General features: G+C 38.7%; 8 protein-coding genes, 1 long non-coding RNA gene and 2 pseudogenes across 9 annotated transcripts in view; 7 read left to right on the forward strand and 4 right to left on the reverse strand.

Moving 5' to 3' along the window:
- LOC140926622 (CD320 antigen-like) overlaps positions 1-2,088 on the reverse strand; it is a 5,590-nt gene extending 3,502 nt beyond the window's left edge. Inside the window, exons 1-5 of the mRNA XM_073376343.1 lie at positions 1,850-2,088; positions 1,663-1,723; positions 725-808; positions 277-327; positions 1-80 (exon numbers count right to left, since the gene is read on the reverse strand). The exon at positions 1-80 is cut by the window's left edge and continues 67 nt beyond it. Coding sequence (XP_073232444.1) covers positions 1-80; positions 277-327; positions 725-785 — 192 coding nt within the window. The 5' untranslated portion in view covers positions 786-808; positions 1,663-1,723; positions 1,850-2,088. The remainder of the gene's footprint in view (positions 81-276; positions 328-724; positions 809-1,662; positions 1,724-1,849) is intronic.
- A 3,413-nt stretch (positions 2,089-5,501) lies between these two features.
- Positions 5,502-7,728, reverse strand: LOC140925618 (uncharacterized). The gene is made up of 4 exons (XM_073375534.1): positions 7,653-7,728; positions 7,044-7,118; positions 6,409-6,510; positions 5,502-5,704 (listed from the first exon to the last, which is right to left on the reverse strand). The coding sequence occupies exons 1-4, from the start codon at positions 7,726-7,728 to the stop codon at positions 5,502-5,504; spliced, it is 456 nt and encodes a 151-aa protein (XP_073231635.1).
- A 20,748-nt stretch (positions 7,729-28,476) lies between these two features.
- Positions 28,477-30,870, reverse strand: LOC140925619 (uncharacterized; annotated as a pseudogene).
- Positions 30,871-35,824: 4,954 nt separating this feature from the next.
- On the forward strand, positions 35,825-38,755 carry LOC140927733 (uncharacterized). The gene is made up of 4 exons (XR_012164576.1): positions 35,825-36,103; positions 36,748-36,783; positions 37,880-38,007; positions 38,648-38,755. It is a non-coding gene; the product is annotated as an uncharacterized lncRNA (long non-coding RNA).
- Positions 38,756-44,095: 5,340 nt separating this feature from the next.
- LOC140925620 (microfibril-associated glycoprotein 4-like) lies at positions 44,096-50,221 on the forward strand. The gene is made up of 5 exons (XM_073375535.1): positions 44,096-44,356; positions 46,842-46,959; positions 48,015-48,392; positions 49,500-49,625; positions 49,959-50,221. Exons 1-5 carry the CDS (start codon positions 44,096-44,098, stop codon positions 50,219-50,221), a joined length of 1,146 nt encoding a protein of 381 aa, XP_073231636.1.
- Positions 50,222-55,481: 5,260 nt separating this feature from the next.
- On the forward strand, positions 55,482-72,493 carry LOC140925621 (microfibril-associated glycoprotein 4-like). The gene is made up of 5 exons (XM_073375536.1): positions 55,482-55,719; positions 58,645-58,904; positions 60,503-60,623; positions 61,846-62,226; positions 72,228-72,493. Exons 1-5 carry the CDS (start codon positions 55,653-55,655, stop codon positions 72,491-72,493), a joined length of 1,095 nt encoding a protein of 364 aa, XP_073231637.1. The 5' UTR covers positions 55,482-55,652.
- An 11,393-nt stretch (positions 72,494-83,886) lies between these two features.
- Positions 83,887-90,832, forward strand: LOC140925623 (microfibril-associated glycoprotein 4-like). Its single transcript, XM_073375537.1, has 4 exons — positions 83,887-84,242; positions 84,898-85,015; positions 86,735-87,115; positions 90,570-90,832. The coding sequence occupies exons 1-4, from the start codon at positions 83,982-83,984 to the stop codon at positions 90,830-90,832; spliced, it is 1,023 nt and encodes a 340-aa protein (XP_073231638.1). The 5' UTR covers positions 83,887-83,981.
- A 9,669-nt stretch (positions 90,833-100,501) lies between these two features.
- The window catches only part of LOC140925624 (uncharacterized), a 62,859-nt gene continuing 19,181 nt past the window's right edge, over positions 100,502-144,179 (forward strand). Inside the window, exons 1-2 of the mRNA XM_073375538.1 lie at positions 100,502-100,571; positions 100,887-101,267. Of these exons, the coding sequence (XP_073231639.1) occupies positions 100,502-100,571; positions 100,887-101,267 (451 nt within the window). The remainder of the gene's footprint in view (positions 100,572-100,886; positions 101,268-144,179) is intronic.
- On the forward strand, positions 112,270-118,697 carry LOC140927288 (microfibril-associated glycoprotein 4-like; annotated as a pseudogene).
- LOC140927290 (uncharacterized) lies at positions 123,719-124,694 on the reverse strand. Its single transcript, XM_073376912.1, has one exon. It carries the CDS (start codon positions 124,529-124,531, stop codon positions 123,719-123,721), a length of 813 nt encoding a protein of 270 aa, XP_073233013.1. The 5' UTR covers positions 124,532-124,694.
- Positions 129,487-144,179, forward strand: part of LOC140927292 (microfibril-associated glycoprotein 4-like) — a 14,883-nt gene continuing 190 nt past the window's right edge. The window contains exons 1-5 of the mRNA XM_073376913.1: positions 129,487-129,577; positions 132,441-132,724; positions 133,482-133,596; positions 133,909-134,289; positions 144,110-144,179. The exon at positions 144,110-144,179 is cut by the window's right edge and continues 190 nt beyond it. Coding sequence (XP_073233014.1) covers positions 129,487-129,577; positions 132,441-132,724; positions 133,482-133,596; positions 133,909-134,289; positions 144,110-144,179 — 941 coding nt within the window. The remainder of the gene's footprint in view (positions 129,578-132,440; positions 132,725-133,481; positions 133,597-133,908; positions 134,290-144,109) is intronic.

A 144,179-nucleotide genomic window follows, 5' to 3' on the forward strand; every position in this document is an offset into this window, starting at 1 on the left:
ATGAACTCCGTCGCAGATCCATTTCAGAGGGATGCACTTGTTTCCACCATCACATCTGTACCGATTATTTGCACAGGGCTCTGGAAAAAACACATAAGCAAATTGTGGTTTGCTGCGGTTCTTAGAATAGCAGTAAATTATGTTTTTTACACGTTCTTATTCGCCTTGAGTGTTGTCAAGAAAAATTAAACCGTGCCCACAAAACAACGAGATTTCACCATTAGTTTTTTGGGCTCTAAGATATATATCATATTTAAAAATATGATTAGCAAGTACCTTTTTCTGGATTTTCTACGTATTTTCTGTTCCTCGCGTAAGATTCAGCATCTTAAATGAGTAAAAGCAAAATATTATTCAAGAATACAAAAGTGTAGTTTGAAAAGTCCTACAGTATATACATGTATTGAAGTATTTCAAAAGGGGCATTTGTTAACATTTTTAATATTGCAATTATAGCCGACTACGGTAAAAGGCCTTTCTAATCAGTGCAACAAACCTTTTTTTACTCACTCAGGTCCTTAAGAAAACTCCAGTGTAGTTATAATGATTGCAACATGATTCCAAGAGTTCCTTTTTTTCGTATTGCCACCAGCCTTGCAATTAACTGATAGTTTATAGCTAGCAAACACGTTCAGAGACGTGGTTCCTGCTTTTAAAGCCATTTATGGGCATACATTTAGAAACGATAACATGAATAATCGTGTAATAATTGTGGTATTCTCACCTACTGCTCGGGGTAGCACAGCGATAAGCAGAGCCAACGTCAATAGACAACTTTGCATCATCGACAACTTTACCTATCTTTTAACTGAAATACGCAAGAATACAGCACTTCAGCGGCGGTCAGCGTTCAACTTGAAATACAGTTCCCCTTTTTTGTACACTTGAGCTCTCAGTCAGGTGATACCGGTCAGCGGATACCCTGTGTTGACAGTTGTCAATCGACCACTAAGAGACCGTTGTAACATGGATGTACGGTATCAAGCTAATCACAGAGATGCGGTCACAATCAAGTTTTATTGGATCATAGATAACCAAATTTAGTTACCCTCGATGCTCCGCTGCGCGTGCTTCGTGCGCGTTTAATTCGCTAAAATCCCACCTGGCTAAAAACTGGTGGCCAAATTGTCGAAAATGGTAAAAATTAACCCGCAAGTAAACAACATGGCCAGCTAACCTAGAGTCCTGTCAACTAACTTTTGCCAAAGGCGTTCCACTTTTGGCGGACCTTGAAATAAAGGTTTTATACACACTCTACACCCCACTCCTCCAAAAAACTTGAAGATCTCATAGTCCTGTTATTAGCTATGCAAATAGTTCCAATTTGAACCATTCATTCATTGACGACTTTGTATCATCTAACGGTGGGCAAAAATTTTTAATATACAACTCCTTAACCTTCTTAAAGTGCTAATAAACTAAATCAGAACTTCTAAGATACAATTCAACCAAGAGACTGTTATCCTCTCTTGATTCAACTCAATCGCCTATTCTTGATTAAAGTGTGGAGACAAACAACAACTATAAAGAGGGAGCGAAATAGAAACGAAATGAAGGCAATGCTGCCCTTTTAACTACACGTTACAAACGATGTAAGAACGATTCCTCAGCTAAAGCAGGGAAGTGAACGCTATAAAATGATCGAAGTATCGAAATACTTACTTTGGATAGTCTTATTTATCAGAGGTCTGTGTCACCGCATGTTGAGGCGCGTCCCGTCGACCTAAAGCCCAGCGCGAAATAAGCTTAAGTCAGATATTTCAAAGTAATCGAAAATTGAAGAGCCCTCTACTTTCTACAAACACGAAAGACGACAGAAATCAATGCAAAAAAAGTGTAGACTCCATACCTTAGAGGTCGAAAATTAGAAAATCTCCAAGCTGTAGTGCGTTAACGATTTAGATATATTTTTTATCAATCTGCTATGCATACGTTATTAGTATGACTTTCTGATCTGGCTTCTGACAGATTAACAGGTGGTTTGAATTGGCAGATAAGAGACCTCTTTATTATCCAGAAAGCGGTACTTCAAGGGTCACTAGTTTGCCAATTGCTCAAGTTGTCTGAAAATCAACACGGTCTTGAGTACTTGAGACGTCTTTCTTCTTTGCTAAATACATTAAACGTCATAATGTATAAATTGTTGTGTTTACATTATTAACTTCAATTGCCTTTTTGTATTCGGAAGAGCTTTGAGTACCAATAGAATATTCCACTTTTTTTAGCTATAATGAATCCAAGGATCTCTTGGTAACTCAGTTTGCATAGGTCGTGGTGTCTAGCTGTGAAAACTTTAGCAAAATTAGTTTTCATTAAAATTCAAAAGTAAGAAAAAAAAAATCTTGTCTAAGAGAGTATCTCTTGGTGAAGGGCAAGCCAGTGTTAACAATTAACGGCATCTTTTTGCAATGGAAATTCTGCATGGGTGCTGCACATGTATACCCTCCTCAGAGTCGCGCTGGTTATGGTAGTTTTAGCACAAAGTTCAAAACCATTCTTTATACCGTAGTTTTCATTAGAATTTAAAAGTAAAACACCATCTTCTATAACAGAGTATCTCTTGGTGCAGTACAGTTAAACAACAGCAACTCTTTCCAATGGGAATGCTACACGCCCTGCACACAAGTGTATACCTTCATAGACGGGCTAGTTTTCTAAATTTCAGCACAAGTTCAAAACCAATTTGTTTTACCGTAAATTTATTAATTAGAATTCAAAAGTCGAACGTACCCTCCTGTATAACAGAGTATCTCTTGGTGAAGATTAACAAACTACAACTCTTTGCAATGGGAATGCTGCGCGCCACACAAGCAAACCTTCATAGTCGGGCCAGTTGTGAAAATTTTTTCTGCACAAGTTCTAAACAAATTAATTTGTTATACCGTAGTTTTTATTAGAATTCACAAGTTAAAGGCCCCTTATATAACAGAGCATCCCTTGGAACAAGGGCAACCAACATTGTCAACTCTTTGCATAGGTCCTATAGGGAATGCAGCGCGCCACGTATGTGTATGTTGTAGTTAATTTTTTATCCCAGGTAATTATGAACTACATAACGTTAAAAACGTTATCCAAATCATGGTGCGTCAAAATGTGAGAACCCTATAATAATAATATTGAGTTTTATTTTGTTAAACTACTAATTGAAACTACTGAAGTTTGAGGACTACCGTAAATTGCCGCTTAAAAGCCCTGGGCTTATACACCTTCGTAAGGGGTCTTAGTAGAGCTTATTAACGGAGGGGCTTATAACCGGAGTAGAGAAAGCGCCTCGAAACAAGTTTTACTAGAGCCGATCAAAATACGTTTTGCATTTACTGGTTTTTAATATATAGCTTCAAAACGTCATAAAAAAATCGATTTCGGAGAGGGGGGGGGGGGGGGGGGGGTATGTTTAGAGCTAGATAGGAGCTTACCCCAGGAGAACCGATAATCAGCTGTGTCTTTTTTTGTTTACAGGTGGGTGAGCCTATAGTTGGGCGGGCGGTGCTTCTTCGGCCTTCTTTGCAAAAGGCGGAAACTAAAAATGCGCAGCACTTGTTTCAAAACTGAAAGACGTGCGCCCATGACTTGTTACAAAAAGAATCGAAGTCCTCGGGATAACAAATGGAATTCTTCGCCCCACTAATATTAATATCTATCGAAAGAATCTTGACATCACGAGACTTTGTTATAGCAAGAGAGGATAAAGGGGACAGAGAAGGCATCCTCCATACACACCGTATTCCATAGGTAATTCGTCTCGAGTTATTTTTAGAATCGGGATAAAGTTACCTCGCGCGCTGCGTGGATGTTTCGTGGAGGTTTCGCATGGCGCCATACAAAACATGTCGGGCGAAAGGCAATGAAAGCGTAAAGAGATCGAGAGCATTTCTGAATATTGAAGCGAAATGAGTCGGCGCTCACCTGGTAAAAGGGAATCGCTGGACTCTTTGACAACCCGTGAAATCAGTTTAACTGGAAGTTATCGTAACCTCAGTGCTTTAATAAAATGAGAAATTTCGCCGGTCTATTGAAACCGGTCGTTTGTACAATAAAGCAAGTGGCAAGTAATATTCATGTACATGTAATTAGTTTTACAAATTTGAATTTTATTGTAGTTTTTTTAAGTTGTTAAGCGCTGTTGATCAGTGAATGTAAATAGCGCTCTAGAAGTTATTAAATTATCATCATTATTATTATTATTATAGGACACCATCACCAATAATAAAAGACTAATAAAACAATTAATATCAAACCAGAAATTGCTCTCTTCAAACTGTAAATTATAAATGATCCTGAAAGAATATTCACTGTGTTAAGGATTTTCCTGCTGTACTGTTAGCTCTATACAAGAGAGAAAGGGCGATTCTTTTTTAATATTTCCGTTTCGCTGACACAGCTTCTTTAGTCGTTTTCGTGGACAAAACGAATAGCAATATTGCTCTCCGTGTCTTCCGCCATTTTTTTCTGCCTCAATTCGTGAAGGACGCGTGGCTCTGAGCGTGGGTCATCCACGCTGAACACATTCGCGCTATGTGATTGGCGGTTGTCTAATCCCCCTAGGGATCTGTGGTCTTAAAAATAACTCGAGGCGAATTACCTATGGAATAGGGTGTATATGGAGGATGCCTTCTCTGTCCCCTTTATCCTCTCTTGGTTATAGTCAACGCAGGATCTTGGCACTTCATTATATCAAACTAGGTTTCATCAGGAGGGAATAATGGAACAGAGACTGAATCTCAGGGCGTTGGAAGGGATATGTGAATTTTACAACTTACCTCCTAACCATAAACTATACTTAACTACCTTCTTAGAGTGTGACCGACACATAGGTTTCAAATTAATCAAAAAATCAACTGTCACGAAAGCTAACTAAAAAGTGCTTAATTAAGGTACCCATGTAGTTTAATCTTATCATCGCCAAGAGATGATAAGGTTAAGTGAGTCGGAACTGAGAGCAAAGTTTGGATCAGTTTAGAACTGCCAACCTATCCCTCCCCTAAGCTAACATGAACACTTACTTCTCACCTAGGGTAAAATGATGGCTTAGGGGAGGGGTGGGTGGGCAGTTTCCCAGAAACCTTTATTGTTCCCAAAGTTTTAGGTCTATTAGGTTTGTATTTGGCTATCACAATCAAGTTACAAAATTGCGGAAATTTCAGATTTCAAAATTCTTCGAGAAGATATTTACAGTTCTATTTTCTTGTTTTTATTTTTGTGTTTTTGTTCTAAGAATAGGTTCTTCAGTAGCGCAAAATTTGGTGCCAAAACTGTGACGTCATTAGCTGAAAAAACATGTCAAGATTTGAAAATTAAAAATCGTTAAATTTGAGAAAATTATGAGTTTCACCGTGTTACAAAGAGTAGATGCAACGAATCTGGACTTAAGTTTCCTCGCCGTTTTATTACTAAGAATAACTAACAGGGATTATACCTCTAGTCTACTATAATTGAGTATACCATTCACTTTCCGTTTTCACAAGCACCAGAAAGTGTCTTTGTTATTTAAACCTGCTTAGTTACATATACATTGTTTGTATGGCATTGACCGCCACCTCCTCCGCCTTTGCAGCAACTTTGATTGTCTGTAAAGCCCACATTGCTCTCTTAACTGAGATGTCCTGGGCCTTCTGAGCTAGTCTTGAGATTTCCAGGGAAGACCGTGCGGCCTCGGCAGCAGCTACAAGTGCAGTGGTCTGGGCAGAGGTTGCCTTTAACAAAGCTATCAATTGAGTTAAGTAAAAACAATTGAGCTATGATCTTTTGTACTGGCTGTTTAAACTCAAAGTAGACATTAAAAGCTAAAGCAATGGAGGAAGGAGGAAAGAGGAAAGAAGGAGGAGTAAGTATTGGCACTTTTGATAAGTGCGCTACCGTTAATTCTGTACGAGGGGTCCCGAGTTTTGCAGGATTCCCAGGTGTGACCACAAATCCTCATTTCGAATTTTTTCCTTTCGCAAAGCTATAAAAAACTCCAGATCACTCAGACTAAAAAAGAGGCTTGGATTAAATCGGAAATGTTCTGAACGCGTTATGACACAAACGTAATCGATAAGTAATCAATGTGTTATCAGTAAAAAATCAGCAATAATTTCCCCTAATTACAAGTTCAAACTTAGAAGCTTCCGCCGGACTTTTCCGCCATCTTGTCCACTTCGTCCATATATCCTTCTATGCTTTGTTTAAATACAAGACAAAGGCCATTTTGAGTAGATTTCCATTATACTGTGGAGTATCCAAACCGTAATTATATATATTTACTAGGAGACATAACAGTGTTCCTGCTATCTTCCAGTTTGGAGAGAAGGTCGCTATTTCTTGATGTACACCCGAGCCTGTTTGAGGCCCAACTGTTGGTAACTTAATTATTTTACTGAATTACAAAGGCACAAAGTAGATGAAGGTCGTTTATCCCGTCGCACTCACCTTCTCGTGTCAGTTTGATACTTTTTGGAGACAGTAATTTCAGTTTTTTGTGGCTTATATGATTCTTTTTTCCTTGTCCATAGAATTCCTCATAAGTGGGATCTAAACAAACGAAACAAAGTTAGAAAAGAAAATAACCCTGGAAGGCAGAAAAACATTACGAGTGTTTGGGGCTGTACAAAAATTAACCCAAAACTCTGTGGAAAATTCTTTACATAATTTTCGCCGAGGGTTCAAGTTGAGGCATAATTGTGCCGTAAATGGAAATTTTCTATTTCCAAGCCCAAAATGGGGAAAATATTTGTTAATGTTTATATCATATGATAGGGCCTGACGCACCGTTACACTAACATGAATATGTAGTGAGCCCATGGTACGTTATGGTTACCTTACGTGCTTTTGAGTAATACAGTGCTAACAACAGTGCCAACAACATACTACTACTGCTACTACTGCTACTACTACTACCACTTCTACTACTACTTTTACTTCTACTACTACTTTTACTTCTACTACTGCCAATGATAATAATAATATTGATACTAAAACTTCCTTGGAACTGAGGAAGACAAGTACGTTGCACACGTCTGCATTGCTTTGACTATAACCTTCGACAAGTACAAAAATAACCTCACCTTTTATGGCGTTGATTTTTTCATATTCTTGACCAGGAGGAGGATGGAAGAATGGAGACACAATCGGTTTACTGTCTGAGGTTTTAAAAAAAAGGAAAAATTATAATTTATCTTTTTACTTTCATTGAAACATTGCACTTACAGGAATTAGACCTAAGTTCATGCATTAGGATAGGAAAAATTAAAGACTTCAGGATCTCTCTTACATTTCATCCAGGTTTATGTAAACATTCGAGACTTCCAGATAATTCATTATTCAATTTTTCTTATTATCAAACTTTGATTTCTCATTTGTTGTCCCTATACGTTTCCTATAGGAGTAGTGATGAGAATAATTTGCTTAAAAATTAAGGAAATTCATTTTGTGTGATCTACTAACTATCGCCACTTTAGAAACGAGAAGGACTTTCGCAGACTTTTGAGGCTGTTACTAGGGGCAGGGAAAACAAATTGGCCAATAGCTGACCAGCGCGTCCCCAATAACGACCCCAGAAGTCTTTGCGAAAGCTAACTCGTCCCAGTTTCCCTCTCGTTGTCCGTGATTCTCGTGACCACTTTCTTCATAGAAAATGATCACCCAAGGGCTTTAAAAGGGTTAAGAAGACTTGCCTGCAGTTTGTTCAATGGCCAACAAAAGAACAACAGCAGGTAGAAGGATTGCCACACTGATCATCGCCACTTGCATTCTTGCGAATGACATGAAACCATATCAAACAGAAGGAGAGAAAAGAAGAGAAAAAAGACTATAAAATTCCAACAATGTAGGTAGTCATTTAAAAACGCGTGTGCAGCCGTGTTAAAAAAAAAAAAAATATATATATATATATACATATCGGAAGAAAAAGTGGACACAACTTGAGCAATTCGCCCTCTCAATACAGGGAGTTAGCTCATTATTGAGTCTGCTTACAACAGGCTTCACTATGCTGATATTGTTCGCACATATATTTCAATTCATGAATTAAACTCAATGTAATACTACCCCTATTAAGCAGCTAGCAACACATTCGTTCCCAGTCGTTCCGCATTTTGATATATATAAAGCGGCACGTGATAAATTTGCGATAGAACATAAAGTTGAAGTTGATTAGCTTTTGGAATTTAGACAGAATAATCTTTGTTTTTATGACATGGAATTTGGATAAGGTTAAAGCAAAGAAAACCATTCATTTAAAATGAAACTTGACATATACATAAGTTTTATTTACAAAACTTAAAATGCCGTTAGTTAAGTTCATTCTTACTTTTCTAGTAGATAACTGGTTAACTGAAATAAAAAACAAGGGGGCTGTTTAGAACCGTCTGGAATTTCATTTTCCCAAGATAGGTTGTCTTGTTTTTAAGCAAAGGGAAAGGACAAGTTCCTTAGACGCCAGCGGCTTAATATTAAACGAATAGCGCATTAGAGAGATATTTAATTTAATTTCTTTCAGAAATATTGTTTTCAAGTGACAATAGAATAAAAGAACTTACCCTAAATCATTTTCCCATAATCCATTGGAATGATTTGATCACAATTTCTCAACGTATGGAAAGCGATGGAAGAGCAACCTCCATGTAATGAATGAAGTGTTGAGACCTGCGTCTTTCAAGTTGCAAATCAATGGAGTTACTCGTTGTTGACATTCTCGGCGACTGGTGACAAAACTGAGAATAACGACAAGTAGAGGTACTCAGTTCCCGAGCAATAACAAAGTGCATCGCCTTCTAACGTATCATTTCAATGTTCCCGGGAGAAATTGACACTTTGTCAAGCTTATGTAACAGTCAGTTCCTATTTGTAATTACCTTTGAGAATTGCAGTATGAATGTAGGCTATTTGGGACAAAATTGTTTAACGGTTGTATGTTCAATGTGGTACCCGCACAAATTATAGGGTAGTGTTTATTTATATATCCTTTAAACACTTATCACTACTTTGTCTTTCATACGGGTCAGTTTGCTCAGTCTACACTTGATATACCACGAAACATTTTAGAATTAAATAATTCTGTTATTAGTGAGTGATTGGATAGAATCAGTCACCATTCTTTTTAGTGAATAAGGTATAATTAATAGTTTTTTTTTCGTATCGGAATTTACATATAAAGAAAAAAAAAAACCTAACTTGAAGTAAGAGAGTCGAGAGACCGGGCTGCTTGGATGCAATTCTCTTAATTTCCCATAGTGCTCCTTGTCTCCGCCCTCGGCGTCGAACGTCTACGGCGACAGGTTTTTGGAAAATCTTTAATTTTGCAGCACTTAAAATTGAAAGAGATGACCAAATGTTTCGGGACTTCTCCTTTTTCATCAGTGGACTGGGATAATCAAATCAACATGCAAGTTAAATCGAGTCGACACAGAAAAAACATATTGAGGCGAGATTACCCTAACCCAAGCCTGGTTTGGTATGCTGCTACTTACGATTGTGTACAGTCTTTATGAGTCATCACCATGGTAACTTGGTGTAGACCTGAAAATCGCGATCAAATGTTTTAGCTGTCAAATGTTTAAGGCCTTAAAAACACGGTGTTAAGTAAAGTACAATCTTTTCTTTAAGCTAGTTTGTATAAAGGGTCTCGGACTCTCGACATTATCTTTATTACTAATAAAGAAATCATCTTTATCACTTAAACGGCTTGGAAACTAAAATTTCGAGGACGTTTTTGGACTTTTTACATTTAGGGCATGAATTTTTCGTCATTTCAGGCCATGGAACCCAAAAATGAGCCTAGCTAGCTGTAAAAAGGGGCAATACGGAGGCAATACGTCCTAGCCGGCATGATCACATGCTGTTTACGGAAAATTCCCTCATTTATGTCAGGAAATTCTGTATTTTAAAGCCTCCCCTAGGGCATGACTCAGCAATTGAGGACATTTCTGCTACGTTTTCAATGTTGGTTACATGCAAAGATTTTTCCCATGTCTATCGTCAATGATTTGCTCACTGGTAATAGAGGGGGTGGCCCCAGAGTGGTTTTGCATTGAAATTGGCATGCAACAGAATTTCGCATGCCCTGTAAGCATAATTTGAGGTTCCGTGACCTTCTCACCCAGGCCGCGAGAAGCCTAGGTTCTACTAATAAGTAATTCATACCCAGCAAAATCTCCGGCATGCCGGGCATGCCAAATTTCCTGGCATGCCCGGCATGCCATAATCTGGGTCATGCCGGGCATGCCAAAATCGGTCTCTGGCATGCTCTCAACGCACAGGTCATAATTCCTTGAATCTACAGATATTTTAAGCCTGGCTAAAAAAAAAACTAAACAGATCACAGTGCTTATCGTTTGATGTACCGTTTATAGGTCATTTACACGATGACGTCATTGCTATTCCTCTCATTTTTATAGATTTGGTTGTCCCAGCGAAGTTTAAATAACAAAAGCTCTAATTTTCACAAGAAAGTAAAACCCTGAGGGATTCTGCCGTAGCAATAAAACAGCGTCATCGTGGAGATGACCTGTTGGGGGATTGTAAAAACGGCCTCACCCCTTTTAATGAGTCTTTAATAGGATTCCCATTTCACATTGCGAATAAAATGGAATTGACTGAAATCATTAAAAGTAGAGACAGAGACTATTTTCATTGCATACTAAAATGCATCTATGTTCCATGAAAGCTTTTAAAAATACAAGGTTATAGAATATCTTTCAACGTTCATTTCATTACAAACTGAGCTAAGCTCCAAAATCACTGTCCATTATTCAGTAAATTATGATGTTCGACAATGCAATGTGCTTGAATATAACGTTGCAATTACAAATCTCTTTAACGCAATTTTCCCTACGTTTGAAAAGCTGTTTTTGTCTTGTTTCATATTTTGATAAGGAGTCTGAGTTCCTCTTTCTTGTTGTGTAGGCTTGCCAGGGATTATTGTTTATGTGTCATTACCAGAGTCTGTGTTCTTTGTTTTTAACTCAAAATAAGTCAGTAATAACTGACAGTATCAAAGAATTGCTCTCTAGAAAAGTAATTATCTCCTCGTCATGTCTGGAAGTTACCTGTAACAAAAAAGAAATGGAATGTTAACACATGCAAGGGCAATATGAAAAAATGAAATAGAACGTGTAGAGCTCAGCTTCTCTTAAGATATTTTCATACTGGCTTGTTGAGTCTGTTAAAGGTCGCAACTAATTGTCTGAGGCTAATTTCACAAGGTGTGCAATTGAGACAAATGCATGGTAAATAAAATGAAAGAAACGTGGTTTCACATTAGCCAATTTACATTGCGTTGTTCGATGATGTTTACACGCTCTTCTACTGCGAAATAAACCTTTGCATTTGGGTTTGCAAGTCAAGATTATCCCGAGTTTGACTGACACTCGAACAACAGTTTCATTTTTAAGCACGTAAGGTTATACCCATATAAAGCAGGAATATGTAAAGGAAACTCATCGAAAACTTTTTCGCATCTTTGTGGCGATATTCTCTCACGGCCCGTCAACTGATTACTGGGGGTTGTGAAGAAAAAATACATTAGGACCAAAGGTTAAAGCCTGTCCTGTTACATCATTTTGCATGTTACCTATAGAGTTCTAATAAATAGGTCATAAAATAGGATTTAACGAGAGCGAATTTGTTTCTCACTCGGTGTATGAAAAAAGTGAAGCTATTAAATGAGAAGTTTATAAAGTATCAAAATTATTAAATTAAAAGCTCAAATAATTAGGAAAATTCCTATACGAAAATAATGCTAGAGACATTAAATTGATCAGATAAAATTCTCAGAAGATATGTCGAATAAAAGCCTCATTGCTTGCTTTTGTTTTTGCGTAAAGGTAGCCAAGTTGAAAAAGCGACTAAATCTTAGTTTTTTACGTTGAACATGTTTATTAGCTTAGTTTTCGTCCGTTTTAAAAGCTTTATAACCCAATCATAACTTTCGGGTTAAAATAGTACAAAGTCATTTCAAAAACTATGTTTATTTAAAGAAGAGCCGGCAAACGTGAACATTTTGTAATTCAGAAATCGGACCCAGCCAGGTTATTTAAGCTTAGAATTTTTTTTGCATTTTAGCGTCCTATAAATTTACCAGAATCGCCTCTCAAAGGCTTACTGTAGTAAAGCATTTTGTAGTACACTCGTAGACAAGTAATGTAAGGCATAAGTGGTTGCTTGGATAAGACATCCAAAAGAAAAATTAGTTTTGTGGACCTAAACGCACATTCACAGACTGCTTATTGAGTTGTTTACAACTTTGCATTGACACCTGCAGCATGTTCATTTTTTTAAAGCGAAATCCAAATCTGATTTTGGCATTTGATTTACGGATATTTTATTTTGTCTCCAAAAGTGATTGGTTTCTATATTTTTGAAGTTTTCTCTAGTCTTCTTAACAGCAGAAGAAGATTACAAGACGTAGAAACAGAAACAATCCGAAGTGAACGAGCTGAAAACCACTTATGCCTGAGAGTTCTTAGGCATGCTGAACAGCAAGATAAACTGAATGCCAAAAGGATAATTCACGGGATTTGTTCGATATTTAGGCTTTTTCTTTACCAAATTAATACTAAATTTGGACCTACAGTCTCTCGCAGAATCCATTTCTTGTCCAGCATTCACCAACATCTCAACCATGCACCGCAGGAAAAATAAAATGACAAACAAGTGCGAAGAGACATGACGACATCGTGACGCCACAACTGCCACGCTACAACAAACTAAATTCATCGTCATCCGAAAACACTTCTGCGGAAATTCGGCCGATTTCGTGCGAGCTCGGGGTATCTTCGGATGGAGCAGATGACGTTGCTGAAAGTACTATCGTCAGCAAGGAGTAAAACAGTTTGCAAAATTCGCATAGCCGACAAGAAGCGCACTGAAAACCTAAGCAAAATCTCTCTGAGAGGCAGTCCAAACTCACCAAATCAGAACGTCTTTGCAGTATTAACGTCGTACTCTCGTACTGACTTGAACGCCTGGTAAGCTTAATTTTCACCAGTCTTTTAATGCTGTTGACCGAGAAACATTCCGACGCGATAGAACTTAAGCATGGATATAAAGTTCATACTGACGGAGAAGATTTGTTATCTTATTGTTTAAAACGCTTTTCCGCGATCAAATTTAAATCTGGACCCAGAAATGTCAGTATCGCTTTGAAATAAAAGGATTAATTGATCTGTAATTGCAAGTGAAGTATTCTATTTTATGCATGAATAATGTTGTTTTGTTGTGCTTTTTATTTATAAATCCAGGCTTCTGTCTTCATTTTTGCCAGTCGATCCCGTGACATACATTGTGACAAACATAACTTTTTTTGTTATAATCTGCATTTATTGCCAGGCATGAAACCTGTAACTTCAAGCTCCCTAAGATATATTTGGCGATTATGTGATTCTCAGGATATGATGCTGGAGCGAACATCAAAATCAGTCACGCTGGGCATGCCAATTTCATACCCGGCATGCCGAGCATGGCAAACCCAACTGGCTGCAGGATCTGCATGCCCGGCATGCCAAACCAGACGAGCAAAAACTGGGAATGAATTATCAACCCGGCGAGAGATCTGGGACCTAAGTTTAGCTAAGTCAATTTTGGGCTGCGAGGGCATGAACCCATTTTTTCCATGCCTATGACATGTAATTTCTAAGTACCAATGTTCCCTTGAATTTTGTCATGCCTAAATATATAAAATTTTCCCTCTCTCATTAATCCTCAGACTGAATGCAATTTTTACGCTCGCTAGGCATGTTCAACTGAAAATCATGCCAATACCCTCATTCAAAACAAAATGCTATCAAATTTTAGTTTCCAAGCCGTTCTTAGCACTTCATTCAAGTTGGAGGTGTTTCAACAGGTTTTTTGTCTGTGCTTTAGAAACCTGTTTAGTTCAGCTGTCCCCAAAATTTTTATTTGTTCGAATGTCTTAGAGGAACTTTGGTCATCTCAAAAGTTTTAGGTGACTTTTTCGTCTCATCTGAGAGAAACTATTAGCTACCCTAACGAGTCCGTTCAAAAGTTCCAGGATATGGAGTAGCCGTACTTTTTCATTGAAGATTCTAGGGGACATTTTGTCTTTATACCGGAATTTTCAGAAGGCTTTTTTAAACCGGCAATAATCGAAATATAACGCGTATAACTGCATGCTTCTAACGTAAACTCGGTCTCTAAAAGGTTACAAAAGATCGGTCAGCTTATCAGCCAGCTTATCGGCTCGTAACTTTCAGTTTAAAGTTACGTTTCTCGGTCGGTGCATAATTTTTTACAACGGTAATGACTTATACATTGTTCGTTTATTTCTTAATATGACACCAAACAGATTTAAATGGCTCAAAATGCTGAACCAGAGACTTCAAGACTAATGTTTCGTCCTGTTTTCCGGCATTAAATGATTTTTCTTTTAACCTAATGTCTGCCTTTTAATTGTAAGAGCTACGTTAACCAAATTGAAGTTTGTCAACAAAAAGGCCCCACGATCAGTTTTAGTTTCATCGCAAGTTCGCAACTTCTTATTATTGTAACCTCACCTAAGACACACAAAACAGTGTCGCCAAAATAATTTTTTTGTAGATGACCTTTTTCTCGCCCCTTCGCGAAGAGAGGATTGGATTTTTCTGTGAGTCGTAAAAGGGGGGTGTTGAGTGTCTGGGCGTACACAGTGTCGCTTCAAACACGGCCTAATTTCATTTTTAGTACATTCAAGAAAGCTTGGGTGCCCTCCGTTTTAAGTAATTTAAAGTTAATGTTCAAGTAATTAACCTTTCCTTGTACAAACTTAATATTTACTGCATGAAACTCTATTTCTTTCTTGTACCATCAGTTCAGTCTAAAAGCCGTTCTTGTACCATGCATCTGTTCAGCAGTCCAGTCTAGAGACGTAATCAAACGTGCGGGTTCGAGAAGAAAGCAAAGATTCACTTGCAATACATGATACGGCTGAAAAAGCATTATTGCAACAAATTATTAAAATTTTTTCGGGAAAAATTCCATTTAATTTATCTTTTAAAAGTTTGAACTAAGGCTCTTAAGTTTAGCGGAGCCGTGTGATATTAATGTACCTGCACATATGAGTTGTTTAAAGAGACTGCCGACTCATTGTTTTGCGGCGGAGATCATTTACTGCAAATTAGCTTCGAATAAACTCACGTCGCGTTGTTAAAAATATGGTTAAGTGTTACCTGTAACTTGACGCCAACGTTTATGGATATGAATTTTTATCGACATTATAGATTTTTTACTTTCATTATTATTCAAGCGCAAAATGTTTCCTAAAGGTGACAGAAAGCCTGAGGAGACGACATCATGTCCAAGGATATTATTTTCCGTTCACGTAATAATAGTTGCCCTTTTGTTTCTTACTTTCAAAAAGGTTTTTTTCGCTGACATTTGTGCTTTCTCAGTTTGTTGTCACACTGTGTCGTACACTTTATTTTCTCTAATGTATTAGTTTGCCCTTACCTACATGTAATATATGTTTTTCTAGCGTTTTTCTCCGTGAATGTAGCTTTTAACACTTGTTAAATTATTCAAATTACTTGTGAAAATTGGTGAATTCTGGAAAAAGCCAAAGAAGAAGAAGAAGAAGAAGAAGGTGACGATGATGATGATGAAAAAACAAAGTACAACAACAGTTTAGCCATTACACGGCGGACATCACCTTCAGCCAGGTGAATTATCAATGACCGAATCATCCAAATGTAAATAATCAATAAAAGTCGACTTTTAAATTTTTATTCTTTTTCAATATTTTTCTAAATTAAGTGGGCGAAAAAGACGCCTCAACCGTGTATTAGTCAACCGTGTTATAGTCGTACTTTTATGTAGATTTATGTCAGTGAACTAGAGATGCTGCTTTAGTTGATTAAAAGTGGTCAAAGGAGCAGGTGACCATGCAGCATCACCTTGTGTGATCTCTAATTAAATTGGCGGTCTCTTTTCAGGAATTAAAGGAAAAGTTTGCAACACCCCTTCCGGGCTACTTACAAGATTGGGTCCACTTTAAAAACGTGGATTAATTAAGGTTTTTATATATTTAATTATGTTAAACATTTATTACAAGTTAGTCTCAAATGTAAGGCAAAATTTCAAAACGCTGGGCATCCTTGTTGTGTCCGTCTTTTAGGTTACTTCTTTTTTCAAGTCTTTTTCCTTCTTAAATTCCGGTTAATTAGGAAAAGTGCCTTAGGAACCAGTTTGGTCCTTAGGCCGCTCACATACGCTCATCTGCGAATATTACTAAAACGGGCCGGGAACGAAAAAAATGGAAAATGGCAACAAAACAAAGAATTAGAAATCAGCTTACTGATAGGGTTAGGGTTCAAGTTAGGTTTTGTTCCCATTTTTCATTTTCCCGTTTTTCTTCCTCGTTACCCATTTCTAATTTTTTGTTATTAACGTCCCTCATCTGCTGGCAGCAGTAAACTTGGCTGACAGGTCAACGCCAAACAGGAGAACAGCAATTAATAAATTCTAAAAATTATAATAAAAAAAATTATAACCAAAACATCGATCAGTCATAGTTTTTATTCCTCATTCAATGTGGCTAACCTTTATTACCTTGTTATGGTTTTCTATTTTTTGTGTCACAGAAAAAAATTCCAAGCAAGGTTAATGAATGTTATCTCAGAGGGCGTTTGACTTCACTCACTCCTCTCGCTAATTAGAGCTTGTGTCAATAATAAATGAACCATTTCTCGTGCTTTTAATGAGTTTATCAGGTAAAATACACCCAAGCCCTGTTTGTATATTGCAAACAGTGAAGAGATCTGGAAACCATTCGAAATCTTGAAAAAAAAAAGGACAAATATAATTGAACATGAATTGAAGCCATCTTGGAATACGCACTCCGATTAAAAGAACAGCTTGTGAAGCTCTAATATTTTCGTGACTGGCTTTAGTTCTTCTTCACGCAACATTAATTTTTCATGGGCTGCATGCAGGGCACGTGGGTAGAAAGTTGTTTTATCGAGTTTTTAAATGCTTTTTAGTAAATTTGTTTCAACCCCCGCCCCCTGGAGATAAATGCGACACACCCTAACTTAACCAATCAGAAAGCGACTGAAAACAGGCTGTTGCAAAGAGCAGCAAGTATAAATACGAAGTTTCAGACTCGATAACTAAGTTTATTAGTACCACCGAGTAAATAGTTTGTTCACTCAGCACTCACAATCCTCTGATTAGTTCCCAAACATGCCTTTCTCGAAAAAGCTGTTTTTTGCACTTCTGGCAACCATTTTGCTGGCAGAACTGAGAGCTGGATCCGCCGCTGAAATGGACGAACCTAGTTCATTTTTGGAAAAGATGGGTAAGTAGATGTGGCAAACATAAATATATCTCAAAGCTAAGTTCACGTGTTTCCAGGAGTTTCACTCTGCCCTGAGTGTGCGAAAGAGAGGTTTAAACATGATGTTGAAACGTTGTGCCATGTGAAATACTTTTTTGTCTGATTTTTAAGAGTAAGACCTTTAGGGTTATCGAAAATATAACATCTTCCTTAGCTAAGTGTTTTTCTAAACCTCTCCTCGAAAAGTAACATTTACTAAAATTAAGTCTAACCATTTGTTGCCCCCTCTTTACGCTCATCAAACTCGTTTCTGAGTTTGCAACCTATACTTTCAGTACTTTTCTAAAAGGTGGAAATTTCAGTGGTAAGGTAAGGTGGATTGAAAATATTTTGCGGGCCAGAGTTGTCTTGTTCTAAACATACATTTGGGGTGTTCAAAAAAAAAAAGGTGTATCTGCAATCTATAAGCTAAGGTACAAAACCCAGAGGTGTTATGACGCTTGAAATACGGTACTCCATTTTTGCTCACAAACAAGGAAGCGACCACCACCTGGACAAAGACTCATATTGAGAAACACGTGAAAGTCGAGGCTATTAACTTTCCATTACGCGGATCAATTTTCTTTAAATTTTCTTTCGAATTTTAATTAAAAAAAAAAAATTAAAATAAAATTTAAATAATTTAAAAAAGTTGTTGTCTTGTATTCCCGTATCCTAGACAAATCGTGACATTAGGTACTTTCACGTTGTAGTCGTGCAACGACGGATAAGAACTGTACAAAAAAGCGTTATGCACGTACAAAGTTGTTGTTTAATTACCAAGTAAACCTATTCCTTTTTTGCCGTTCTCGTTGCCGTCGCCGTCGTCGTTGCTTAAGCTCCCTGATTAGTGTCTAATTAACGATAGTCCAACTTTTCTTTTTTTTTTCCCTTTCCCTGGCTGACGATATCAGATCCATAACATGATATGGTTTGTGACCTTTTAAAGTTACTTAAGTTAAGTGTTCTTAAAGTTTTGATAACAGTAATACATTAAGGACCTTACGGTCCGACAACGGCGACGTCCATGAAAACGTCGCTGAAAAATAAACTTCGCGTCCTTTCACTTTTTTTCGCGAGCTAAGGGGCCCAGTTACTTAAAAGAAGGGAATTTGGTTTGTAACTAAAGAGAAGGGACCGCGCCCGAGTTTTGACAGAGATGGTAGAATTTATCGCCTTGCCGTTCCCGTTCCCAAGTAAACTTAAAATTTGGTCATTTCTCGTCGTAGTTATACAGGGACTGCAAAGAAATTTACAAAAAAGCGTGATGTTGTTGTTTTACTTATTAAACCTATTGCTTTTTTGACGTTCCCGTTGTCGTCGCCGTCGTAGTTTCGTAAGGTCCCTATTAGCAACAACGACGGCGACAGCTACGAAAGCGTCACTTGAAAAGTTAATACGCGATTCTTTATTCCGCGCATATTCCATCTTAATAAATTCGTCAAATGTTGGCAAATTTTTCTGCAGTTGAATTCTAAAGGATTGTATCAAAGTTCAGGAACAGATGAAACGGAAAGTCGTTGTCTCGTGTCCTCGTGCTCCATAAGACTTGAACTTAGGCTCCATGTAGTAGTCGTGCAGCGACGGCAAAAGAAATGTACAAAAAAGCGTGATGCAGCTGCTCCGTCCACATTTGTCCGGATGTTTTTGAATCCGCAACTTTTTCTTTCCGTCCACAGGTATCCGGTGAATCCGGGCATAAGAATCCTCCCAACTTTTTGAATCCGCTCTCCAGAGTGGAAATTTTTGAATAAACGGCTATGAATCCCGAATCGTGAGGACGCTAATAAAATCAGGAGATTTTTTTAATCCAGTGACGTAACAAGACTGAGCCCAGCTCTTTACCGTGATATTCAAGATGGTTGACTTCAATTTCAAGTCTTTTTACGTGAGTGCAGTTCAACCTTGGACAATCTTGGACAAAACTGTTGAGCAAATTGTATACTTGGACAGCATTTTTCTAAACATCGTAGCTGTACCGGTTCTTCTCTCTCCCCCTTCCCCTGAAAGCAATGTTGTTGTGTATTCAAAAGAAAGCCTAATCCCTGGGCGTTTGTGGGAAGCAACATTGAATTGGGGGAAGGGGTTTTCTTTCCGCAAAGGCGTCGTTTTGGAAATAGTTTCGTTACGTAGGAAAGTGGACATGATGGGGAAAACTTTCTCAAGTAGTTTTGTCCGGGATTGTAGCTTTGATTGCTGTAAACGTCCGATTATGCCAAACGGCGGCTCGAGATTCCAAGGCTTCGTTCCATGTCCAACTGACGAATTGGACGACGGAAACAAGTTAAACGAGCGAACTAGTGATTAGTGGGGCAGTTTTGTCAGCAAAACAGTTATTGAAAAAGCATGAAGAGAAATTTTCGCATGAGGCGGAGATCACTTTTCAAATTAGCTGACGAACTGAGAGTGAATCCGGATACGTGTGGACTGGTAAATGGCCCATGTTACAGTTACAGGTGGAAAGGAGGCTGGAGTTGACCTTGTTTTGATACAACCCTCCGTGCTTTATCTCGCAAATCATGTTGTTCTTATGCTAACTAGTACCTTTTAAGTGTAATTGCCAAAAGAAAAGGGGGCAGGTTTGTGCTAAAACAAAGTCAACATCAGCCTCACGTTTAATCAAAGGCTAGGATACTAAGCCCACAACTGTAAAATGGTCTATTCGATTTGAATACGCTGTACGTGTGGACGTGGAAGTTTTTGAATCCGCAAAGGAAAAATCGCGGATTCAGAAATATCCGGATACGCGTGGACGGGGCCAAAGGCCTAGGCCAAACGTCAAACTTTTCATGAGATGAACCAAACTCTAAATTGGGTCGACCTAAATTAAGTTAAGATTGTCTGTTGGGTCAGATGTCGAACTTAGGACACGTCGAACCAATCAAATGAATCATGCAAGCCAAAAAGCGTGTTGGACGATCGAAACTCATTTAGACCAACTTAACTGAGCTAGACGTCTCATGAAAAGTTCGACTTTTGGCCTAGGCCTAAACCTATTGCTTTTCTTTGCCGTTCTCGTGGACGTCGTTTTCAAAGGAAATATAGGAAATATAGTTCGAGTTCTCGAGGAATTCGAGTTATCCGAGTTCGAGCTAACCAAGTAAAAATGACTGAAAGTGGGGTGAAATCCAGGGGAAATTGGACTTCGTTCGAGTTAACGGGGAGTTCGAGTTATCGAGGTTCTACCGTATTTTAACCGCAGTCACGGTATTGGCACCATCCCTTCTTATTAGGCTTTTTATAACACTTCCCATCAGTAAATGTCGAAGACTTTTAGTGATGGCATACAAGTTTATAAATTGAGCGACTTTGACCTTCTGGCCTCAGTTGTGGTGGATAGCGCTATCCACTGGATAAATCGCTATCCAGCGGAGTACTACCCTGGGTGCCAGAGACTTTTCTAGCGCGGTTTCAGGTTTCTGTCAAGTCTTTATCGTGACCCGCGTTTTACTCGCGGCTTCGGCCTACGGCCGAAGATGTATCGGCCTTCGGCCAACACCGAAAATTGCCGCCGCACGCGAGAAAAACCTCTGGTACCCAGGGTAGTGTAGTACAATTAGGTTTCTCAATACTTATCCACTAGATAGTGATTTATCCAATGGATAGCGCTATCCAACGTTTGAAAAACCTCAGCTTGTTGTTTTATTCTATTAAAAGCGTTTAAGTGGCCCTTTAGACAAAAAGTGGTGAAAATATTTCTCTAGGTAAAATTGCTTCTACTGCAATTTATTCATAGGTCGTATTCCTGTTCAAGAAAAGAACTGTTGTAATCCACTTTAAATAACTTAAACTGTTAAACATCTTTGCGGTTTAAACAGTCCCATTTGTTCCTCGATCCCTGTTGCCATCATGATTAAAACAGAACAAAAAACAAACTATTTTTGAGGTACCTTTTTTATGTTTACAGGCGCTATGCACTCGTATGATGCAAGTACTAGCGATCAAGTACAACATTCAGGAATTCCAGGTAAATATTCGTTTGCTACTCAATCTACTAGTAAAAGAACGATACTATCTTCTGGTTGTTTTAAAAAGTTTTACAGCGCCCCGCTTCGCTAAATCAAATAAGCCCCTTGCTCAAATACCCCCCTTCCCCTCAAAAGAGTATGAAATAAATAAGCCCCCCCCCAGGGGGCGTAATACAGGATTTACGGTATGCATTTTTTACAAACGTCTATTAAATGTTTCACTTTTTAGTAATCGGCAGTCCATGTTTTGAATTACAACTTTGACGTAAGCAACTGAACTAGGTAAAATGAATTTAGCAACCTTTAACAGGAGGGGGCAAACGTGATCTCCCCAACAAATAACAGATACACACTGTATCAGACATACCTTGGGTAAGGCAATTCAGTTGAATGCAACTCGCAGCCATTTATTTTTCTCAATAAATTCAGCTGTTAAATAAACCGCATGGAAACGGCTAACATTAGTGATTACTCATCAAATAAACGCTTGTTTAAAGTGAAAATTGTCTGCCTTAACAAAGACGTTTATAATCAGTGTTGTTCAAAAGAATAAATTAAAGAAATAAAACCAAGCATTCGCTATCAACGGAAAGCCCACTTACAAACATAAGGGGGGGGGGGGGGGGGGGGGGGGGGAGGAAAGGCGGTCATCAAGACCCTGGGATAACGGGGGGGGGGGGGGAACTCGAAAAAAATTTTTCGGCCCTACGGCCTCAGTTTGGTCTTAACATAAGGGGGGGCCCGGACCCCCCGGACCTTTCCCCTGGATCCGCCACTTTAGATCAGGAACCTTATACATTGAAGGGTGAACGCAGTTATTCATTTGTTTTTATTTGCCTTTTGAGATTTCTTCACAGTAACGTATTTGACAGAATTCATTTATGAAACGTAAATGGTTAGGAGTTATAATTGGTGAACTTCTAATTTGTAAGCAAAGAAACAAAAGTCTATGATGACTAGCTTGACATTGCCCTTTAGACATACCTCGATGTATGATGAATACGTACTGTACTTTTTTTTCAGGCTTTTGCGTGAATAAAAACTCGGACAGGTTCTGCAAGAGATTTAAGAGTTATTGTGGGAATTCTGATGAAAGGAATAGAAACTACATGAAAGAAAGATGCGCCTGGGAGTGCGGCTGTGTATAAGGTGAAAACCTTAAAACCTTAAACTGGCCAATAAACTAATTGCGTTCGACGCTGAACGCGAACGCGAGCCTAATTTCGTATCAGCTGTCCAGTGCTTTAGAATCAAAACATTAATATATTCCCTTAAGGACATTTATCTCTCTCCCTGGGAATTTATTCAGCTATTTACTGCATCTACTTTTGGGAATAAAATCATCCTACATAGAAGTATTGCCTCGTGAGCTCACGTGACTCCAAGTCCACGCAGCAGGAGAGTGGTTTCAAGTCGAGAGAGTTTGCTCGTGCTAATGTACAACTGTATACCTTTCGCTTTCTTGCCATTGCTACTAGATAGCCGCAATTAGCTATTTAAATATCCTGGGAATAATACTATTGGATGTCTTAAGAAAACCTGTGTACCACGAATTAAAACAGGTTAAGCAAGATCCTGGTTTCCGGTGTAAATATGAGGCAGCCAGGTATTTGCTCTGTATTATTCATAGTAACGAGCGATTTAGAATCCCATTTAAGGTGACTCGATGGTTTTCTTTTGGGCCAATACCTTCCTTGTTTGAGCACTACCAAAGTCGCTGTTAACAAAGATTTGGAATTGTATTGCCACCACAGCTGTATTAGTTAAAGGTGAAAATTAGTCACGATCAGGGTTATCGGGGTTGTCATAACAACGAAATGACGCCATTACCATTACTCTATCGAGCCACGTCAAGGCAAACACCGAACGTCAATTCCATTTGAATTCTGCCTGAATCAATTCTGCCTGAACAGACGTCTCGTGTGTTTTCCGTAACGTAACTCTAACCTGTTTGACAACACTTTGCTGACGACTAATTGAGTCACGTAATGCATAAAAATCCTATGTAAACACATGGCATCGGCTGGAGTTGCAAGCTCAAACGGCCTCCTACTTTCAAACCTAGTGTTTTTAGCCTACGAGTTGCTTTACGAGAGTCGAGTGTGTGCGCTTACACAATGTCTTTAATCCTTCGTGTGTTCAGAATTTGTTACTCCGCTTAATCAACAGACGTTTGAATGTGCTTCACTACTTAAGACTTGACATAATTCCCACATTGACGTATGTCCACAGTTACATACTGTCGGGCAATCTTACAAAGAGGTCCTATGTGCCAGGACTAACTAGTCCCGGAAAAGACTAAAGTAAGTCTTCTTTATTTCAGGAGAAAAACAACACTGACAAAGTAACAAGAAAAAGGAAACGAACACTCAGCTACCCTCAATCAGTATGCACGATTTAAGTGTAAACGTTCACAACACGGATATAGTCAATAAAGGAAGATCTGCCTCTCCAAACAGTTGTATTTAAATGGTCATCTAGTAAGATTAGAATGTATAACCGACAAGCACCTTTCCAAAAAAAATTAAGTTGAATTAAAAAAACACTTTTGACTTATTCTCCCTAACGAAAAAGAAGGGTCTTACTTCAAAGTTAGCGGAGTAAGATCTGCACCGACCCCCCAATTCTTTAAATCACGTCTACCACGTTGTTTGCTCTAACCTGACCTAACCTGCGATCATCCGGTCATTCTTCCCTTTTACTTCATCAATTTTTGTTTCTCGGGTATCTGAGAGGCTACGGGTCCTTCCCGCCATGGGGGAGGGGGGCAAGATGGGAACTATGCATTTTACTGTTAGCCAAGTTATTGTTCTACCACGTGACCTCGAGTCCTCCTTGTTAAAGTTTTAATAAGACCTGTTAACAGTTTAGGGCGAAAAAGACCAAATTAAATCAAGACGAGAAGTGTTCATTGGGGAAACAAATCTGGAAATCTCCAAAAAACAATCAACTACACAAGAATAATTTCCACGCTTCTCGAAAACAGAATCCATAAAATGAGATAGCATTCTGAAAATTTGCTCACCTTGCCGTGAAAGTGTCAAATAAAAAAATGACAAATACTGAAAGTTTTTTTACAAGCAAAAAAGGCGCGCTCATTTTAGCCAACTCGAGGTTCGTAAAAAATACACTCCGCTGCGCGTCGTATTTTCAACTCTCTTCTCGGTGTTTCATGGGCGTCTCATGCTTGATATATACTTAACAGCTGGGCTAAATGCTAGGCTAATAAATAGGGACAATTTGATTAACAATGAGCTTGATATGAGGAATTATCTGATTTAGGAGAGTGTTATAGCCAGTGAGGGAGTATACCACCCTTTTTCAGACTTTCCTTAACATACACTTTCTCGGGAATTGGGTCAAATTTTGCCAGAAAAGTTGTATAGTTTGTGTAATACAGTACAAATATTTTTTTCTTCAATATCTTAGTAAAACGGCCCGAATATCGGTCGAAAATATAGAGCGACTAACAGTTTTCTACATAGTTTATCCTATCGGATTATGCAAATAAGGTCAGAGCTAATTAGCATAGCGAAACTAGATACTGTAGCGTCACTTTACGTTCGAAAGACGCTTCATTTCTTAGTTTCTCGGCGAAATATCGAGTTGAAACAAGCAAACATGAATTCACTGATACAAGTCATCAAAATAAGCAAGGCTTTGAAGACACAAAGCCCGGCGGGACGGATTTCACTGCGTTTCAACAGAATGTGTGCCAGAGTATGGCCTACTCGGCGGATTTGAATCAAAGATCCTTACTGTTTTCTTACCTCTATTTTCGCGTTTATTTTGCTTGTTATCCTCCAGAATCTTTTAAAATAATTTGCTTGACTTGTATTTGGTGGAAAATTCGTCTATACAAGCTTTCATTCTTCGCAAAACCCGCAACAAAATCCTTCCAGTCGCCTCATGTAAGGGATTCCAGGACAGTCTTGGATTCTGGATTCCATGCTGTGGATTCCGGATTCCGAGTACTGGATTCCGGATTCCAGCACAGTGGATTCCGGATTCCAAAAAGAGCTGGATTCCATATTTTTTCCGGTTTTAATGCTTTTCTTCGCACTTCGTTTTCGTGTTCGAATCTTGCTATGTTGAAAGACGTTGTTATAACAAGTTTGTTTTCTTTTTCGATTTACAAAATTACTAGCCTCCCACGCAGACGTTCTTAGGGGTTCGTGAACGTCTGCGTGGGAGGCTACAAAATTACGGGAAGAAATGTATTACAGTTCCGTAAGGGTTTATGGTATAATAATGAGGGGGACATTGGGGGACTCTCTGCACCGCAACACCGCAGGAAAAAATAACAAACACCGCATCACCGCAAAAAAACGTAGCGAAACACCGACATCACAATTTAAAGTTTTGTCCTACGAATAATCTAATCCAAATCTCCAAGTAATTGGGGATGGAGGATCTCGGTGCTGGTTAGTGATTAGTAGAGAGTGAGACTGCTGACCTCAGGACTCTATTCTTCACTTAATCTACTTTTGTGAACCCTATTTTCAGCCATGCAGATAGAAAAATGCATGCAACCCCCAGATTTCGCCTGTTATCCTTTTGTTTTGAAGTCTTTTTGTATAAAAAGACCATCCAGATCATCCTTCGCTCCGGGTATGAAAAAGCAGTGAAATATTTATTATTTAATCAATTTTAATCGACGTTCCAAGGAGGGTGGAACTTGTTTTGCCTTGTTTTGGGTCGTTGTAGATCTTTTTTCGATTAGTTTCGATCGTTGTGGATCGTTTAGGTCGTTTTGGCTCTTAATTTTTGCCTGGTTTCTCGTTTTATTAGTAACTGGCCAATTAAACATACGCTGTGGCGTGTGCAATTCATTCTTTGCAAAGTCTTTGGTTCTGTTCACTAAAGAGTAGTTTTCCGTCTCAATAAAACTTGGAAAACCATTTTTATCTTATCTTTTAAGACTTTTTAAAACTCTCTCTCCGTGTCAATAAAGACTTTTGAAGAGGGTAAAAAATTCTCGCGTAGAAGTTGATGCGTACTGCTTTGAGGTTTTAGCGTGCGCAATGATAATGAAATTCAAACTAACTGTCGCGTTGAATTGAGTGCGTATAACCACGTTTTGTAAGAAAAAAACTTCAAATTCGTTGTTTAACACGTCGAAATTGAGGATTTATTTCAAGTCTGCGCTCTTTCATCGCCTGTCACATTCCTGACAGGCAATAATGATCGGATTTGACCAGATCTCGCCTTCGGCTTCGTCAATAAGAGATCTGGGTCTCTGAGATGGTCTGGGGTCTCTAGGATCCATTTCAAACAAAAAGAAATCAAAAAAGTTACGGGCTAAACTGATTTCAGATCGGTCTAATTTCCAAAAGCGACCTCAATGTGAACGAGGCCTATTCAGGAGCACAACTGTAGAAAGAAAACATGAAAAATCCGTCTGTTCCTCGACCGAGTCTGAGATGACTGAGAGATCAAGGGAGACTTGAGCGTTTCTGACGCGTTGGCTCGTTTTAAGCGTTTTACAACCATATAGCGCTCATTTATACGCTATTTTCTCCACGGACGACGTAAACTTCATATCACATTCAGTTATGACTGAGAAGAAAATCAATATTTCGTTCATGTTTGTGACTTGCTTACCGCCACGTTACATTCCACAGATCGACACAAACGAAAAATCATGCAGCTTTGCCTTTGGCACGTTTAGATCTACCAGTCAGCTAAAAATTGGTATAAAATTTCACAACACAGTATTACACGTACCTTTCTCTCTCAGCCTTTTGTTTTTGCTTGTGCTTTCCCATAACTTTTTTTTTTAGTAAAGTAGAAAAGAAAAATCCAACAGACAACAAACTTCAAAAGGTTCGTCTCATCGATGAGGTGGCGAGATTTTACTCGAATGCCGGAAATGAATGAAAAAGGCACCCACCGCGTCCTTGCACGTGATTACCTTAGTGACAGCTGATTGGTACGGTTCTGACAGTACCTAGCTTATTCCTCAAATAGAGATTATCGAAACCACAAAACTGTTCTCACCGAAACTACTAGGACCAAATTAGGGACTAGGAGACTGTGAATTTCTTTTTTGGTAAAATGTTGAAAGTGGACGTTTATTTTCAATTGTGAACCAGGAGGACCGGGAAGGTTCAAAAAAAGGTTCACCCCAGGTGCACCTTTTCCGGTCCTATGCCAGGTCAAATCGCTTTTCATTTTTTAAGTTCAGCGAAGCGAGTGAACAACAGAGAATCAAACATAGCCAGAGGTTGAAGCTATTCAAAACAATCCAATTTATACCTTAAAAAGGCTGCGCTGTATTCCCTCGTAAACTCCCGAATTTTGTGATCCTGCCAGCCGCTCATAAGCAAGGGTTCCCTCGCTGACCGTGACCTTTCATATGGAGCTCGTGAACTATGGTTTTGACACCAGATATGCCGATATTACACTGTAAGTCATCACGTTGAGGCATATACCTTGGGGAGGTTTTCCATGGATGGATTTTCTTTCGAGCGAATATTAGCTCAATCCAATCTGGAGTGGATCTTTAGAAAGTTGGATTCTGGATTCCAATCTTTAGTGGGATTCCGGATTCCTAGTGCTGGATTCCGGATTCCAAAGCCCAGGATTCCGGATTCCACAAGCAAAAAATTCCTGGATTCCGGAATCCGGATTCCCTTACATGGGGCGATTCCAGGCGGGACCGTCATAAAAAATCGTTGCGTGAAGCTCAAAACTCCCCGGGGACTGGAACTAGGTAAATGATTGGCTAAATCTATTAACTTGCCGGTGGGCCAAATTTTGCGGGAATCGGAAGTAACGCGATTTTTTTTCGTCAAGGGTCCTGCGGGAACTTTTTTTCCAGGACCCACAGATAAATTTTAAATCACCGGGTAATTTCAGAAAAAAAAAATAAACAAAGTAAAAATGCTACAGACGTAGATGGAAGCCGTGAAAATATCTCGAAGTAAAGGTTATTGGTATATTTAAAATTACTTTAAAAACGTGACTTCTGAAATTCACCTCCTTAAAATAAGCTCCTCGAACACAACGGCTCGTCTAATGCTTATTCGTGCGTTTCGCGAAGCCGGGCAGCTCGATTCAAGCTATACTGTAATTCTTATTTACTAAAATGTTCCATACATGCACTTTTATTTTCCTAAAACCTATAGCGTGATTTTCTATTTAATAATCTAATCTTCTTGCGATCGGTTATTTAAACAAACAAACGACCCCTTAAGGGACCGGTCATTATTCATCGCCTGGGGGGGGTCGGAGGATTTTGGGCTAAACACGATGAAATTTAGCCGATCCCCCCTTTAAATGTTATTTTATTGAAGTGATCCCCCCTCATAACTATATATAACTTTCGTGATCCCCCCCCCCCATGTCTTTGTACCCATATTCACCTTTCGACGTGTATATTTAGTGTTTTAAACGTTCATATACAGGTAGTATTTCTAACTATGATGTACTTACAGAATAATAAAGCCGTTATCGCGCAGTCTTTTTTTAAAAGTGTTTCTTGATCCGTGTCTTTTTCTAGTCTGGATCCAGACATCTGAATTCAGTTGACATACAAGCAATCTTGCTTAAAACTGCAAAGTGCTTGAAACTGCAATCAGTGCTTGAAACTGCAAAGTTACTTTTTTTAGAGTGCCAAATAGCAGTCCGCCAAGTCCCTATCAGCAGGTCATATTTAGCGACAATTCGGCCATCTGGAAGGGCTAGGATCGGCCACTGTTCCTGTCTCCTTTTTTATTTTCATCTATAGTGTAATAGATCAGCCTTTGTAGCTTTGCTCACATTTTTATAATTTTTTTTTGTTCGTTTTTTTCTTTGTTTTCTTTTTGTTTTCCTTTTTTTTTTTTCATCCAGTGTTTGCTTGTACAGTAACTTCAGCTATTTGGTCATCTGGTACAAAAGTTAAAACTGGCTTACGAACAGTTGACTGTTCATCAAGATCAGCAATGACAAGATCATCTTCGCTATCCTCGTCATCATCTAACTCCGTATCTGATTCTTCACTCTCTTCCTCACTGCTGGACAACCCATTCCCGTTGCCTGGACTTCTCTGTCGATAGTAATGGTAGCGAATTGCCTTTATCTTGTCCAGCTTTATACCAACAGTGGTCAGGCCATGTTCCTTAAGGTACCGGGTCGAGCTGTCTCACCTTCAGCTTTTCAACTTTGCCATTCTCAATAAGTATGCCCCACTGGTAGTCCTTGTATGTCAGTTCCTCTTCTAACCTTTTTTTCTCCTTAGCCTCTCTTGTTCCAATATCCTTCCTGATGTTGATATCATTTAGATGGCCTAGGTATTCAATGACATGCTTTTCCTCGACACTATAGGTTGCACAGAAAGCAGCGATGGTATTTGGATTGCCCGCAGAGATGGCGTTTTGTTCGTACAAGTCCTTCAGACATTTCCTCGGTTGATAATCGTCTGGAGCACGACCTGTTGTCGGCGTTTCGTACACATCCATAAAGTGCCCGGGATTTTGCTTGTCTGGCACAGGCTGAGGGATTCTTTCTGTTACTGGTCCCACCCATCTGTTGTTGGTACACCAGGAACAGAGTGTGGAGTTTGCATCGCTTTGCTTATTGCAGGCATCCCGACAAAATTCAAAAAAGAGCTCTCCTCGGACGTAGTGGTCCTCAATAAAACTCTCTATTTTACTAAGATATGCTGCACCGGGTATTTCGGCCTTACTGTTTTCTGAAGCATTTCGGTACGTATTTAACTCAAAAAAAAACAAACAAACACGCTTTTTACAATGTTTCAGTTATCAGAAGTTTATATAGTTCACAAATTAGAATTCACCTGTCATGTTTAAAGATGAATATTAGCTAAGTCATGAGCACGTTATAAAAGGAAAAATATAAAAGCGTTAAAACAAAGCTTTCTCGATATAAATTGAAATGCACACATTCGCCAGTGTGACAGACTTCCGTTTTTTAAATAAATTTGTGTTAGAACAAATTGAGATTGCAAATGCTATCATCTCCCAGCAGAATGGGCACATTTATGTTGTATGCTTTCAAACTGGCATTGTTCAAGCAGATTTGAGTGGTCCCCCCTCTGAATCCTTCAAAAATTTTCAGTGATCCCTCCCTTTTGGGCTCTCAGTTACGACTGATCCCCCCCTCTGTTCTCCTAAAAATCAAGTGATCCCCCCCAAAATCCTCCGACCCCCCCCAGGTGATAAATAATGACCGGTCCCTAAGGTGATGCGTATACGGGACGATTCGCAACGACGATTTTTTGCGCAACACAGCCTTGCAATGTTCGAGCAATGTTGTAACAATTCAAAACAACCTCGCAACCTTTAGTTGGCATAAAGCTGATTCGAACCGCTAACGTGGAATTACGTCAGCAAGATTAAACAAATTTTCGCACCTTATAAGGGAATCCAGCTAATTTTTGCTCGTGCGGAATCCGGAATACAAGTTCCACAGACAAAGGAGCCGGAATCCAGTACCTGAAATCCGGACTCTACGTCGTTGAATGCAGAATTTAAGACTGTTTTGGATTCCTTACATAAGACAGGCGAAATTTTATTTCTGATGAAATCCTTTTTTTTTCCAGACTGATTCAAATTACATCGTCGATGATTCTCTTTAAGGTTTTTAACACAGTTCACTAACTACGTAATTCATGAAGGCCTCTAGCCTGCGTGCAGGCGTTTGAAAGGGAAGGGAAAGGGAGTTTTAGGCGCGAGAGAAACGTGCGGGCCGGGGCGCGCGAGGAGGGACGGAAGGAAACTCAGGGTCAATGAATTTACATCTGTTAGCACGCGCAACTAAGAGTGTTTCGGTTGGCTATGACTTTGCAAAGAACCATAGAATTGAATTGAAATTTTGTACACAAAAAAACTTCATCGTCGGCTTAACAATTATAAGTATGACTATTATTTCAGCTTCAGAAGGTCACTTCATTTTGATGTTTCTCGTAACCTATTTCAAAAAGTTTATAAATAATAGACGAATATAATGAGGTCGCATGTCAGGTCAGTTGCCTAAAGGTATTTAGCAAGAAAAAGTAACTGTAACGTTATTCGACGTTTCGATCATGTATATGTTGTGGCTCAATTTTATCCTTGGTTTCATTTTTGTTATTAAGGTTTTTGTTTTTTGGTATGGTTATGTCATCCTCGGAGACCCAGCGGCAGTTAGTCGGGTCGATAAAATGTTCGTGGTGAAAGTTTACTGTAAGATCGAGACGAGCCCCTGGGCACTTACTCTTACCGAACCAGTTCCAGAAGCGTTTGAATTGTCTGCTTCTGATTGGCCAGAAAATTTTTTTTCTGGCCAATCAGCGAAGAGAAGCTGTCGGGTGACTCTCGTGTTTTCTTACACGACGTAATTTTCCTCATCGATCGCCATAGTTGCGTAGCGCGTATAACGGGGAGAGTTTCTCGACGAAAGTTTCAGAACAAAAAGTTAACAAACCGCAAAATTACAACCTTTAGCACGGCTACAAGAAACAAACACTCTCCGATGAATTTTTAGTGCGGATCTTTCCAAGGTATCGTAAATTTTTATTGCTGATACGATACGCGATGCATGACTTTCACTTTCCACACCTTAATTTGCTCACATTGTCTGGTATACAACGCCAAGCTTACATTTTAGATGTCCATGTTCGTTGCACGACTTCTGAAACTTTCTACAGCGTGAAAATTTCCGTTGCACGGGCCACACAACTACGTCGATTGATCGTGGGAATTGCTGGCTTGTTGCAGTGCACGCGCCTTCTTGCTTTCGCACCAAACTCCCTTAAATCGTGGAGGGGTGGGATGTCTATATAGATATTTTGGTAGTCACTAAAACTTTACAAGAAGTGAACGCTCTTAAGGAAATTCCAGGGAGAAGAGACCAAGGAACAGGGACACTTTCCAAAGATCCAACTTCAGCTCTTGATTTCAAGGACCTGGGTCTCTGGCTTACTGAACTGCATAAGAGAACCTGGGTTAATCTTCACTGTGATAAGAGTTATGACTAATATAGTAGAAATGAATTTTTATTATAAGAGATCTTTTAACAAATACATGTATAAAAGTAATTTCACATAATATGTGATTTTTTGCCAAACTATTTATCTATGATTGACTTGATGTTTCCCCTTACTGACCCCCTCGAACACATCCACAGTGCCATTGTTTTAACTCCCTTGGAATTGATGGTACAAGATTGGACTTATTTTGAAAAAATAATGCTGCAATATTAACAATTTTCCTTTGGTGCATTTGTTTGATATTTCATAACTTCCCTATCATAATTCTCATCATTTGACAATAATATTATTCATTGATAATTATTTTTAAATCTTTAAACACCCTCTTCAGAAAGGTAAAAATCTTCATTACATGGACACCATTCCACACAGTGTCTCTAAACTACTTTCCTCTGAACATAATTTATTACAATTATCAATTATTGTTTCCTGTAGAAGACAATCAGAGAATACAAATTCTAGAATACAAGCAGTGAAGATTTGATTCTTGAAATTCGTGTCACAGATCATCTTGATTTTCTTTAAGCAGACTAACAGTCTTTGGCACTGATGTCACAACATAAGTGGCTTGGAATGATTCTGCTGTTTTCATTACTGTCATCAAAAAAGGAAGGAGTTTTTTCTCTTCTGCAGGTTGTACACTTAATAAAATCTAAAAGAAGAAAGACTTTTAGAATTATCGAAAACAGTAAGATACAATATCAGCACAGTTCCCTTTTTTCCAGAGAGTGTTGAAAAACAGTTTTTGTATGTTATGTGTAGGTATACCATATTTCCTTGTGTATAATGTGCACCCAAATATAATGCACACCCCATTTTTCTAGACAGCTTTCAAATAATATAGTCAAGCATACTTGTTGGCCATCTAGTAAAACAAACCCTTTGGGACAGAAAGAATCACCAACAAACACCCCAGCATAAATGTTTATTAACAAATTAAAATAAAATAAAATATTACAGCTCCCTAGTATATACATAACTCAAGCGGTATTATAAGTAGACATGTGAACTCCAATAAAAAAGTAAAAAAAAAATCTCAACAGCTTAAAAACAAAAATTCATGTAACGGCATCTGAAGTTCTGTATTATGGAGTGTTTTTCCATTTATAATATGTAAATGTTCAATTGCACTATTATCTTAAGCAGACACAAGGCTTACTTCATCAGCTTTCAATTGTCAATAAATGGTGACAAAAAAACATGATAACTCTTGTGAAGTGTCTGTCAGCTTTTAGACATAAGATTACTGAGCATCCTTGTATAAAAGCCACATCTACTGTTAAGTATAATGAGGTTCCTGAAGGGGGGATATCAATCCAATTAAAACTGTTTAACCCTCAATTCCCATTTTTAAAATTTTTTCCCATTCTCAGTGATAGAATCCCCCTGCCAGTGACTTAAATCCCATTTTCCCAGAGCAACAACATCCCATTTTACCCTTTCAGAACTCCCAACAATGAATTCAGTGTAGCACCCTTCCTAGTAAACAAATCAGCATACTTACCAATGAACAGCTGTATGTACCTGCAACGGGATTCTTCTGGTAAAACTCCGTAAAGAACATTGCCCTGAATTTCTTGTCCCCCAGTTAATGATTCCGGGCTTCCGTACAACAAAGAAAATGCTCCCTATCCATTCAATATTTCTCGCTCATTTGTTTTGCTTTCCCCTAAGAAAGCGGCCTGAATTCCTAGTGACCTCGAGTACTTTACCTGGTCCTCAACAATTGACATGAGAGGTGAAATCACTATGACCAGTGGATTACTAGGGAATTCATAACCTTTAACATCTAACGATTTTTAAACCCCCTAGCTTATAGGCAACATTTGGAAGGTTAGACTATTCTATCAGTTACCCAAAAACATCTCTTCTTTCCACAGTCTTCTCAATAATAAATCTTTGCTTCGCTTTGAAGTGTACCACAGGAAACAAAGACAAGCCTTCTAATTCTTCAAGCGCTCGCTGGAGGCCTCCCTCGAATCTTAAGTTAACACTACTATCAACTTCGGCAGAATTCGTACGGTCAACTGCTATAAGCTTTTAAGCTTAAAAGTTTCGAAAGGAGTTTGGAGCGAAAGCAAGAAGAAGGCACTGTAGCTAGCCGGTATTTCCCACGATCAATCGACGTAATTGCGTGGCCCGTGTAACGGAAATTTTCACGCTGTAGAAAGTTTCAGAAGTCGTGCAACGAACATGGACATCTAAAATGTAAGCTTGGCGTTGTATACCAGACAATGTGAGCAAATTAAGGTGTGAGAAGTGAAAGTCATGCATCGCGTATCGTATCAGCAATAAAAATTTACGATACCTTGGAAAGATCCGCACTAAAAATTCATCGGAGAGTGTTTGTTTCTTGTAGCCGTGCTAAAGGTTGTAATTTTGCGGTTTGTTAACACTTTGTTCTGAAACTTTCGTCGAGAAACTCTCCCCGTTGAACGCGCTACGCAACTATGGCGATCGATGAGGAAAATTACGTCGTGTAAGAAAACACGAGAGTCACCCGACAGCTTCTCTTCGCTGATTGGCCAGAAAAAAATTTTTCTGGCCAATCAGAAGCAGGCAATTCAAACGCTTCTGGAACTGGTTCGATAAGAGTAAGTGCCCAGGGGCTCGTCTCGATCTTACAGTAAACTTTCACCACGAACATTTTATCGACCCGACTAACTGCCCCTGGGTCTCCGAGGATGTGGTTATGTATGATAATGATTTTTGAAAACAAAAGGGAGAACGATTAAACGAAGGCGATTTTAATAATCATCAGTACCAGTCGAGACAAAAAAAATTGCGCTGCAATCGTTTTTGTATTCATGGAACAAAAAGAAGACCTTATTCCATGTCGCCTTAATCAATATCCTTCAGGAAAGTAGGATAAATTACTTAAACTTTTTTTGGGAAGACAACACTACTGGTGGACCCAGTACAGTTATATATATTTTGGTGGTAATGAAGGATTTATAAATTAATGGTTGGGCATTCGCCTTCATTTTTCTAGGTGTTGCTTATCACTTATAGTTTGTTGTGTTGGTGGTAACTGACTATCAAAAGATTCAACCTGACCACTGCAATTAATAAATTAACGACCCAAGGAGATTATCACAGTTAAACAACTTAAAATGTGCATCGACGTAATTACTCAACAATTACTAAAAAACCACGATAACAGATTTTAATTCACGTTATTTTTTTGGTCATTTGATCTTTGCCTCCTAAGGTTATCTAAAATCCATTCGATGGAATATATAAAGAATAAAGCCTATCAGAACAGAGGATACATTATAAATATTTTTAATGATTCATAAATAACCTTAAAAGGAAATTTGGCTGAGCTCAGTATTAAATCAAATCGTAAATAATTAGTTAAAACAATAGACCCGTTCGTTCTGAAAGATTTTACAGATTCATGAAATGAACTGGACATCTTTTTTGTTTAGTGCCCAGAAAGTAAAATCAGACCTTCAATCCAATAAATCTTTGATATACGTTCTGTGTGTACATCCCACGAAGCCCTGTGTGTTGTACGCTTCCCGGTGGTCGAAATATAACCATACGCTATAAATTATTGATTCGCAAGAAAATTAGTTGGTTAAAACAAGCTGCACACACATTTATTTTCTAAGTAGGATTTCCTGGGGTATAAGAGGCGCTGGAAAATCATTTTTTCCACTCAAGGGGTTCCGGAGAGAGAATTTACCGCAGGTAATCTCTTCAATTCTGTCAAAAGAGAACTCCAGCACAGAAAACCATCCGTGATGGCAGTCACAAGAACCTTGCTTGTACTCTTTTTCGTTTTTGTTTTAATCGTTCACTCTCTAAAGCGAGATTCAGCGTCAGATTCCACTTCTCTCCTTAATGAGCTGTTGAAGTCTTCCTTCGCAGGTAAGCCCCCCTCTTTTGTTTAGAAGTTACATGTACCAAATTTTATTAAAATACAGGATTACACTCACGATATAATCAAGCTAAACGGTCAGTTTTTGCGACAACCTTGTCCAATCGTAAAAAGGACGTACAGCGAAACCTAAGGGTTTTTAATGCGGTAATATCATGTCATCACTTTTGAAGTAACGTAAGCAGTTTTATTACATGCGCAATAATTGAGATATATTTTAGAGGCACTTCCAAGACAGAAAAAAACTCCGATTTCTACGAAGGTGGGAAGTAAATTATTGGTTCGAAACATATCCTAGACTACGGGCAGGATCTCGTTTCTCTTAGTCCATTCTGTAGAAAAAGAGCCTAGACTGCTTGCACTCCAGAAATACGCGAGAGGCTCGTAAAATCTGGGGTAAATTTTGGTTTAATGTCAACACGAGAATTGCTTTTTTCTTCTTCTTACAAACCAGCTTCATGCTGAATTTTTTAAATTCTACAATTTTATATGGGAAATTACCAATTTCAAACAGTCTGGTAAAGTCAATTAAATAGTCGGAGGTTAGAACAACGTACCGTGGTTTCGAGAATCGGGATTTTACTGTAAATTTCATAAAATAAATTTCTGATGGTTTGCTAATGTTTTATTTCAGACGCTGATTTGCAACAAGAAGATTTTTACGGAATTCGTAAGTGATAAATTACTTTTTATGAAACGTATGGTAAGGAGACTGGTCTCGACCGTGATAAATGCAACTTTGACACTTTTTAAGCTAAATTAGACTTAATCACATGTTTTCGAGATAAACTGAGTAGACTGTGCTTGTGCCAGTTTTCTTTGATTATATAAACACTATGCCATGGTATAAATTAGTTTTATTCTTTGCTGTAGGCGAAACCCATTTCTGTAACCTTTCACATAAAACCTTTCAAGCAAATTTATCACAACATGACTCTACCTCCCCTTTTCACAGCATGTAATTCCAAATTTTTAAGTCTCTGGACGAAATCCTATGGTCTGAACATTCCAATGCACAATACCTCCTCAGCAGTTATTTGACATTGTGCCATCAGTTTAGTGTGTCCCTGACTTTTTTTAACTTTTGTAGACAAAATACTATGACGCGACCATTGAACTGATAAACTGAACTCGATCTTTAGCAATTGTGTCACACCAATAGAGAGAAGAAGTCGTTACGTCACATTGCCATGTAGCAAAACTTTTGGATGACAACAAACCGAAAATTCACTTAAAAGAGAGTTCGCAGTCTGATTAAAACTTCATCGATCTTATTCAATTCCATTTAATCCATCAAATGTTGGCGACATTTCTGGGGTTGAATTCGAAGGGATCTTACCTAAATTTAGAAAAAGAAAGAGAAAATTCTTGTCTCGTGTTCACCTACTCCATAAAGCAGGCGCGTGAAATTAGGAAGTTTCATGTCGCAGTCGTGCAACGACGGCTAAGAAATGTGCAAAAAAGAGCGATACACGTGCAATCTTGTTGTTTTGCAAATTAACACCTATTGGTTTTCACTTTCGTGTTACCCTCGTCTTTGTTGTTGCTTACACTGCTTATTGTTGTGGTCCAGACATTTTGCTACCATAGTAACGTGACGTCACACTCCTCCTCTTTATAGATATTGGATACTTTATTTTGCTCCTTTAGCCTTTCTTTCTTTCTTTCTTTCTTTTCTCCTTCGATTTCTTCCTTATCTTCTTCCTTGATCATTTATTTCTTTCTTATTCATTCGTTCGTTCCTTCCTTTCATTCCTTCTCTCTAGCTGGTTGCAAGAATGAATTTTCCTTTAAGTTTTGTAAAAGAATGCGCAAATATTGTGGTCACGGAGACAAAAATGGTCGCTATATGAGAAGCAAGTGCAGATTTAGCTGTGGCTGTGTGTAAAAACAGGTAAGTTTATAAAAGAGATCCGTTTGTTCAACTCCAAATAATTAAGCCCATTCGACACTAATCAGGACACAGTATGGCTGGTATCAGGAGCTGATTACTCCTGCTGGTATTTTTTACTGAAATAGCAAAATGTAATTTGTTTTAGCATAGTTAACGCATTTATTTTAATAAGCGCAGCCCAACCTCGAATTAGCGCCCATCTTATAATAAGGCAGAAACAATTAATAAGCACCCAGTCTCGAATAAGCACCCACCCCACCACACCTCCCTCCCATTCCCACTCAAACTCAAATAGGCGCCCACCGCCCTCTCCCCCCCCCCCTCCAAAAAAAACAAAATTGAACAAGTACTTATAAGAAACTTCCCCGAAGACGGAGTTTTCTTCAGAGTGTTTTACAGAAACTTTCTGTGTCACATCTTCGCGTTTTGTTATTACAATTTAATGTTTTGTTGCAAAATATACATACTAGGCCGCTGGAAATGGTGAACATTTAATAAGCGCCCAGCCTCGAATAAACGCCTACAACAAAATTTAGTTTGGAAGTTTTTACAGGTAAAGCTTTATCTATCCACCATTAGTAATTGTTATTTATTTGAGTTTCAAAATCATTTGTTGATGTTGTTGCTTTTTGTTTTATAGACTGCTGTTTACAGAAGCTTAGAGGAGCTCAGTTGACTTTTACGGACAAGAAAAACGAAATTGTGCACTTCAAATTGCTGTAACAAATTTCTTGCATACACTGATGTACTGAATAAATAAAATGAAAGAGGAAAAATTCTCACGTCTTAAATTCATCTTGAAGGGAGCTTAACCAACGACGACGGCGACGTCAACGAGAACGGCAAAAAACAATAGATAAGCTTTGATTGGCAAAACAACGACTCTTCACGTGCACTGCACGTGCAACACGCTTTGTTTGTGCATTCCCTTACCGTCGCTGAACGACTACGCCGTGAACCTAATTTCACGTTTTGTGGATGACGTGAACAGAAGACAACGACTTTCTTTCCCTATTCCTGAATTTCGATACGGTCTTTAAAAACTGAACTCCTGAAAAAATGGCAAAATTTGACGAAATAAACGGGATGGAATAAGCGCGATAAAGTTTGAAGCAGCGCGAATGCACTTTTTAAGTGACGTTTTCGTAGTCGTTGCCGTCGATCGTCATTGCTTAGGGCCTATTTACATGGAGGTGGGAGACCCCAGATAGATGAAGTAACATGCGGCGGGTCACCGCACCTAACATGTAAATGTGATCAAATTAAAGTGAGAGATTTTATGGACAGACGGGTTACCACGCCAAAGCGGGTTACCTCACTTACCTGGGGTTCCCCACCTCTATGTAAACAGGCCCTTAAGCTCCCTATTATAAGACTCTCAAATCTTTCTGAAACTCTTCCCCGCGATTACCGCAATTTACGACATTAACCCCGAACCCTTAGTCTTCCTTGGAACAAGGTTTTTATGTTCTCTTGAAAAAGATCATAGTTGAAATACCAGGTGAGCTTTTGCTCAAAACTATATATCTATACAATAGAAAATATAGTGGATTTTTAAGAAAATGTTATTTATTTTCTATAGGCATAAAAACGTTTGAGATATTGGCATATATTTAACACCGCATTTTTATAAAAACTGTAAATAAATTCGCACCCCTTAACGGCAGACGGTTCTAACTTCAGCAAATAAGCCTCAGAGTTTAATTTTTTGTCTCAGGTTTTAGTTGTTTCAACTTCATTAGCACACATTACCATACCTAAAGGCAAAGAAAAAAACAAAAATTACCTGAGATAAAAATAACTACAGCAGATACTATTAGCAAGTTTGTAGTCAATCGTGACCGTAGAACTCGCTGCACAAAATGCTGGTCAAATTTAACCTTAAAATGCCACGCTAACACATTTGTGGAAGTTGACACACAAATAAAGGAAGAGTGCTGACGGATTATCGGCTCCCATCTGAACGACACGATTCCTCGGCGTTTTGTAACTTTGTTGTATGAACTTTGTTTGAATGGTTACTGTTCGGAAAAATTATGGCCGTCGAAAGATTCGTTATCAGTGGTAAGTGATAAAAAAGAGAACAGGGATACCAGAAACTTTAAGGAAGTGCCGTATTATATCTAAAGACTTTCAGGGAATTTTTCCGTAAGTTGCCATCATAAAAGAGAAGTAGCTAACTGGGTATTTCTCCCGTAGAGCAACGAAGATGTTATCTGATAAACAAAAGAACAGGGACATCAGAAAGCTTAAAGAAGTGCCGTATGATCTGAAGACTTTCGGGGAATTATTTCGTAAGTTGCAATCAGAAAAGAGAGGTAGCTAACTGAGTATTACGTGTACTCCCGTAGAGCAATGAAAAAATTCCTGTTTGCTGCGAGAAAGAATTCATAAGCCCTTATTTGTCAGAGCTTTTCTTCAAAGTATCGTTAGCTTTATCTGTGGAAATAACTTAAATCTATGCCCTTTACGACAAGGAATTCCCCTGCCGAATTACAAGCTGAGGTACTGCGAGGCCCATAAGTTTATCAGTACCTCCCATTAACTGAACTGCCGAGTGTTACCCCCTCTAAATAAAGTCTCCCCTTCACTCCTCAGGGGCACCCAACGACTGTTTTCTGTAAAATATCTGTTCGGAGAAGCAAATATTGCCTAGAATTTTCTATTACTTGAATACGGCTTAAAATGTCTAGATGAGCGTTAGCTTATCTGAAAAAATTCCTTACGATTTTCTGAAGTTTAATTTTTCATATTTGGCTCCTTATGTTAGGGTAATTTTCGTTAAAAAAGGAAACCTAAAACTTTCGGATTCAAAAAATTAATGCCGTAGAGAGAGGAATAAGAAAAATTCTTACTTTCGTAAAACGTTCAATTCCATTTAAAATTTTTGGGAAAATAACACTGAAGTCACTGAAGCCCCTGTAATTTCGAAAGGCCTCAAGTTACCCTAGGATGACCGAACAGATACAAATTTTATAGTACTGCTTGGAATGCATTTCTAGAGATCTAAAAGTATTCTTAGTAGCCTAAAAAGACTTTTCAATGCATTCAGGAGGAAACCGTCTTTGGGTGCCCCTGCACAGACTGACGTATCTATATTAAACTCAGCCTTTCAATTTCTAACATGTGTATTTTTTCGGTCCGTATAATAAAATGAAATAATGATAATCGGATAGCCAGCTGAAGATATGAAATTTATGTTCTCGTGATAAGAACAATTAAATATCTTTCACACTTTCTCTGCATGCGTCACTTGTGAGATACTGTTAATTGCTCCTAGATCACAAAATACATATCTTCTCTCCACCGTGTAAAATCTTCTGTACATTTTTCATTCACAGGGTGAGCAGTAATGAAAAAGTCACTATTGTGGAGCAAAAGGAATAGTTTGGGATACCAGCATGGCCTCGTGATCTGTGATGACGTCATGTGAAAACGACCAAATGTGGGGAAATGATAATGAGATTCAGTTTTATCACCTGGGTTGTTTGCTTAGCCATTTCGCCGCAGGCAATTTTGATTAAGAGGAAAATGTTTTCCAGGAGCCTGAATGAATATTTCATCAAAAAAAAGAGAAAAAAAGAAAAAAGAAAGGAACAAAATGAACTCAGGCGTATTAAATTCATATCTTAAATAAACTTTGTTTATCTAGAATATTGCCATCAAGTAACGGAAATCATAAGGAAATAAATCTTTTTCATAGGGTGGAGAACAATAATGACCTGGGGCCCGTTTCTCGAAAGTTCCGGTAACTTTTCGGACTCGAAATCAAATTTTCCAATCGAAATATAAAGAATAAGAGCGCTGGTCCTGGCTAGCAGACTACATTTTGTTTCACGAACTGATAGTTTTATCATGCTAGATGCAAAAGTATTGATACCTCGATCTTTAATGTAAACGGAGACAGCTTACCGGGCCCGTTAATTATCGGGACTTTCGAGAAACGGGCCCCTGGTACTTCTAATGGAAAGGTACATTAAGTTGCATAATTCTTTTGCTCCTCGGCCATCTTGAATTAAATTTTCGGGAGCTCAGGCGTTATCTTTTGGCTAGCTATAGGCCTGGAGAAAAACTCCGGGGACAATTTTTGAGCCGTTAAAAACACTAACAACACGCGTTGTTTCAAGTGTTAATTCTCCTTTTCGTGTGTTTCTAAAATTACAGCTGCAAGATGTTCCCGCGATGGCGTAATGTATTCGAGTCTAATTTTGAAGAAAGTGTCGCAAAACAAACATTGAACAGGTATCTTCGGCCAGCACAATGAGAATGTTGATTGTGAATGTGTAAGCAAGTATTTATTAGAAATTCATCGTGAGGAGACTAGGTAAAAAGATTGTTGGACAAGGCTGAACAGTGACATGAGTTAAAATCGTTTCAAATTTTTGTATTTTTTCCGGCCCAATTTCAAGGAAAATATAACCCATACTCGTCTGATTGAGGAACAAGGGCCTAAAAACTTAAAAAATTCATTTCAAAGTAAACTAACTTCCCCATGACATTAATTTTAATTATTAATGAATTTAAACAGGAAAGTGGAACTGAGTCCTTAACAATAATAACTAAATAATATACACCAGCTACTAGCGCGCGAAGGGTATCATTAAAGACTGAAAAACATAGCGGTTTGCATGGACGCTTTGTGATCTGGGATTCTTCAGATGCTGAAAAAGTGCAAAACCAGCTTCTTCAGTGATAATGCAGTCTATTAGAGTATGTATTTTCCTCGCGTTGAATTCGTTTGCAATCGGTGGAATCACTTCTGGTAAGATAATCTGACGAATAAGAGAGACTATAAAGTACGTAAAGTAATACAGTTACAAAGTTCGATAATAATTCATTTATACTGATTGCAGTGCTTAATCCAATTGCGCTGACTCTGATCGATCTGTAATATATAACGTAGTCATATTTTAATATCAAATTAAAAAAAGGACTTTGAAGGTAAATGAGTTTTGAAGGGTCCCAATTTTTTTTTCTTAAGGGTAGAACCGAGCTATGAGTCCCGGAGGAGTTTTCCTCTCGAGCGACGGGATGTTTCGGTGTTGCCCTATAAGGTGGTAATATCATCGGCCGCCGTGCCAGAGCCGCGAGAAAAGGCTTTGACGCGAGACCGGATCGCTTTTCGGTCTGGTCAGTTTAAACTCCGAAAACGCACATGAAACGTCTCCGTCATCCATACCAGGGTAGTTCGCGAGGTTTGACGTTGCTTTTTTTTAAAAATGGAGGTATATGTGAATATGTAGTCCTGAAAACCATCAAGCTAAGACGAGGGTATAAACTAAGGAAATCAGGCAAAAGAAAACGTTTAGTTAATTTTCGTCTAACCTGGAGTGTTTTTAAATTACTTATTCGAAAACTACCCTTACGTGTTGGGTTGAGAAATTTAAGTCAATTCAAGTCGACAAGTATAAAATAATAATCCTTTCTTTATAATAAATACTGTAAAAAAGGGTTAGTGACGTAAATCGACCAATTTTAAATTCAGTTCCCTTTACTGAAACAAATGTATAACAGCAAGAAATCCGGCGCTTTGCCTCAGTTTTGCTACTTTTTGCATACCCATAGTTCAACTGTCGTAAGGGAGTTTTCCCGAGGTTTTAGTTTCTTTTAGCTAAACGTGCTTCATATTATTTAGATATTGCGGCTGGATTATGAATATTTTCCTCAGTTACCACCGTAATAAGATCCCTAAAGGCTAATTAAGTAAATATAAAGAACACGGATCGATATTGACTGAGACATCACATCAGGAGTCAGAGGTCCTCGATGTTTAGTTCATTTTTATCATGTCAGGTAACAAAGTAACATAATTATGTACATTTTAAAGAGGGCCTTAGGATTACCAAATGTTATATTGTCATCGCAACCGGGCGTTTAACTAAGCGCAGGCCGAAAATGTGCTTTAAAAAGGCAAAACCGAACGAACATGTGTTAGTTAAGCCTATTATTTATTTCGCACACTTGGTGAAATCTCAGCTGACCGAGTAAAAGAAAATGGAAAACACTGAAAAATCTTCGAATTTTGTACACTTGCGGTGTTAAGTGAAACACGAGATAAGCGACATTCATTGGTTCTTTCTTTAATTTTATGGCAGAATATAACCGCATCATCATTTTTAAAGAACCGATATACGATAAAGTTCTTCCTGGTTTCGTGATAAGAACTGAAAAGGTCAAAAGCGAGGGGAGCTGCCGAGTGAAGTGTTATTTGGATCCAAACTGTGTATCCATCAACGTGGGACCTGAAGTCGAGGGAACAAGAACGTGCCAGTTAAAAAACTTCACCGATGAAAGCTCTGCGCAATCTGACTTGGAAGAAAGAAAAGATCACCTTCACTTTGCTATTGAGGTACAGTACATCTTTAAGTAGTTAACCCTTAAAACCCTAAGATCAAAATTTGAATTCTCATTTGTTGTCCCTATTCATTTCCTACAGAAGTAGTGGGGGGAAGTTTATAAAATATCAAGCAAATCCGTCTTGTGTTATCATGTCCGTAATTCTCATGACCACTCTGTTTTACAAAGCCTTGCTATTACAAGGAGAAATTTGATTCTGATCACTCTTAGGGGTTAAAACGTTAGCTAAAGCAGCTGTGTCACGAAATTCATCAAAATTCAAGCAGTGGCAATTGCTATGCGTACTGTGTGAAACATTAGGGACCTTAACAATCTTAGAAGGAATACCAACATTGTAACCAAACAAACTAACACCGACCATTTTGCACAGTTTGTAACGTGCAAATATGCCGCCTATTTAGATTCCTAAGCGCCTTACATACTTATTTTGTATTATTTATTATCTTAGATTCCCGTTATTTCTGACCCTACCTGTAATTCAGTTCTCTCTGCAAAAGGAAGCAATAAACCAATTTATTTATTTATTTATTTATTTATTAAGCACGGACGACGACGACGGTAGTGAAAGGCGTCGGTTAAAAAAAAAAAAAAATGAATTTGTGTTCTTTCAAACTTAATCGCGTCTATTTGGACCCGCTCAATATGTCAAATGCAAGCGACTTTTCCTGGAGTTAAACCCTAAAGGATTTTATTCCGGTTCAAAAAGAGGAACGAATATTCGTCGTCGAATATCCACGTCATCCATAAAACGTCAAATATTAGGAGGTTTCACTTCGTAGTCGTGTAGTGGACGTCAAAGAAATGTACTGAAAAGAGTGATGCACGTGATGACCGTTCCATTTATGTATAATTTTTGAGGCTTATCTAATGAATCCCCAAAGATTTTCTGAAGCTTAATTTTTGGCATTTTGCCCCCCAGATTAAGCTATTTTTCGCAGAAAAAGGAGACCTAAAATTTCGGATTCGAAAATGCGATGGAAAGAGGAATCAGAAAAATTCTCTCTTCTTCTCTCATCTAAAATTTTTGGGAAGAAAATACTGAAGCCCTGGTAATTTGGAAAAGACTCAAGTTGTCCTAGGATGACCGAACAGATATAAATTTTATAGCGCCGATTAGAATGTATTTCAAGAGGTCTAAAATTAAAGTACTCTGGAAAGCATAAAAAGTGTGTTCAATGCATTGAGGAGAAAACCGTCGCTGGGTGCCCCTAGATTGCATTTGTAGTCAGTTATGCGGAAAACTTGTTGGCTTAACAGTTATTTAGAGTTTATTTTTTGTTTGTTTGCACCGATTGATTGAAATGCTTGGGAGACTTATTACTTGACACAAAGCAGTGATTTTGTCATTCACCAGTAATTTCACATAGTTCGTAACGAATAAGGACAGTCACGCATTGTAAACAAAATGAAGCACTAGACAGCCATGACAACGACACACCCCCTCGAAGGATGAGCCCAGCGGCTGTCTGATCATAGTATGGGGAGAAAGCAACTCGATATATTGCAATAGACAGATAAACAATAAGACGCTGGAAAGCGTTTACGCGGGATGTGTTGGTGTAAGTAAGAATTACCGGTATGTTGAATGGCAATGGAAATTTGAGTAGTATATCAACAACATATGTGTGCGGGAGAGACAGAGATGTTCTGATAAGAACTAATGCACTAAACGATGAGTTACACACAAGGGCTCCTTTGCTACTCAAAACAAAACTTACATCAATGTTACCACCATATATGTTAACAGTATGGGGTAACTCACTAAAATTTGCATTCCCTTTACTAATGTCCTCAAAAAATACACTTCCACATTCAACAATAGCATGTAATGTGTCGTACTTCCAATAACTTCAGGGCTGCAATGCAAGGCTGTGCTCTAGGGAAAATTTCAGGAAGCCCTTCGTGCTCCCAAGCATTTTAGGTTGGGTTGCCCAGGCCTAAAAGATCCAGATGGTTGGCCAAATAAAATTTTCAGGCAGCCCTTCGGTCTCCAAATGTTTTAGCTGGGCTGTCCGGACCTACAAGTTGGTCGCCCAAATTTAAAAATCAGTGAGCTGTTAGTCAATTATTAAAAATTAAAGAAACCATTTTGTAAACAAGTCAAGCAGAATCTTGTGAATATATATATATATTTTCATGAAAAATCACATCCTTTGACAACCTGACTTGCACGTGATTGGAAGTTGCAGCCGATAAAAATCACAATTTTTCGGGACGGCGCGGGATACGGGAAAGTTAAAAAAACACGGCAATTTTTGACTCCCAAGAAAAATAAGAAAGGAATGCGCAACCGAATTTATAACGCTGGCTGGCTACGTCATCCCGCGTAATAAGTATTGGATAGACTGAAAATGCCATCAAATGAAATCTGTTAACCGGTTAGATGATGTAAGTGGGAGCTGTAGCTATTTAAAAATTAAATAATAATAAAAATGTACTACATCGGCCTTCATGTTCCTTTTTTTTTTCATACCCAGAATTTTTGTCACCGTAGCCGTTGCCCTGGGGGGAACTTTTTGTGTCAAGTAGGGTTTACAACCAAAGGATACAGATGTGTCTGTCGCGAGGGTTTTAAAGGAGATCAATGTGATGAAGGTAATGGAACACTCGTCTGAATTTTCAGTGTACTAAATCCACCCCTCCTTCCCCCCTTCTTTTTTTTCTCAAATTTTGATGAGAACCAGTAAGCGAATATTCATAGAGACTGCCAAAAACTGCACCTTGAAATGAGCTAAGTTTGAAAGTCACACGTCTAAAGCGTGCTAAGTGGTGAGTTTTAGCAGACGTTTGTACCAATGGTATGGGACACAAACTTGCCCCCCACTTCCCCCCCCCCCCATTTATTTCGCATCGTTACTTTTTAACACTGATGTCAATAGAGTACCGAAGTGTGACGTCATAGAAAATGAAATTTGTGAAATTATGGGATTTGTTAAGCTATTCTGAAAGAACAACGTCCAAGACGCCTACTCGCCAAAAATTAGCAATTTGGGGCAAATTGTCTCTGAGATATTAGCCCAGTTATGCTCCGATGACTCCATACAAATCCTTCTAAATCTTACCTGGTTCCTAATCTTATGAACCAAGCCAAATTTAGAAGGATTTGTATGGAATCGTCACAGCATAACTGGGCTAATATCTCAGAGACAATTTGCCCCGAATTGCTAATTTTTGGCGAGTAGGCGTCTTGGACGTTGTTCTTTCAGAATATCTTAACAAATCCCATAATTTCACAAATTTCATTTTTATGACGTCATCACTTCGGTACTCTATCTCAAACTTTCTACCGGTGTACGGTGTACGGCGGAGTTACTCTATGCTCGTTTAACCATATTCATACGGGGAGTGAGAGGGCGCCAAACTTAGCAAATTTTCCTAAACATTATTTGCAAACATTTTAAATTCGTCGTGACGTGAATATCATCATTGACGTTACCATGGCAACCGAGATCGGAGAGGGTGTATCGGCAGAGGTGAATAAAAGCCTCAAAGATCTGCATCGTGTCAATCGAAAGTCGAATTCAATAATCGTTTTATTATTAATTTCACATTTGCAAGTTTTTTCAAGACAGCCTTTTCTCTAGAATGTTTCGTTCCTGGCTTCTCAAGGGCTGTTATTGATCGTTCATTGATAGGTTATAATTTTTCAGTTTACAGAAACTGTGCTGAGCTTTATGAAGCTGGTTTTCAAGTAAGCGGCGTTTACAGCATCGACCCTGACAACACCGGTGCCTTCAAAGTGTACTGTGACCAAACAACAGACGGTGGGGGGTGGACAGTTTTCCAGAAGAGACTGGACGGCTCGGTTGATTTCTTCTGCGGCTGGGATGACTACAAACGAGGTTTTGGAAATCTGAATGGTGAGTTTTGGCTTGGCCTGGACAAGATACACCACTTAACAAAAAATCATAGCAGCCTTCGAGTGGATCTCGCAGACTTTGACGATGAAACTGCCTACGCTATGTACGACTCGTTTGGTGTCGGCAACGAGCAACAAAAATATAGGCTGCAACTTGGACAATACACTGGTAAGGATAAGGATGCGACAAACGAGGGGTTAATTTAACTCCTTAAAGTGGGGCTATTTTTTGGGGAGTTATTTTAACTCCAAAAAGGAGTTTAAAGAACTCTTTTTCAGGAGTAAAAATGACCCCAGATATTAAGGAGTTAAAATACCCCCAAAAAGGAGTTATCGTGTACCTAAAATTTTTACTCCACTTTCAGAGTTAAATTAACTCCAAAAATATTAAAGCAACCCATGTAAGGAGTAAAAATAACCCCATTTTCGGAGTTACCGTAAATCCTCTATTTAGCCCCCCCCTCTCAAATAAGCCCCCCCTTTTCAGAGGAGGAAAGTTAATAAGCCCCCCTCTCTATTAAGCCCCCCCCCCTCCCCCTCCCCCAATCCTTATTCTTCACAAAAAAATTAACGATTAACGTGGACTGATCACTTATGGCTTATTCACGCTGAAAGTTCATATCGTTTTTGGTCTTTGGCCGCATGACCTCCAACTTCATATGCTTAACTTTCTCAACTTTGTGCTCTAGTTGTCTGTGGAGAACATTTTTGAAGAATAAGAATTTTGTTTTTGTTACTTTTAGGCTCCCGCAAGTGAAATAAATACTTTTGACAGTGACTTTAATTGTACAACGCGTAAGTCTACTCTGTCTCATACCACGGTATTTTTGCTACAGGTGATGCGTTTTTGCTAAATTAAATAAGCCCCCCCCTCTCTTTTAAGCCCCCCCCTCTCTATTAAGCCCCCCCTCAAAAGTGCTTGAAAAAAATAAGCCCCCCGGGGGGCTTAATAGAGGATTTACGGTATTTTAACTCCAGACTGGGAGTAAAAAGAACTCTTTTTCAGGAAGTAAAAATGACCCCAAATTTGGAGTTAAATTAGGAGTCAAAAGTAATCCCAAAAATGGGGTTATCCTGTACCTAAAATGTTTACTCCATATATTTTTGGAGTTATAATAACTCCCTAAATATTACGGTGTGAAATACTACCCAGTGAGCAAGCAACGTCAGTAGTATTTTAAGAACCGAGTCGCCCTATGTAGGGTCCAAGACAGTCTTGGATTCCGGATTCCAGGTACTGGATTCCAGATTCCAATCTGTGGCTTCTGGTTTCCAGATATTGGAATCCAGATTCCAATCTGTGGATTCCGGATTCCAGGTATTGGATTCCAGATTCCAATCTGTGGAATTCGGATTCCAGGTAGTGGATTACGGATTCCAATCTGTGGATCCCGGATTCCAGGTACTGGATCCCGCAGCATTTCTTGTCAGTAGAAACGCAGTTGAACTTAGATTCCGGACTCCTTCTCAGAGGAAATGGGATTCTGGATTACAATCGTTAGAGGGAGTTCGGATTCCTTGAGATGAACTCCGGATCCAAAACCATGAGTTCCGGATTCCACAAGCTAAATACCCTGCATTCCGGGATCCGGATTACTTACAAGGGTCAAAACGGGGCGAAATGGAGCAAAGTCACGTTTCTCTCTTTCTCACTTGGTATCTGGTAGAAAAAAAGTGAAACTGAGGGTATTTTCCTAGTATATGACAGTATTAACGGTTTATATCTCGGTTGTAGGGACTGCGGGCGACTCGCTCAACATACATCGCAATATGAAATTCTCCACAAAAGACCAAAAGAACAACAATCATAGAAATGACTGTGCTAATAAATTCGAGGGAGCTTGGTGGTACGGCAACAGTGATTGTCACCATTCCAACCTGAATGGCCGCTACCTGAAAGGCCCGCACCCCACTCTGGGTAACGGTGTTAACTGGCGCGACTGGAAAGATTTTCGTTACTCTCTCAAACGAGCTGAGATGAAAACCAAACCGCTGTGAAGATCTGAATAAAATGTAGTCTCCAATTTTTGAAATGTGGGGTTTGCATGATGACATCTTTGACAGTTCTTATACTCAGACCTGATTCATTTCCTTTTTTGTTTCATATTTAAATGTAGTAATTTCATTGAGGTTTAAATAACAAAAGGCCCTAATTTGCACAAGAAAGCGAACCTCTGAAAGATTTTGGTAGGAGTAGTAAAGTGACGCCATCGTGCAAATCGCCTGAGTAAATTCATGTCAATTACGCGTTTCAGATAAGTCAGGAATTGCCTTTACATATTCATGACAGAATAACAGCTTTCTGATAAACAATTATGTCTCCCAAACTTTACCAACAACCAGGTTTTCAAAAACCACAATAAAATATTCAATTGTAATCATTTTTAATGAGCTTCCTGAAAATTCTGAAGGGGAGGGGGGGGGGGGGGGGAAGTTAAATAGATGCTATTACTTTTACTGAGAATAGGCCCTTTGCAGCTAGCCGTTCATGTGGTACAAAACGGCCATACTGGAGAGCAAAAGTCGCACTGGGACAAGACAGACAAAAGACGTACATAATTTTAAATGGTAATTTCATTTGTTTGTCTTGTCCCAGTGCGACTTTTGCTCTCCAGTATGGCCGTTTCGTACCACGTGAACGGCTAACTGCAAAGGGCCTATTCTGTATAATATATAGATTTAGCCCGGGCTAAAAGCGAGGCCCTTATTAACTAAAATTTAATATATAGATTTAGCCAGGGCTAAAATCGAAGCTCCTATTAACTAGAATTTATAATTTAAATCAAACAATAAACTTGTATTCCACAATTCAATTGAGGGAAAGGTTAAGTGATTTTAGAGAAAAATAATTTGCACACAGTCCAAGCTAAGAGTGCACTTAATCTTACATCGAGTTAATAGCCTTATATGTACACCCAAAAAACAGCAACCATCTTCGATCACATTTAAGAGCGATAAAGGCTCTTGATCACAGTAGATTAGGCCTGGAAAACAAATTCCTGGAAAAAAATCAGGCCGAATTTTTTGCGTTCGACAAGTTTACTTTACAAAATCTTGCCAACAAGTCTGGGAACGTGTAAACCAACCTTTTACACTTTTTATACATCCCATGTGAGGTGAAACAGTACCATGAGGCGCTGTTTTTATCATACGGACCTCGGACAGAATGCAGTATTTCACAATTTTGCTGTACAAATTGCACTCATTCAATATTCAGGACGATCGAAGCACGCGTGGGCTTTTAGCGAAACCGTTAAAAAAATTTCCAAAATCACCTATACGGCTAGCCGGTTCTCACTTTGACAAGCGCCAAAGTCGACTGTTTAAATTAAGACTAATAGAGTTATACACTTCAACATGATAAAGAATTTACTATGTTTATTTTTTATTTAATGGTTTTATAACGATGTGTAATCTTCAAAAGCGTTTGATACGCGCGGCATTTTGACTACTCCTGCATGAAAGCGATGTTCATGAGCGACTGAAAACAAACGGCACAGCGATTAAAACTGCAAAAGAGACTACTAACAATCAATAAAAGGAAAATAATTCGGTGACAGCAATTTTCATTCACGAAGACAAGTATTAAAGTGTCTCTGAAAATCCTTGTTCATGTTTTAAGCCGGCTTTCCGGTTTTTGCATTTTTCAAGGATGAACTCGAGGCAAGAAAACTCAAAGCTTTCTTTTACAGCCAGAATTATAACTAAATATTCTTTGGAACGTTTTCTTTCTATTTGCGGTGAGAAAATGTCTAAAGGATTTTTAAAATTCTATAAACTTATAATCAAACCTGATACTCGGTCAGATCATTGTCTCAAATCTTACCAACGTGCATGAACTAAATAGCCGTATAAACTACTTTCGACTTCATTAAATTAGATATTAAAAAAAACAAAACATCAAATACAATAATTACTCAGGGTTACCATTCGAGATGCACTGAAAACCACCAAGTAAGGCCAGAATCGCTTCAGACTTTTCAACCCTCTTACGCATCTAGCAAGGTGAAAAACGAAAACGATGCCATCCGAAATCGGATTTCCGACTTTGACAAGCGACGTATTTCTCAACCGTAAACCCAATAAACAAACTAGCTATGAATAACAGCAGAATTTCATTTCCACTGCATTTTGTACATTCAGTGGAAAAATCAGTTAAAAACAGCACAAAACTCGGTCAGCTTTAGCTGTCAAAGTAAACAAGTTTCAAGATGCTGCATAAATTTTCCGTATGAACTCAGCTGTCAAATTTTGACCAATCAGAGCATAAAAATTGGACGTAGAGCCTGACCAACGCGCGACCTTGGTGAGAAAAGTCAAAAGCGACTAGCATGTCTTCCCTGACTGTAAAGACTGGCTGAATTTTAGCTTCCGGGGTCAGTTTGAAATCAAAATTTTAATTGTGCGGCACATATAAAACACAACATATTTCATATGAATTTAAAAAAATTAAACTTGAGCCTGCGATCATTTGAAAACTAGTAACTTATCAGCGGATAACTTCAAAAAGATACTCGACCTCGATGGGTCGACACCTGAGCCCGAGATACGGTCAGGTGATATTGGTCAGCGGATACCCTGTTTTGACAGCTGTCAATTGATCACAACATTGATGTACGATATGTGTGCAATATCAATCTTCCGGTGCTTCCAAACTAGCTAGAAAGTGTGAGATTGAACATTGGTTTCCCTGTGGTGCGGACGGACGGGCGGGCTGCGGGCGGTGTACGGTCACTTGATTGACAAATTTTCTGCGATGGGTAGATTTACTTACCCATGGTGCTCCGCAGGGGCGGTTCGCGCGCCAGAGCTCCGATAAAAAAAACTCAGTTTTACCTGCGCGACAGATCTGGACATAGGGGAGTTCGAACGAACCACTGTAAAATTTGAGTCAATTTTGAAGCAGTTTTGGATTAAATGTAAATAAAGTTGAGTCAACGTCATTTCGACGAATGAGCTGTGACAGAATCAATGTTGCTGCATTACGAATGAAAATTAGCTACCTTATTATAATAGAGAAATGCGAGTACATAAAAATACAAATAACTTAATTATAAAATTAAAATAGTTTATTAGCGTCTCATATGATGTTTTGAAGAAGACTGAAGCTCATTCTTAGCATTAATTAAATAATCAGTCAGTTTTAACAAGAAAAAAGTTTCTTATAAGTCAGAGAATACCAAGCATTCAATCGTAATACATAAAAAACTGTCTTACCTAATAATGCCTGATTCAGTCTCTTCAATAACAGTTAAAGGATATTAAAATTGTTGTTTTAGGTCAGTTCTGTGCTGATTTCATCACTTACGACTTTTTTTTCATACACAAAATGTTCCTTTAGAAATTAGGGGAAAACTGGCAAATAAATTTTAACAATAAGTATACCTTATTGGTGATGATTTTGAATGCATATAGCATCCATTCAAGCCATACATAAGATTGCAACAGTTTCAATGCCTAATTGTCGGTCTTACATAACAAAACTGAACCATTATTTATGGAATTCAGTTGATTGGAACAAATGTTTTAGCTTTATGAAAAGACAGCAAATAACGTGACCTAGCAAATTCAAACAATATGCTATTCTCGTGAAATTAATTTCAGTTAACCTCAACACAAATGGACAAATCTATATCAGGATCGTTGGTGATTAAGTGTAGTTTTTCAGGAACCAATCATAGAATAAACTTCGTCGTTATCCATTGTGACTGGGCGAAAAGCGTTTATGAACAATCCAGTAACGAAATTAGAGTAAAGCAACGTGCAAACGCACGTAATAACTCCCAACATTGTTGGCCTAACAATTTTGACCGGTTTCAAACTTTAGGGAGCAACTCCCAACAACACGCAACAACATGCGTAAACATACAACAGGGTGTGCAAGGGACGCAACATATGCATGTAACAACAAAGTACAATGTTGGGATTTGTTGGCCAACAATTGCCTCAGTTTACAGCAAAGGGGTGTATCATAGACCCATTCACGCTAATCTTTGCATTTCCTTTTATCACAAATGTTAATTGTTCTTTTCTAATAAACGAGTAATATTATCAACTTTCTTGTTCACTTGCAGGAAAAATGAAAAAACAAAACAAAACAAAACAAAACAAAACCCAGAATATTAAACGTCTTTACTGATGCGTTACTCAAGCCGTCTTAAATTTCCGCTTACGCTTCGTGTTTGTCATGTTAAGCAGCTGCAATGTATGCGCTGACATAATGTATCTAACCTCAACAAACAGCCGAGCAGTGATGTATATATATATTAACCAAAAGCTGATCGATTCAATAGTTTTTTACTATTCTGCTTGATACTTTATCCTTGGTTTAAATTTTATTTCCATTTTCTTAAATGTATGATAATGGGAAATAAAATTTAAACCAAAGATCAAATTGAACCACACATTAAAACTGCTGGCCTAAACTCTTTTATATATTTTAAACAATTGCTAATCAGATTACGTTTAGTATATAACGATTGCGTAAGTTTGCAATGGTCATCCTTACCACTTTTTGTGTTTTTAAAATTTTGAAAAAACTTTCGTGCGGTTCTCCAAACACAATGAGCAGGTATCTTATATATTAATTTCTGAATCTAATTAAGCATTTGTTGAAAATACATAGAGGAGAAATAAAAGGCTTGCTGGATAACTACTGAGTATTAAAATTCAACTTCAACTTCAACTTCAACTTCAACTTTTTTCATTCACTTTCAATTTACAATTACACGATAGCTTCCACCCGCGTATAGAAGAGCCTAATCGAGGCGGGGGAAGAGACACACAAATTTAAAGAAAGAAAAGAAAAGAAGAACTATTTTACAAACAGTACCAGCTGTCGCAAAATAAAAACTATAGTATGTATTAAGCTAATTTAATTGCATTATGATTTACCCAGAGAATATAAATTTAGTTGTGTTCCTGAGCTAGTTAAATTTAAGTTGATGCATGATTTCAGTGATTTCAAGATAGTCATCAGATTTAGATAAAATTTCAAAGAGCTTATTCCTTATCTTTTTCCGAAAGGTAGATTTTGGTAAGTTTCTCATTTCTGAGAAAATTCGCTTCTAATTGTATTTTTTATTTTTTATTATTTTTTTGGCCGACCTATTTACAGTGAAAATACAAGTCACATTGTGAATAAATAAAAGGTACTTAAATAAATACTTAAGATATTCATTTGAATGCAAGTAGTTGAAAATAGCCCCCTCTTTTAATAAACTTAATAATGAATTAGGACAAGAATTCATTATAAAGACTGACTGGAACCAAAAAGGCGAACAATTCTAAACAACAATCAGTAAAAGCACTCGGTAGGTAAGAAAACAACTGGGAACTATTTGTGCAAACGCACTGAGTCAGGCCTGACCAGCATACTTGTTGCTGAACCGGAAAATAACGACTCAAGCTAGCGCAAACCGGCCTGACAATGACTTATATTACAGCATGTATTTTTCTCGCGTGGAATATGCTTGGAATCGGTGCAGTAGCTTCTGGTAAGCGTTGCATGCGAGTTAACAAAAGATTGAGTCAATAAGAAATAGTAGAACTCAGTCTGTACTTAAAATTTGAGTTGATGAGTTCGATATTCATGAATGGACTGCAATGGTTATCTCAATAACAGCTCAGAAAAATTGATATTATATGGGATGCAAAGTTATTCAGATTGACGGCCTTAACAACGTAGTTGAAGCAAGAAGCTAAGTTGTGTGTCGATCACTTAAGGCTCACATAACCAAGAACTGAAGGCCTTAAAACAGCTTAATTTTACTCTGGCAAGGATTTCGTTAAGAAATGCGAAAACAATTAAAAGTGTCTCTACAGTTTAGCTTCCTTTTTCAAAAGAAAAAAATATACTTAAAAGAAAAAAAATGTGTTTGCAGTTCAGCTTCCTTTTCCAATAGCGGAAACCTATTTAAAGAAAAAAGAAACAACAGTGGTTTTTTAGTAACAGCTCATTTTGTTCTTTCAACGGTGACATTTGAGGCATATAAAAGGATCCAAGTTAATTAGTCAGCCAGAAGTTATTCGCATTTCGAATTTAGGTGCGTTCAATTGATTGACAACTTATTTTATTCTGGAATAGACTCACTCTTATTTACAGAAGGAAAACCAGGGGAAAATTTATTAAATAACGTAGGAAAATCAATTGTCGTACGATGGTCTAGTGTTTTAGGGATTAAAACCGTTTTCTGATACTTGCATGACTTTCTAGTATTCACTCGTGTAAGAAATACGGCAAAGAGTCGAATGTCGGATTGCTATAAATAAAAACAATCATTATGTAGCTTGAATCGGCGTATTAATGTTACCTCTCTTCAGACCGACGGGTTGCTTTTGAGGCGCCCCTCAACTTTAAAGTTGAATAACTTCAAAACCGTGTACGTCATCATTGACGTTACCTTGGCAACAAAGTTTTGACAGCCAGGGCCCAGTTGTTTGAACGCCGGTTAGCGCTAACCCAGGGTTAAATTTTAACCCGGGTTTCTTTTTCTTTTTATCAAAAGCACTCTGTCGGATAATTTTCTCTATTCTTTTTAGAGTATCCAATCATCAAACTGTAGGCAAAGAGAATTAAAATGAATTTGCTTTTTAAGCTCTCATATCTGATTTCAAATTTCGCACTAACCCTAGGTTACCCTAACCCAGCTTTGAACAACCCGGCCCAGTACGCTTAGCAAAATTTGCATTTTTCTATTAAAAAACCGTTTTATTTTTTGATTTGCTAAAATTATAAATTATAAATTATTACCTTACACTTTATTTAGCAGTATTTAATCAAACTTATTAAAACCCTTTCCGAAGTGAGTCTCTCGGAATTTCATTACCGACAGTCTACTGCTGGTAAAACATCAGTTCTTTTATGTACAAATCAAATTTTATCTTTGAATTACTGTTTCCTCGATTTGCAAGGTTTTTGATAGAGTCATTTTACTACCACGACCAGAATGCTTTTCGTTTTTCCTTTCACATTAAAATTTGGTCATCCCAGCGAGGTTTAAATAACAAAAGCCCTAATTTGCACAAGAAAGAAAAAAACACAAAGGATTCTGGTCGTATAGTAGTAAAATGACGCCATCATGAAAATGGCCTTTTCGATAACACTAAACACTTAAACATTTTTGGCTCTGAAACATAAAGCAATTAAATTTTAAGGATTTTAAGACTAACAGTGAAAAAAAAAAAAATCACTGTTACAGTAATTTTTTTCCAGGAAGATACAAAAATTTCTCCAGTAAGGCCAATATTATCTTGTTTAGTATATCAAGGACTTAAGGCCATTTATTGACAATTCCCGAAGACTACCCAAGATTTCCGAAAAGGAATTCAAAAAACTTTTTATCTTATTTCCATTTTATATTGTTATGTGAAAAATGTATCTTTTTAAGTGTACAGATACGGTTTTTTTTTCCCGAAAAACCCTCCGAACAGTTAACAGGAAGGAAGGATTAAACATTAAAAAATTGGCCAATTTAACAGCAAATACTAAAAATTATGTGTAAATAACAAACCCTCACTCAAACCTTCTATCATGTCAAGTGAGATGGAGACTAGACGGCCTTACCAAAATTATATTACTAAGACTGTAAGGACGTTGAATTATGAGCACTGAGCAATGTGTTGAAGAAGCATAACCACGAGCACAGGGGTCACTTAAAGGGGTTTCATTTCACCAATGTGGGAAATCTCAACTGCGAAAGAAGTTACTGAAAGGAGGAATTTGTCAGATAATCATCTGTTTTAACTGTCACGCCATCAAAAATTTAATTTGTAACTTATAAAGATCAATTGAACTTCAATAAACTTCAAATTTAATAGAAATTAGAATTGAAAATGAGATGAAATAAAAAGCCTGGCCAAGAATCGATCGAGGTCTGCGCGATATTTCATTTGAGAGATACTCGGGAAAATTTTTTACTCAGATTTAAAACAGCTTTGAATAGAGACGACATGTTGGTGTTCCTTTGAGAGATTCAAATAAGGGCGGTCGGGAAACCAACAGAAACATCTGTTTGAGTTTTCCTGCAAAAGCGTGAATTTATCGCTTGAGGAACTGATAGAGACTAAAGAAATAATCATTTGTTCTCAGACTGAGGCAATTAATGTTTAGGTGGCAAAATCTCAACCTACATGAGAGCTTTCCCGGCAGCCATCTAAATTCCGCGTCACGCAAAAGCTTGGAACTGTTAAGCGTCCTCTGTATCTCAAAACGAATTAGGACCCTTTCATTGGAGCTGAAAATTTGTAAAAATACAGATATTAAGCTGTTGTAAGACCTTATGAAAGTAGACACCCAGGAGAATCAGTAATTTCTTAGGTTGAATTTTTGCCACGTCATGTAAAAACCATGCATTTCTTCAGGTGGGACGCAACATATACGTACAGATTTTTTTCTCACCCATTATTTCTTGCGGTTTTAGTGACAGAATATAACCGCATCATCAATTTCAAGGAACCTATAAACGACAAAGTTCTTCCTGGTCACGTGATAAGGACTGAGCTGGTCCCAAACGAGGGAAGCTGTCGGGTGAAGTGCTTTTTGGAGCCAAACTGCGTATCCATGAACGTTGGGCCCGAACTTGAGGGAAAACGAACGTGCGAGTTGAAAAATTTCACCGATGAAAGCGAAACACAAACTGGTTTGAAAGAAAAGAAAGGTTACATACACTTCGCTGTTGAGGTAAGGGACTTTGCAGTAATAAAGGATGAGGAAAATGAGTGAAGTTGGACATTCAGTAACTGATGTTTGTTTAGCGAGTGTATTATCTGTATTACAGTCACCTTTATATACATTAACACTTATTTAATTATCACGCCGGGCTAGCAGGAGGACAAATCGCGCCAGTACCAAACTGCTCTTTCAGTTTTTATCCGTTTGAGCTGAAATTTAGCAGGATTGTAGAACATAAAATTTTCTAGGTACCCATGGTTTTAGAATTTTGAATTTCAACGTTTTTTGGCGGGAAAATTACGTCACAAGATTGACATAAATTATTAAATTGTAACTGATAGTGCCACAAATACGTAGATTAGAAAGACCGTAACGAGATAGAAGGTAATGTGAAAAAAGTTTTTGAAAAGCTTAATTGGTTGCAGAGTTATTAAGGTTTAAATTTTGAATTTCCCGCCATTTTGTTACTATTTTTAGAAACAAAGACAAACTTTAAAATGCTATATCTCATCATGCAATTGAGCTTTTGCAAAAATTTTTCACTTTTCGTTTTGTCCTGTTACGGTCTTTCAAAAAAAGGAATTTTGGGCAATATAAGTTAAAATTTAATTTTTTTGTTTATCTTGTGACGTAATTTTCCCGCCAAAAACCGTTAAAGTTCAAAATTCTAAACCATGGGTACCTAGAAAATTTCATGTTCTACAATCCTGCTAAGTTTCACCTCAAACGGATAAAAACTGAAAGAGCAGTCCAGTAGTGGTGCGATTTGACCTCTTGCCAGCTGGGGTTATGCGGACTTTATATGAGGAATAGGCTGAGGAACGCTGATTCTCTTACCTTTATGAATCTCATTTTCAGTTCTCAGATAATAAAAAAAAATATCCAAAATTTGCGCTGATTATCAATTTATGTAAGAACCTTTTAACTAAATAACTAGGAAAAAAGCAGTTTCAGTTACCTGCGGCCCCGGGGGGGGGGGGGGGGGGGAGGGGGGAGTGGGGTGCGGGGTACTGCCATATATGGGCTATATAGGTATGTGCCGCTGTGAAGGGTATGGTTTTCGAGCAGTTTACTCTGGGATAGGGTATATAAATCAGAGAGTTTAAGTCTAGAATAGAGTATCATTTTCCAGTAAACTGATCAATTTGTTGAAGATTTTTGTCTAGACTAGGGAAACTCGGAATTGCCACTCAAAAATATAAAAAAAAAATCAAATCAGCAAATTTAAATTTACGCAACTCAGCCTAAAAGCTACTCTAGGATAGGGGGAATTTAGGGAGTTTACTCTAGAAATAAGTTAGCAAAATTCAACTGAACTAGCTCTGGTATAGGCTAAGAGTTCCCGGGTCCCAGCGGCACTCCCCACCCAAAAATTCCTAAAGTACCCCTCCCGCCCAGGCCTGCGGGTAAACTTAACATTCTCGCACTGACCCAAAACGTCCGCTTAAAAGGTTCCATATTTCCTTGAAAAGTGCAGCCGCACGTTTCACGGAAGTATTGAATTATATTAGGACCTGTTCATGTTTAAAACGTACAGGTGTGTCAATTAAATCCCGAAACACATTAATTTTGAATTCTTTCATGTTCGTTTTTCAACTGTTTTCCAGAACTTTTGTCATCGTAGCCGTTGCCCTGGAAAGAACTTTCTGTGCCAAGTAGGGTTTACAAACAAAGGATTCAGATGTGTCTGTCGCGAGGGTTTTAAAGGAGATCAGTGCGACTTGAAAGGTAATGTACACTCAATAGGTTACATTCTACTTTCCCAGGCTCTCTCTCCTTTGGCTGATTGACTAAGTTTTGTTTCTGCAATTGTATTCTATTTTACTTCATTCTTACTTTCTGCATGCATTCCCCTACTTCATCAAGAAAAAGTTGATTGTCATGGAGCATTTTACATTACCATGCATGGTTTACAACTAAAGAAAATGAAAACGAAAATTTAAGCACTGATAAAATTAACTAGCCTGACCTTAACATATCATAGACGTAAAGACAAAGACAAATGAAGACCAATAGTGTTTGTCGACGTGTTCAAATATCCACACACATGACCATGTACGTAAATGGCTCCATTAGTTCGCTTATTTAATCAATCCTCAACAAGACATTCATGCTATGAAGTCATTAAATTTTCCTAATCCAACACCACCCAAATACCAATGGTTTTTTAAGTGAAGTTTGCTCCTCTGCATTTTCTATTAATTATTGTTATTATTATTATTATTATCATCATTATTATAGATGTGTCAATAACAAAATTCTTGAATCTGATTGGTTCTTAACAGCCCATATTTATAGCTTAATTTTGCTATTGTAACTCCAAAAATGTAACCATATGCAGTTGTTAATAGGAGCTTGTAATCAGACAAAACAAATTGGAGAGTTAAAGAACCAATGAAAATCAAGTAGTAGATGCCATTTAAGCCAATAAAAATTAACCACAGAGCACATGATAACCAATCAAAATCAATGAAAAAATAGCAACTAAGAAAAGAAAAATGGATGAAACTAACTGGTCCAGTGACTTTTATTCGGATGCTTTGGAATCCTTCTCTTACAATAATAAATATTCCAAGACTGAGCTTCTCGCATTTTGTTATTGACACAATTAGTTGGTAATAGGACGTCGCGTCGTAGAATTCAGGGGTGCTACGCGCGCGCCGACTTGAAATTACTCGCACGATTTATCCCTGAATTGTACTCCACTCAGTCCTATTACCAGTATTATTTTTTTTAGGGGGTGGTGGGGGGGGCATACCTATAGAGCGTTTTCGCTCACGTGGCCAGCATATATGCAGATTTATGAAAATAAAAGAAGTTGTTAAGAAAGAGTTCAACTCCCTCAGGATTTGTTTGAAACGTCAACATTACCACCGTGACGTCATGTTAAACGCTCTATAAGGGGAAAACACATGGTAATGAAGACGCTTCGGAATTCATTGTTTTTCAGTCTACAAAAACTGTGCTGAGCTGTATGAAGCTGGTGTTCGAAACAGCGGTGTTTATACCATCGACCCTGACAATGCTGGAACCTTTCAAGTATACTGTGACCAAACAACAGCCGGTGGGGAGTGGACTGTGTTCCAAAAGAGACTGGACGGCTCGGTAGATTTCTACCGTGGCTGGGATGACTACCAACACGGTTTCGGAAATCTGAATGGTGAGTTTTGGCTCGGATTGGACAAGATACACCGCCTGACAAAAGGACGCAGCAAGCTTCGGGTTGATCTGGAAGACTTCGACAACCAAACAGCTTACGCTGAATACGACTCATTTGGTGTTGGTGATAAACAGAACAAGTACAAGCTGGCACGTCTTGGACAATATGCTGGTAAGACACAACACCACAGTTAAAAAAGAAATAATAATGAAGTTCTACGCCGTCGTAAGGCCAGTGCAGTAATTTTAAATTAAAGTTTATACGATTTATGGGCGCGATCTGTAAGCTAACAAACACGCTGCAATTTATCGGGCAAACCTTTCTATCAAAAGAAATTGAATGCAAGTATTATTTCTCGAATAATAATATTCCAACAAGAGAGAATAATCGGTCGGAGCTAGAGGCAATCTTAGCCCGCTAGCCGAGATATGTGATTTTCACTAAAGTTATATTTAGAGGCTGGATTAAACGGAAATTTATTTCCTGGAACGTCCGCACATTTAAATCAATTCTTTGAAACGTCGCCACCAAGTCCACCACGATTAACGCCCCGTCCAAAATAATTCGTTTTCGTTTGAAAATGTATTTATTTCGCTGTGTTAAGGCCTGCCTTCCACACCTATACGCTGAGCGTTTTCATCCAAAACGCATCGATTGGAAAACGCTTTTGAAAGTAACGCATAGCGTGGATGGTCGAAAACGCATCAAAATGAAAACGATGACGTCATATGTACCACGTGGGTCGTAAAACATCGCAGGGGCGTGTATTTGTAGCATGCGCGTAGGGTTCCACTTACATCACGACGTGCAATTCTACCGTTTTTGAACGTTTTAGTATGGACAGTCAAAAACGCATCAAAACGGTAGCTTTGGAGGCGAATCGATCGATGTGTTTTCGCTGACAACAAAAACGCGTTAGTGTGGACAGAGCCTTATTGCAACACACCAAGAGAGCATAATAACCCCCTATTCTATCTGACAACGCTCAATAAAAGTTTGCGGACCTCTACAGAAACCAACTTCCGATAAATTTGAAGCGTTTAATTGGTGTAAAAATAATTTAGTGAAATTCGCATATTCCAAGGGCGAGAACTTTGTTCCATTCTCTATTGGTTTCTTTGGTGTCTGAGTTTTAGCGCTAAATGAGATATAGGAAGCCGTTGCTCCTATTTCCCTTTTAATAGGGCAAGTAATTCATTGCAGTCTCCTTATAGACTCCCTGATATGTTCTATCTTATACCTTGTATACCACTATATATCTTATGTTTACGCTAGTAATACTGTATACCCTGTATACCCTTATATATCCTGTGTTTACCCATGTTTGCCCTAGTAATATTGTATACCTTGTATACCCTGGTATATCCTGTTTACCCATGTTTACCCTAGTAATACTGTATACCCTGTATACCCCAATTTATCTTGTGTACCCATGTTTACCCTAGTAATACTGTATACCTTGTATACCCTGGTATATCCTGTTTACCCATGTTTACCCTAGTAATACTGTATACCCTGTATACCCCTATATATCCTGTGTACCCATGTTTACCCTACTCATACTGTGTACCTTATATACCCTTGTGTATGCTGTTTACCCATGTTTACCCTAGTAATACTGTATACCCAGTATACCTCTATATTCTGTGTACCCATGTTTACCCTAGTAATACTGTATACCCAGTATACCCCTATATATCCTGTGTACCCATGTTTACCCTAGTAATATTGTATACTCCTATATATCCTGTGTACCCATGTTTACCCTTGTCATACTCTATACCTTGTATACCCCTATATACCCTATGTACACGTTTACCCTAGTAATACTGTATACTCTGTATACCCCTATATATCCTGTGTACCCATGTTAACTCTAGTGTCTCCGTATACCCTTGTTTATCCTGTTTGCACATGTTTACCAAAGTCATTCTGTATATTAGCGGACAATTCTTGTCAGGACCACTAGACAAACAGCAGCGAGGGAAAGCTGGATGTTGTTGTAGATCAGGATCAGCCATACAAAACAACGCTGAAAATTGAATGCGAGGCCAGCTAAGGATTACAAATTAATTTATTTGCCCAATATTTCGACTAAACCAAACTAGTCTTCATCAAGGGCTAGAAAAGACCAGTGACCGACGAGTTGAATTTAATCTTCTGATATTTATTTTTATATTACCTCGTTATACGAGTTTTCAGTTATCGTATTCCTCCACCAATTATATTTATATTTAAATTATTTTCAAAAGTCTCTACCCGTTTATTCTATTCTTAATTTCCTTTTCGGAAATTATTGTGTACAGAACTTCTTTTCAGACTTCTCAAAGGGATTTGATATGTTAGATTACCATATACTCCACTTCTTGGTTTGGAACCTCTGCTATCTAACTGGATTAAGTCAGTCTTTTCTGACCAATAGAGCCCAAGCTGTGTGTAAAGGTAATACCTCGTCTGAGTGGAAACACACCCATGGTGACATACCCCAAGGAACTAAGATGGGCGTGCCCCTGTTCTAAATTTAGATAAATAGACTCAATACTAGATACATACTACAGTTTTCATTAACGATTTGAATTTTGCTTGTTAGAGACAGGCACAGTTTTTTATTGAGCATAAGATGAAGTTAAATCATAAAGAAATGCTTATAATTTTCACGAAATATCCCAATAATACCATACAGCCTATTTGCTTTGGAAACCATCAGTTAGAGCGGCGTGTTTCGACATTTAAAAAACTTGGTGTAAAAATTAGTCTTCATCTTACATGGAACTGCCACATTGATTATATTTATAGTAAAGCCGCCAAATGATTGTATTCCTTAACGGTGCTTAAAAGAGCTGGTGTAGCTGGCAACAATATCATCAATATGTATAAGTGCTCTGTGAGATCATTTATACTTGCATATGCTGTCCCGGCATGGCAAGATATTCCTGAGACCTTATCTGTTGTTCTTACAAATAAAGTGAAGACGAATTCTCAATATTTTGTGGGTGTTTTTAGTAAAACAATTATTTTACTCGCGCTTGTTGGATATGAGATTATTATAGCCAACTTGTCGCTACGCGCCTGGTTGCCTACAACCACCTCATCGCATACGCGCACTCGTGGAATAATTGTTAAATCTCCTGTTTACCCATGTATATCTAGTACTATTGAATACCCTGTTATACTCTGCAATATTCTGTTTACCCATGTAAACTCTAGTATTCTGTATACCATGTTAATCCTGTTTACTCATGCACACCCTAGAACGGTTGACTCTATGACAATATGTCGATAGGGCAAGAAACCAGTGTCCGTTGTAGGCATTAGTGGGTAAATATGAAATAAAGATGTATGTATTTCTTAGGCGATTATCCGTAGAGCGGCGTCAGACCTAACTGAATCATTGAAACGAGCATATTTCAGCGTGCAGTCGGTATAATTAAACCCAAAAAGATAGTTGAAATTGAAATACGCTATTTGTAAGAGTAAATGTTAAACCAGTTGCTGTTTTCAGGGGGCAAAACAAAACAAACATAAATAAAGAAGAAAAAGGAGAGGATGACAAAGAAGAAGATGATGGTAATGAAGTTGTTGTTTCCAAAATCACGTGTCCTGATTGAACAAAATTAGCTATCACGACTTTTGTCTGTCGATATAGAGTATAGAACGAATCTTCCGGCTATTCTCCATTTCATAATGGAATTTAATTTGATAAACTATACTAACAGTTTCCACTTTATATTCAATCAGGGTATACGGTCTTACTAGGGTAAACATGCGTAAACAGGATATACAAGGGTATACAAGGTATTCAGTATTACTATGGTAAACATGGGTACACAAGATATATGGGGGTATACAGGATATACAGTGCTACTAGGGTAAACATGGGTACCCAGGATATATAAGGAGTATGCAAGGTATACAGTATTACTAGGGTATTCGTGGGTACACAGGATATACATGGGTAAACAGCCCTTACCAAACCATATGTATTTTGCAACTGATTTTAAAGTATTTAAAATGTATTTCCAGTATTTGAACACTATTTTCCTGTATTTTAATATTATTTGACAAAAAAATTTAAATTTTCGCCCCTGTTTGAAATATATCTTGAGTGTAGTTAAATTGTATTTCATGTAAAGGAAAACCTCTCTCATCAATTTACAATGTATTTTGTTTAATAAATATGATTAAAATAGAGTATTTAAAATGTATTTTGGGCATAGAACCACTAACACTGTTACAAACAGAGTTCAAATAGACTATTTGAAATATGTTTTAAGGGCTTTTATGCTGACTGTAATTAAGATACTTTTAAATAGGGTACTTTAACTCTGTTTTGAGTTGTATCTAAAATGTATTTTGAGACGCATCCACTCACAAAGTGATAAACATAGTTCAAATAGACTATTTGAAATATGTTTTAAGAGCCTAAATGCTGACCGTATTTTAAATCCTTTTAAATAGGGTACTTTAACACTGTTTTGAGTTGTATCTAAAATGTATTTTGAGACGCATCCACTGACAAAGTTACAAACAGAGTTCAAATAGACTATTTGAAATATGTTTTAAAACCTTAAGAACTGACCGCATTTTAAATACTTTTAAATAGGGTACTTAAACGCTGTTTTGAGGTCTATTTGAATTGTATTTTGGGCACACAGCACTCTGACTATAAAAACAGATTATCCATAACCTATTTGAAGTCTGCTTAAAGTCATCAAATGCTTACCTTATTGTAAATACTTTAAAGTAGTGTACTTATAACTTATTATTACTAGGGTGCAATACTGTAATGTCTTTTGGGAGACTTACACTCAGACTATAAATAAAAGTAACAATTGCACAAAGTTAATTTTTAAGCCTTCATCGTGTCACGAACTCATAAATGACTCAAAACAAGCTGTCACATATTGTGGACCGGATTCTCCTCCCAACAAAGTTCGAAGCTGAGCGAAAAATTAAATCTAAATTAAATAAAAAAAAGAGAAGAAAATTAGGAATAGGTTTTAGCTTTGACTGACAACACGTAACTGTGACAGTGTTCCGATAAAAGATCTATCCGTTCCTCACTGTTCATTACCTGCAAGCTCTCTGCGAAAATCTCCGCGTAGATTTTAGCCGTGATTCAATTAATGCAGTTACGGGACTTTCCATAAGTTTTTTAAAGGAAACTTCTTAAAATCGCATTTTAATTTCATATAGAAATTTTTTCACAAACAGGCGAAGCCGCGGGCCGAGAACCGGATGCACGCGGTCAACAGAGGTTTTATATCTAAAATAAGCCCTTGAAATTACATAATAAATAAATTATCCAAGCTAAGATCTCACCTCATATATAATGCATCAAGAAACAAAGCTCAGATATGAATAAACTCCGACATATGGTTATCTTTCTCTCATAGATTATTCCGCACATGCATGGCATATTATTTCTAAGATGTCACGCGCGACTGAAATCACGACTTCGCGCCGCGGTGATGTGACAAATGCACGTGATAAACAAACCGTCCTTTGTCCTTTGCTCATTTCAAATTATTGTACCGGCGGTTGCTGTGATGGCGGGTGCGCTTGATTTTACTGTTTGTTACGATCTTACAAAAGTATACATTTCAACTCTGCGGATTGTCTGAACACGTAGATGTTGCATTTATCACGGATCAAAAATGGGTATGACTCCTCAGCGACTGTTATGTACTTTGAAAGGATCTGGTTCAGTTTCTCTCCGAAGCACGCGGTCTTGTGCTGTCTTGTGTGTTAATCCAAGAGTCCCCTGTCTTCTGTTATGTGAGTATTATACACAATATATGCATAACATGTTACTAAGACGCTTAAGTATACGCCATATGAGAAACAAATGAAGGGTAGTAAACATTTTATATACTCCCGCCTGTACGGCAATTTTAGTTTTTACAGGGTTCCATGCTCAGCCTCACTGTTCTCAGTCACTTGATGTCACGTCACCGACCTCTTTCATGCTCGTGTAAATTTGATGGTGTTATTCTTATGTTGTTCTTTATCAGCCAATAATTAAACGTTCAGGCGTAGCCTGCAAGCTTCTGATAATAACTGAGTAAAGCCGTGAATATAATAAAAAATGTAAGTTACATGTATGTAGATTATTATTTACCGGTAACGTAACGCAATACTCTTTTGAAGCGGAAGATTGATAGCCTGTGTACCGACCCCCTTCCCCTCCGATTTTTATTGAGGGGAGGGGGTTTGTACACAGGCTAAAGATTGATTTCAGCATTTCTGAAAAATTCCATAAGAATTTCCCGAGAATTCGTAGGGAAATCAACGTAAAGTAATCGGCTAAGAGATAATTCCGGTGAAAGCTAGCGTAGGACTGAGTGGAGAAATTTCGCAGAAGTAAATCTTGCTTTTTCGGAGTAATTTTCGACGGTTTTGTATTCATTTTATTTCATGAATTTAAATGGTATTTTCATCCTGTTTTTGTACTGTTTTTATGCTCTTTCGACCGATTTTTGTACTGTTTTCACACAACTCTAAGGCTATTTTCTTACAATTTTATACTGTTTTTGCATTTTTGCATCCTATTTTTGATGTATTTTCACAATATACGCGTGCTATTGCTTTTCTTCCTCTGTGGTATTTTAATACTATTTTCAAAGTATTTTTATTGTATTTGCAAATACGATTATTTTACTAAATTTCGAAACCCATTAAAAAGCTATTAAAAAATATATTTTGAAGCATAACATTTTAATAGCGTTTTAAACAGGTTAAAACACCTTTAAAATCAGTCGAAAAATATATTAAAAATATATTTTTGGACCTATTTTAAACCTGTTTTTTTCAAAATACGTTTAAAATTGCCATTAAAAATAGTTTTAAAATAGTATAGCAAATTAAAATATGTTTCTGAAACTGTTTTTATCCTGTTTTTATTCCGATTTATAAGATATTTAAAAACTATTTTAGACCTGTTTTGAGCCTTGCAAAAGCCCTGGAATTTTTTATATATTTTAAACGAATTTAAAAATACATTAAAAATTATTTTTTAATAGCGTTTTAAACAGGTTAAAACACCTTTAAAAGCAGTCGAAAAATACATTAAAAATACACTTTTCACCCTATTTAAAACCTATTTCACAAAACAGGTTAAAAACAGTTTTCAAAAATAGCTTATAAATACATTCAAAACAGTGTTGGATTTGGTAAGGGAGGATATATAGGGGTATACAGGGTGTACAGTATTACTAAGGTAAACATGTGAGTACAAGATGTATAGGGGTATACAAGGTATACAGTATTACTAGGGTAAACATGTGTATAAAAGATATATAGGGGCATATAAGGTATACAACAACAACACCAAATGCTTTATTTGCTTGACCATAAAGGAATTACAGTATTGCAAAAGCTATTAGTCTAAATTTAAGTACTAATTCAACTTATTAGTACATGCAAAACATTACAAAACGTTACAGTTCTCATTTATTCATTCATTGATATTAATTTGGTTCTTAATTCAAAGCATTGCGAGATAAATGAAACTAATTGACAGTTAATTAAATAATCAGAAGAATTCATAAGAAGAGATATTAAAGTATCGTTTGAAAGTGATTTGAAGTCAGGTACTTTAGTTTCTACCTTGGAGAAAATATGTACAGTAAATGTATATATGTAAATATGTTTATACAGTATTACTAAGGTAAACATGGGTACATGGGTACACAGGATATACATAGGTACACAGGATATATAGGGGTATACAGGATATACAGTACTACTAAGGTAAACATGGGTATACAAGGGTATACTTGTTATGCTGGTATTATAACCTATCGCACTAATATATTAGGGAGTCTATATGGAGACTGCAGACGGTTCGAAAACCGGGCTCAAATTACTTAACGGGCAAGCGGAGAGGCAAGCCTATTGTGCCTATTGTAGTAGAGAGACGTTCATTAGTAAACCTATACCGAATTAGTATGCGGGAAGACAATGACTAGGCACTTAATTACTATGGAGGAACGTAATTTTTCCCTCGGTTAAAAACAATGGGTAACGTCATAGACTATCCCTAAAGCGACTATCCCTAATTATCCTTAGCTATCTACCAACGGGGCTTATCTCGCAACATAATAGACTACTCGTTTAGGTTACTATTTGAGAGGTCCCAGTTATTCAAAATTTAAAAAACTTAGAATTAATTTAGAAAACTGGCAACTGTTGTTCGGTATTCCTGTACCCGATCTTCAACTCAGACGTTTCTTGTTTTCACCGAATCTACTATGTTTCAGCGATTGCATTGTTTTAACGCGATTCTTCGAGAGTGTAAGAATAGTTTGTTCATAGTAGCTTGCTATAAACACGCGTGATTATTCCAACTCGTTTTGTTTGACAAATATAGGCGAACTTCAGGGTCGTAACGAGTTATATGGGATCAGGGATAAAAGGCAAAAAATGGAGTGGGATCAGGGATTTGACAGGGATCAAAGGCCCGAGATCTGGGATCCTTAGTCGTGGGATCGGGATCAGTACTGCTGTGAGGTGATCAGGGACAGTTTTCCGACAAAAAATGCTTTAAGGGGAAGGACCTGCTCTCGTTTAAAAACTCAGTTGTATTTTTGGCGTAACAATTTGTTCCTGTACTTAACTTTACGCAATACAACCTTTTTAGTACGCCGCTGACTCTCGGTTGGGAGTTGCCTAGCTATTGACTCATTTTGTTTTGACTCATTTTTTGTAACTATATCTTACATTCACTGAAATATCGAATTGGTCTTGGTTTTTTGACTGCCAAATAAGGACATAATAAGAAAAAATTCATACAATGGACACTACCTTTTGCCAATGATTTCCTTCTGCACCCCGAACAATGATTTTATTCATGCTCTTTCGACAGTGAAAGACGAGGTTTTTTAATGGACAAAACCCTGTTATCACAGCATTTGTTATTGCACTTGGTACTGTAACTTGTATTTTTCTGCTGACCATGCTCAACAGACAATACATGGCCTCTTGCAAACCTTTAGCAGCTCCCGATTCCAAGCCTCTGATCAATGCAAATATCAAGTGGCAAGTGTCGGGAGAAGACGGCAAATAACGAAGCCTGTTCTTATTATGCTAGGGAGAAAGTGTGTGAAATATCTTAAACAAACTTACAAAGGCTTACAAGGCGAAGGAGTAGTCGATCCTGGCTCTGCAAAATAATATAGTTTCTTAGCTCGTTGTTCGGCAGGCCAGTGGCCTTTATCTTCGCCCAAAGAGAACTCAATCTGATCTCGTTTTGCTACTTAAATTCTCAAAAAGCCGACTTGCCTATAGCAGGTACCTTTTTTGAATAGCTGTCCCAGCTTACTCCATCAGCAGTGAGCTGGTAAACTGCTTACAATTATGTTATGGGGTAACTCAACCGAATATAATCGAAACATCAGTAAGAGGATTAAGTGAGATGGTGAGGTATACAACTAGAGGTCATGTGGCTGAAAAGAGTACACTTGGTCAACTGGTGCTACCAAGGAGACGACTGAGAAAAAGCTAGCTAGTGCAAACCCCATGTATTCTGAATCGATCAGCCAATCTTACTGACATTTCTTTTTGTGTGAATAAAACTTTGCTAAATGGAATTGATCTGGCTTTAAAAGGAACAGGGCAAAAAACAGAAAGTGCTTGGTTTGATACGGAAACGTGACGGATATAAGAAACTTCCCGTTTCCGTCGAGTTTACAAAATACGTTAACACATTATTTCGTCCTGTGAAACGCTCTATATGTGAGCCGTCTAAAGTGTAACTATTATGATAGAAATGATGATAACTAATGGAACTGTAGTAAAAAAAACCCTCTGGTCAGTAACTTGGCTGGGACTCTGCTGAAGAAATCGAGAGGCACCTAATTTTGCACTTTATTCAGGTCAGTACCCGGAGCAAATGTGTAGTCTAGAAAGTATCACCCGTTTACGTTTATTTACAAGGAAAAAGTATGCCAAGTCAAAGTTCAGATAAAATAACTAAAGATTGAAGAGTGTGATAAGTAGACTGTAACGTAGTTGAGGTTAAATGCCCTATTTGTCACGGTAAAAATGCCCGTTTTACTTATTTGGAGTGCCGCTACTCTCTCACTTTCCCGCCGAAACGTCTAAAGAAAGGTTAGTTAGGAGCATTAATAAAAATTTAGGGTAAGAAATGAGACTTGTGTTTATAATTTTAGGAACTGCTGGTGACTCTCTTAAAGGACATCATAATATGCCGTTCTCCACCAAAGATCAAGACAATGACCAAACTCCTGGCAAGAGCTGTGCCATTGCATATGAGGGAGCCTGGTGGTACTATAAATGTCATACCTCCAACTTAAATGGTCGCTATCTTAATGGACATCACTCCTCTCATGCCAACGGTGTAAACTGGTATCACTGGAAAGGCCATTTTTACTCCGCCAAACGGGCTGAAATGAAAACCAAACCAGTAGAAGCCTAATCCGGACAGTTGAGCCCTGTATACAGACACTGAAGGGACAAAGCAACTAGTACGGAGATTTCCGTTTTAAAGAGGTCACCACGATAACACCAGTCGTCACATTTAAGACTCCGCTGATAGTTTTATGTAGCCTGAACATGCAACAAGCGTTATTGAGGGCGCTCAGAAGGGCTCTGGTGCTCGCAACCCAAAACCCGCCTGGATGACCCAAATAACGTCTGTTGCGCCCAGGTTAGTCTTAGTGTTAAGCAACCAAATAGTACGTAGTTCCACAATTGTTTATAATCTGTATCTTAATTGATTATTGTACAGTAGTGAAACACTGAAGGCCATTTATACGGCGCGTTTCGGATAAGATGCGTCACTTACATAAGACGCAAACTGCCCGTATAAAGTGACACATGTTGTCTCAAATTAGACGTTACCTATTAGCTAAGGCGTTTATTATTATTACTAGTAATAACCAAAGGTTAGGGCTGTGCGGGCGACAACGATCGGAGGTCAAAACGCTTTTGCTCCAACGCTGTGCTTTGTGTAAGTTTCACGTGAGGGGTTATAGTCTCATAGATTTTTAATATTTTTCTTTTTATGGTCTTAGTTGATTTTTTTTTATCCGATCCGAGTCGATCCGTGTTGATCCGACCCGGACTGGCAGTCCGAGTTGATCCGGTCCAAAGTAAAATTTTACTCAGCACACTTTCAGCACACTTTTGAAAGATGAAGGCTTTGGAAGATTCATTAAACACAGATCGATAGTAGACCTTCAGCAAACTCTTAAATATATACGCTTTACGATGATCATGCGAAGATTCAGCACACTTTTAAAAGATGAACGATTTACGAAGACAGAATAGCAGACCTCAGCAAACGTTTGAAAGATGAACGCCGAGGACACACGAATCACCAGATGAGTTAGCGCCTCAAAGTAAGGCAGAACGTAAGCAAGCGCCTCAAAGCGAGACAAATGTGTGTCGACGACGAGGAATGCAATCTCGGAAAAACCTTCCTTATTAATTGCACAGGACACCCAATAATGTACAGAACACCCAACACAAATAAGGGGTTGCGTTCTCGTACCTCGAATGATCATTATTATTGATTTATTTTATTGAAAAAACAGCTCGTACAACCTGTGCTTAGATAATCAAACAAAATCTGCTATAAATTATCTCCACTTTAGGAGCCGATTACCTCCTAATCGCGTGTCATATAAGACGCGATTGTGTGGTAGGCTGGCGTTATTTTAACACTCACCTTGTTGGATTGGCAGCATTCACACAGAAATGTGTGCGTGCCTAGAAATAAGGCTTGAATCAGACGCGAAACACTTATACGAGCTGTTCGCGTCTTATGTAAGACACTGTTCAGTTCACGTCTTAGTTAAGACGCGCATTTTTCCCTGGATAAATTACCTGTATTTAGCTCTTATTAACCGAGCGGGAGGTCTGTATCGGAGAATCTTGACCGAGGTCGCTAGTATAGACCGAACGCAGTGAGGTCTGTACCAGCGACTGAGGTCAAGATTCTCCCATACAGACCGACCTAGCTCGGTTAATAAGATGTTTATTATATGGCCAAACAAGAAAGCAAAGGAACAAAAACATAAATAATTTTATTTGCTTCCCTGCGCGGGCTCAAGTATTTAGCTGGCTTTCTTCTGTCACTGGTCTCCAGTCCAGACAGGACAAAAATAACTGTTCAAATCCAGCTTTGTACAAACTTCGTCAATGAATGAAGACAAATTTTTCATACGGGCTCAATGAAAAAGCTTGTGATTGTAACAACAATTTATGAAAAGTGACCAAAAGTGCAAGTGCAATGTAAGTAATGCCGGTTTGTGCCTCGATCGCTGAGCGATTAGTTCTCATTCAGCCTTGCGATCTTCGACTGCTCACCACAGAAAACGTTGATGTTAAATGTGCAGCCTTCGAACTTGCCATTATGCGCTCCGGCAAAAATTGCCCGAGGCTGGATTTGTTGGACTGTGGAGACATTTTGCTGTGTTGTAGTGGAGCTACTGACTTGGTTTTCTTCGGACTGAGCGGGTGTACCTGGCTCACGATTCAGGATAGCAGACATTTCTCGCTGTCGCTTTAGAGATGCTGAATGGTAGCTGTCGAGGCTTTTCAAATTTTTGTGACCGCTTAGCTGTGCAACGAAGTTTGGCTGAACGTCTGCTTCGAGAAGTCCGGTCCAACACTGGTTTTTCTAACGGAGAGATAAGAAACCTTCTTCTTGTTTGTGTCATCGAGTTTGGCTGCAGCAAACGCGTCTTTGTACTCGGCTCGTGCTCATTGCCATTTTGTTTACGAACGGAGATGAAAAATTTGGACACTGTCCAAAGAAGGTCGAGCTCATGGGCAGGTATGTTTCAATTGCTCGAGACTCTTTCAGTGACTCACAAAATTTCTTCCATGCGTTTAAATCGCTTTTAGTCTTGTATTGCGTGTTTTTTTATTTCTGCTCCAGCAAAAATTTCTCAATTTCGACTTCATCTTTGCTCGTAGCTTCCTCGGCAAGACTCATATTTCCCAACGTTTGCTCGTTTCCTTTACCTGCTTCCTCGTGAAGGTCCACTGATTCTTCCATTTTGTATTATTAACAGGAACAAGCCAATTTTTTCATATACTTTGTTTGTAAAATTTTGAGGACAACTGTTACAACAAGATCGGTCTAGATGGCGGTCTAGATGGGAAAATCTAGACCGCGGTGAAGATCGATTTTAGCCAATCAAATTCTTGAATGTATGAATACGACTGCATTTAATCTCCAGGGTTTTTTTTACAATTTTTGGTAACACATGCATTTTTAGCACAGTGGTGCGGTACTTTTATATAAGAGATCTTAACATACCGTAAATTATATAATTGACCCCTCCCCTCCTCTCAAAATAACGTCTCTCGTCTAAAAAACGCCCTTTAACTGATAGACGACCTCCACGACAGTTATTTCAGAATTCTAGGGAAAAGTAAAAAGGAGCAAGATCATTTAATATACTGTTTCTTACTCGATCAACAAGGGTTTTCTCATTTCATCTCGTTTAATATCAATTCAATGTATACGTAAGGATAGACTAACGATGACTACACAACGAGCCTGAGCTAGGATTCTGACATCGAAGTAGCGAATATGGATCTCTGAATCTCTAGACGGCCAAGATGTATCAATTGATTGACTGGATATTCCACTGTTTACAAAATTAACGCTCATCATTAGTTTTGGGGTTCCAAAAATGAAAATAAACGACTCTCTCTTTTAACGCTTCCTATCTATTGAAAGCCCTCTTTTGGACCCCTAAGATTACTCAAACGCCATGGGCGTCTATTTGATCATGTAAAGTACACTTTTTCCGTGTACGGGTACGGTACGGGTAGCTTACCCGTACCCGCAGCAAAGAATACTGGCTGATTGTTTCTTAACGGGCGAAACGGAAAGGCTACTGCGTAGAACGGTGTTATCGGCACTCATTGATAATCATGATTGCCTACTGTGTGACAAACAAGTTCGCTTACCCGCGCCTGTAGAGACTGAAATGGTGTATCTTAAGGTCCCTGCAGCTTTCCTTATACAGTAATTTACTGCAAGCTGAATCACTTGTCCGATTTACCAATGATTTGAATCACTTGATTGATTTCCTTTCATTACCCTCTCTTGAATATTTTTATTGAATATTTTCATTTTTCATTCATGGCAATTAGTTTTTTTTTTAATCTCAAGGGACAAATTCGGTTCGAAGTGTTTTTTTTGTTGTTTTTGGCGGTTGTGAAAGACCGGTTGTTCTTGCTGGGGTAGCCTGCATAGCTGGCCCAGCGGGATCGTCAGTGCGCGCAAATGTTTTCACAAGGGAGTCATAGACTGTTTTACTGGCGTTTAGATTTAAGACGGAACCGAAGAGATGTGAGCAGAAAAAACAGCGGGAGGATGTTGAAGGGAGTGAGAGCTCTCCCTCTCCCTTAGTTTCTCCTCTTTAGCTATTGTTTCCCGCTCTCTGATCTCGGGCCACACTCCACATGATGTGAACGCCAGGAACAGGCTAGAGGTCGTCTGATGTAACGAAATCCGGATTCCGGAATCCAAGAAAGTTTTGCTTTTGGGATCTACAATCTGGGAAAATTTTCTTGTGGAATCCCATATCCTGGGCTTTGGAATCCGGAATACAGCTCAAGGAATCCGGAATCCCACCGACAATTGCAATCCAGATCCAAGTTCCACCGACAAATACTGAAATCCACCACCTTGGAATCTGGAATCCACGACGTGGAATCCAGAATCCAAGACTGTCTTGGATTCCCTTGCATGGGCTGTACGTGGTTACGAATTGCGAAGCAGCGTAAAAACTGTATGTAATGGACATACATTGGACATACAATGGCATTTCAGTTTATTTTTAAATGTTATTTTTATTTTATTTTCGATTTTCAATTTAAGTTTACTTTTTTTCATTTTATTTTTATTTTATTTTTGATTTTCAGTGAATAAACGTTTGATCTAAGTATTACTTATCTCAGTTTTGTTTTACGTTTTTATTAAAATATGTGTTCATTTTAGAAGGTTTTTTTGTAAAATCTTTGGCAAATTTCGAGTGATAGCTATGGGCCACCATACTCCGTCCAGTGTTGTTAAAAATTAGTGCCAGTTTAGCAACAGTTTATTAATTAGCAGCTGGAGAAACCTCCTCAGCGAAATAATTAAGCACCTGTCTTCAGCTTGTATGGGAAAGCCAAAATTTTAAAGAAGTAAACCGGTATAAGCTCCGGCAAATTGACAAAAAAGTGAGCCGCCTTTGCTCGGTCGCCTGAAGCATCAGATTTATGACAGTGCCAGCCTTTTCCGTCTCACGCTAAGCATTGTAAAACGAACAAAAAACTCTAGTTGATTTAAGAAATGTGGAATAATAAAGATTTTCGAAAATGGGCACAATATAAGTAAACATGCTGTAAGGAACGTTTCCGTTTAATTAACACAAAATTTGTCGTTCTGATAAGAAAACTCAACTGAATTTTCATTCGCGTTTTAGTCGAGTTCATGGAGTTTTTTAAGCGATTCTCTCAGCTTTTGTCGTTGTATTTTGGTTGTTTAACATTGAGCAAGAAAATAAATGAAGAAGACATGCAGAGAATGAGTTTTAACACGTACTCAGAAAATACAACAATTAATATATTTGTTGTGTCTATTTTCACAGAAAGACCAAACTTATAAACCTTATACACCAATGCAATTTGCCCTAGACTTCATTGAATACTAATTTTATGCTTTAATGGACGTCATACTCATGCCAAGCGCTATTGTTGTTCGCTATTATGTACAAGGTTTAGCATTTGCAGTCATTATATTTGGTGCCTGTGGGGGTACAAATGACTGGTATCTACGTTTGAGTTCAAACTAGTCATTTTCACCAAATTTGAGCAACTATTACAAAATCTCCAAAACAAGCTAAAATGGTTAATAGTATTTTTTTCTAAAAAAAAACTTTTCAGGAAAAGCAACCTTTACCTTAAATTTCAATCAACAGAGTTAAAAGATCCGTTTTAAATTACAGGCCAGCTGTTTTCATTAACTATTACAGTGAATAAACAAAGTTAATGTTTAAACCGTGAGTAACTAGGAAGTTCGAGAGGCCCTACCGTGTAAATGTTTTATTACTTCATCATCCCACTGACCTTCTCGTTAGCAAACTAATTTGAAGAAAAGGATGTCGAAAAGACAACTTAATTCCTTTTTAAAAATCCACGAGTGATTCTTTTTATCTGCGTGAACTCAGACGTTACTAAATTATTTAATATTACTTCATTCTAATCGGGCATTGAAAACGGAAAATCGTTCTTGAATTTATTTATAAAATACTCTTTTCAAAAATTGCAACATCACATTTTCACTATATAATACGAAAATACGAAAATCCATGTATACTGCAGTGCACAAAAGGGTTAATTAATAAATTGAAAAAAATGATAAAATGAATAAAAAGCGATAAGCTTAGTACATTTATCTGTAGATTTATCATATTTATTCTAAGGGAATCCTACAGTTGCAGCTGACTTGAATAATTCTAAAGACATAAAGTATGCTAATAATCAGGGGCACCCAACGACGATTTCGTCCTAAATACATTGAAAACACTTTTTAAGCTATCCAGAGTACTTTTAGATATCTAGAAATGCATTCTAAGCGGCGCTGTAAAATCTGTATCTATTCGGTCATCCTAGGGGAACTTGAGTCTTTTCGAAATTACAAGGGCTTGAATATTATTTTCCCGAAAATTTAGATGAAATTTGACGTATTACGAAAGTGAGACATTTTCTAATTCCTCTCTCTACCACATTTTTGAATTCTATGAAAAATAGCCTAACGCGCAAATTAAACTTCAGAAAATCGTAGGGAATTTACTAGACAAGCTTTGAAAATTGTACATGAATGGAAAGGTCATCTAGAAATTTTTAGCCGTCATGAAGTAAGAGAAAATTCTCGGTAATATTTGCTTCTCGGAACAGATATTTTAAAGAAAACAGTCGTTGGGTGCCTAGTGAATAATAATAATTAACTATCTAATAAAGACGTAAAGATGTTTAACTGATGACTAAGCCCGCGGGTGACTTTTTCTGCTTTTCCATAATAACTTTCCGATCGCAATCGGGAGCGGTTAATTCCCGGCCAAGACCTTCAGTATGGCAAGTCGTTTAGCAGTGTTAGCGCTCTTGTTGGTTTGTGTCGTCTGGGGAGGTTGGCTAAACTACGTAGCAACTGCTCGCGTTGAAGGTGAGGGAAACAGATTAAGCTGTTTTTCATTTTCAGGCTTTTTCTTCGCTAACATCACTTAACCTTCTCATTTGCTGCAAAGATCTTCTTTGCAATTATTCCAGCTATTATATGCACAAAAAGATCTTGTAGGGTCGCAATTTGTCATGAAAGCTTAAAACTGAAAAATTTTGTCCGGCGCGCCGATGACCAACCGCCACCTGAACCGTGAGCCTGGAGTTACATACAACCTCAGTATGTTACGAATACGAATTTTTCAGTGGGACTTATAGGTTAAGTTGGGTTAGATCTGTAGATATTAACTTAACAATCAACGGAGATTTTGCCATCACGAGAGAAACTTTGAAGTCACCGTGTTCGGCGGACGTCTTCATTTCCGACCCCTTTAAAACACACGCTACGCCAGTGACTGCGGATTTGCTATAAGTAAGCTTTGCGCATCTAAAAGTTTGACCGGTTTCAAACTTTGGGCAACAACTCCCAACAACACGCAACAACATGCGTAAACATTCAACAGGGTGTGCAAAGGGACGCAACATGTAATAACAAAGTACAATGTTGGGATTTGTTGCCCAACAATGTTGCCTCGGTTTGCACAGGGTTTAATAAATTAAATGATCCACCTCGTACAGCAAAGGGGTGTATCATAGACCCATTCACGCTGATATTTGCATTTCCTATTATCACAAAATGTTAATTTTTCTTTTCTAATAAACGAGTAATATTATGAACTTTTTTGTACACTTGCAGAAAAAATGAAAAAAAAAAAAAAAAAACAAGAAAACACAGACTTAACGTCATAAATAATATGCGTTTCTCAAGCCGTCTTAAATTTCCACTTACGCTTCGTGCTCAGAGGAGGATCGAATAGTATCCCATGATGCATTTTTCCAGAAGCATCACGCAATATCGCAGTCATAGCAGATTCCGTCTTGAAATAAGGTCGTTTTCTCGTCGGCTTTTTTCTCACTCGATTTCCAGTAAAAGTAAAAAAGTACATTATTTCGTTATTTGACATGATTTCTCCGATTTGCAATGGCTTAAGAGCGAAGTTTCCACTTAGAAACATTTATTTTCACGGTTTCAATTAGTCTTCCCATCACAAAGTGCTCAGTGACCCACAACCAGGTCATGAATATTCAAGATTTTTTGGAATATATGTTGAAATCTTCCAAATGTGGACCTCACGCCAGCAAAATGAAGTCCTGAATATTGTACAGGCCAAGAAGTACCCAGAAGTACCCACATTTTGAAGACTTTTTTGTCGACCAAAGATGGCTGAAATTTCGAATCTTTTATCACATTTCAACGCCATGTGTCATAATATATGTTTAAAGCCTGATGAAGGCTACAATCTGTTGGGCGCTTTTGAGAGCGCTTTATGCCGAAGCAATCACTTTGTATTTTCAAAGAGGTTATTTTTAAAAGGAATTTGACTATAATTATTTTAATTCGAAGAAGGAGCGGTGTATAATGGTGCGTTTCAGTGTGAAAAGAACCCAAAGGAAGGTACCACGCAGCATGCAAGCCGGCACATCGTAAACTGAAGCCTGCTCAGAATTTGAAAACAAAAATCAGAAACTTTATTTATTCAAAAGAACAGATCAGTATTCTGGCCAGGAAATTTCCTTGAAGATTGCTTGAGTCAGTACCGGGTAGACTGTGCTTCAGAGAATTGTTTGTCGCATCAATAGGTTAAATTTTATTTGTATTGTAACTGCCATTGTAAACTTCAGCTCCTTTGAGCGCGATGCTGTAATAAATTCTCCTTTGGTAATTAGCTTCACAGCGTAGCGGATGTTTTGTTGGAACCACTTTATAGATCAGTCATAGTTTTGTTTCTCCTCTGGCCTGTGTTCTCCTAGTGAACCTAGCGAAGCTTATCGATTGCGAGTCTTATAATTTGTGTTTACAGTGCGACTGAGCGCGGCACAAGTAGTTCTCGACAGATCAGTGAAATACATGTAAAACCCTTCTCAGTCAAAGCAACGCTGAAATTCTCCTTTAAAGCACAGTGAATATAATCCAACTCGATGATCTCAAAAGCAGAAACTGCTGAACCAAAACATGTTTGGAAACCATCCACATCGAGCACTGCGATCGATGTTCACTTCGCGCGTGCTGAAGATTACTGATCATGATGTGTCACGTACGCAGTGATAATATAACATGAATCGAGGTGCATCATGGGATACTATTCGATCGTCGTCTGCTTCGTGCTGTTCATGTTAAGAAGGTGCAATGTCTGCGCTGACGTCATCTAATCGACATAATGAAAACAAACAGCAGTAATGTAAATATATATTAACCAAAAGCTAATCAATAGTTTTTCACTATTCTGCTTGATACTTTTTCCTTGGTTTAAATCTTATTTCCATTTTTATAAAGGTATGCTGATAGTAAATAAATTTAAACCAAAGATCAAATTGAACCACACATTAAAACTGCTGCCGGCCTAAACTCTTTATAAATTTTAAGCAATTGCTAATCAGTTTACGTTTAGTTTATAACGATTGCGTAAGTTTGCAATGTTCATCCTTACCACTTTTTGTGTTTTTAAAGTTTTGGAAAAATGTTCGTTCGGTTCTCCAAACACAATGAGCAGGTATCTTCAGAAACGGATATTAATTTCTGAATCTAATCAAACATTTGTTGAAAATACATAGAGGAGAAATAAAAGGCTTGCTGGATAACTACTGTAACACTAGCACGAATATTAAAATCGCTTCTAATTGTATTCTTTATTTTTTATTATTTTTTTGGCCGACCTATTTACAGTGAATATACAAGTCACATTGTGAATAAATAAAAGGCACCTATTAAATACTTAAGATAATTATTCATTTCAATTCAAGTAGTTTAAAATAGCCTCCTCTTTTAATAAACTTAATAATGAATTGGAAAAAGAATTAATTAAAGACTGACTGGAACCAAAAAGGCGAACAATTGTAAACAACAATCAGTAAAAACACTCGGTAGGTAAGAAAACAACTGGGAACTATTTGTGCAAACGCAGTGAGTCAGGCCTGACCAGCATACTTGTTGCTGAACGGGAATCGAAAATAGCGATTCAAGCTAGCGCAAACCGGCTTGACAATGCATGACTTATATTACAGCATCCGATGTCTCGCGTGGAATATGCTTGGAATCGGTACGGCAGCTTCTGGTAAGTGTTGCATGCGAGTTAACAATAGATTGAGTCAAAAGGAAATAGTAGAACTCAGTCTGTAGTTAAAATTGGAGTTGATGAGTTCAATATTCACGAATAGACTGCAATGGCTATCTCAATAACAGCTCAGAAAAATGGATATTGTATGGGATGCAAAGTTATTCAGATTGACGGCCTTAGCAACGTAGTTGAAGCAAGAAGCTAAGTTATGTGTCGATCACTAAAGGCTCACATAACCAAGAACTGAAGGCCTAAAAACAGCTTAATTTTACACTGGCAAGGATTTCGTTGAGAAATCTGAAAACAATTAAATAAATGTGTCTCTACAGTCTAGCTTCCGTTTTCAACAGAAAAAATATATTTAAAAGAAAAAAAATGTGTTTACAGTTCAGCCAGGGGCACCCAACGAGAATATAGTTCAAAACCACTTAAACATAGTATTGTTAAACGTATTTTGGTATTTAATTGGTAGATAAAGGCATATTTTTATCCTCTAAAAATTTTTCATCTGTTCGGATTTCCTAGCTGAAAATCTAGTGATCCGAAAATTATAGGGATCAAAACTTACCTTTTCGAAAATTTCAGCCAGAAAAAAGGCTCCCGAAAATTCTAGGTAACCTTTTTGGGGTAAAAATCCGTTAAAAATAGGCAATTAAATCATTTTTTAGATGTTCGAAAATTCTAGGAGAAGCAGGCAAGCAAGAAATTTTACAACAAATGTTCCGAAAATTCTAGATCTCAAAACGTCTTCCGAACAGATATTTTTCCGAAAATTGTCGTTGGGTGCCCCTGTTCAGCTTCCTTTTCTAATAGAGGAAATCTATTTAAAGAAAAAAGAAACAACAGTATTTTTTTAGTAACAGCTCATTTTGTTCTTTCAATGGTGACATTTGAGGCTTATAAAAGGATCCAAGTTATAACTCAGTCAGAGGTCAGTCGCATTTCGAATTTAGGTGTGTTCAATTGTTTGATAACTTATTTTATTCTAGAATAGACTCACTCTTATTTACAAGGAGGAAACCAGGGGAAAATTTGTTAAATAACGGAGAAAAATCAATTGTCGCATGACTGTCTTGTGTTTTAGGGACTAAAACCGTTTTCTGATACTTGCATGACTTTCTAGTATTCACTCGTGAAAGAAATACGGCAAGGAGTCGAATGTCGGATTGCTAATAACAACTATCATTGTGTAACTTGAATCGCGTATTAATGTTACCTCTCTTCAGACTGACTGGGTGCTTTGAGGCGCCCCCTTAACTTTAAAGTTGAATAACTTCAAAACCGTGTACGTCAAGATTGACTTTACCTTGGCAACAAAGTTTTGACAGCCAGTTCTCTTACCAAAATTTGCATTTTTCTATTAAAAACCGTTTTACTTCTAGATTTGCTAAAATTTTAAATTATAAATTATTACCTTACACTTTATTTAGCATTATTCAATCAAACTTATTAAAACCCTTTACGAAGCGAGTGTCTCGGAATTTCATTACCAACAGATCTTCTGCTGGTAAAACATCAGTTCTTTTAAGTACAAAACAAATTTTCATTATTTCTGCGGTTTTAATGACAGAATATAACCGCATCATCAATTTCGAGGAACCGATAAACGACAAAGTTCTTCCTGGTCACGTGATAAGGACTGAGATGGTCCGAAACGAGGGAAGCTGCCGGGTGAAGTGCTTTTTGGAGCCAAACTGCGTATCCATCAACGTGGGGCCTGAAGTTGAGGGAACACGAACATGCGAGTTGAAAAATTTCACCGATGAAAGCGAAACACAAACTGGTTTGGAAGAAAAGAAAGGTTACATACACTTCGCTGTTGAGGTAAGGCACTTCGCGGTAATAAAAGATGAAGAGAATGAGTTAAGTTGACCATTCAGTAAATGTTTGTATAGCGAGTGTGTTATCTGTATTACAGTCACCTTTATATACATTAACACTTATTTTTCATGCAGACTTTATATGAGGAATGGGCTGAGCAACGCTGTTTCTCTTACCTTTATGTAACTCATTTAGAAAAAAATATCCAAAATTTGTGCTGAGTGTCAATTTACGTAAGAAGCTTTTAACTAGATAACTAGGAAAACACCAGTTTCAATTACCTGGGGGTAAACTTAAAACTCTCGCACTGATTCAAAACCTCGGCTTAAATGGTTTCCTATTTCCTTGAAAAGTGCAGCCGGAGGTTTCATGAAGTATTGAATGATATCAGGACCAGTTAATGTTTAAAAAATTCATACAGATGTGTCAATAGACCAATTCCGATATATCAAACTTCATACATGGCTCCGAGGCTTGGGGGAAGAAAACAAATTAAAGAAATTATCTTGAGGCTCAGCAATGAATACACTGTGAATAATAAATTTCTTTTATTTTATTCCCCCAAGCCTGCTGGGAGCCAAGTATGAATTTTGATATATTGAATCCCGAAATTAACATATTAATTCTGTGTCATGGTCGTTTTTTAACTGTTTTCCAGAACTTTTGTCATCGTAGCCGTTGCCCTGGAAAGTACTTTCTGTGCCAAGTCGGGTTTACAAATAAAGGATACAGATGTTTCTGTCCCGAGGGTTTTAAGGGAGATCTATGCGATGAAGGTAATGTACACTCAATAGGCAACAATCTCGTTCCCAGGTTCTCTCTCCTTTGGCTGATTGACTAAGTTTTGTTTCTGTAATTGTATTCTCTTTTACTCCATTCTTACTTTCATGCATTCCCCCACTTTATCAAGATAAAGTTGATTTGTCATGGATCATTTTACATTACCATGCATGGTTAACAATTAAAAAAATGAAAACGAAAAGTTAAGCACTGATAAAATAAACTGGCCTGACCTCAACATATCATAGACGCAAAGACAAAGACAAATGGAGACCAAAAGTGTTTGTCAACGTGTTCAAATATCCACACACATGACCATGTATGTAAATGGCTCCATTAGTTCGATTTTTCAATGGATTCATTTCAATTTTTTTTCTGAGAAAATATGGTCATCATCATCATCATCATCATCATCACCATCATCATCATCATCATCATCATCATCATCATCATCATCATCATCATCATCATCATCATCATCATTAACATCGTCCTTATCATTATCATTATCGCCATCATCTGCATCAACATGATCGTCAACATCGGCAAAATGTCTTTCACCTCATTATATTTTCAACTTGGCAAAAGCTTAGCTTTGACAATCGGGCCGGAAAAGGAACTTTTATTCTTAGGCAGTGTCAATTATAGTGTAGATGAGGTTCTTATCCTACCAGATCGTTCCTGAGACCAGCAAAGGTGAACTAAAAATCAAAGAAGCGGAAAGAAATTTCAACTGGGAATCCTCCTCAACAAGACATTCATGCTCCAAAGTCATTAAATTTTCCTAATTCAATACCACCCCAATACCAAATGTTTCGTAAACGAAGTTTGGACCTCCGCATTTTCTATTAATTATTGCTATTATTATTAAAGTGTCAATAACAAAATGCTTGAATCTGATTGGTTCTTAACAGCCCATATTTATAACTTAATTTTGCTAATTGAACTCCAAAACTGTGACCTGTCCGATTACCAGGAGCTTGTAATCAGACAAAAAAAAATTGGACAGTTAGAGAACCAATAAAAATCAAGTAGCAGATGCCATTTAAGCCAATAAAATTTAATTACATAGCACATGATAACCGGTCAAAATCAGTGAAAAATAGTGACCAAGAAAAGAAAAATGGATGAAACTAACTGGTCCAGTGACTTTTATTCAGATGCTTTGGAATCCTTCTCTTAAATTAATAAAATAATATTCCAAGACTGAGATTCTCGCATTTTGTCATTGACACAATTAGTTGTGATAGGATGTCGCGTCGTAGAATTCAGGCGTGCTACGCGCACGCCGACTTGAAATTACCCGCACGATTTCTCCCTGAATTGTACTCTACTCAGTTCTATTACCATTATTATTATTATTATTGTTATTCTTTCTTTTTTTGGGGGGGGGGGGGGGGGGGGGCATACCTATAGAGCGTTTTCGCTCACGTGGCCAGCATATATGCAAATTTATGAAAACAAAAGAAATTGTTAAGAAAGAGTTCAACTCTCTCAAGTCTGCTACACAGCCGTTTTTAGTGTCGTCACGCAACGCTCTTTCCCTCCGTGGGGAGGAGCGTTGCGTGACAACACTAAAAACGGCTGTGTAGCAGACTAAACTCTCTCAGGATTTGTTTTAAACGTCAACATGGCCACCGTGACGACATGTGAAAACGCTCTATAAGGGGAAAACACATGGTGATGAAGACGCTTCGGAATTCATTATTTTTCAGTCTACAAAAACTGTGCTGAGCTGTATGAAGCTGGTGTTCGAAACAGCGGTGTTTATACCATCGACCCTGACAATGCTGGAACCTTTCAAGTATACTGTGACCAAGCAACAGCCGGTGGGGGGTGGACTGTGTTCCAAAAGAGACTGGACGGCTCGGTAGATTTCTACCGTGGCTGGGATGACTACGAACACGGTTTCGGAAATCTGAATGGTGAGTTTTGGTTCGGATTGGACAAGATACACCGCCTGACAAAAGGACACAGCAAGCTTCGGGTTGATCTGGAAGACTTCGACAGCCAAGTAGCTTACGCTGAATACGACTCATTTGGTGTTAGTGATGAACACAGCAAGTATAAGCTGGAACTTATTGGACAATACGCTGGTAAGACGCAACACCACAGTTAAAAAAGAAATAATAATGAAGTTCCACGCTGTCGTAAGGCCAGTGCAGTAATTTTAAATTAAAGTTTATACGATTTATGGGCGCGATCTGTAAGCCAACAAACACGCTGCGATTTCTCGGGCAAACCATTCTATCAAAAGAAATTGAATGCGAGTATTATTTCTCGAATAATGTTCCAACAAGAGAGAATAATCGGTCGGAGAGGCAATCTTAGCCCGCTGGCCGAGATATGTGATTTTCACTAAAGTTATATTTAGAGGCTGGATTAAACGGAAATTTATTCCGCACATTTAAATCAATTCTTTGAAACGTCACCACCAGGTCCACCACGATTAACGCCTCGTCCAAAATAATTTGTTTTCTTTTGAAAACGTATTTATTTCGCTGTGTTAAGGCCTGCCTTCCACACCTATACGCTGAGCGTTTTCATCCAAAACGCATCGATTGGAAAACGCTTTTGAAAGTATCGCATCGCGTGGATGGTCGAAAACGCATCAAAATGAAAACGATGACGTCATATGTACCACGTGGGTCGTAAAATATCGCAGGGACGTGCATTTGTATAGCCTGCGTGGCAGGCGTTCGAAAGGGAAGGGAAGGGAATTAGTGCGCGAGACCACGCGCGTTTCTCTCGCGCCTAAAACTCCCTTTCCCATCCCTTTAAAACGCCTGCCACGTTGGCTAGCATTTGTAGCATGCGCGTAGGGTTCAACTTACGTCACAACGTGCAATTTTACCGTTTTTGGACGTTTTCAGTTCGAGTTCGCTCGAAATAAGCAGGACGTTTTAGTGTGGACAGTCAAAAAGGCATCAAAACGGTAGCTTTGGAGGCGAATCGATCGCTGTGTTTTCGCTGACAACAAAAACGCTTTAGTGTGGACAGAGCCTTATTGCGACACACCAAGAGAGCATAATAACCCCCTATTCTATCTGACAACACTGAATAAAAGTTTGCGGACCACTCCAGAAACCAACTTCCGATAAATTTGAAGCGTTTAATTGGTGTAAAAATAATTTAGTGAAATTCGCATATTCCAAGGGCGAGAATGGGTGTTTCCATCTTTGTTCCAATCTCTCTTGGATTCTTTGGTATCTGAGTTTTAGCGCTAAATAAGATATAGGAAGCCGTTTCTCGCGTTGCTAGGTGATCGCTTCTCTTATTCCACCTATTTTCATCTTAATAGACGGTCCGAAAACCGGGCACAAGTTACTTAACGGGCAAGCCGAGGCAAGCCTTTTGTGCCTATTGTAGTAGAGAGACGCTCATTAATTAGTAAACCTATACCGAATTAGTATGCAGGAAGACACTGACTAGGCACTTAATTAGTATGGAGGAACGTAATTTTTCCCTAGGTTAAAAATAATGGGTGACGTCATAGATTATCCCTAAAGCGACTATCCCTAAATTATCCTTAGCTATCCACCAACGGCGCTTAAATTAAAGAATTAAATTTAAAAACCTTAGAATTAATTTAAAAAACTGGCAACTGTTGTTCGGTATTCCTGTACCCGATCTTTAACTCAGACGTTTCTTAATTTTACCGATCTACCACGTTTCAGCGATTGCATTGTTTTAACGCGATTCTTCGAGAGTGTTGTAAGAATAGTTTGTTCATAGTAGCTTGCTATAAGCACGCGTGATTATTCCAACTCGCTTTGTTTGACAGATATAGGCGAACTTCAGGGTCGTAACGAGTTATATGGGATCAGGGATAAAAGGCAAAAAATGGGGTGGGATCAGGGATCACAGGCCCGGGATCTGGGATCCTTAGTTGTGGGATCGGGATCAGTACTGCTGTGAGGTGATCAGGAACAGTTTTCCGACAAAAAAATGCTTTAAGGGGAAGGACCTGCTCTCGTTTAAGAACTTAGTTGTATTTTTGGCGTAACAATTTGTTCCTGTACTTAAGTGTACGCAATACGACTTTTTTTAGTACACCGCTGACTCTCGGTTGGGAGTTGCCTAGCTATTGACTCATTTTGTTTTGACTCATTTTTTGTAACTATACCTTACATTCACTGAAATATCGAATTGGTCTGGGTTTTTTTGACTGCCAAACAAGGACTTAATAAGAAAAAATTCATACAATGGACGTTACCTTTTGCCAATGATTTCCTTCTGCACCCCGAACAATGATTTTATACATTCTCTTTTGACAGTGAAAGACGAGGTTTTTCAATGGAAAAAACCCTGTTATCACAGCATTTGTTATTGCACTTGTTACTGTAACTTGTATTTTTCTGCTGACCATGCTCAACAGACAATACATGGTCTCTTGCAAGCCTTTAGCAGCTCCTGATTCCAAGCCTCTGATCAACGCTCATATCAAGTGGCAAGTGTCGGGAGAAGACTGCAAATAACGAAGCCTGTTCTTATTATGCTAGGGAGAAAGTGTGCGAAACATCTTAACCAAACTTACAAAGCCTTACAAGGCGAAGGAGTAGTCGATCCTGGCTCTGTAAAATAATATAGTTTCTTAGCTCGTTGTTCGGCAGGCCAGTGGCCTTTATCTTCGCCCAAAGAGACTCAATCTGATCTCGTTTTGCTACTTAAAACTTAGTCAAAATTCTTAAAAAGTCTTGCCTTTTACAGGTACCTTTTTTGAATAGCTGTCCCAGCTTACTCCATCCGCAGAAAGCTGGTAAACTGCTTACAATTATGTCATGGGGTAACTCAACCGAATATAATCGAAACATCAGTAAGAGGATTAAGTGAGATGGAGAGGTATACAACTAGAGGTCATGTGGCTGAAAAGAGTTCACTTGGTCAACTGGTGCTACCAAGGCGACGACTGAGAAAAAGCTAGCTAGTGCAAACCCCATTTATTCTGAATCGATCAACCAATCTTATTGACATTTCTTTTTGTGTGAATAAAACTTTGCTAAATGGAATTAATCTCTTTTTAATTTAAACGGACAGGGCAAAAAACAAAAAGGGGTTGGTTTGTTACAAAAACGTGACGGATATAAGAAACTTCCCGTATTTCCGTCGAGTTTACAAAATACGGAAACACGTTATTTCGTCCTGTGGAACGCTCTAGATGTGAGCCGTTTAAAGTGTAACTATTATGATAGAAATGATGATAACTAATGGAACTGGCTGGAGTAAAAAACTCTCCAGTCAGTAACTTGGCTGGGATTCTGCTGAAGAAATCGAGAGACACCTAATTTTGCATTTTATTCAGGTCAGTATCCGGAGCAAATGTGTAGACTAGAAAGTATCACCTATTTACGTTTATTTACAAGGGTGTGATAAGTAGACTGTAACATAGTTGAGGTTAAATGCCCTATTTGTAACGGTAAAAATGCCCGTTTTACTTATTTGGAGTGCCGCTACTCTCTCATTTTCCCGCCGAAACGTCTAAAGAAAGGTTAGTTAGGACCATTAATAAAAATCTACGGTAAGAAATGAGATTTGTGTTTATAATTTTAGGGACTGCCGGTGACTCTCTTACAGTGCATCATAAAATGTCATTCTCCACCAAAGATCAAGACAATGACCAAGCTAACGGGAGCTGTGCCATTCGGTTCGAGGGAGCCTGGTGGTACAATGCCTGTCACCACTCCAACTTAAATGGTCGCTATCTTAATGGGAATCACTCCTCTTATGCCAACGGTGTAAACTGGTTGCGCTGGAAAGGTTATCATTACTCCGCCAAGCGGGCTGAAATGAAAATCAAACCAGTAGAAGCCTAATCCGTACAGTTGAGCCCTGTCCACAGACACCGAAGGGACAAAGCAACTACTATGGAGATTTCCGTTTTAAAGATGTCACCATGATAACGCTAGTTGTCACATTCAAGACTCCGCTGATTGTTTTATTTGTAGCCTGAACATGTAACAAGCGTTATTTAGGGCACTCAGAAGGGCTCTAGTGCTCGCAACCCAAACCCGCCTGGATGACCCAAGTAAGGTCTGCTGCGCCCAGGCTAGTCTTAAGTGTTAAGCAACTAAATAGTATAGTTCCATAATTGTTTATAAAATGTACCTAAATTGATTAATATACAGTAGTGAAACACTGAAGGCCATTTATACGAAAACATAAAAGTAAAATAAAACGACGTGTCTCGGATAAGATACGTCGCTTACATAAGATGCGCACTTCACGCAGTTTCAGAAACCTGCCTCCCATAATGAAATAAAGTTGCGCCGTTAGCATGTAGCATACTATAGTGATAGTTGTTTTCAAAATTTATTGTTTGCTTTTAACTAAATCTTTTCTGCTGGTAATTTCTTGCCAGACCTGGTAATAGGGATCGATATGCTTGGTCAGTGCTTTGAATTGTTGCTAGTGAGACTTTCAATGATTTTACGGGAAGAAGAATTTTAGAGAACTTTTCTTCCTTTTTTGTTTTTTGTTTTTTTTGCTTGCTAGGTATTCGGTGCACTTTTTGCGCTTTTCAGAAAGTTGTATATAACATATGTGTTCATTTTAAGCTAAAATTACAATAAAAATGCAGGTGAAACAGCGTTCAAATGCCACATGTGTTTCTGTCTTACCTTGTTAGTTGCGTTTATAATTGTCAGCCCTATTTTAAGGTTACAGTCTGCTCATACACCTTGATTTTACATATTATTCGCGCCTGACCATTGAGGAATTTTCCACAAGCTCTTATCTAATAGATTCGCTACCATTTTCTGAAGTTTAATTTTTTATATTTCATTTCCAAGGTTAGGCTATTTTTCGTGGACAAAGGAAGCCTAAAATTTCTGAGTTCGAAAATGTGATAACGAGAGGAATCAGAAAAATTCTCACTTTTGTAAAACGTTTTAACGTTTTAAAATTGGATCTAAAAATTTTTGGTAAATAAATATTGAAGAGCTCAGTAATTTCTAAAAGAATCAAGTTGCCCTAAGATGACCGAACAGACACAAATTTTATATCTTCGCTTAGAATGCATTTTTAGACATCTAAAAGTACTCTGGATAGCCCTAAAAAGTGTTTTCAATGCATTTAGGAGGAAACCGGCTTCGTTGGGTACCACTGTATAGTTAACGACCATCTTATATGCGGACACCATAGTAGGTTTAAAATCCAGTAGCTATAGATTTTGCATATATTCAGCTTAGTTCTGTCTAGAAAATAATCGCTTCCATTTATCTTAAAGGCAACTGAAAATACCCTCTTTGAACGGTCGGCATGCTGTTAGGAAACGTCCTCCAAAGTGGGGGTGTTTAAAAAGGGACCTTTTCGTGGTAGTGGAGTGAAAACGGTGGCTTCATCTTTGGGACGGAGACACCCGTGGTGGAAGGAACACTTTCTTGGTCTGCAGTGTTTTTTCTGCTCTCTTTTCCCTCCTGAAGCAAACAGTTCATTCTAAGTTGGCATAAACAAATAATGAAATTTTGTCAAAATAACCCGCACTCAAGTCAATGATAGCCTCTGGCAACACCGGCCTCTATCCAAACGTCAAATTCTCTACAATCATATATTAACCTATTGTGATCGCGTGTGTGTTAGGCTAGGATAAATTCTGCTCATAAAATGACTTCTTCTGCCTGCCGGCAGTGCTCATAAAAATCGCTTATTCTGCTCAAAATTCTGGTCGGACACCCTTATTCTGTTCGAATTCTGCTCGGTATCCGAAAAACTTTTAGGCCCTCCGGGCCGTATTCAGTTTTTTTTTCGCAAATGTAGAATGGAACCTGGGCCTTACTCCTAAAAACTAATTGGATAAATCATTATGCGTAATGTGAGTTTAATGTCAGTGCGTTGTAGCTATTAAATAATCAAATTATTCACAAGGCTTATTTTTCCATTTGTTTTTTACTGTAGTTTTAAAGTTTTCTTACCACTGTTATGTATATCATTAGTGCTGCTGATTTCCCTTATTATGCTCGAAAATGCCTTATTCTGCCGGCAGAATGCTCGCCTCAAAAATCGCTTATTCTGCTAGAAATTCTACCGGCAGAATTTTATGCAAAAAGCCTAGTGTGCGTGTGCTTCTATTGTTGTGTATGTCAGTAGTCGCCCCAGGTAAGGTAATCTGGAATCCAGGAAATTATTACTTATGGAATCAGGAATATTGGAATTCGGAATTCAGTTCAAGGAATCCGAAATTCCGCTAACGATTGGAATCCGGAATATAAGTTTTATTGACAAAGAATCCGCAATCCAGTTCCTGGAATCCAAGACAGTCTTGTATTACAAAAGCGCTTGGTGACAACCGTGACCAGCGGAGTACCACAAGACTAGTGCTCAGTCTGCTAACGTTCGAAGGGGCCAGTAAAGTATTGTAATGCGGATGCCTGCCTCAAATCTACGCCTTTTGAAAACGCTCTTGCTACAAAGGTTTCATCTAAAAATTGGATTGCCAGTTTTACAAGTAAAGGGCCTTACAAGAATGGCCGTAGATGGAGAAGGCTTGCAGAGCAAAGTCACTTTAAACGATGGCTATAAAATACCTCTCTTCGGTCTTGGAGTGTTCAAGGCTTTGGGTGATGATGGAAAGGAGGCCGTGAAGTTTGCTCTGCAGAACGGATACAGAATGATTGATGCACAGCTGCTCTCTACGGGTAAGCATGTAGCATTGCGTTGTGAACCACTCGATCATATGATTAAAGAGAATACTAAAATTAAGGGACGTTGTGTAAGTCGTCCGAGAACATCTGATTACCGTTGCATGAAGTACCCTTAGTATTGCCTATAGTGAAGTTACGCAATAGGACGGGAGAGAACCGTGTGTTTAATACCGTACCGTTCAAAAGTAAGTTGACAGTCTCTTGCGAGTCTCGATTCTCGACTCGATTCACGATTCTCGATTCCATCCTTTTGCCAAAGTTTCGAAATGGTCCCATTTCATGTTATGACCAGTTGACGTGGCATTGTCACGTGCTTCCACATTTAAATTTTTGTTGTTCTTCACACGGGTATTCAACGGTTTACTCAAGATGTATGTTGGAACATACCAAACGTCGAGTTAAATTCTTTTTTCTTTCCAGACATGCGTGTATGTTTCTTTATATTTATCACCTTAATTTGCTTACGTTTCCTCTTTTAAAAACTAAGATGGCCAGAAAACAAAAGTATCTACGATTAAATTTTTAAAAATCACAATTTCAATCCGAATTAATCTTCTTCTTCAAGTTCGTGCATGGCTTTGTATATGCCGCCATGTGTGTGATTTTTATATCTTCTTTGAATGTTTTGAGCTGTAATTTTTTATCTTTCTCGCAATTTAGTGGCACTGTTCCCACTGACTGAATTTCGATAAATTTCTTGACACAGCTCCGCTAAGAAGTACAGTATGTTGCCCAGTATCCGGCCACTTCAGTTAGACATTCACAATAACTTTCCTTTCTTAGCCGCAAGAATTCTGAAATTTGGCCCAGAGACAATTTATTTAGTCCTTAATATCATAATGACGACAGACAGGTTAGAGTGTTATGTAGGGTGTGTCGAGTCCGCGTTGAAAGCTTTCCGGCATCACTGGCGAACTTAAGCAAAATTCACTAACTAAGTGAAAAGGAATTGAAGCCAGTTCTGTAATTTCATGAAGGTGCGACTGTCTTAGACTTAAACTTCTAGGCCGTGCCATAGCATTGTAATACTCAAAAAACAAAACTCTTTTCTCTTAATTGTTTCTTCCACTCCGGCCAGTGTTGTTAAAAATTAGTGCAAGTTCCAGAACAGAACGCTGGAGAAACCTCCTCAGCGAAATAATTATAAGCACCTGTCTTCAACTTGTAGGGGAAAGCCAAAATTTTAAAGAAGTAAACCGGAATAAGCTCCGGCAAATTGACACAAAAGTGAGCCGTCTTTGCTCGGTCGCCTGAAGCAACAGATTTACGACAGTAACAGCATTTGCCGTCTCACGCCAAGCATTCTAAAACGAAGAAAAAATTCGTGTTTATTTAAGAAATGCGGAATACTACCAGTATTTTCGAAAATGGGCACATTATAAGTAAACATGCTGTAAGGAACGTTTCCGTTTAATTAACACAAAATTTGTCCTTCTGATAAGTAAACCCAACTGAAATTTCATTCGCGTTTTAGTCGAGTTCATGGAGTTTTTTAAGCTGATTCTCTCAGCTTTTGTCGTCGTATTTTGGTTGTTTAACATTGGGCAGGAAAATAAATGAAGAAGACATGCAGAGAATGAGTTGAATACAAACAATGTATTTGTTGTGTCTATTTTCACAAAAAGACCAAACTTATAAACCTTTAACACCAATGCAATTCGCCTTAGACTTCATTAAAGATTAATTTTATGCTGTAATGGACGTCGTACTCGTGCCAAGCGCTATTGTTGTTTGCGCTTATTTACAAGGTTTCCCATTTGCAGTCATTATATTTGGTGCCTGTGCGGGAGACAAATGACTGGTATCTAGGTTTGAGTTCAAACTAGTCATTTTCACCGAGAGAAGATTCACTCTACAAAGAATTGAAGATTAAAATTTGAGCAACCATTACAAAATCTCCAAAACAAGCTAAAATGGTTAATCGTATTTTTTTCTAAGAAAACTTTTCAGGAAAAGCAACCTTTACCTTAAATTTCAACCAACGGAGTTAAAAGATCCGTTTTAAATTACAGGCCAGCTGTCTGCAGCTGTCTGTTTTCATTAACTATTACAGAGAATAAAAAAAAGTTTAAACCGTGAGTAATTAGGAAGTTCGAGAGGCCCTACCGCGTAAATGTTTCATTACTTCATCATCCGACTGACCTTCTCGTTAGCAAACTAATTTAAAGAAAAAGATGACGAAAAGACAACTTAATTCCTTCTTAAAAATCCACGAGTGATTCTTTTTATCTGTGTGAACTCAGACGTTACTAAATTATTTAATATTTATACTTCATTCTAATCGGGCATTGAAAACGGAGAATCATTCTTCGATTTATTTATACAAGACTCTTTTCAAAAATTGTAACATCCTATTTTCACTATATATATACTACGAAAATATGTATACTGCAGTGCACAAAAGAGTAGTTATTCTAGGAAGTAAACAAGAACGAACCTGGAGAACCCATCAGTCACCATCTCATTTATAAGGTTTGGGAGCTCAGAACCACCTTAAAGGGTCTTCCACCTTAAAGGGTCAAATAGGAAATTAATAAATTGAAAAAAGGATAAAATGAATAAAAAGCGATAAGCTTACATTTATCTGTAGATTTATCATTTTTATTCAAAGGGAATCCTACAGTTGGAGCTGACTTGAATAATTTTAAAGACATTGAGTACATGCTTATAAATGATTAACTAACTAATAAAGACGTCAAGATGTTTAACTGTTGACTAAGCCCGCGGGTGACTTTTTCTTTTCCTTTTTCTTTTTTCATAATAACTGTCCCATCGCAATCGGGAGCGGTTCGTTCCCCGTCAAGACCTTCAGTATGGCAAGTCGTTTAGCTGTGTTAGCGCTCTTGCTGGTTTTTGCTGTTTGGGGAGCTTGGCTAAACTACGTTGCAACTGCTCGCGTCGAAGGTGAGGCCGGTTTACAGATTTAGCTATTTTCTTTTTCAGGATTTTTCTTTGCCAACATCAGCTATAACCTTTTTATTTGTGTCTTTAGCTGCGAAGATCAAGATTTGCCATTATTTCAGCTATTATATACACAAAATGACTTTGTGCAGGGGCACCCAAACAATGAGAATATAGTTCAAAACCACTTAAACATAGCATTGTTAAACGTATTTTAGTATTTAAACGGTAGATAGGCATATTTTTATCCCCTAAAAATTTTTCGTCTGTCGAAAATTATAGGGATCAAACTTACCTTTCGAAAATTTCAGCCAGAAAAAAGACTCCCGAAAATTCTAGGCGACCTGAAATCTGTTAAAAATGGGCAATTGTACCAATTTTTAGATGTTCGAAAATGCTAGGAAAGCTAGGCAAGCAAGACATTTTACAATAAATGTTCCGAAAATTCTATATCTCAAATCGTCTTCCGAACACATATTTTCGGAAATTGACGTTGGTTGCCCCTGCTTGTAAGATCGCAATTTAATTCATCGCTTCATCTCTAGGAGATTTAAAGTTGACAGATTTTGTCCACCGCGCCGACGATTGAACCTCCACCTGAACCGTTAGCCTGAGTTACAAACAACTTAAGAATATTACGAAATCAATGCGAATTTTTCAGTCGGGCTTAGGTTAAGTTGTAGATATGACTTAACACTCAACGGAGATTTTGCCATCACGGGAGAATCTTTAAAATTTTCGCGTTCAAGTACATCACATAACGGACTGTTATCTAAACAGTAATTAAACTGCATTTTCACCGTAAAAACATCCACTGTGCAAAGGATATCGAAATTTGAGTAATAAAACTAGTACAAGTTCTCCAAAACAAGCAAAAATGTTTTTAATTGTTTGTTTTGTTTTTCTTTTTTCCAAAAAGCTTTACGAGAAAAGCAACCCCTGCAATTGGTCAGGAGTTGAAATATCATTCTTGATATATGTTACTCGCCAACGTTCTTTCTAATCTTATAACACAGTGTAAACAAAATTTAAATCGTCTTTAAATCGGAAGCTCGAAAAGGCCACACACTAGTGGTGTTTTGCCGGTTCCCAATATTAAAAGAGAAAGCCCAGTAACGTTAGAATGCTGGCGGATGCTGGCGGAAAAGGTTTAAACCCCGAGGTACTCCCAATTAAATGACCAATACGGGGAGACTCCGCCCGAAAGGGGCACCTTTTGTAGCGTAGGGATTTCACTATAGTTGAAGTATATGAAACGGGAGGGAAATCTGTCACTTCGGACGGTAAAAGACCCAACAGGTGCATTTTCTGTTCTGGTTTTGTAATTTATTCATAGCAGAGTTCTCGCGTGCGCGAAGCGGAGTTCCATCGGTAAGAAAATTTGGTTATCTATACATCCAAGAAATTTGGGTCTAAGAAAATCATCAGTACGTTCGTCCATAAGTAACTCAACCCACTCGCGTAAGCTGGGATGAAATTTTGCATTTCAAGCACCTGCCACGCGTTTTAGTCGGCATGGCCACCCGGATCCTTAGAAAGAATAAACAACAAAGACAACAAAACCAATTCTTTCTTTCGACTAAATTTCAATGACTACATTGATGTGGATTACAGAGAAAAAGCTAGACTGAGAGATGAAAAACAAAGGAGACCAATTTCGTTGGAAGTGAGAAAACTATGAAATTTTTATACTAGCAGTGAGAAAATGAGAAATGCTAGCGGCCACCGAGGTGAAAATGGTCATGAGCGGCAGTGAAAAAAAACAAAGGGACCAGGAACACATACGACATTTGCTCCATAAAACGCGTTAGTAGGAAGTTTCTGAAGTTTTACGTTGTAGTCGTGCAAAACAACGACAAAGAAATGTACAAAAAAAGAAATTGTGCTGCACCCGGCAAAGTTGTTTTTTTCCTAAGTAGACCTACTGATTTTATTTTGGCCGTTTTGGTTGTCGTCTCCGCTTAGCATTACACGATTTTATATTTTGTTTCAGTAAACTATAAAAATTAACGAGAGCTTTAAACCCAGCACATTTACGACAGTCAAAAGGGAGACAAAATTAAAGTTCTAAACTAGATTTGTGAAAGGGGTACCATTTTGTCAATAGAAGGTACATAAAAGTGTACCCCTTGTAGCAAAAATGGTATTTAAAAGGGTAAGGGGTTGAACATCGGAAGGAGCCTTCCCGTATAAAATTTTGTTGAGTGCCCCCGGGGTCTGAACAGTTTTGAATAAGAAAACGCATTTCATGCAGGTTTAATACAAAAATGGAATTGGATTTTAAATGAGCGCGAGTAAATTTTTTGCACTGGCCCGTTAAAATGTCAAGTAATACTGGCAACATTTTCGTTCAACTTGTCGCACAACATTGTTGCATTGCAAGTTGAAAAGCGTTGTTGCTCTTATTTCCACCTTTCCTCCCAACTTGTCACGCAACAAATTTCAATGTTGCAAGTTGCGGCAACATGTCGCGCAAAGTAGGCCTGAGTTCTACTATTTGCAACAAACTTTCAATTTTATGTTTTGCGTCGCAACTTGCTATGCTTCACAACACTTGTGATTGGTCAATTTTCCGGCACCAAAAGCGCGGGAAAGATAATGAGTAAGCGCGCGCTTGACGTAGGTTAAATTTTGGGCAGGAACTAATTATAAATGGCCCGTTAGGACGAGTGCAATTTGCAGTCTTTGAAAATTTTACAGGCCCTCTGCATTTCTTGCAAATTACATGAGAAAAATCATGTGATTACTAATTAATATACATACCGTTATTGCAGTGCAATAAAGTCAATCAAATTCTCTCTTAATTATATCAATTTCTGTTTCAGGAACCTGCGGACAAAACAACCGACGCATCACATTTCTGACACCAGTCGGAGGGTTTTACCTTGAAGGACACGTGTTTTCAAATCATTCTGTGGAACTAAACCTAGACTGCCAAGACCAATGCGCCCTTGCGAGGGAATGTGTTTCATATAATATTGGTCCAAAGATCAACAACAAGATGGCCTGTGAACTCAGTAATTCAGATCACTTGCAGCACCCAGAAGGTCTCAAACCAAGAAAGGACTGGATCTACCGAGGGACAAAGGTATGATCTATAAATTTGTAATGTATATAACTTTTTTTCTTGTAATAATTTTAATTGTGTCACGAGTCAACAAAAAGATTGTTGTTGTTGTTGTTGTTGCAAATAATGTTATCAAGTCGAGATGAATTTTGAACCATTTCAACTATCATGTAGGGGTTGATTTATGATAATTCCAAGCTTCTGATGATAAAGATGATAAAAATGTCGGTGTTGGCGGTATATGCAATTTCCTATAATTTATTTTAAATTCTAAATCACCTCTTCGGATTGGCTGCAATCCGCCCTTTGAATTTTCATAATTACACTTTAATTTAAAAACCTGGATAATTTATGTCCATTTTTCCGCTATACATAATTATGTGTTTGTATTATTGGACGCTCGACGACGGTCGCCTAACTTACAAAAAAAATACTAAATAACGTCGCACACCAAAAAGAGAACAGCTTTGGGAGTAAAGAAAAGAGTTCAAAACTTGAGGCACTAAAAAAAGATGAAGTTGAACTTCCATTAAGTGCCCATTATTATTATTATTATTATTATTATTATTATTATTATTATTATTATTATTATTATCGACTTTCGGTTTTTGTTTTCGAGCCTTTTTGGGCTGCCGGTCGCGCGGGATATGTTTTCGTTCCAAAAGCGCTATTTTTTTCCTTTCGTTTACGTTTGAATTAAAATTATTGCATAATTCCAGTGAAAGAATAACGGAAAGCTTTAAGTAGGAATAGGGTTAATCGTAGTTCATCATAACCTAGGAGAAGCTGATTTCAATAAAAATTCATTGAAGCTGCGTTTCTTTTAACAGAATCTTTGTGCCAGTCAGCCTTGCCTGAACAACGGAACGTGCTACATGGGATATACCGAGAAAAACTACGTTTGCGCTTGCACAGCTGGTTTCAAAGGTGAAAACTGCGAACAAGGTACTCTCATCCCATTGTTGTCACCTCTATTAAGCGGCCATCAGGCACTTGACCGATTGTTTTTTGCAAGTTTGGCTTTATCAAGAATATGATAAAGGAAAACAGTCCGAGATAGAAGTTGACGACCGATTGTGGACCAGTAATGCTGGCCCCGTCGCGGGTTTTTATTTTTATTTTTAAATAAGGTAATATTTCTGCCTAAGATTATGCTAATTTATGACGAGGTTATATGACTAACTTCTAAGTCACAAGTCTTTCATATTGCATTAAAGTGTTGAGGTTTCGAAGCGCTGTCACTGCATTCGTGTTTTCCAGTTTACAGAAATTGTGCTGAGCTCTATGAAGCCGGTTTGCGAACTAGTGGTGTCTACACTATCGACCCTGATAATGCTGGAGCCTTTGATGTGTACTGTGACCAAAAAACAGCCGGTGGGGGATGGAGTGTGTTCCAAAAGAGACTGGACGGCTCGGTTGATTTTTATCGCGGCTGGGACGATTACAAACGAGACTTTGGAAATCTGAATAGTGAATTTTGGCTCGGACTAGAATACATTCACCGACTGACAAAAGAACAGAGCAGGCTTCGGGTAGACCTGGAAGACTTCGAAAACCAAACAGCTTACGCTGAATACGACTCCTTCGGTATTGGTGATGAACAGAGCAAGTACAAGCTGGGACGTCTTGGACAATACGCTGGTTAGACATAATACTACACAGGAGCCTATAATGGGCTCTTGTACTACATTAATGATGAAAACCATAAAAAGGGGTAACGTTTACGTTACTATTTGAGAGGTCCCAGTTAATCAAAATTTAAAAACTTAGGGACGGACCATTAGAAAACTTATGGGGGGGGGGGGGAGGGGCGGGCGAAGTACAAAAAAAATATTCGCGCAAGGGAAAATTCAATGAAAAAAAATTCGTGCACGCCAATTAATCCTAAAAAATATTCATGCTACGGCCGAAGAAAAATTCATGCAAGGAATTTGATAACGAAAAAAAATTCCTGCAGCTCGAAAATTCCCCCCCCCCCCCCCACCCCATAACTTTTCTAATGGTCCGTCCCTTAGAAATTTAGAAAACTGGCTTCGCAGGGTGTGTCGCAGCAGGTTAGATTAGGGACTATTTTACGGGTCGGCAAAACAAGAAAACCACGGAAAACCAAAGGTGACGGTTAACGGTGGTTTAATTCCAAATTTCAAAGACCAAAATCTATAGACCAAGCGGATTGACCGTAAACTGAAATAACAGTGCAAAAATCTCTATCAATTTGGCGAAAAGGCGATACTGAGACAAATAACGTGTAATCAACAAACAAAAGCTTGAAAAGGTAATAAAGCGATTCTATAACGATTAGGTCGATAACAAGACGGTAAAATCTACTTAAAGGCTACATAGACTGAAAATAAACAATAATTCCATAAATCTGATCTTAATCCTTGTACTATAAAGCAAAAGTGTGGGCGTTGCTCTAACAGACGTTCAAATCCGCTTTTCGCTCATGAAACAATTATAAAACAATTAAACTTAAATCTGTATACTTGTACATTAACATTCGTGTACTTTTAACCACTGACTAAAGAACGAAACTTAACAATATAACAAAAGAAATCACTTATATATCGGTCCCGCTTGTACCAAAGGTTAAGACAAATCACAAAACGATGTCACGACGCGAATTCTACTTGACTTTTACTGCCCAAAAGGACGGTAACGCGCGCTTTTATACCCGCGTGGGGACGCCGAAATATCTCATCACAAAACTAATAGAAAATCAGGTAAACATTGTAACTACGCTAGTAACTAGGATCAAAGCATGAAAATCACGAAATCAATGAAAGGTATTGTTCCTACGTCTTGTCCTTTACATGGCTCCCCTGAAATAATCATTTTATTTCACTAAATCAACTAAATAATCAACTTAATGTTCATATAATCATGTTTTCTTTTCAAAGTTCAGTTCAATGTTCAAGGCTCCTCGTCGGGGAATTACCCCCGGAACTCGCTTAATTCTTAACTTGCATCAGCAGTACCAGCTGGTGGATCGGTTGGTCAAAGTACCGTAATTGACAAGTTCTCTTTCCCTTGGAATCAAGGCAGCTATCCGCAAGAACTACCTGGACTTTACGTACTTGCCCCTCTGAACTAGGGTAAACAGCTGATACACGTGCTAACGGCCAAGCATTACAAGGGAGGTTCTCATCCTTCATGATTACAACATCATCCACTTGTAAATCTCTGCTTGGGCGTGTCCACTTCCGACGTTCTTGCAAACTAAGGAGGAACTCTTTTCTCCAGCGCGACCAAGACTCTTTCTCTAAATGTTGGACTCGTCTCCAACGCTTCCTGCAATATACGTCTGCTGGCTGAAAGACACCTGGTGGAGCAAGAACAACTTTTGACTTCATCTTTAGCAGGTGGTTCTGGGTCAAAGGACTTGGAAAATCTGGGTCTGAAATCTGAGTTACTGTCAAGGGTCGGCTGTTAACGATCGCTTCTGCTTCACACATCAGAGTCCCAAGAGACTCGTCGTCTAATTGTCGCCTATTATTGTTTAACAGGGATGAGAGAACGCTCCGAACGGTTCTTCTTTGGCGTTCCCACACACTTTCCATGTAACTTGCTGCTGGGACATTCATTTTCAAGGAAAACCAATCGCACTGCTCTTCTAATAGCTTTGCTTTAATTCTTTCTTGGTCCATTTCACCTAACGCTTGTGCAAGTTATTTACTAGCTCCTACAAAGTTGGTTCCCTGGTCACTTCTTGACTGCCGGATGGGTCCTCGCTGACTGATAAATCGTCTAAGGGCGTTGATAAATGAATCTGTGTCGAGGAAGTTAGATTTTCAAGGTGTATAGCCCTCGAAGCCATACAAGTGAACAAAACACCATGACGCTTCAGCTCCTTCCGGCCATCTTTAACGATATAAAAATAGTCGACGGCACAGTAGGTAAAGGGAGGGGCAGTCTCTAAACGGTCTTCTGGGAGGCCTGACATTCTTTGTTCTTGAACTGCTCCACGTAGTTTCTTGCACTTGACACAGGACGAGATAATGCTACTGACTACAACTGAACCACTTATTATCCAAAATCCATTCGATCGTACTTCATTGAGCGTCATGGTCTTGCCTTGGTGACTTGTGCGTTCATGAAAATACCTGACAATGAGCGTGGTAACGTGGCTATTTCTTGGTAGTATGATAGGAAACTTCATGTCATCTGACAGACTTGCACGTCTGAGACGTCCACCGACTCGCAAAATTCCATTATCATTAACAAAAGGACCGAGCTTGTACAGTGAGCTGTAAGTCTTTATGTTAGATTTCCTCTGTTGCGCAAAGACTCTACTGTTAGGGTCCGGATTCTTTCGCTTTATCTGCTTCAAGACGTCTAACTCGTCCTCGAATGCGCTTAACTGTACTGCACGAATGATAGCGCGTTCTGCGCTCTCTAACTCAGTGACTTTTACTTCTCGTGTCAATTCTTCTTTGCAATGCTTCTTCTGTATTCGCGCTCTTAAACTTCTTACGTAATGTGTAAACAGAGCGATTGCTCGTTTCGCGCTATACCAGTCAGAGAAATACCTCACTCTCTCACACAGGCTTGCTTTCTCTGAATCGATTTGTGTGGTTGCCATGGTAACATGTTTCTTGACTTCGGGGTCGTTATTCTGGAGATCAAAGGTACCTTCACTGTGATCCTGGTTTATTGGCCACTGGTCTTCAGTCTTCCAAAGAAAGGCAGGTCCGTTGATCCAACGAGAATGTAACAACTCTTGAGACTTTACACCTCGCGAAGCCTCATCTGCAGGGTTCTGTTTTGATTCGACGTGGTTCCACTATTCAACTTGGTAACTTTGTAACTTTATTTGATTTACCACAAAATACAAATAACGATAAAACAAGACAGTTACACAAAAGCAAATGAAAGTGGCGAGGAAGCCCAAAAAGAAACCATGAGGCTTATAGACATTGGGCTCCCTTAAAGTAAAGCTGAAGTGCTATTTTGAATTTCTTGAACTCTGTTAGCCACGAATACATGAATCGCCTACTTTCATTCCTTATGTATCCAAGGACCACTTTGCTATCTGTCCAAAAGTACTCTTGGTCAATGTGATAACTCAGTTCCCGACGAAACTGCTTGCTAATCCTCAAAGAACAAACAGCGGCGGTGAGTTCCAGTCTCGTTACGGTTACAGGTTTCAGGGGGGCAACTCTCGATTTTCCCACGACTAAGGTGCAGTGAATCCTTTGCTGCTCATCAATCATTCTCAAATAACTACACTGACCGTAGCCTTTTACGCTTGTATCTGAGAAGTGGTGGAGTTCAGTGCGCACAACAGGACCAAAGTTCTCGGGCTTGAAACATCTCGAAAGTGAAATTTGCTGCAAATTTAACAGGTCTGCTCTCCACTTCTCCCACTTGATCTTTACATCGTCAGGTATCGGGTCATCCCAACTTACATCAAGGCGGCATAACTCCTGAAGTATTGACTTCCCGTCTAACAAGAGCGGAGTAACGAAGCCAAGTGGGTCAAAAATCGAACTTATCGTAGAAAGTATTCCTCTCCTAGTGCACGGCTTGTCCTGTAAGACGATGTTAAACTGAAAGCAGTCAGACTCAATACACCACCGCACACCAAGAGCACGTTCTAAGGGAAGCGAATCGAGGTCCAAATCGAGCTCTTTAACGCCATCTGCTTTATCTGACTCTGGTATTCTTCTGATGACGTCTTTACTATTCGACACGAATTTATGAAGGTTGAGACCTCCACTCTTGCACATTTGCTTCACATCTGAAATGAGCGTTACAGCTTCATCGATTGAGGGAACAGACTTGAGACCGTCATCAACGTAGAAGTCATTTCGAAGACAATCTGCGGCAGCAACACCAAATTCACTTTGATAGTCATTGGCAGTTGACTTCAAAGCAAAATTTGCACACCCCGGCGATGAAGTGGCTCCAAACAAAGGAACGGCCGTTCTATATTCTTCTGGTTCTCTAGTGACGTCACCGTCCTCCCACCAGAGGAATCGAAGTAAATCTCTGTGGCTTTCGTCTACTCTGACTTGGTGAAACATGGCTTCTATGTCGCACATAAAGGCGATGGATTTTTCTCGAAAGCGGCATAGTACCCCGGTTAAGTTGTTTGTCAAGTCAGGGCCTTGAAGCAGGTGATTGTTTAAAGATTCGCCTCTATGTTCCGCCGAGCAATCAAAACTACGCGAATTTTATTTGGGTTTCTTTGGATGGTAGACGGCCATAAGAAGATAGATCCTTCCTCTTACGAGAGTGTCCGTTAGTAGAGCTTCCACTGAATAAATTCTTTACCAAAGTGTAGATGTCTCGGGACCTCTTCTCGAATGAGACTCTTGTTAAGTTTGATTCTCGGAAGCCACCACTAAATTGTTCGCGTTCTGAGTGTTCACTTATCGCACGGGAGGTTTGATTGTAGTAGCATTCCTGATCATTGGACATAAAAACAAAAAATGAAGCTGTTAAATAAAGATTTAATTTACAATACAAGCACAAGATGACATGGAATCGAAGTTGGTGTAGTTGGTGGTCTTTCTATACGATAAATTTAAAGTTTATACCCGTTTAACACTTAATTCAATCCGCACTTAATTATAACCCTAAATACTAAAAATATTTGGTAAATAATTATACTCCAGGACTGAACACTAGCCCATTTGCACCCTACTAGATCGAGGTTTTATAAATATTGATATTCTTTACCTTAACTTTGCAGGAACTGCTGGCGACTCCCTTAGCTATCATCGTGGTATTACGTTCTCTACCAAAGATCAAGACAACGATCATAATCCCGATACCATCTGTGCCAAGAAATTCAAAGGAGCCTGGTGGTACAAACGTTGTCATGAATCTAATTTGAACGGTCTCTATCTTCGAGGCTACCATCACGAATTTGCTGTCGGTGTAAACTGGAAGGCATGGAAGGGTTACCATCACTCTTTTAAGCGAGCTGAGATGAAAATCAAGCCAGTTGGAATCTAGAGTAAACATTCAAAAAATGACATTTATAAATAAGTTAAGATAGTTCTTGAAACATAGCCAAAAAATAGTTCTACTGTTAACGGTTTCGACTCCTGACAAAAGTCTTTTTCATACCTAGCGCCAAATGGTACCAGGACTCTTAAACAGGCTCTTGTGGGTGTTGATTTTGGAAAACGAAGACATGCACAGTCACTCTTTCAAGCGCCGCCACGTCCCATTCACTTTAGTTCATTTCACCTTTATTCCTAGCTGAACGAATTCTTCCAAAAAATTGCCCCATGTCATGCAGGGAATCCGGATTAAGGAGTCCCGTAAATTTTTGCCTGTGGAATCTGGAACCCGGGAATTTTTTCTTGTGGAATCCGGAATCCTGGCTGGAATACAGCTCAAGGAATCCAGAAACTCATCAACAATTTGCTTACTTACTTATTTCATGGCCTTTTCCCAAACTGGTGTATTTTGAAGTATCTACAAAGAACGATTCTGCACTCTAGTTTTTACATTATATTACTCAAAAGTGTTAGGGCCTATCTTCATTAGCGAAAAAGCAATTAACTTAGACAAATTTTCTTTCATCACAAACGCATAACAAATGAGGATGGTTTGTCGTGATCACTTACAAATTTTGTCCAAGACTAGACAATCTTCAAAGGCGCCGCGGACAAAATTTTCCCTGGGACAAAACTGGACAAAATCGGGTACGATAAACAAAAATGTGTTTTTTTGTCAATCATCTGTTTTAAAGCCATTATTCTTTCATTAACAAATGCAAGTGATCTCAGATCTAACAGCGTGTTGAGAGTAAATAGTTTCCAGTGAGGATAATTTTTTTCTGAGCAAAAATTGACACCGTACAATTCTTGAGATAGATGCTTCAAAGACAAATCCGATTATGTCAAAAATCACAAACCTTGACCTTTTGAACCCGTTAAAGTAAAGTTTTGTTTCCTAAGAGGTCCGTTAAGGTGATTGACGGCAGCGAAAAACGCAATCGTCAGTTGGCTTTTGAACTTCAGAATTCGCACGTTTGTGAAAAGCGCAGTAATTTTAAAAGGATTAATACATGTAGTTAATTTGTTCAAGTAAATGAAATTTAAGTATCTTTATCACAGAACAGGTTGTAATTCTCATTAAGCAACTTTATAACAGTCCTTTTCACTTGATTAAAGTTTTTAGTGTTAAACTGTATTAGGAGCATTTTACGCTCACTATCTGCATTTCAACGTCACGAGAGATGCTGCATCATTTAATCCCTCCCCACCTCACCCCGCTCCTCACAATGTTATTATTTTTGGAAAAAAATGAACAGCTTTTCTGTTATTTAAAACAAAAAAATTGCAAGGATCACAATGAGAGCAGGGCATAAATAGAGAGGAGAAGTGTGACGTCATGTTACCATGGTAGCAAGATTTATGGATCTCAACTATCTTTTTTGTAGAAAAAAGTATGGTCTACCGTTTTGTTCCTGAGTGCAATCGATCATATGTCAATTTTTCGTTTTCTTCTGCCATATTTTCAGGACCATGGTTTGTTGAGATCCAGACATTTTTCTACCGTGGAAACGTTACGTGACGAGTTCTTCCCTCTATAGGCCCAGTTTGCAGCTCGTCAGTCACGTGGTACGAAATAGACCATGCTGGAAAGCAAGGATAGCACTGGGTAAAGACAAACAAAAAAATACAAAGCGCTCACGTACATCATTTAAAGTGGTGCTGAAATTCCTTTGTTTGCCTTGTCCTGTGCTTTTCTTGTGTCCGATGGCGTTTTTAGGCATTTTACTGAATAGCCAGAAAGGGTCCATTAGACTTTTTTATGTCATGCATGATTACGAAACAGGCATTGTTTGTGCTGAATTTTTCATATTGCCACAGATACAGTGACATTTGTGTTAATTAAGCGGAGACCCGCGGGCTACTAAATCTATTGTGACCGCTCCGGATTATCTAGGCGTTAAACCCAGGTTACTAGTTTTGGGATGGATGAATTCAAGTATGTTAGTTACTCGTAGCTCACACCTGTAACACAGGATCTCCTCTTAATATTGGGCGCACTTAATCACTTATGGAAAACGCAGAGTAAAACGCTTACACTGGCTCAAGGATCCCACACTAAGAAGTGAACTGAAATGATGTTATTTCAAATCCATATTATTATTTGAAAAATGAAAATATATTTGAAGTATTGTCCTAATAACACTTAAATGCCATTTTGATAGAACCGTTCATGTAAATAATAGTATGGATTATACTTAAATTATAAACTTGAGCTTCCTGTGGTACAGCAACTGTTTACTTTTTTTTTGTCTTCGTCCTCTGAAGAGAATGTGACTTGTTTGTTTGGTGTCGCAATCGATGTCATTTATTCCTGACACTCAGTTGTATCGTCGACTTCACCTTTAATTGTTAACTATATAGCTTATCCTATGGCACGTCATTCAATTTCATTTTTTTAAAAGTTGATTGAAATTTGAATTCCATGGCCTTGAAAATTTGACAACACCTCACCTGCAGTTATAAAGACAAACCTCTTTTAAAATGGCAAAGCCCCACCGCCGTTGAAATTAAATTCGCCACTTGAATAATTCCTCACAAATGCCTTACGGGTAGGCACTCTTAATTGGAAATGACCTCTGAAACAATACACCCACACTCAAATTAGGTTTGTAGCATTCTTTCCGGAAATTATCGTGCGAGCCTACACAGCTACTGCTGCACTGAACTAAAAACAGTGCCAAAAATTACTTTTCCGATTTTTTTTCTCCAATTATTCGGAGAGGTAAGTTCCTCTTCTGGTTCCATTACAGTTTTACCTTAATTTTAGCCTCTCCCTCCTTTAGGAATTACACCTGTTTACTCATACTCTCTGTCTGCTAATTTACGCTTAAAAATAGACCACTTCACGGTTTTTTCAACTTTTGATATGATCCACTTTGTGATAAATCCGTCGACAATGCTGAAAAGAGAAGCTAAAAAATGTAAAAATAATGCAATGGCCAATATTGTCGGAGTGTTGTATGCTAGCGGAGATATTGTCCCACAAGGTCGCAAATGTTTTTGGTGAATGGCAGCACCTTGCCCTCCACGTGATACAAACGTCCCACGCTTAAAATTTGGCGACTAATGGAGCTAAATCCTCGCTCGCTTTGGACGTATTACTTTTAAACTTTGCAAGTTTACTAATGTTAAGGGCCTCTGATCTTTTCAGCGGTGTTGATGAATCCTCGTCAAATAATCCTCGTCTAATTTTGAAAAAACCGTGGAAGAGTCTAATTAATTCACAAAATATTGGCACTTTTATATTGCATTGTTTGTATACTAGTGACAGAAGAAAGATAGAAAAAAAAAGACGGAAAAAAGGAACAGAGCATTTCTGATAAAGGAGACCACATTGTGACGTGTCTTGCTGAGGTAAGTTGTAACTTGCTGAGTATTTGGCATCCAATAATTAAATTTGATGACGAAAAAAAATACCCTTTTAATATGATAAAGCAGAAAGAAATTACTGATTTTATGTTTTGCCCTTTCACTTATAATCCAGCTAAATTTCCCTATTTACTAGACACCAATTCAAAGTCCGATGGGCAACGCTACAATAGGTCTACACGGCTTCTGGAATGGCAGGCCCGCGTTTTTTCTCTTTGCTAGCCATCATGCTGGAGTGTGTTGTTTGGGGAGCTTGGCTGAACTATATCGTTACTGCATATCAAGGTCAGGAAAAAAAACAAAACAAAGACAAAAACAGCGCTTAATTATTATGATCAGCTTCAAAATAATTTTGGCGATTATGTTTTTATGACGCCCAGATTTTTCAGGTAATTTCACTTGACATTAGTTAAGCAGTTTCGTCGTTTTCTTTATACAAGGCAGCTAGAATAACTTGAATTTACTTAATATTCACCTATTAACAGACGTTGTAATCAAAAGATGGTCATTTGGGGTTTGTAAAAACAAATTTTATCATTCTTTATCATTCTTTCTTGCTAGGTTACCCGTCCCTGCCTTGTGAGTGCTATGGTAACCCCTCTTGCTAAACATTGGGAGCGCCTTAGAATATCGTAACCAAAGACAAAGAAAAAGTCTCTTAATTTTCAGATCCTTCTCCACCTGCAGAAAATTTACTGCCATTTAGCCTGTCCTTTAGTAATGAGAATTTAATTTAAGAAGTAATCAACATTACATTTTACAGACACTTTCAGTTGCATGTAAATGTATCTTTACTTATTGGGCAGAAAAACACAAACGTTTTCTGGCACCAATCAGAAGTCAGAACGGCGGCGACCGTTTGGAACTGGTCTGGTAAGACATTGTCCCCAGGGGCTCTTCTCGCCGTTCTTTTCTTTTCTTCGTGCCATATTTTTCCGCCCGTTTAGACTTTCCCTCGCCCCCACTATCTGCCCCTGGGTCTCCGAGGATGGTCACTTGTCGGCTTAGAAAGCCAATTTTTTTATTTCACACGTCTGTTATGTCAAATCATGTGGTCGTTGTCGCATATTAACTGTTTGGGCGTATTAACGGAGTTTTCGTCTAAGAAATTTCATGCCGCTTCTCCGGGACGAAGCGAAGTATCCAAAATAGCTTAACTGAGGATCTCTTATAAATAAGAAGGCCAGCGTATAGGTTGTTCCACTATTATAATAGCAAAAAATAACTTGACGAACTTTCCCCGTTGAGATTTTATTTTCCAAATTCCAAGAATTTCCTGGGTATTAATGTTTTTAAAATGTGAAAACTTTTTCTTTCGTTACACCATCAAAATTGAACGCTTTTGAAAAAACTAATTATAATACCACCGTAAACAAAGGTTTTCTGAGCTTCTCGTTGAGGCGTCCTTGTAGTAATGATCTCGAAACAGCGACATTCCCCAAAATAACTATAAGGCTTCTTAATTATAATAATAATAATCTGAATAAATAAAATAATTAAATAATACTTTGATAATTAGACACTTTGTTAATCCTTAAAAATTTAAAAGAAGAGTTTTATAAACTTCGAACTGTATATTGGCTTTTGAGAGATCAGAGATACCACAATTCGACCTTCCTTTTTGTAAGCAATCATGTCTAAAGCCTTTTCTTTGACAAGTTATCAATAACTGATGTTTTGCGCAACCATGCAGCAGGTGAATTTCCACTCGCCTTCTTCGCAGTTGATATCGCGCCTTTTCAGGAATTCTGTTGCCTTACTATAAAACTGCGGTCCGTTCACCAGAGGACGGAGTCTCACCAAGAAGCTATAGGTTTCTTTCTCCTAGATTTTACACAATTAAGGGGCGAGACGGGCGATGACAAAAAACGTATTTCAGTTGTATTTGTGATAAGTACATATAATATCTGCTTTTACTATGTGGGACAAATATTCAAGAGTGAAGAGCAAGAGAAAATATATATAATTATACTTTTATATCGTTCTCTTTTTTTTTTCTCGCACGCGATGTCACAAAAGAGTGAAACACTTAGTCGTTTTTTGTAAAGCCAACACTGAACCAATAATCGGTCACAATTGCTGACACTTTATTAACCTTAAAAATATCTGTCTCGGTTGAATGTGGTCAACAAAACTGCTACATTACATTTTTGCCATCAGTCAGAGCTTTCTACCTTGAGCAGCAAGTGTCTGTAAATTTTTCCGTCCGATGTGCAAGGAGATATGTCTAGACCAATATAATGCGCTCTTAAGACGGAATGTATCTCTTTGTTATAATTGCTGTCGATATAAGCTGCCGTCTTCGGTCACTCAAGAGTTCTGAAAACAAAGTCGGTTATAAGAATCGCCCCACAGGTAAGGGAATCCAATACATTCTGGGATTCTGGATTCCATGCCCTAGATTCCGAATTCTCTGTCAGTGGAATGGTATTCCGGACTCCAATTGTTAGTAGGAGTCCAGATTCCTTGAGCTGTATTTCTGATTCCAAAGTCCAGGATTCCGGATTCCAGAAGGGAAAATTTCCTGGTTTCAGAATCCGGATTCCCTTATATGGAGTTTAGTTATTTTTAGTCCCGTGAGGGACTGAGAGCTAGTTAATTGAAATCTTGCGCACTCATTTGCAAAGGCGTGGGATTGCCAAATTAGTGCACTCTTCTAGAATGTTGACTTCAACACTGATAAGTAGTCGGTCAAACTCTTTTCTACGTTTTAACTAGTTTTTATTTTGAAAATCCCTATCTTAGGTGATTGTGGTCAAAACAACCGACGCATTACATTTCTGACACCAGCCAGAGGTTTTTACCTTGAAGGGCATGTGATTTCAAATCATTCAGTGGAACTAAATCTAGACTGCCAAGATCAATGCGCCCTTGCTAGAGAATGTGTTTCGTATAATATTGGTCCAATGATAAACACCAGGATGGCCTGTGAACTGAGTAACTCAGATCACTTGCAACCCCCAGAGGATCTCAAACCAAGAAAAGACTGGACCTACAGAGGCACAGAGGTATTTATCCCCTCCCAGATGAATTTTAAGCCATTTCATCATGTAGTGGTGGATTTATGATGATTCTAAGCCAGTGATGAAAAAGATCTTAAAAGAAACTGTTAAAAGAAACTGTTTTCCTTTTAACAGAATCCTTGCGCCACTGAGCCCTGCCTGAACAACGGAACGTGCTACATGGATATACCGTGAAGAAGTACATTTGCGCATGCCTAGCTGGCTTCAAAGGTGAAAACTGCGAGATAAAAGGTACTCTCAACAGAACTAAAACCTACCTGAGGGGTTAGGGGGTTATCACTAAGGGTTTTTGCTCGCCCTCAATTTTTCTTCCTTTTTTTTTTTTTTAAAAGTTAAAGTGATACAAAAGAGAATAACGCAAAAATCAACACATAGTTTGCGATATTTATTCCTTTTCTTTCCAGTGGACACTGATCTACGACGATTTTTCCAAGTAGGGAAACGATTAAACAGCAAAGGGGGTCTATATACTTAGCCTGTGTACAGATGCCCCCTCAGTAAAGCAATTCCCCTTTGCCGACTTTTTACTAAGGGGAGGGGCGTCTGAACACAGGCTAAATATAGTGACTGTGACCGAACACAGCCGATGGGAATGGGGGGAGGGTTGAAGGGGGAGGGGCGGATGGACACTCTAAAAATGACTTGATGTCTTGGTACTACTGCACACCGTATTAGCGATCTACTACAATCCGTTTGTCTATAAGAGATGTTTTATTTAAATATAGTTGGTAGTAAATATGGTGGCTGCTAAGATCACGGCTATCATATTGCGTTAAAGTGATAAAGCTTGGAAACGCTACACTGTTCATTCATGCAGTTAATTCAAGTTCGCAGAAATTGTGCTGATGTCTATGAAGCCGGTTTTCGAACCAGTGGTGTCTACACTATCGACCCTGATGATGCTGGAGCCTTTGATGTGTACTGTGACCAAAAAACAGCCGGTGGCGGATGGACTGTGTTCCAAAAGAGACTGGACGGCTCGGTAGATTTCTATCGCGGCTGGGACGACTACAAACGAGGCTTTGGAAATCTGAATGGTGAATTTTGGCTCGGGCTGGACAAGATTCATCGCCTGACGAAAGGACGCAGCAAGCTTCGGGTTGATCTGGAAGACTTCGATAACCAAACAGCTTACGCTGAATACGACTCATTTGCTGTTGATGATGAACAGAGCAAGTACAAGCTGGAACGTCTTGGACAATATGCTGGTAAGACACAACACCACAGTTAAAAAATTAAAGAAATAATAATGAAGTTCCACGCCGTCGTAAGATCAGTGCAACAATTTACAGTTTATATTTTACATTCCAATTTTAAGGAGGCCTAGCTTCAGCTACATGCTCAATAATTTCTGAATTTTCATAATAACCACCAGCATTTCTCGAATAATGTTCCAACAAGAGAGAATAATCGGTCAGAGAGGCAATCTTAGCCCGGTAGCCGAGATATGTGATTTTCACTAAAGTTATATTTAGAGGCTGGATTAAACGGAAATCTATTTCCTGGAACGTCCGCACATTTAAATTAATTCTTTGAAACGTCACCACCAAGTCCACCACGATTAACGCCCAGTCCAAAATAATTCGTTTTCGTTTGAAAATGTATTATTTCGCTCTGTTAAGGCCTGCCTTCCACACTAATACCCTGAGCATTTTCATCCAAAACGCATCGATTTCAGAACGCTTTTGAAAGTAACGCATAGCGTGGATGGTCGAAAACGCATCAAAATGAAAACGATGACGTCATATGTACCAAAATATCGCATGGGCGTGTATTTGTAGCATGCGCATAGGGTTCAAATTACGTCACAACGTGCAATTCTACCGTTTAGTGAACGTTTTAGTGTGGACGGTCAAAAACACATCAAAACGGTAGCTTTGGACTCGAATCGATTGATGTGTTTTCGCTGACAACAAAAACGCATTAGTGTGTACAGGGCCTTTTTGCGACACACCAAGAGAGCGTAATAACCTCCCTATCCGACAACACTGAATAAAAGTTTGTGGACCTCTCCAGAAACCAACTTCCGATAAATTTGAAGCGTTTAATTGGTGTAAAAATAATTTAGTGAAATTCGCATATTCCAAGGGCGAGAATGGGTGTTTCTGTAATGAAATCAGTACATTAACAGTAAATTATGTACGTGTAATTAGTCATCATTATGTAGGTCACTAATCTGATATTCTTAGCCTTGGCTGAATGGAATAAACACAAGATCATACACAGATCAGTCTGATTGATATCTCCGAAACTGGTACCGAGACCCGGGATTGAACCAGGGACCTTCAGAAACTGGTGCCGAGACCCGGGACGCGAATCGTCCACTATCATCAACAAAACTTATCAAGAAAACCAACAGCACGGACAAAATCTCCAAAAGATCAGTATTAAGCTTATCCTCAAAGCTATACGACCCCTTGGGATTTGTGGAACCTGTGACAGTAAAAGCGAAAATAATGATGCAGGAACTATGGAAACACAACCTAACATGGGACAAAGAACTTCCAACACTTCACGACCAAGCATGGTACTAAGGTTCAAACTGGTCTGAACACCCTCTATGCCGAGTTTCTCTTTCACTTGGGTGGTAACGAAGGTCGTGTCACTTGCATCGTCTAGGAGTGCGTACACCTTTATTTGCTTTTCGGGATTAGCCTTGTGAAACAGATCTACCATTGACTATTCGACAATTGGTGATCAAGCTTGCGTTGCCCGGGACTGAGCTGTGTGCCGCGCTAATCGCGTTTGAATTTGATGATTCGGGAGCTGGCTTGCTTTCACTCCTGGCTTCCCTTTGAGGCTATTTCTTCTTCGGTTGAAGAACGCTCGATTTTGCTTTCGTGTCTGGCTGTGGGTAGCTGGATTTGAGTTTTACTCCATGGAGGAGTGTGTGATGGCGCCTTCCGCATTCTTCACAAGTGAATCTTTCAAGACAACCCGCTGACATGTGACCCCTTTTAAAGCAGCCGTAACAAAGTCCCTTTTCAGAATGACATCACTGCGCTAGTCTACTGACTTCTTCAAGAAACTGCTGCATTTAACGAGTGAGTGCTGGCCTTCGCAGAGAGTACTGACTAAAGAACGAAACTAAACAATATAACAAAAGAAATCACTTACATATCGGTCCCGCTTGTACCAAAGGTTAAGACAAATCACAAAGCGATGTCACGACGCGAATCCTACTTGACTTTTCCTGCCCAAAAGGACGCTAACGTGCGCTTTTATACCCGCGTGGGGACGCCGAAATATCTCATTACAAAACCAATAGAAAATAAGGTAAACATTGTAACTACGCTAACAACTAACGACTAGCAACTTGTTCTTATGTCTTGTCCTTTACATTTTTCAATGGACAAAACCCCGATATCACAGCAGTTGTTATTGCACTTGGTACTGTAAACTACTATTGTACTTTTCTGCTGACCATGCTCAAGAGACCATATATGGTCTCTTGCAAGCCTTTAGCAGATCCCGATTCCAAGCCTCTGATTAACGCAAATTACTTTTAAATGTCAAGTGGCAAGTGTCGGGAGAAGACGACAAATAAAGAAGCTCGTTCTTATTATGCTAGGGAGAAAGTGTGCGAAACATGTTAACCAACTTACAAAGCTTCAGGCGAAAGAATCGTCGATCCTGGCTCTGTAAAATAATGTAGTTTTTCAGCTCGTTGTTCGACAGGCCAGTGGCCTTTATCTTTGCCCAAAGAGAACTCAATCTGATCTCGTTTTGCTACTTAAAACTTGATCAAAATTCTCAAAAAGTCTGGCCTTTTGCAGGTACCTTTTTTTGAATAGTTCAGGCCCAGCTTACTCCATCCGCAGTGAGCTTTTAAACTGCTTACAATAATGTCATGGGGTAACTCAACCGAATATAATCGAAACTGATCTACATCAGTAAGAGGATTAAGTGAGATGGTGAGGTATACAACTAGAGGTCATGTGGCTGAAAAGAGTTGGTCAACTGGTGCTACCAAGGCGACGACTGAGAAAAAGCTAGCTAGTGCAAACCCCATTTATTCTGAGTCGATCAGCCAATCTTACTGACATTTCTTTTTGTGTGAATAAAATTTTGCTAAATGGAATTGATCTCGTTTTAAAAGGAACAGGGCAAAAAACAAAAAGTGCTTGGTTTGTTACGGAAACGTGACGGATATAAGAAACTTCCCGTTTCCGTCGAGTTTACAAAATACAGTCGACTCCCGATAACTCGAACCTTCAAGGGAAATCGACAAAAAGGTTCGAGTTACCGGGAGTGCGAAGAAAATAGCCGAGAGTAAGGTAAAAAACAGTTTTTACTGCACGGTAAACATTTTAATCACCTTTAATTGTAGAAATGTCAAGTGAAAATTAAAAGATACTTTTAGATTATAAATCAGAACGTAACGTAACAAAACATAGCCTAAATAGAACATGCGTTTTACTCTTTTGAGAGGAAAAGCTGCTTCACGTTAGCCTGTGAAAATCTACAACACGTCAATAGGAAATCCAAAATTCAATGTTTCGGACGCCAGTAGACGGCTTTTTTCCCGACTTTTTAAGGGCTCAAAACATGGTTCGAGTTATCGAGGGTAAAATTATATAGAAAATGACCTGAAGGGAAACGAAAATTGGTTCGAGTTAGCGGGAGTTCGAGTTATCGAGGGTTCGAGTTACCAAGGGTAAAATTACAGTGAATGTATGACGGAAATCCAGGGGAAATCGATTTTGGTTCGACTTAGCGCGAGGTTCGAGTAAGCGAGGGTTCGAGTTATCGGGAGTCCACTGTACAGAAAAAAGTTATTTCGTCCTGTGAAACGCTCTGTATGTGAGCCGTCTAAAGTGTAACTATTATGATCGAAATGATGATGACTAATGGAACTGCATTTTATTCAGGTTATATCCGGAACAACTGTGTAAACTAGAAAGTTTCACCCGTTTACCTTCACTTACAAGGAAAAATTACGCCAAGTCAATGTTCAGATAAAATAACTAAAGATTAAAGAGTGTGATAAGTAGACTGTAACATAGTTAGGGTTAAATGCACTCTTTGTAACGGTAACAATGCCCGTTTTACTTATTTGGAGTGCTGCTACTACTCTCTCACTTTCCCGCCGAAACGTCTAAAGAAAGGTTATTTAGGACCATTAATAAGAATTTATGGTAAGAAATGTGGTTCTTATTTATCTTTTTAGGAACTGCTGGTGACTCTCTTGCATTGCATCATAATATGTCATTCTCCACCAAAGATCAAGACAATGACCAAGATCCTAGCGGTAGCTGTGCCATTGCATTTGAGGGAGCCTGGTGGTACACTGCTTGTCATGCCTCCAACTTAAATGGTCGCTATCTTAATGGGAGTCACTCCTCTTATGCCAACGGTGTAAACTGGTATCACTGGAAAGGCCATCATTACTCCGCCAAACGGGCTGAAATGAAAACCAAACCAGCAGAAGCCTAATCCGTACAGTTGAGCCCTGTATACAGACACTGAAGGGACAAAGCAACTACTATGGAGATTTCCGTTTTAAAGAGGTCACCACGATAACGCCACTTGTCACATTCAAGACTCCGCTGATAGCTTTATATGTAGCCTGAACATGTAACAAGCACTATTGAGGGCGCTCAGAAGGGCTCTGGTACTCGCAACCCAAAACCCGCCTGGATGACCCAAATAACGTCTGTTGCTCACAGGCTATAGTCTTAAGTGTTAGGCAACGAAATAGTACGTCCATTATTGTTTATAAACTGTATCTAAATTGATTAATATACAGTAGTGAAACACTGAAGGCCATTTAAACGAAAAAATAAATGTAAAATAAAACGACGCGTCTCGGATAAGATACGTCGCTTACATAAGACGGGCATTTCCAGTTTCAGTAACCTGCCTCCCATAATAAAATAAACGGTTGCGCCGTTAGCATGTAGCATACTATAATGATAGTTTTTTTCAAACTTTATTGTTTGCTTTTAACTAAATCTTTTCTGCTGGTAATCTCTTGTCAGACCTGGTGATAGGGATAGATCTGCTTGGTCAGTGCTTTGAATTGTTGCTGGCGAGACTTTCAAATTTTTCGGGTGGAAGAATTTTATTTTTTTTTTCTTTTCTTGCTAGAAATTCGGTGCACTTTTTGCGCTTTTCAGCAAGTTGTTTATCACATATGTGTTCATTTTAAGCTGAAATTACAATAAAAATGCAGGTGAAACAGCATTCAAATGCCACATGCGTTTCTGTCTTACCTTGTTAGTTGCGTTTATAATTGTCAGCCCTATTGTAAGGTTACAGTGTGCTCATACACCTTTATTTTACATCTTCTTCGACCATTGAGGAAATTTCTGCAAGCTCTTATCTAATAGATTTCCCACGATTTTCTGAAGTTTAATTTTTTACATTTGATTACCCAGCCTAGGCTATTTTTCGTGGAAAAAGGAAGCCTAAAAGTTTTGGATTCGAAAATGTGATGGGGAGAGGGATCAGAAAAATTCTCACTTTTGTAAAACGTTTTAACGTTTTCATATTGGATCTCAAATTTTTGGTAAATAAATATTGAAGAGCTCAAGAATTTCTAAAAGAATCAAGTTCCTCTAGGATGACCAAAGAGACTAAATTTTATAGCTTCGCTTAGAATGCATTTTTAGACATCTAAAAGTACTCTGCCTTATTCTGCCGGCAGAATGCTCGCCTCAAAAATCGCTTATTCTGCTAGAAATTTTACCGGCAGAATTTATGCAAGAAGCCTTGTGTGTGTGTGCTTCTATTGTTGTGTATGTCAGAAGTCGCCCAAGGTAAGGTAATCTGGAATCCGGGTAATTTTATTTATGGAATCAGGAATATTGGAATTCGGAATTCAGTTCAAGGAATCCGAAATTCCGCTAACAATTGCAATCCGGAATATAAGTTCTATTGACAAAGAATCCGCAATCCAGTTCCTGGAATCCAAGGCAGTCCTGTATGACAAAAGCGCTTGGTGACAACCGTGACCAGCGGAGTACCACAAGACTAGTGCTCAGTCTGCTAACGTTCGAAGGGGCTAGTGAAGTATTGTAATGCGGATGCCTGCCTCAAATCTACGCCTTTTGAAAAAGCTTTTGCTACAAAGGTTTCATCTAAAAATTGGATTGCCAGTTTTACAAATAAAGGGCCTTACAAGAATGGCCGTAGATGGAGAAGGCTTGCAGAGCAAAGTCACTTTAAACGATGGCTATAAAATACCTCTCTTCGGTCTTGGAGTGTTCAAGGCTTTGGGTGATGATGGAAAGGAGGCCGTGAAGTTTGCTCTGCAGAACGGATACAGAATGATTGATGTACAGCTGCTCTCTACGGGTAAGCATGTAACATTGCGTTGTGAACCACTCGATCATATGATTAAAGAGAAAACTGAAATTAAGGGACGTCGTGTAAATCGTCCGAGAACATCTGATTACCGTTGCATGAAGTACCCTTAGTATTGCCTATAGTGAAGTTACACAATAGGACGGGAGAGAACCGTGTGTTTAATACAGTACCGTTCAAAAGTAAGTTGACAGTCTGTTGCGAGTCTCTATTCTCGACTCGATTCACGATTCTCGATTCCATCCTCTTGCCAAAGTTTCGAAATGGTCCCATTTCATGTTATGACCAGTTGACGTGGCATTGTCACGTGCTTCCACATTTAAATTTTTGTTGTTATTCACACGGGTATTCAACGGTTTACTCAAGATGTATGTTGGAACATACGAAACGTCGAATTAAAGTCTTTTTTCTTTCCAGACATGCGTGTATGTTTCTTTATATTTATCACCTCAATTTGCTTACGTTTCTTATTTTAAAAACTAAGATGGCCAAAAACAAAAGTATCTACGATCAAGTTTTCAAAAATCACAATTTCAATCCGAATTAAAAGTACTTCTTCAAGTTCGTGCATGGCTTTGTATATGCCGCCATGTGTGTGATTTTTGTATGTTCTTTGAATGTTTTGAACTGTAATTTTTATCTTTCTCGCAATTTAGTGGCAGTTCCCACTGACTGAATTTCGATAAATTTCTTGACACAGCTCCGCTAAGAAGTACAGTATGTTGCCCAGTATCCGGCCACTTCAGTTAGAACATCACAATAACTTTCTTTTCTTAGCCGCAAGAATTCTGAAATTTGGCCCAGAGACAATTTATTTAGTCCTTAATATCATAATGACGACAGACAGGTTAGAGTGTTATGTAGGGTGCGTCAAGTCCGCGTTGAAAGCTTTCCGGCATCACTGGCGAACTTAAGCAAAATTCACTAAGTCAGAAGGAATTGAAGCCATCAGTTACGTAATTTCGTGAAGGTGCGATTGTCTTAGACTTAGACTTCTAGGCCGTGCCATATCATTGTTATTCTCAAACAACAGAACTCTTTTCTGTTAATTATTTCTTCCACTCCGGCCAGTGTTGTTAAAAATTAGTGCCAGTTCAGCAACATAACGCTGGAGAAACCTCCTCAGCGAAATAATTATAAGCACCTGTCTTCAGCTTGTAGGGAAAAGCCAAAATTTTAAAGAAGTAAACCAGAATAAGCTCCGGCAAATTGATACAAAAGAGAGCCGTCTTTGCTCGGTCGCCTGAAGCATCAGATTTACGACAGTACCAGGCCTTTTCCGTCTCACGCTAAGCACTGTAAAACGAAGAAAAAATTCTGTTGATTTAAGAAATGCGGAATACTAATCAAAAGTATTTTCGAAAATGGGCACATTATAAGTAAACATGCTGTAAGAACGTTTCCGTTTAATTAACACAAAATTTGTCGTTCTGATCAGTAAACTCGACTGGAATTTCATTCGCGTTTTAGTCGAGTTCATGGAGTTTTTTAAGCGGTTCTCTTAGCTTTTGTCGTCGTATTTTGGTTGTTTAACATTGGGCAAGAACAGGGAATGAGTTTTAACACGTACTCGGAAAATACAAACAATATATTTGTTGTGTCTATTTTCACAAAAAGACCAAACTTATAAACCTTAAACACCAATGCAATTTGCCTTAGACTTCATTGAATACTAATTTTATGCTTTAATGGACGTCATACTCATGCCAAGCGCTATTGTTGTTCGCTGTTATGTACAAGGTTTAGCATTTGCAGTCATTATATTTAGTGCCTGTGGGGAGAAAAATGACTGGTATCTACGTTTGAGTTCAAACTAGTCATTTTCACCGAGAGAAGATTCACTCTACAAAGAATTGAAGATTAAAATTAGAGCAGCTATTACAAAATCTCCAAAACAAGCTAAAACGGTTAATCGTATTTTTTCTAAAAAAAACTTTCCAGGAAAAGCATTTACCTTTACCTTAAAATTTCAATCAACAGAGTTAAAAGATCCGTTTTAAATTACAGGACAGCTTTTTTTCATTAACTGTTACAGAGAATAAACAAAGTTTAAACCGTGAGTAACTAGGACGTTCGAGAGGCCCTACCGCGTAACATTAATGTTTTATTACTTCATCATCCGACTGACCTTCTCGTTGGCAAACTAATTAAAAGAAAAGGATGTCGAAAAGACATGTTAACTCCTTTTTAAAAATCCACGAGTGATTCTTTTATCTGTGTGAACTCAGACGTTACTAAATTATTTAATATTACTTCATTCTAATCGGGCATTGAAAACGGAAAATCATTCTTCAATTTATTTATACAAGACTCTTTTCAAAAATTGTAACATCCAACATACCATTTACCGTAACATTTTTTTGTTTGTTTGTTCGCTTTCTTTACAAGCCCGCCCGCCAGTAGCTGCTGTAGCGGGCCACAGTCTCGTACAATTGAATCCCCAAGAAGGTGACAGGACTGACACTTGGCTGGGCGGTCTCTTTCTACCGAGTACAAAAAACAAGATCTGTACTCTGTACTTGTTACAAACACGTCACGGTCTTTCCTGTCGCGTCCCCTGTCGCGCGTCGTCAAAAGGCGATCGATCGATCCAGAGCAACCTAGTCAGGAGGCAGCTCGCCAAAAAACGATTTTCGCTAAACATTTTGAGTAGAAGCAGGCAACATAGCTCAAAATCTTCGTCTTTCCATCCTGATTAAGAATTGTGCTGTTGCCCACTCCAGATGTTATGATATCAGTCATTAAGCGGGTTTTTTGTCTAGGCCCTCGTTCCTGTAGAATGAAAACGAGGCTGAACTGTAACATTTATATAAACCCAATAAAAAATGCACAATACGATGGGGAAATAGCTGAATCTTTGCTACTTGACGTTTAGAGCTCGATAGACAGTAGTGTGGGAGATAGAATGCGTCACGTGATCAGTTATGAAGAGTCACGTGACTTTCCAATAAAATCGATTTTAAAGCATAAAAGTCGCTCTATTCACACTTTTCTTTAATATAGTTTTCAACTTACTGACGTTTCTCACCTCGATTTACACATCCAACGATAAAAACACAAAAATGCAATAGGTGATCAGCTATGATGGGTCACGTGATGTAATGAAATCATTCTATTTTCAGGCATCCTATAGCGTTTCCAACCTATGTAACATTTCCCATGAGTTAGGATTTTTCATGTAAAAAGATGAACTTTCTTCTACTTGGCCGCACAGTTTAAGCCAGAAATACAAGCTTATAAACCACAAGCAAAGTATCTTATATCACACAAGACCACCATGTGACTTCCACCTTATCAAAGTTATAGGTCATGCTTCATTCGCGTCTGATGCAGTGTTCCTGTCGCTTCTGCACCTGTCGCCACATTTACATGCCTTTTAACAGCAAAGAGATAGTTGAACGCAAGTGCAGCGTCGGTTTACACAGCATACGCCTTCTCGAGAGCACCCACAGTATGCTAACTGGAAACACGCCGCTGACACTTCTTCTCGCGTCATTAACTTTGGCTTCAGAAGGCCTTCACTGTAGTACCATCCGCTGTCTTCAGGCTTTGGGAGAGAAGGACATGGTTCCAGCGCTTTATTCCATACGATGTTCTGATAGTTTGCCCGCTTTATGTGGAGAATCAGTGCATCTTGAGTCGGAGCTCGAGGTAGGGCGTCGAGATCTTTCTTGGATTTGCGAAACGCTGCTGCTCTTTCTTTGTTGATTTCCACCTCTTGTGTTCCCGGATTGTAGAGTTTGCACACAAAGGCTTCAGCTTTGGCAAGAACGTCAGCACTGATTTGGCTTTCTTCTCCAAGGCGTTCCAAGAGGTCAGGTGCATCTTCGAAGACTTTCCGTGCCGATGCCTTGCCCACACCATAGAACTGGCTTGTCGTATCACAGCCAGTAATGGCATGAAATGCCAGAAGCGACTTCCTCTTCTCCTCGGAGAGCGGGATTCTGTGAACTGGTATGTAACGCTTTTGTCTTGATGTACCGGCAAACATCCATATCTCTTGACAAAGCTGCTCTCGGTGTGCCAAAAGGAGGACAAGAACGTCCGTATCACGACACACAATGTTGACTTGCTTGTACCCTCTTGCTGCTGCGTCTCGGGCGTGCAGTACTATTCTAGTATCTGCCTCCTCATGATCTGATGCGAGCTCTCTTATATCTAGTCGTGATGTGTCAGATGACCACACCATCAGTGTATCCTTGAAGCCTCCATTGATCACCAGCTCTCGCCCAGGAGGCGCGCTGTAACTCTCCGAGATTTCAGTCGAGAGGAAATGAGCTAGGCTAGCCTTGTTATCTTCTAGAATGATGAACCTGTCCCAGTTTCCAATTCTCTGATCTCTGTTATCCACATTGCGGGTTCATCAAGACATGTATTCTTTTCTTATTCTTCTGTATTCTTTTTCTCCTTGCGCTTGTCTGTGGTTCCTCCTTTTATCGAGTTTTTGACATATCTGTCAAATAGCACGTCAACCCTTGTAGAACTGTCCGCAAAATGGGAAGTGACATGACGAAGAAATCGGTCACTCCACTCACCAAAGGTTTTTGCTCGTGAAGAGTTGGCAAGGGACTGAGCAGCTGCCATTCCATCAATAATAGTGCATGTCTGACTCCTGCTGATGGGCATTTGGCTCTTACAGACATTTCGTTGTAAAATGGTACCAAGATCCGACTTCCCTGCTTCTCGTAGACTTCCGTATAAGGAAGCAAGTAACTTTGGGAATGGAGCAAGCTCGCTTTGAAGCAACGTATTCACATCTACATCACGACCGGATTCCAAGACTACTATCACCCTTCTTAAGAGATCTTTGTCTGCTTTCATGGCGATTGACTTGCTCTTATCAACTGACACTGGTACAGTGTAAAGTGTCTCAAAGGTTTTCACCTTCTGTTGCTTTAGAGTGTCATGGAACTTTATTTCTTTCTTGAATAGCCTGGTTTCAACGAACTCTTTGATGACTTTCTTACCAGTTTCCCCAACGCTTGTTTAATGGCGTTACTTGCCACATCTCCAGTGGTAACTACAAATAAGTCAGACGTACATCGGAAGACCTCTTATTTCGTAAACTGCGCCTCCAGCTTAGCTACATCTTCTTCATCCTGTCGCATTCTGGCTTTTCCCAGATCTTTGGCGCTAGTGTATTCTCGTTCTAAGACGTTAAACATCTCTTTAGTGTCTTCTGACAGCTTGGCGCGCTCATTGTAGGTAAGACACCAGCGATCTCGAGCCGAGTATGTCCTCGTAATTCCAACAAGGCCTCCAGCTACCTTTCCAGATTTGTTTACATGCTCCAGTGCTTGGTCGTCGGGAATTTGATTGAAGGTGCTGGCTGTCTCCTTTGTGACAAATTCGCCACCCTCAAATGCCTGCTGGACCTCAGGGGCAGTCTGCGGAAGCATCTTCATGTCTGCAAGAAATATTACGCCCCATCTGGTGTAATTCGAGTGGTCGAAAGCCGTAAAATAGGGTAGCATTTTGGAGAACGAAAAGAGATACAGATCCCACTAATAATTCCTGAAGAGCTTACTGAAACAATTAATCAATCACGCTATTCACACAGCTAAGACTAATTCAGTATCTATTCAATGGTTGTTATCTAGTCACGTGACCCATCATAGCTGACCACCTATTGCATTTTTGTGTTTTTATTGTTGGATGTGTAAATCGAGGTGAGAAACGTCAGTAAGTTGAAAACTATATTAAAGAAAAGTGTGAATAGAGCGACTTTTATGCTTTAAAATCGATTTTATTGGAAAGTCACGTGACTATTCATAAATGATCACGTGACGCATTTTATCTCCCACACTACTGTCTATCGAGCCTTACACGTCATGTAGCCAAGATTCAGCTATTTCCCCAACGTATTGAGCACTATTTATTGGGTTTATATAAATGTTACAGTTCAGCCTCGTTTTCATGCTGCAGGAGCGAGGGCCTAGACACAAAACCCGCTTAATGACAGATATCATAACATTTGGAGTGGGCAACAGCACAATTCTTAATCAGGATGACCAGATGAAGATTTTAAGCCATGTTGCCTGCTTCTACTCAAAATGTTCAACGAAAATGAAAAATGAGGTAAATAAGTAAATTGGTAAATAAATATTGAAGAGCTCAAGAATTTCTAAAAGAATCAAGTTCCCCTTGGATGACCAAAGAGACTAAATTTTAAAGCTTCGCTTAGAATGCATTTTTAGACATCTAAAAGTACTCTGGATAGCCTTACAAGTGTTTTCAATGCATTTAGGAGGAAACCCGCTTTGTTGGGTGCATATAAGATGGTCGTTAACTATACAGGGGTCGGACGCCATAGCAGGTTTAAAATCCAGTAGATTTTGCATATACTCATCTTAGTTCTGGCTAGAAAATAATCCGGTTCCATTTATCTTGAAGGCAACTGAAAATACCCTCTTTGAACGGTCGGCATGCCGTTAGGAAACGTCCTCCAAAGTGGGGGTGTTTAAAAAGGGACCTTTTCTTGGTAGTGGAGGGAAAACGGTGGCTTCATCTTTGGGAAGGAGACACCCGTGCTGGAAGTAACACTTTCTTCGTCTGCAGTGTTTTTTCTGCCCTCTTTTCCCTCCTGAAACAGTTCTTCTAAGTTGGCATAATCAAATAATGAAATTTTGTCAAAATAACGCCTACTCCAGTCAATGATAGCCTCTGGCACACCGGCCTCTATCCAAACGTCGAATTCCCTACAATCATATATTAACCTATTGTGATCGCGTTTGTGTTAGGCTTGGATAAATTCTACTCATGAAATGGCTTATTCTGCCTGCCGGCAGTGCTCGTAAAAATCGCTTATTCTGCTCAAAAATCTGGTCGGACACCCTTATTCTGCTCGAATTCTGCTCGGTATCTGAAAAAAACTTTAGGCCCTCCGGGCCGTATTCAGTTTTTTTTGCAAATGTAGAATGGAACCTGGGCCTTACTCCTAAAAACTAATTGGATAAATCATTATGCGTAATAAGAGTTTAATGTGAGTGCCGAAACGAGGTTGGCGTTGTAGCTATTAAATAATCAAATCATTCACAAGGCCTTTCCATTTGTTTTTTACTGTTGTTTAAAACTTTTCTTACCACTGAAGTATGCATATCATTAGTGCCTCTGATTTTCCCTTATTCTGCTCGAAAATGCCTTTTTTTTTTCTGCCGGCAGAACGCACGCCTCAAAAATCACTTATCCTGCTCGAAATTCTACCGGCAGAATTTTTCCAAACAAAGTGTGTGTGTTTGTGTGTGTGCTCCTAATTCTGCGCGTGTATGTCAGAAGTCGCCCCACATAAGGTAATCTGGCATCCGGGAAATTTTTACTTCGGCGGAGCGCAAAGTAAAGGATTTGCGACCCTCAGGAATGCATCAAAGTTGACATTTTTGGAACAAGATTAAGCATGCAAAGTCTGTAGTAGTGCCAGTTCAGCAACAGAACGCTGGAGAAACCTCCTCAGCGAAATAATTAAGCACCTGTCTTAAGCTTGTAGGGGAAAGCCAAAATTTTAAAGAAGTGAACTAGAATAAGCTCCTGCAAATTGATACAAAAGTGAGCCGTCTTTGCTCGGACGCCTGAAGCATCAGATTTACGACAGTGCCAGCCTTTTCCCTCTGACGCTAAGCATTGTAAAAGGAAGAAAACATTCTTGTTGATTTAAGAAATGTATTTTCGAAAATGGGCACATTATAAGTAAACATGCTGTAAGGAACGTTTCTCCGTTTAATTGACCCAAAATTTGTCGTTCTGATGAGCAAACTCGACTGAAATTTCATTCGCGTTTTAGTCGAGTTCATGGAGTTTTTTGAGCTGTTCTCTCAGCTTTTGTCGTCGTATTTTGGTTGTTTAACATTGGGCAGGAAAATAAATGAAGAAAACATGCAGAGAATGAGTTTTAACACGTACTCAGAAAATACAAACAATGTATTTGTTGTGTCTATTTTCACAAAAAGACCAAACTTATAAACCTTAAACACCAATGCAATAATTTGCCCTAGACTTCATTGAATACTAATTTTATGCTTTAATGGACGTCATACTCATGCCAAGCGCTATTGTTGTTCGCTGTTATTTACAAGGTTTACAATTTACAGTCATTATATTTGGTGCCTGTGGGGGAACAAATGACTGGTATCTACGTTTGAGTTCAAACTAGTCATTTTCACCGAGAGAAGATTCACTCTACAAAGAATTGAAGATTAAAATTAGAGCAACTATTACAAAATCTCCAAAACAAGCTAAAATGGTTAATCGTATTTTTTTTCTAAAAAACTTTTCAGGAAAAGCATTTACCTTTACCTTAAAATTTCAATCAACAGAGTTAAAAGATCCGTTTTAAATTACAGGCCAGCTTTTTTTCATTAACTGTTACAGAGAATAAACAAAGTTTAAACCGTGAGTAACTAGGACGTTCGAGAGGCCCTACCGCGTAACATTAATGTTTTATTACTTCATCATCCGACTGACCTTCTCGTTGGCAAACTAATTTAAAGAAAAGGATGTCGAAAAGACAACTTAATTCCTTTTTAAAAATCCACGAGTGATTCTTTTATCTGTGTGAACTCAGACGTTACTAAATTATTTAATATTTATACTTCATTCTAATCGGGCATTGAAAACGGAAAATCATTCTTCAATTTATTTATACAAGACTCTTTTCAAAAATTGTAACATCCTATTTTCACTATATATATACTACGAAAGTACTGACGAAAATCCATGTATACTGCAGTGCAGAAAAGAGTAGTTATTCTAGGAAGTAAGCAAGAACGAACCTGGAGAACCCATCAGTCACCATCTCATTTATAAAGATTGGGAGCTCAGAACCACCTTAAAGGGTCTTCCACCTTGCTTAAAGGGTCAAATACGAAATTAATAAATTGAAAAAAGGATAAAATGGATAAAAAGCGATAAGCTTACATTTATCTGTAGATTTATCATTTTTATTCAAAGGGAATCCTACAGTTGGAGCTGACTTGAATAATTTTAAAGACATTAAGTACATGCTGATAAATGATTAACTAACTAATAAAGACGTCAAGATGTTTAACTGTTGACTAAGCCCGCGGGTGACTTTTTCTTTTCTTTTTTCTTTTCCATAATAACTGTCCCACCGCAATCGGGAGCGGTTCATTCCCCCTCAAGACCTTCAGTATGGCAAGTCGTTTAGCAGTGTTAGCGCTCTTGCTGGTTTTTGCTGTTTTGGGAGCTTGGCTAAACTACGTTGCAACGGCTCGCGTCGAAGGTGAGGCCGGTTTACAGATTTAGCTATTTTCTTTTTCAGGATTTTTCTTTGCCAACATCAGCTATAACCTTTTTATTTGTGTCTTTAGCAGCGAAGATCAAGATTTGCCATTATTTCAGCTATTATATACACAAAATGACTTTGTGCAGGGGCACCGAAACAATGCGAATATAGTTCAAAACCACTTAAACATAGCATTGTTAAACGTATTTTAGTATTTAAACGGTAGATAGGCATATTTTTATCCCCTAAAAAATTTTTCGTCTGTCGAAAATTATAGGGATCAAAACTTACCTTTCGAAAATTTCAGCCAGAAAAAAAAACTCCTGAAAATTCTAGGCGACCTTTTTAGGGTGAAAATCCGTTAAAAATGGGCAATTGTACCAATTTTTAGATGTTCGAAAATGCTAGGAAAGCTAGGCAAGCAAGACATTTTACAATAAATGTTCCGAAAATTCTATATCTCAAATCGTCTTCCGAACACATATTTTCGGAAATTGACGTTGGTTGCCCCTGCTTGTAAGATCGCAATTTAATTCATCGCTTCATCTCTAGGAGATTTAAAGTTGACAGATTTTGTCCACCGCGCCGACGATTGAACCTCCACCTGAACCGTTAACCCTGAGTTACAAACAACTTAAGAATATTACGAAATCAATACGAATTTTTCAGTCGGGCTTAGGTTAAGTTGTAGATATGACTTAACACTCAACGGAGATTTTGCCATCACGGGAGAATCTTTAAAATTTTCGCGTTCAAGTACATCACATAACGGACAGTTATCTAAGCAGTAATTAAACTGCATTTTCACCGTAAAAACATCCACTGTGCAAAGGATATCGAAATTTGAGTAATAAAACTAGTACAAGTTCTCCAAAACAAGCAAAAATGTTTTTAATTGTTTGTTTTGTTTTTCTTTTTTCCAAAAAGCTTTACGAGAAAAGCAACCCCTGCAATTGGTCAGGAGTTGAAATATCATTCCTGATATATGTTACTCGCCAACGTTCTTTCTAATCTTATAACACAGTGTAAACAAATTTAAATCGTCTTTAAATCGGAAGCTCGAAAAGGCCACACACTAGTGGTGTTTTCCCGGTTCCCAATATTTGAAGAGAAAGCCCAGTAACGGTAGAATGCTGGCGGATGCTGGCGGAAAAGGTTTAAACCCCGAGGTACTCCCAATTAAATGACCAATACGGGGAGACTCCGCCCGAAAGGGACACCTTTTGTAGCGTAGGGATTTCACTATAGTTGAAGTATATGAAACGGGAGGGAAATCTGTCACTTCGGACAGTAAAAGAGCTAACAGGTGCATTTTCTGGTCTATTTTTGTAATTTATTCATAGCGGAGTTCTCGCGTGCGCGAAGCGGAGTTCCATCGGTAAGAAAATTTGGTTATCTATACATCTAAGAAATTTGGGTCTAAGAAAATCATCAGTACGTTCGTCCATAAGTACCTCAACCCACTCGTGTAAGCCGGGATGAAATTTTGCATTCAAAGCACCTCCCACGCGTTTTAGTCGGCATGGCCACCCGGATCCTTAGAAAGAATAAACAACAAAGACAACAAAGCCGATTCTTTCTTTCGACTAAATTTCAATGTCTACATTGATGTGGATTACAGAGAAAAAGCTAGACTGAGAGATAAAAAACAAAGGAGACCAATTTCGTTGGGAGTGGGAAAATATGAAATTTTTATACTGGTAGTGAGAAAATGAGAAATGCTAGCGGCCACCGAGGTGAAAATGGTCATGAGCGGCAGTGAAAAAAAAACAAAGGGACCAGAAACACATACGACATTTGCTCCATAAAACGCGTTACTAGGAAGTTTCTGGAAGTTTCACGTTGTAGTCGTGCAAAACAACGACAAAGAAATGTAGAAAAAAAAATTGTGCTGCACCCAGCAAAGTTGTTTTTTTTTTTTCCGAAGTAGACTTACTAATTTTATTTTGGCCGTTTTCGTTGCCGTCTCCGCTTAGCATTACACGATTTTATATTTTGTTTCAGTAAACTATAAAAATTAACGAGAGCTTCGCTTTCAGCCCTAGCTAAATCTGTAATAATATATTATTTTAAAGGTAGCACATTTACGGCAGTCAAAAGGGAGACAAAATTAACGTTCTAAACTAGATTTGTGAAAGGGGTACAATTTTTTCAATAGAGGGTATTTAAAAAGGGTACCCTTTCTGGCAAAAATGCTATTTAAAAGGGTAAGGGGTTGGATCGGAAGGAGCCTTTCCGTATAAAATTTCGTTGCGTACCCCCAGGGTCTGAACAGTTTTGAATAAGAAAACGCATTTCATGCAGGATTAATACAAAAATGGAATTGGATTATAAATGAGCGCGAGTAAAATTTTTGCACTGGCCCATTAAAATGTCAAGTAATACTGGCAACATTTTCGTTCAACCTGTCGCAAGTTGAAAAACGTTGTTGCTCTTATTTCCACCTTCGCTCGCAACTTGTCACGCAACAAATTTCAATGTTGCAAGTTGCGGCAACATATTGTCGCGCAAAGTAGGCCTGAGTTCTACTATTTGCAACAAACTTTCAATTTTATGTTTTGCGTCACAACTTGCTATGCTTCACAACACTTGTGATTGGTCAATTTTCCGGCACCAAAAGCGCGGGAAAGATAATGAGTAAGCGCGCGCTTGACCTCGGGTAAATTTTGGGTAGGAAATAATTATAAATGGCCCGTTAGGACGAGTGCAATTTTCATTCTTTGAGAATTTTACAGGTCCTCCGCATTTCTTGCAAATTACATGAGAAAAACCATGTGATTACTAACTAATATACATACCGTTATTGCAGTGCTATAAAGTCAATCAAATTCTCTCTTAATTATATCAATTTCTGTTTCAGGAACCTGCGGACAAAACAACCGACGCATCACATTTCTGACACCAGTCGGAGGGTTTTACCTTGAAGGACACGTGTTTTCAAATCATTCTGTGGAACTAAACCTAGACTGCCAAGACCAATGCGCCCTTGCGAGGGAATGTGTTTCATATAATATTGGTCCAAAGATCAATAACAAGATGGCCTGTGAACTCAGTAATTCAGATCACTTTCAGCACCCAGAAGATCTCAAACCAAGAAAGCTAGGACTGGATCTACAGAGGGACAAAGGTATGATCTATAAATTTGTAATGTATATAACTTTTTTTCTTGTAATAACTTTAATAGTGTCACGAGTCAACAAAAAGATTGTTGTTGTTGTTGTTGTTGCAAATAATGTTATCAAGTCAAGATGAATTTTGAACCATTTCCACTATCATGTAGGGGTTGATTTATGATAATTCCAAGCTTCTGAGGATAAAGATGATAAAAATGTCGGTGTTGGCGGTATATGCAATTTCCTATAATTTATTTTAAATTCTAAATCTCCTCTTCGGATTGGCTGCAATCCGCCTTTTGAATTTTCATAATTACACTTTAATTTAAAAACCTGGATGATTTATGTCCATTTTTCCGCTATACATAATTTTGTGTTTGTATTATTGGACGCTCGACGACGGTCGCCTAACTTACAAAAAAAATTATTAAATAACCTCGCACACCAAAAAGAGAACAGTTTTGGGAGTAAAGAAAAGAGTTCAAAACTTAAGGCACTAAAAAAAGATGCAGTTGAACTTCCATTAAGTGCCCATTATTATTATTATTATTATCGACTTTCGGTTTTTGTTTTCGAGCCTTTTTGGGCTGCCGGTCGCGCGGGATATCTTTTCGTTCCAAAAGCGCTATTTTTTTCCTTTCATTTACGTTTGAATTAAAATTATTGCATAATTCCAGCGAAAGAATAACGCAAAGGTTTAAATAGGAATAGGGTTAATCGTAGTTCATCATAGCCTAGGAGAAGCTGATTTAAATAAAAATTCATTGAAGCTGCGTTTCTTTTAACAGAATCTTTGTGCCAGTCAGCCTTGCCTGAACAACGGAACGTGCTACATGGGATATACCGAGAAAAACTACGTTTGCGCTTGCACAGCTGGTTTCAAAGGTGAAAACTGCGAACAGGGTACTCTAATCCCATTGTTGTCACCTCTGTTAAGCGGCCATCAGGCACTTGACCGACTATTTTTTGCAAGTTTGGCTTTATTTCAAGAATATGATAAAGGAAAACAGTCCGAGATAGAAGTTGACGACCGATTGTGGACCAGTAATGCTGGCCCCGTCGCGTGTTTTTTTTTTTTTAATAAGGTAATATTTCTGCTAAAGATTATGCTAATTTTTGACGAGGTTATATGACTAACTTCTAAGTCACACGTCTTTCATATTGCATTAAAGTGTTGAGGTTTCGAAGCGCTGTCACTGCATTCGTGTTTTCCAGTTTACAGAAATTGTGCTGAGCTCTATGAAGCCGGTTTGCGAACTAGTGGTGTCTACACTATCGACCCTGATAATGCTGGAGCCTTTGATGTGTACTGTGACCAAAAAACAGCCGGTGGGGGATGGACTGTGTTCCAAAAGAGACTGGACGGCTCGGTTGATTTTTATCGTGGCTGGGACGATTACAAACGAGGCTTGGGAAATCTGAATGGTGAATTTTGGCTCGGACTAGAAAACATTTACCGACTGACAAAAGAACAAAGTAGGCTTCGGGTAGACCTGGAAGACTTCGAAAACCAAACAGCTTACGCTGAATACGACTCCTTCGGTATTGGTGATGAACAGAGCAAGTACAAGCTGGGACGTCTCGGACAATACGCTGGTAAGACATAATACTACACAGGAGCCTATAATGGGCTCTTGTACTACATTAATGATGAAAACCATAAAAAGGGGTAACGTTTACGTTACTATTTGAGAGGCCCCAGTTAATCAAAATTTAAAAACTTAGGGACGGACCATTAGAAAACTTATGGGGGGGGGGGGGGAGGGGGGTGGGCGAAGTACAAAAAAAATATTCGCGCAAGGGAAAATTAAATGAAAAAAAATTCGTGCACGCCAATTAATCCTAAAAAATATTCATGCTACGGCCGAAGAAAAATTCATGCAAGGAATTTGATAACGGCTTCGCGGGGTGTATCGTAGCAGGTTAGATTAGGGACTATTTTACGGGTCGGCAAAACAAGAAAACCACGGAAAACCAAAGGTGACGGTTAACGGTGATTTAATTCCAAATTGCAAAGACCAAAATCTATAGACCAAGCAGATTGACCGTAAACTGAAATAACAGTACAAAAATCTCTATCAATTTGGCGAAAAGGCGATACTGAGACAAATAACGCGTAATCAACAAACACAAGCTTGAAAAGGTAATAAAGCGATTCTATAACGATTGGGTCGATAATAAGACGGTAAAATCTACTTAAAGGCTACATAGACTGAAATTAGACAATAATTCCATAAATCTGATGTTAATCCTTGTACTATAAAGCAAAAATGTGGGCGTTGCTCTAACAGGCGTTCAAATCCGCTTTTCGCTCATGAAACAATTATAAATCAATTAAACTTAAATCTGTATACTTGTACAGTAACATTCGTGTACTTTTACCCACTGACTAAAGAACAAAACTAAACAATATAACAAAAGAAATCACTTACATATCGGTTCCGCTTGTACCAAAGGTTAAGACAAATCACAAAACGATGTCACGACGCGAATTCTACTTGACTTTTCCTGCCCAAAAGGACGCTAACGCGCGCTTTTATACCCGCGTGGGGACGCCGAAATATCTCATTACAAAACTAATAGAAAATCAGGTAAGCATTGTAACTGCTCTAGTAACTAGGATCAAAGCATGAAAATCACGAAATCAATGAAAGGTATTGTTCTTATGTCTTGTCCTTTACATGGCCCCCCTGAAATCATCACATTATTTCACTAAATCAACTAAATAATCAACTTAATGTTCATATAATCATGTTTTCTTTTCAAAGTTCAGTTCAATGTTCAAGGCTCCTCGTCGGGGAATTACCCCCGGAACTCGCTTAATTCTTAACTTGCATCAGCAGTACCAGCTGGTGGATCGGTTGGTCAAAGTACCGTAATTGACAAGTTCTCTTTCCCTTGGAATCAAGGCAGCTATCCGCAAGAACTACCTGGACTTTACGTACTTGCCCATCTGCACTAGGGTAAACAGCTGATACACGTGCTAACGGCTAAGCATTACAAGGAAGGTTCTCATCCTTCATGATTACAACATCATCCACTTGTAAATCTCTGCTTGTGCGTGTCCACTTCCGACGTTCTTGCAAACTAAGGAGGAACTCTTTTCTCCAGCGCGACCAAGACTCGTTCGCTAAATGTTGGACTCGCCTCCAACGCTTCCTGCAATATACGTCTTCATGGCACCTGGTGGAGCAAGAACAACTTTTGACTTCATCTTTAGCAGGTGGTTCTGGGTCAAAGGACTTGGAGAATCTGGGTCTGAAATCTGAGTTACTGTCAAGGGTCGGCTGTTAACGATCGCTTCTGCTTCACACATCAGAGTCCTAAGAGACTCGTCGTCTAATTGTCGCCTATTATTGTTTAACAGCGATGAGAGAACGCTTCGAACGGTTCTTATTTGGCGTTCCCACACACCTCCCATGTGACTCGTTGCTGGGACATTCATTTTGAAGCAAAACCAATCGCACTGCTCTTCTAATAGCTTTGCTTTAATTCTTTCTTGGTCTATTTCACCTAACGCTTGTGCAAGTTGTTTACGAGCTCCTACAAAGTAGGTTCCCTGGTCACTTCTTAGCTGCCGGATGGGTCCTCGCTGACTGATAAATCGTCTAAGGGCGTTGATAAATGAATCTGTGTCGAGGGAGTTAGATGTTTCAAGGTGTATAGCCCTCGAAGCCATGCAAGTGAACAAAACACCATGACGCTTCAGCTCCTTCCGGCCATCTTTAACGATAAAGGGACCAAAATAGTCGACGGCGCCGTAGGTAAAGGGAGGAACTGCTCCACATAGTTTCTTGCACTTGACACAGGACGAAATAATGCTACTGACTACAACTGAACCACTTATTATCCAAAATCCATTCGATCGTACTTCATTAAGCGTCATGGTCTTGCCTTGGTGACTTGTGCGTTCATGAAAATACCTGACAATGAGCGTGGTAACGTGGCTATTTCTTGGTAGTATGATAGGAAACTTCATGTCATCTGACAGACTTGCACGTCTGAGACGTCCACCGACTCGCAAAATTCCATCATCATCAACAAAAGGATCGAGCTTGTACAATGAGCTGTAAGTCTTTATGTTAGATTTCCTCTGTTGCGCGAAGACTCTACTGTTAGGGTCCGGATTCTTTCGCTTTATCTGCTTCAAGACGTCTAACTCGTCCTTGAATGCGCTTGTCTGTACTGCACGAATGATAGCGCGTTCTGCGCTCTCTAACTCAGTGACTTTTACTTCTCGCGTCAACTCTTCTTTACAATGCTTCTTCTGTACTCGCGCTCTTAAACTTCTTACGTAATGTGTAACCAGAGCAATTGCTCGTTTCGCGCGATACCAGTCAGAGAAATACCTCACTCCCTCACACAGGCTTGTTTTCTCTGAATCGATTTGTGTGGTTGCCATGGTAACATGTTTCTTGACTTCGGGGTCGTTATTCTGGAGATCAAAGGTACCTTCACTGTGATCCTGGTTTATTGGCCACTGGTCTTCAGTCTTCCAAAGAAAGGCAGGTCCGTTGATCCGACGAGAATGTAACAACTCTTGAGACTTTACACCTCGCGAAGCTTCATCTGCAGGGTTCTGTTTTGATTCGACGTGGTTCCACTGTTCAACTGAAATGCTATTTTGAATTTCTTGAACTCTGTTAGCCACGAATACATGAATCGCCTACTTTCATTGCTTATGTATCCAAGGACCACTTTGCTATCTGTCCAAAAGTACTCTTGGTCAATGTGATAACTCAATTCCCGACGCAACTGCTGGCTAATCCTCAAAGAACAAACAGCGGCGGTGAGTTCCAGTCTCGTTACGGTCACAGGTTTCAGGGGGGCAACTCTCGATTTTCCCATGACTAAAGTGCAGTGAATCCTTTGCTGCTCATCAATCATTCTCAAATAACTAAACTGACCGTAGCCTTTTACGCTTGCATCTGAGAAGTGGTGGAGTTCAGTGCGCACAACAGGACCAAAGTTCTTGGGCTTGTAACAACTCGAAATTGAAATTTGCTGCAAATTTAACAGGTCTGCTCTCCACTTCTCTCACTTGATCTTTACATCGTCAGGTATCGGGTCATCCCAACTTACATCAAGGCGGCATAACTCCCGAAGTATTGACTTCCCGTCTAACAAGAGCGGAGCAACGAAGCCAAGTGGGTCAAAAATCGAACTTATCGTAGAAAGTATTCCTCTCCTAGTGCACGGCTTGTCCTGTAAGACGATGTTAAACTGAAAGCAGTCAGACTCAATACACCACTGCACACCAAGACCACGTTCTAAGGGAAGCGAATCGAGGTCCAAATCGAGCTCTTTAACGCCATCTGCTTTATCTGACTCTGGTATTCTTCTGATGACGTCTTTACTATTCGACACGAATTTATGAAGGTTGAGACCTCCACTCTTGCACATTTGCTTCACATCTGAAATGAGCGTTACAGCTTCATCGATTGAGGGAACAGACTTGAGACCGTCATCAACGTAGAAGTCATTTCGAAGACAATCTGCGGCAGCAACACCAAATTCACTTTCATAGTCATTGGCAGTTGACTTCAAAGCAAAATTTGCACACCCCGGCGATGAAGTGGCTCCAAACAAATGAACGGCCGTTCTATATTCTTCTGGTTCTCTAGTGACGTCACCGTCCTCCCACCAGAGGAATCGAAGTAAATCTCTGTGGCTTTCGTCTACTCTGACTTGGTGAAACATGGCTTCTATGTCGCACATAAAGGCGATGGATTCTTCTCCAAAGCGGCATAGTACCCTGGTTAAGTTGTTTGTCAAGTCAGGGCCTTGAAGCAGGTGATTGTTTAAAGATTCGCCTCTATGTTCCGCCGAGCAATCAAAAACTACGCGAATTTTATTTGGTTTCTTTGGATGGTAGACGCCGTGGTGCGAGGTATACCAGACATTGCTCCTTTCTCACTTGTGCATGTTTGGTACCTTCTCTGCATAGCCATTTCCAATGATATTTTTCATAAAGTTCACATAGTCCTCTCTATATTTCTGTCCCTTTGGAGCTTGAAATCTTCGTTTCAGGTGATTAAGTGGGCGGAGAGCTGTCTCTCTATTATCAGGCAGTTCGATGCGCTCGGTTTTCAATGGCAACGGAAGCTCGTAATGGCCGTCTTCGCACTGATGAATTCCCTGCTCGACTATTTCCAGAAATCGTCTATCCTCTTTAGACAAACCATGCCTTCCGCTGTTTTTCGTGATCTGAGAAATCTAGTTCGAACATCTGATTGATCTAATATGGATTTATCAACTCCTTTATTTTTCCTTTAAGCAGGAAACTCAATCGGCTCTCACGATCTCCGGGAACTCTTTCTCTCGCTAGGGTGCGATGTCATGTGGAATTCAGAGCGTGGTCTTCCAAAGAGCTGCCGAGGTCGCGACAGGTCCCACGATAGACCATCCTAACAAAGTGCGAATCGCATAAGGATCTTCACTTGTGCCATGCATAACCTCCTTTGATTTAATTACCTTGGGAAAGTTACAACCAATCAACAAGCCAATTTCTGCGTCCTTTACGTAGGTCGGGATCTTATCGCGTATTCTCTGAAGGTGCGGCTACTTATCCGCAACTTCCGGTGTCGGGATTTGGTCTCGTCTGGATGGAATGCTTTCTCTGGCGTACGCTTTAGGTAGCTCAACTTGGACATGTCCGTCAAGTCTTTGTACAATTAGACCATCCATCCTTTCTACTTCCAACACTTCACGACCAAGTATGGTTCTAAGGTTCAAACTGGTCTGAACACCCTCTATGCCGAGTTCCTCTTTCACTCGGGTGGTAACGAAGGTCGTGTCTCTTGCATCGTCTAGGAGTGCGTATACCTTTATTTGCTTTTCGGGATTAGCCTTGTGAAACAGATCGACCAAGACTATTCGACAATTGGTGATCAAGCTTGCGTTGCCCGGGACTGAGCTGTGTGCCGCGCTAATCGCGTTTGAATTTGATGATTCGGGAGCTGGCTTGCTTTCACTCCTGGCTTCCCTTTGAGGCTATTTCTTCTTCGGTTGAAGAACGCTCGATTTTGCTTTCGTGTCTGGCTGTGGGTTGCTGGATTTGAGTTTTACTCCATGGAGGAGTGTGTGATGGCAACTTCCGCATTCTTCACAAGTGAATCTTTCAAGACAACCCGCTGACATGTGACCCCTTTTAAAGCAGCCGTAACAAAGTCCCTTTTCACGAATGACATCACTGCGCTGGTCTACTGACTTCTTCAAGAAACTGCTGCATTTAACGAGTGAGTACTGGCCTTCGCAGAGAGTACAGGGCTGATGCGATTTCTCACTGGCGATTTTTGATTCCATGGGCAAGCCTCCGGTCGCAAGGGACGTTCCGCTAGCTCCGTCAACGCCTTTGCTCTTTGGTCGAATTTTCCGTCCGAACGTCGGTTGGTTTACTGTCACCGTCTTATTTCTTTCTTTCTTTAGCGCGTCTGGTGAGAAAATAGGGTCGTTCGCTAGTTCTGCTTCTTCCTTAACGAACTTTACGAAGTCGCTAAAGGTGATAATCTTCTTTGTTTTCCGTTTGTGCTTCATGGGCGTGCCTACACCACTTAATGCCAGAATAGGAAGGAAGCTTAGCACTGATCTGAAGGAGTGTTTGTGTTGAGTCAAGATCTCCCATAGACTTAATTGTTTTCATCGCTTCTTCACATCGCACAAGAAAGTCAGAGAACTCCTAGACACCACTACTATTTCCGTCACTGATCTGCGGCCATTTTCTAAGGCTAGACTTATACGCTTATGCCACATTCACTGGATTTCCAAAGCGGTGGTCAAGCAGTTTTCGGGATTCTTTGTAAGCGCTGTCCGAACTCATAGCTAGATATCCTTTCACAACTTCGTTCGCCTTATCCTTAGTCTACTTGTCTAGGAAGAAGAGACGATCTCTGTCCAAGGACCCATTAGCGGAAATGATGGAGTCAAAGGCAGTTATAAACGCTGGATACTCGAATGGATCTCCAGAAAAGATAGGCGGCTCTTTTACTGGAAGATGGGTAGTCTTCTGCTGACTTATTATCATCGAACTTAACTCTGCTTGTTTTGCTTGAAGGTTAACTATTTCGCGCATAGTAGCGCTGATATCTGGACTAACGTACGGCGAGGATGAGAAAAACGGTTCTGGTCGCAGAATCTCGGGAGACTATGGTAAGTTACTTGGGACGAAGGGAGGATCGTTCGGGTCCACAGGAAAATCTCTCTCATTCTTAAAAACCTTTCGGGACCCGTGCCTGGTTTGAGATCTTGTTTCACGCTTTTGTTTTCTTCCTTAGTTTGTCTTCATCTATTATTCTTCTGATTGTTTCCTCTTCGGCATTCGCAATAGCCATTTCCTTTTCAAGATGTAATTTATTTCTCTTTCTTTATCGAAAAGTTCCATTTCGGCTGGTAACTTCGCTGCTTTAGCGACTGCACGATGAGACGAGGAAGATCGAGAAGACCTGACAGACGACTTCCTACTGTGCCTGGACTTCTCGGATGGGAGTCAAGTGGATATTTTCTCCAGTGCCTGAATGCGCTCGCAGATTCTTATCCTACATTCAGTAAACTCTCGATCACGGATACCGAATCATTGGTAGGAGGCGTCTTTTTCTTCTGGCGATTCCAACAAATCATCGTACGCCTTTTGCGCGTCATTAAACTCATCTTTCAAGCGATCTAAATAATCCCTCTCTGACCTGAGGCTAATTGTTCAATTGTTGTCTCAGGTAAGTCACGTATTATATTGATCCTCTCTATCTGCCTTTTCAGTTTCGCAAGCGCACAATCACGGTTAGCTTGTTTAATCCCTAATTGGTAAGTTTTTCCTTTTTCCGTCATTTTTCTTGTGCGAGGAGCTTCAAAGAAACGAGAAACGAAACTTCGAGGGGTGTATCGCAGCAGGTTAGATTAGGGACTATTTTACGGGTCGGCAAAACAAGAAAACCACGGAAAACCAAAGGCCACGGTTAACGGTGATCTAATTCCAAATTCCAAAGACCGAAATCTATGGACCAAAGATTGACCGTGAACTGAAATAACAATACAAAAATCTCTATCAATTTGGCGAAAAGGCGATACTGAGACAAATAACGCGTAATCAACAGACAAAAGCTTGAAAACGGTAATAAAGCGATTCTATAATGATTAGGTCGATAATGAGACGGTAAAATCTACTTAAAGGCTATATAGACTGAAATTAGACATTAATTCCATAAATCTGATCTTAATTCTTGTACTATAAAGCAAAATTGTGGGCGTTGCTCTAACAGGCGTTCAAATCCGCTTTTATTTTCGCTCATGAAACAATTATAAATCAATTAAGCTTAAATCTGTATACTTTTACAGTAACATTCGTGTACTTTTACCCACTGACTAAAGAACAAAACTAAACAATATAACAAAAGAAACCACTTACATATCGGTCCCGCTTGTACCAAAGGTTAAGACAAATCACAAAACGATGCCACTACGCGAATCCTACTTGACTTTTCCTGCCCAAAAGGAGGCTAACGCGCGCTTTTATACCCGCGTGGGGACGCCGAAATACCTCATTACAAAACCAATAGAAAATCAGGTAAACATTGTAACTACGCTAGTAACTAAGATCAAAGCACGAAAATCACGAAATCAATGAAAGGCATTGTTCTTATGTCTTGTCCTTTACATTTTTCAATGGACAAAACCCTGTCACGACAGTTGTTATTGCACTTGGTACTGTAAACTACTATTGTACTTTTCTGCTGACCATGCTCAAAAGACCAAATATGGTCTCTTGCAAGCCTTTAGCAGCTCCCGATTCCAAGCCTCTGATTAACGCAAATTACTTTTAAATGTCAAGTGGCAAGTGTCGGGAGAAGACGGCAAATAACGAAGCCTGTTCTTATTATGCTTGGGAGAAAGTGTACGAAACATGTTAACCAACTTACAAAGCTTCAGGCGAAAGAATCGTCGATCCTGGCTCTGTAAGTAATGTAGTTTCTTAGCTCGTTGTTCGACAGGCCAGTGGCCTTTATCTTTGCCCAAAGAGAACTCAATCTGATCTCGTTTTTCTACTTAAAACTTGATCAAAATTCTCAAAAAGTCTGGCCTTTTGCAGGTACCTTTTTTGAATAGCTTGCCCAGCTTACTCCATCCGCAGTGAGCTGGTAAACTGCTTACAATAATGTCATGGGGTAACTCAACCGAATATAATCGAAATTGATCTACATCAGTAAGAGGATTAAGTGAGATGGTGAGGTATACAACTAGAGGTCATGTGGCTGAAAAGAGTTGGTCAACTGGTGCTACCAAGGCGACGACTGAGAAAAAGCTAGCTAGTGCAAACCCCATTTATTCTGAGTCGATCAGCCAATCTTACTGACATTCCTTTTTGTGTGAATAAAATTTTGCTAAATGGAATTGATCTCGTTTTAAAAGGAACAGGGCAGTGCTTGGTTTGTTACGGAAACGTGACGGATATAAGAAACTTCCCGTTTCCGTCGAGTTTACAAAATACAGTCGACTCCCGATAACTAGCTATAACTCAAACCTTCAAGGGAAATCGAAAAAAGGTTCGAATTACCGGGAGTGCGAAGAAAATAGCCGAGAGTAAGATAAAAAACAGTTTCTACTGCACAGTGAACATTTTAATCACATTTAATTGTAGAAATGTCAAGTGAAAATTAAAAGATACTTTAAGATTATAAATCAGAACGTAACGTAACAAAACATAGCCTAAATAGAGCATGCGTTTTACTCTTTTGAGAGGAAAAGCTGCTTCACGTTAGCCTGTGACAATCTACAACACGTCAATAGGAAATCCAAAACATGGTTCGAGTTATCGAGGGTAAAATTATATAGAAAATGACCTGAAGGGAAACGAAAATTGGTTCGAGTTAGCGGGATTTCGAGTTATCGAGGGTTCGAGTTACCGTTGAAGGGTAAAATTACAGTGAATGTATGACGGAAATCCAGGGGAAATCGATTTTGGTCCGAGTTAGCGCGAGATTCGAGTGAGCGAGGGTTCGAGTTATCGGGAGTCGACTGTACAGAAAAAGTTATTTCGTCTTGTGAAACGCTCTATATGTGAGCTGTCTAAAGTGTAACTATTATGATAGAAATGATGATGACTAATGGAACTGCATTTTATTCAGGTTATATCCGGAACAACTGTGTAGGCTAGAAAGTTTCACCCGTTTACCTTCATGATCACTTACAAGGAAAAATTACGCCAAGTCATTGTTCAGATAAAATAACTAAAGATTAAAGAGTGTGATAAGTAGACTGTAACACAGTTAGGGTTAAATGCACTATTTGTAACGGTAACAATGCCCGTTTTACTTATTTGGAGTGCTGCTACTCTCTCACTTTCCCGCCGAAACGTCTAAAGAAAGGTTATTTAGGACCATTAATAAGAATTTATGGTAAGAAACGAGGTTCTTGTTTATCTTTTTACGAACTGCTGGTGACTCTCTTGCCGCATGGCATCATAATATGTCATTCTCCACCAAAGATCAAGACAATGA

Source organism: Porites lutea, chromosome 2, assembly GCF_958299795.1.
Source record: "Porites lutea chromosome 2, jaPorLute2.1, whole genome shotgun sequence".
Classification (NCBI taxonomy): domain Eukaryota; kingdom Metazoa; phylum Cnidaria; class Anthozoa; order Scleractinia; family Poritidae; genus Porites; species Porites lutea.

Excerpts from the sequence above, each read along its gene's own strand:
- LOC140925620 (XM_073375535.1), top strand. The coding sequence starts at position 44,096 with ATGGCAGAATATAACCGCATCATCATTTTTAAAGAACCGATATACGAT. Across the intron at positions 46,960-48,014 it reads AGGAGATCAATGTGATGAAG|TTTACAGAAACTGTGCTGAG; the intron begins GTAATGGAACAC and ends ATAATTTTTCAG. Across the intron at positions 48,393-49,499 it reads GCAACTTGGACAATACACTG|ATATTGGAATCCAGATTCCA; the intron begins GTAAGGATAAGG and ends TCTGGTTTCCAG.
- LOC140925618 (XM_073375534.1), bottom strand. The coding sequence starts at position 7,728 with ATGCAAGTGGCGATGATCAGTGTGGCAATCCTTCTACCTGCTGTTGTT. Across the intron at positions 6,511-7,043 it reads AAAAATCAACGCCATAAAAG|ATCCCACTTATGAGGAATTC; the intron begins GTGAGGTTATTT and ends TCGTTTGTTTAG. Across the intron at positions 5,705-6,408 it reads TATCAAACTGACACGAGAAG|CTTTGTTAAAGGCAACCTCT; the intron begins GTGAGTGCGACG and ends CTCAATTGATAG.
- LOC140927290 (XM_073376912.1), bottom strand. The coding sequence starts at position 124,531 with ATGGTGTGGTCATCTGACACATCACGACTAGATATAAGAGAGCTCGCA.
- LOC140925623 (XM_073375537.1), top strand. The coding sequence starts at position 83,982 with ATGACAGAATATAACCGCATCATCAATTTCGAGGAACCGATAAACGAC. Across the intron at positions 84,243-84,897 it reads ACATACACTTCGCTGTTGAG|AACTTTTGTCATCGTAGCCG; the intron begins GTAAGGCACTTC and ends ACTGTTTTCCAG. Across the intron at positions 85,016-86,734 it reads GGGAGATCTATGCGATGAAG|TCTACAAAAACTGTGCTGAG; the intron begins GTAATGTACACT and ends ATTATTTTTCAG.
- LOC140925621 (XM_073375536.1), top strand. The coding sequence starts at position 55,653 with ATGACTTATATTACAGCATGTATTTTTCTCGCGTGGAATATGCTTGGA. Across the intron at positions 58,905-60,502 it reads ACATACACTTCGCTGTTGAG|AACTTTTGTCATCGTAGCCG; the intron begins GTAAGGGACTTT and ends ACTGTTTTCCAG. Across the intron at positions 60,624-61,845 it reads AGATCAGTGCGACTTGAAAG|TCTACAAAAACTGTGCTGAG; the intron begins GTAATGTACACT and ends ATTGTTTTTCAG.